This window comes from Monodon monoceros, unplaced genomic scaffold (assembly GCF_005190385.1).
Source record: "Monodon monoceros isolate NGI ecotype Baffin Bay Population unplaced genomic scaffold, NGI_Narwhal_1 Super_Scaffold_15, whole genome shotgun sequence".
Lineage (NCBI taxonomy): Eukaryota > Metazoa > Chordata > Mammalia > Artiodactyla > Monodontidae > Monodon > Monodon monoceros.
Window position 1 is genome coordinate 43,203,016 of NW_021703771.1, and position 144,179 is coordinate 43,347,194.

Here is a 144,179-nt window from a genome sequence, read left to right on the forward strand (position 1 = left end):
TTCTTTAAAAAGAATGAGAAGAAAATGTAGAAAATCTTTAATTGTATGATATCCACAAAGACCATGACATTAGGGAAGATCCAACATTTATTCTCAAAGTTTCAGCAAAATTGTTCCATTGTGTTTAGCGGCATGAAGATCTGAGATGGAATTTTAGTTCTATCCACAAACTAATTGTGTGATCTAGGGAAAATTACCTAACTTCCCTAAACCTTGTTTTGTCTTCAGTAAAATGATCTCATGGGATTCTTATGTAGATTAAATGACAGAATATGTATAAAGCATTTGCACAGTACTTGGCAAGGAGTATAGAATCAACAAGTGTCAACTCATCATTATTATTACTCTGGGCAGATTCCCTGAAGGCTAGCTTTGGCTACATTTCTCAAACTCTTCTCTGTCTACATCAAACTGAGGTATTAAACAATTAAGAAACAGTGATTTGAGATGTTTCCACAGTAGATAAAGTTATTTAAAAAAATTTTTTTAAAGAAAAGAGGGAACTAGCAAACTCAAAAGCCACAGGATAACTGGATAAGCAGGCTTTTATATTGCAGCATTCACTTTGGAGAAATAACCCATAAATACGAGGGTTATCAATCCAAATGGACCAGTAATTACAGAACGTGAGGGCTGTGTCATCAAGAAACTAAAGGAGCATCTTTCATCCTAATTGCATTGGATTCTATAGTGACTGGATTGGACTGAAACACCTGCACGATGCATACACCTCAGCAGACAGTACAGGGCAAGCCTCCGTAAGGCTGTGTTGCAGAAGCCTCCCAGAGCACTGTCAGAGGAGTCAGCCCCACTGATCTATCAGCTCCGAGCCTCTGGGCAAGCAAGCAGCAACCCCACTTCCTGTTACACTCCGGATTCCTCCCTTGGGCTTGCATTCCAAGCTGCCCTGACTCTCCCTCCCAGGGACTCCTCCAGGTCACAGCCTGAGGAATTCTACGGCTGCAAGTAGACACTCTGAGAAGACTGAGGATGGGAACTATTTTAACTCACAAACAAATCTAAAAGGGGGATGGGTCTCTGCACTCCCAGATGAAAGAGATTCAGGCTTGTGAATCACTGAAAATAGCAGGAAATCAGACAAGAAGGGCCTTGTCCCAGAGTAATAGCCTCACTCAGAGATTAAAATAGGTCTGACCTTTGTCTATGGGACTGTGTTGTCTCAGTCACATTTAGCTGCTCCAGCTGAGGACTTCTGGAAATCTCCATCTGCGTGTTGCAAAACCGCATCTCTGGGTCAGGGGGTGGTCTCTCCCTCAACACAAAGGAGCCACTTATTCAGGGTGGCACTTAACTGGAGCTTGTGACTTGTAAGCCAAGAAAATGGAGTTCACTGAAATTCCAGTTGTCTTTTCTCCCTGCTCAAAGGAAGTTAGAAACAGAGAAATGTGACAGTGAAGGAAACTGAGGTTCACGAGCCAACACTGAAGTTATGTGATGGTCACCCACACATTTGCTAGCCTCTGGAGGGGCCTAAAGGTCCCAGTCTTCTTGTATGGCTTCTCTGCTTTAAAAGCGTATTTGGGGAGCCAACTGTTGCCATGTTTGGGGACATTGGGGTGCAGCTTTGTTGGGCAGGATCAACAGAACAGAAGGCAAGCTATTTATAGACAGGAGGCCTGGAGATCAGGAAATTAATCCTGTTTTCTACTGCTACCCCTGCCAATGAGACACTGCTTCAAACTCAGATTACTTCTCTGTGCCTCAGTTTCACCTTCTATAACTATAAACTGGAGATAATAATACCCATTCCTCCCTGGTTTCTCAGTATATTGTGAAAAGAAATTATTGCATATGTGAGCCCTGGGGAGAAATGCCTTAATTCAAAGCATCATTATTGCTATTTCTTATCGCCCAATAGTCTCCAAAGTAATCATAGCTTTCTTTTACTAATATCCCATGCCATCTCTGGCCTGGTAACCTAACTGTCAAAAGGTGGATATCCCATTGCAAGTTTTGAAGGTTTCTGTTCTTCCCAACTTTGCTTTTAATTCACATGACATCCAATTTGCTTACTTTATTTTGCCAAACATCACTTTGCACAAGCAGCCTCCACTAAGATGCAACAGGAGCTGAAGTGACCATTCAGATCTTTAAACATCCTGTAGATGAGCTGGGGGTGTAATATCTCCATCTCAGAGGGTACCACCTAATTAGACAGTGGTGGCCATTTCCTTTTCTGATTTACTCTTCTGTTCCTCTCTTTGACCTGGAAAGAACAAGGTAATACCGCTTAACCATGTATTGTATTCAAACCACGCCAACCACCAAGCATTATTTCAAAACTTACCTGGGCTGAGCTAGAGCATGTGGCCCATGCCATCAGACTCTAACTCCTCTAAAATAGCTCTCTGTTATTTTATATGAAGAGTGATGTGTAACAATCAAACTTGAAATTCTATTTTTTAATTATCTTTTATTGTGGTAAAATACCCATAATTATTTTTCACATGCAGTTTTCTGGGATTAAGGTGTATAATGTCAGATTTTCTTTTTTTTTTTTTACTGAGGTTAAAAACATGTAACGTTCGATGATTTATCATCCTAACCATTTTTAAGTGCACAGTTCAGTGGCATTAAGTACATTCATATTGTGCAATCATCACCACTATCCATCTCCAGAACTTTTTTCATCTTCCCAAACTGAAACTTTGTACCCATTAAACAACAACTCTCCATTTCCCTCTCAACCTCACCCTGGGTAACCACCATTCTACTTTCTGTCTCTATGAATTTGGCTGCTCTAGGTATCTTCTATAAAGTAAGCTATACAACATTGACTGGCTCACTTCACTAAGCATAGTGTTCTCAAAGTCCAACCAAGTCATAGCATGTGTCAGAATGTCCTTCCTTTTTAAGACTGAGTGATATTTCATTGTATGGATAGATCACATTTTGTTTATCCATTCATCCAACAACAGACTTGGCGGCTTCTACATCTTGACTATTATGAATAATGCTTCTATGAACATGGGGGTGCAAATATCTCCTCCTTGCTTTCAATTCTCTTGGGTGTACGCCCAGAAGTGGAATTGCTGGATCATATATTAACTCTTTTTTATTTTAATTTTGTTTTACATCTTTATTGGATTATAATTGCTTTACAATGTTGTGTAGTTTCTGCTGTACAGCAAAGTGAATCAGTTATATGTACACCTATATCCCCTCTCTCTTGAGCCTCCCTGCCACCCTCCCCATCACACCTCTCTAGGTCATCACAAAGCACCGAGCTGATCTCCCTGTGCTACACAGCAGCTTCCCACTAGCTACATCTATTAATTCTTTTTAAAATTTTTTTAGGAACTGCCATACTGATTTCCATAGTGGCTGCACCACTTTACATGCACAAAGGTTCCAATTTCTCCACATCTTCACCAACACCTGTTATTTTCTATTTTCTATTTTTTTTTAATAGCCATCCTAATGGGTATGCTGAAATTCTATTTTTGATAAGAGAGTAGGAGATGGAGGGGCCAAGATGAAACAGGTTACAGGGCGTTCTCATATATTTGTATAAGATTTCTATTGGACAGAGTGATGAGGACTAAAACAGAATGGCTAAGAGCCGTCTCAGAGGAGTGCACTTCTTGGTTACCCTTGCTCTAACTGGAGAGGAAGTGTATAAAAATGCCTACAAAGGGCTTCCCTGGTGGCGCAGTGGTTGAGAGTCCGCCTGCCGATGCAGGGGACACGGGTTCGTGCCCCGGTCCGGGAAGATCCCACATGCCGCGGAGCGGCTGGGCCCGTGAGCCATGGCCACTGAGCCTGCGCGTCCGGAGCCTGTGCTCCGCAACGGGAGAGGCCACAATAGTCAGAGGCCCGCGTACCGCAAAAAAAAAAATTAAAAAGTCAGCAAGAGAAAACTGAGTCTGAGAAGAATGTCAGAAAGAATTTAATGCAAAGTACTCCCTACTTGTACCACGCATCTGGCATACAAATGTTCCACATGACCTGAGATGCATTTTAGTGTTTCACCATTTTGCAGTTTCACCATAAAATTTCCAGATTATCGACAGAAGCAGGTAAGTCACTGAAGGAAGAGTAGGAAGGGTTTTCTCAGGAACTGAGCAATAGAATGGGGAAAACATGTATGGCTAACCCCGGTCAAAGGTAGAAATTAAAAGAATGAGATGGGAAGTTAAGCCTCGAGAAACTCTCTTGCTTCTGCTCTTCCCGCCAGCAGCCCATGACCAGCACCAACAGAACAAAACATCAGTTCTTTGTTCTACTGCTCACTTCCCTTTCTAAATTGCTGATGTCCTTGTTCTGCTGCCCCCGGGGACCTGATACTGGCCTGCTACTTTCCAATGCCCGCAGCCCCCTTCTGAGGGATTTCACCCATCCTCCACTCTCTCTCCTCGTTAGGAATTCAAAAAATATGTATTGGATGCCTGCAAACCATGGAAGTCAAACTATAATGGATGACTTGAGATTTTTAAATTTTTTTTTTTTTCAAAAATTTTGTTCAAAGCAAAATTAGTATCCTCCACAGTGGTGAACCTAGGACAGGGAAATGGGAACGGTCTGCCCCAGGTGCAAGCAAGTCATCATTGTCTGTAGAGAAATTTTAAAATTTTAAATAATATTAAGAATTTTTCAGTAATAAACTAAAAGAAATGACAAGCTCAAAGGCACACTGCTTTTTACTTTCCCTATGCTCTGCCAACTCTAAACAATGTCAATGATAAAATACTCCTCCCCCTTAAAATATCTTTCGTTGGTCCAAGTTCCAAGCAATTGCTGTGGTTACTGCTGAGTTTTAATAATACATATGTAATCTTCATATATATATAAACATATTATTCTTAAATAAACATCGTATTCTGGAACGTCCATTTGTATACCCAGAGACTCAGCTGTCCACATTCACTTAGAGAGTAAGTTCAAAATGGTTTGGAATCCTTTGAGCTTACCTAGAGGGCAGTTAGCATCTCCAATTCCTAGGGTACTACAGCTTCAAGTGTTTAAAACAATAGATTCAAAACAAACAATGATTGTAAAGACAAAGAAGGCAAACTCGAGTCCCTTCAATACCGCCTCTGGAAGCAATGGAATAAATGGCAGTATAAAGTATTTTCCTTTTTCCCAAGAAATCATTAATGTATTATATTTTAATTTATATATATATATAAAACTAAAATATTTTTATTCTGTAACTTTTATTTTTAATTAATTTATTTGCATGATTATCTGTTACGTTTAATAAAACTATTGTCTATATTTCTCTTCTGGCTGTTATTACTCATTTCATTGCACAATTATTACTGAAATACATTTTTCATATAAGGGTATTGAAAATGATTGGCGCTGGGTGTCAAAAATACTAGATTCATGGCTGTTCTCACTACTTTTTTTTCTAATTAGTACATAATTCATTGGATTCAATTATCCAACAAAGCGCCTGATATCTGCCAGGCACGGGCTCAGCCATGGACATACAGAGACCAATAAAGCACACAACAAGCCTCAAGGTTGGTGTCTCTGGGATACGGCATATTGGAAATCCCAGTTTATGGCTAGAGTATGAAGCTGAACTGAACATACTAATGCAAGTCTAACTTACTGGCGAAGTTCTAGACAATCCAAGACTAGACTGATCAGGTTGCTTATTTCATTCATTTTCCCATAAATGAGAGAACTGGCATATGCCCAAAAGAAGGGGTCTAATATTTTTTACACCTACTTAAAAGAATATTTATGAACTTTTTCTTATCCAGTTCTGTGATTATGTTTATGTTTAAGAATCACCCACTATCATTATGCCTCCTTAGGCCATGTCAATAAGCACACAATAAACAAAACAGACTTATGCACATCAAACATAAATGGGCCTAGTTCCCTTTAATTATTTTGAGTATTCCTATCAAAAGGAGCATCCTGCAACCCTCTATGAAGAACCGTACAGGTGGTCCAAGGGGTAACAGAATGAAATTGAGCAAAAAATTTTTAAAGTTTAGGTTAAAAATCAGGTAAAAAATATACCTACAGCAAGTCCCATTATTCTGTGGAATAACCTCCCAGGGGAACCTGTAATAGCCCCATCATTCGTGTACGTCACTCTAAACAAGGATGGAAAAAATATTTGAAGATATTCTGTAAGGAAAGCAGCCTGTATTGGAAAAGGAAAAAGAAAATGACCTAATTTTCCATCTGTAATTTTCATGATTCTGCCTTGAATGGCCTCTTCACACATAATATCTGACAGTTTGGATATAAGAGACTAAAAAACAGAAAAATGATCTTTGGCCAACCCTTTAAGGCAAGAGTTTAAAAACTCTTAAATGGAAACATTCTTGACAATAAAAATCAGACTTAAAATTATGATAAGGCACGCATACTTATTTCATATACATTTACATACTTATTCAGCGTGTGTGGCTTATTTTAAGATCCAAATTCAAATGTGTTACAATGTGCTAGTCGCTGCTGCAGCGTCTCTGTCACTGCAGCTGATGCTGTTACTGACACTTCCTGTTAAGAGTCAAATCCCATTTTTTAGGCTGAGACAGGAAATACCACTCAGCACTGGAATACATATGAAAATCAGGACACTTTCAAAGATGTAATGCAGGAAATCAACCCAAGAGAATATTCAAATAGTCACAATGTGCCTAACATTTTCTTCCTCTTTTAAATGTTGAAGCAAAGCTTCCTGTGACTCAAAAGCGACATCAATGGACTCTCAAAATGGCAAGTCCCACGTACGTATTATTCCTTCTCTTCACACTTAATTTTCCTGGCTTGATGTCAGGTTTCTAGGGCTTTAAAGATGGCCTGTAGAGCACATCTATGTATTTGCATTTAAAATTCCGTCTTCATGGAGTAGACAGAAAGTAAAACCGGCCATTAACATCAACAATTTGCTCCTTTGAGTTCCTACTGCGTGTGGGGAAACTAAGATACCAAGAGATAAGAAACCTGTTTGCAGTTCTTGAGAGGATTACAAGTTAGATGGGGAGAGGCGATGTAATCTAATAACATAAATAATAATACAATGTTACCTGTGTTTCCTTACCTGTAAAATGTAGGTAAGAGTACTTACCTGGTGGTAAGGGATTAGAAGGAATGATTATGGCAAAGCACTCAGCACAGAGTTTGGCACCCATAAATGCTGTATCACAGGTTATTGACCTTACAGGAGAATTGTCAGATAAGCAAATTTTTAAAATAAAGGTGAGTTAGGGAGAAGCAGAGGTCAGGGAGAAGTGAGGCTCTCTGTGGCAACTCAGGAAAGTTTCTTGGACAAAGCAGGACTTAAACTGGGCTTTGAAAAATGAAGAAGACCAAACAAAAGGCAAAAAAAGTCCCCATTCACTTCCGAAAATGGCAATTGGCAGGACTACCGGAGGTGATGACGCATTCTTTCAAACTCCCTTCTTGAGTGAACCTATGGCTCTATTTCCTGGATCTTTTAAACCTGTTTTTCCAGGTAAGTACAAACATCTGAGCATTAGTTTATTTACAATTTAGTCCTCATTCAGTTTTGTTCCATTTCGAACTCCTCTGTAGCACAACCTAAGCGCATTCACCAGCCAATGTTTCCTGAAAGACATCTAGGAGACAATACCAGAAGACCCTTGGAGAACAGCAGGGAATGGGGTTTCAGAGTGGACTTTCGCTACATTTTCAACGGAAGTCAAAGCAAACCAGGTGATTCCTTTCTAGTCAGTACGGACCAGTGAGAGCCCCACACCCTTTGAGTCAGTGGGAAATGGTTTCTTAACTCACTTTTGGGAAATGCTGCCAGTGATTCAGCACTACAGGCTGGCTCCCTGGGATATCATAAGGCATATTTCCCTCACAGCCTCCCCACCCCCTCGGTGAGAGGCAAGTTTCCCAGGCTCCAGTGTTACCCGTAAGCACTGCTGCTACAATAGGAAAGCGTATCAGAGGGTCAAGGGCAGTCTTTCCTTTACCAACATGATTAAGACTCTAGAAGGCTCTTTGAGTAGATACTGCATAATTTATCATCCAAACTGGGAACTTTTTGAGAATAAAATGTGGCACTACTACTAACTGTACTATAACAGCAGGTGTAAAAGGGAAATGTCCCAGGAAAATTGGATGTATGATCACCCTATCTCAGGGTCTTGAGTCCTTGCATGCTAGAGATACTGTATTGATTGTCTTTGCCCTAGAAGCCTCAGATTAGTAGGGAAAATAAGCACATACATGGGCGTTTATAAAGCATTGTAGAAGTCAGGGAACCAGGAAACTTCCTGAGGTGGCTTTTAAGAGTGAGAGAAGACTTCTGGGGAGAGGGGCTGAACTACCTCCACCTTCATCAGACAGTGAGGAATAGGACCCAAATTCCAGGCAGAAATGTCATTGAAAAACAAAAATATCTGATATTTATCAACCTCTTACTGTGTATTAGCCCCCTTATAAAATACTCATTTAACCCAGACTTCTAGTACCGCCATTTTACCTCCAAGGGGAAACAGTTTTAAAACGTTAAAAGAATCATGGGCTTCCCTGGTGGCGCAGTGGTTGAGAGTCCGCCTGCCGATGCAGGGGACACGGGTTCGTGCTCCGGTCCGGGAAGATCCCACGTGCCGCGGAGCGGCTGGGCCCGTGAGCCATGGCCGCTGAGCCTGCGCGTCAGGAGCCTGTGCTCCGCAACGGGAGAGGCCACAGCAGTGAGAGGCTCGCGTACCACAAAAAAAAAAAAAAAAAAAAGAAAGAATCTATGTCCCTTCCCTTGAATCTTGCTACCATCAGTAGAGTACAGTGGAAGTGACACTATGTGACTTCTAAGGCCAAGCAGCTTCCACCTGGTTTGCTGAAACAAACATGTTGGATCCCTGAGCTGCCAGTAAAATGTCCAGCTACCAGCAGAAACCATTCTTCAGCCATCAGCCCAGGCACCAGACATGTGAGGAGTCATCTTAGAAATGGATCCTCCAGACCCAGCGTACAACTGTCCCCACTGGCCCTTTCCTGAATCTGGATCCACAAAAGCTGGCTTTAAAATGGTTATTGTTTTATATCACTAAGTTTTGGGTGGTTACTTTCATAGCAATAGTAACTGGGTCAAAAAAACAAAACAAGACACAAGCTTAATCAGGCAATGAAAGAGGATTCAATTCCAGAAAGCTTGGTATCAAAAAGCACTCTTTTAATGACTTTTGTATCCATACAAACACCTGTGGTAGCTGACATAGGAAGTTCAGAAAAGAAAGTGATTAGAGATGGATTTGGAGAGAAAACAAGAATCTATCAACTTATAGATTTCCTTATAAACCACGTTAATGAGTCTGGAGCAATAGGGAAGCCATTGAGAAATTTTAAAGTAGTAGAATATTGTACTCAGCTTTGTGTTTTAAAAGGATCACTCTGATGTTTATGTGGAAGATCTTCAAGGGAACCAGATTTGTGGCATTTAGGAGCCTGTTAAAGCAATTCAAGCAAGAAATAAGCCAAGAGCAGTGGCAGAACAGATGAGGGGGAAGGGGGATAAAATGAAGAAACAGTAGCTAGACTGAGGACAATTGTTGAACGTTATTCTCTAATTCCACAAAATATTCTATAATCATTCTACTACCAAACCTGGAGGTGGAGAGAAACTGAAAGACAGGTAAAATGATTAGGAAATACTTCTAGAGATGCACTGTACTGAATGATCAGGGCCACAATTGCCCCATAAACTGAAAAGTATAGATGCTTTCATTTTCCTTCCCTCCCCTTGCAGATGGTGGAGGAGGAACAAAGCATGATGGGAAGGTTAGTTATAGACAATCACTTTGAGAAAATGTAACTATATTGTCAATAATGAGAGCCAGGTTCCTCACTGTCAAAGGAAATGAAAGAAAAGAGAAAGCTAGAAATAACCCTGAGATTATGAACTGGAATTGGAAATATTAGAGTGAACTTGTAGTTTTAGATAATAGATGATATAGATTTGTGTATATAAATATATATACATACATATATATGCATCTGTATGTATATACATATAGAAGTTCAGCTCTGTTTTCCAAGAGAGTCTAGAAGCAATGACACTCCAGTAGCAATGAGCAGTCTGAGAGCAGATTTTGGTTTCCAATAACATTTTCCACTAAAAGGAACCAGGACTCCTTAGATAAACAATTGATTCCAGCACTTGGGTGGGGAAGATACAATATAGACTTGGATTATCTTTTTGTCATAGAACGTTAGGAAGTGTTCAAAGAATGATATAAAGATTGTCAAAAAGACTTGGGAGCAAGTTTACAAAGGTTCCAACTGGACAATTCTGGAAAACTGAGCATCAGAGTAATGATAGTAACAGATCCATTGAATAAAATAGGAATCCATAAATCTATACTGATATGAAAAATAACTATTAAATGAAGAAATAAATGAAGGAGAAGGGAAAAAAATCTATCCAACTCTAGAATGCCAACTGATAAATAATGGAAATAGAAAATCGCCATTTGTCAGTCATATAATAGTCATTAATTCAGGCAGGAATTAGGAACAGATGCTAAGGCTGGTGAGTGGAGGCTTAATGAGTTTGAAGCCTTTGGCATAGCCTTGAACTATCTCAACATAAAATCTTTATCAATTAAAAAAAGGGGGAAATGGTGATTTTAAGGTGGAGAAAGCTGGCAACTTGACCGAGTGCTCAAGGTTGGCATCACCAGGAGTGGGATAGATGCTCATCCTGAGCTTCCATTGTGCGATCAACTTGGGAAGAGCACAGCATCATTTCTGAGGTCTTCCTGCCAGGAAGGAATGATCTGAGTCTGGTCATAAGAAAACCTCGTAAAGGCCCAGGTTGAGGGACATCCTATCAAATGAAATGTCTGTACTCTTCAATCTGTCAAGGTCATGAATCACAGGGAAAGGCTAAGGAAATGCTCCAGATTAAAGAAAAGTAAAGAGTGGTCAAAATTACCACAATGCATGATTCTGGTTCATAAAGGAAAAAGACTGCAAAAGCTGTCAAAATTTGAATGGGGTCTGTGGATTGAAAGGCAGCATTGTATCAATTTCCTAATTTGGAGGATTATTTGGGATTAAGAGGAGAGTATCTTTGTTTTTGAGAAATGTACACTGGAGTTTTAAGCATTGTGTCTACATGAGATATGGAAGTTTTTTGAACTGTTCGTGCAACTTTTCTATAAGTTTGAAATACTCATTTTTTAAGAAAATCTTAAAGAAAAGTTTTTAAAAAACTGAGGGGGGAGAAATTTGCAACACAGATGGAAAAAATAAAGTATAAGTGCTCAGAGGTTCCTTCATAACAGGAGCTAAAATAAAAGGGTTTTAATTCATTATTTAAAAAGATTAAGTACCATTCCATATGAAAATTATCAAGTACAGATGATAAAATGCTTAGTAGTTTTGATTCACAAATATCACTGGCATTTGAATAAGTAAAAAAAAAAGTAAGGTTATGCTTTTCAAGCTGTCTTTCTGAGAATTTCTGGAAGGTGATTCAACTGTTCTATAAATACTGAGCTCAAATTTCATTATAAAAATATGCTTTCAAATAAATTTTAAAATAAATAAAATACAATAAAAATACATTCAATAACATAAGAATTATAATTTAAAAAGAAAATCTATACACTGAAATATGTTCTATATCAAATAAGAAACCATCAGTATGTTCACTTGACCCACTTTCTCTTGCCACCTCTACGTAGATATTTGAATTTACTACAAATGTGTCATTTATTAATAATTAATAAATGTGCCTGATTTTTTTCTTTTAATTCTGGAAAGATTCTGGCTGTATAGCTAAAAGTGTAAATTTAGATACTAATCCCTAACAGTATGAACTATAACTTTTCTTGAGTCAATTTTATTTTTCAAATAAAGAAAAAAATTGGATGGTAAAACTGACATAAACCTACCACAGTCTTTCCTAACTTTTTTTTTAATCTTTCCTGTTCATTTTGAATACCAATGTTCATAGGAAGAGTCTCTTAACATGACTGACTATAATAAGCAAGTCGTACAAATTGACCTTACAGTTGAGCATATTACTAGGATACTGTTTTCATCTATTTTAAATGCTAATTTTTTTCCAACAGATGTCTAAGGAAGAGAGTTCTGCTTTCTTTAAAAAAAAAAGTTGAAAACAACAGTGTAAGATATTGTTTTAAAATATGTTGTGGGACAAGATACATTTCCTCTTTCATTTTGTTAGGTGATTGATAACAAAATATAAGGTCAGGTCATCCTGGAAAAGTGGGCTCCTATCTTTTAAATGGCATATTTTGCCTGATGATCTGGAAAAGGGTGGAGTTAATGACTGATAATGAAACACAACTGTATGTCATTTGATGTCTTTAGCTCCTTTGTAATACAAAAACCTACATTGTTTGTATCAAAGTCAACTGACTAGCTGTAAATAGAGTCTTTCAACATCTGAGAATCATGTGCTCAATTAATTGGTTTCTCCAACACCTGAAGATATAATATAGCAAAAGAAAACAGTAAAGACCAAGAAAAAGTATTTTGTCAGAGATTTGGACCCACAGAGCCCTCCCAGAGCTTTAGAGCATTGGTTTTCTACCAGGGCAATTTTGCATCCTGCCCCTTCCCGATATTTGACAATGTCAAAGACACTTTATTGTCGGCACACGGGGGATGCTATTGGTATCTAGCAGGTAGAGGCCAAGAATGCTGCTAAACACCTTACAATGCACAGGGCATCCCCTCCCCAACCCCCAGCAAAGAACTGTCCAGCTCAAAATAGCAACAGTGCTGAGGTAGAGATATCCTGACCTATAGCAAATATTACTCTCTTACACAAGAGTCAAGGGTAAATTTTTAGACTGTTCTAGATTCACACCTGAGCTTCTAAATGCCTTTTCTTCACTCTTCCCTGTTTCTTTATTTTCTTTTTTTTTTTGGTCACACCACACGGAATGTGGGATCTTAGTTCCCTGACTAGGGATTGAACCCATGCCCCCTGCAGTGAAAGTGCAGGGTCTTCACCACTGGACCACCAGGGAAGTCCCTTCCCTGTTTCTTCATAGCTCTCCAGTGATGGATTGATCTTTCAACTTCACTTCCTGGTTAACTCAGAAATGGGATTTATTATACTATTGTTGCTGGAAGGGGGACCCCTTCCAGGGCCTGAGAGTGAGCTCTTGTCTAACACTTGGAAATGAGTTGTCTGAGCAGACACACATACTGACAAAGCAAAAGACTTTATTGGGACAGGGTGCTAGAGTGGAGAGCAGCTGGGTAAGGGAACCCAGGAGAAATGCTCTGCCGTGTGGCTTGCAGTCTCAGGTTTTATGGAGATGGGGTTAGCTTTCTGGGTTGTCTCTGGCCAATCATCTTGTTTATGACCACATTTGGTCTGACTCAGGGTCCTTCCTGGTGGCGGGAGCATCTCTCAGCCAAGATGGATTCCAGCATGAGGGTTTCTGGGAGGTTGGCAGGACATATTATGGGCTGGCATCTCCTCCCTCTTTTTGGCCCCTCCCAAATTATCCTGGCAGCACTGTGTTCCTTATTGGGACCTCCTGTTGTGAAACAACTCATGCAAGCAGTTCTTATATTGCCTGGCCAAGGTGGGCAGTTTTGGTCAATGGTTCCCTAATAACTCCCCGCTGAGAGACTTCACACTCAAGACACTTCCCGGGAATTGGGGTAGAGGTCTTTTTCTTCTGTAACTACTTCCAGTAGGAGTGGGTGCTGTCCTATCTAGTCGAGTAAAAGTCTCTCTCCACCTGATCTAAATGGATGTATTCTGTATCTAAACCAGCTTCCACCCACATAGAAACAACATCTTAGTCTGAAACTGTTGGACCCTGTCAGACATAAACTTTGTAAGCAGCTGAAACAGGCAGTGGCCAAACAGGATACCTAACAGGATGGCCATCTCCAGATCCAGGGAAGGGAGAGAATGCAGAAACAAGGGAAGAGCAGTCAAAGGCAAAATTTGGGGTGAGGGCTGCAAGGTGTGTGACTTTCTTCTGATTGGTTGGTGGTGAGGTAACAGGGTAGTGCTCCACGTATCTTGGGCTCAGCCAGAAGTTACCATCCTCCATGGCTGTGGGGGGGCCTTAACTCCACGGAAGAGCTCAAAGATATTGTCATGTATGTTCCTTGAGGAGGAACCAGGACCCTGCCCCAAGTCTGCACTATTGTTTATTGACTGCTCGTCCCTTGTTTCTGCATTCTCTCCCTTCCCTGATTAGCAACTCTTTGAATCTGCCCTTTAGAACTCAGGGAAGGTCAAGGAGGCTAAAAGAAGCCAATTTCCTACAAACAAGAAATAGGGTGCACAGAAAGGATTTGTACCCAGGAGTCCCACAGGGTCCTGCTTTGGTTTCAATTATACCTCATTAGGTGGAGTGGTTGGCTTACTGGTGTCCAGATCCTATGGCAGAAGTATTTAAGAATCCTGAATAGAAAATTTAAGGTCATCAACCTGTATTTAATTTTGTGGAAAAAAGTGTGTAAGTAACTTAAATTTAAAAAAATATAAAATTATAGAAAGACTATCAATGCTGTGCAAAATCAATGCTTTATTAAAGGACTCCGCTTACACTATTAAAAATACTTTAGTATAATTAAGATTTTTTTTTTTTTTTTTTTTTGCGGTACGCGGGCCTCTCACTGTTGTGGCGTCTCCCGTTGCGGAGCACAGGCTCCGGACGCAGAGGCCCAGCGGCCATGGCTCACGGGCCCAGCCGCTCCGAGGCATGTAGGATCCTCCTGGACCGGGACACGAACCCACGTCCCCTGCATCGGCAGGCGGACTCTCAACCACTGCGCCACCAGGGAAGCCCTAATTAAGATTTTTTTGATGTCATACAGACCCAGGTTTGAATTCCAGCTCTCCAACTTAGTAATCACGTTGGATAAATTATTTAGCTACCATTTCCTCATCTGTAAAATGAAGATAATAGTGACTTTTTCCTAAGGTTTTGGTAAAAGTACAGGTATATATGAAAAGTATTTAGCATAATGATTAGTATGTAGTAAATGCACAAAAGTGATATATCATTAACTGATATTATTAAAGAGAAGTGCAAATATTCTTGTGCACCTTTTTGAAAAAAAATTTAATTTTGGTAGAGAGCATATTTGTCTCTTGAAGAGATTACTGTTGACCTTGAGCAAGTTATGTAATTTCTCTAACCCGTGGTTATCTTATGTTTAAAATGGGAAAGTAGTACTAGAATGTTGTGAGAATTAAATAAGTTATGAAAGAAATTCTAGCATAATGCCTGCCCCAAACACAGTTTGCTTTAAAATCATTGTGAATGCAATTTATCACACTTAGTGAAACATTATTTACATTTAACTCTTTGAGGTATAAATATTTACCCATTTTTTGTAAAACATGAATAGATGAATGTTACTTAGAGTTGTCCTTGTTTTTCTAAGGGAAGAGTAGAGCAGAAGAATAGGCCTGTGATTTGAGAAGTGCTGGAGGATGGCTCTGAGTAGAGTGATCCAGAGCTTAATCTACTTTCCCTGATGAGGTCATCTGTACAATAAAGAAAGCATCTGCTTGTTTGTAAAGTGATCAGATTGAAAGTACCAGGCATTGTTTGTTGAAATATTTCTTTTCACTTGTAGATCTCCAATCTCTGCCTTTATATGCAGCCTGACAAGTGAAGTGGAATGCCAACAGCCTTCTCTCAACAAACTAAGAGGCGGTAGAGCAGAGAAGAAAAGGAATGTAGTTAAGAGAAAGGGTCCAGGACTTCACGCAGATGACACCCACTTAGGAAAAAACAAACAACCTTTAGCCTTAGCAGAGGCACGACAAGCCTGAGGGCTTCTCACAGCGAGAAACTGGGATCTATCCCAGGCTGGATCCAATTAATTTAACAAATTAATCCTGATCGGTTCACTCATCTTACCTAGAAACATACAGAAGTCAATTGCTTAGAGGGCTTACCTAGCTAATTGTTCACAGGTCATTAAATAATCATCCAAGAGTAGCAAGTACATCAAAACCACCTCTAATGTGTGTAAATGTGCAATAATTTTTAAAAAACAGTAACCAGCAAGATTGTTAGATATATTACCTATACTTCCTTAGTTAATTGCCACTGCTTCCCACAAACTATTCCCCCAACCTGCTACTGGCACTAGGAAACAGCTAGCTGTCTCTTTCACCTACGAAATTCTCATAACCGTTGCTTCCCTTTACCCAGGTCTATTCTTTTGGCCTTTGCTCTCCCTTTCCCTACCGTAAGCAAGCGAAGAGATTCAGTAGAGCACAGAGCACTGAAAAGAATCCACGAATACTGTGTGACCGTAAACACATCACAAAATTCTCATCTGAAAAATGAGTATAATTCCTACCTCATAAGGTTTGAGAATTAAGCGAGTTAATTCATGTAAAGTGTTTAGAATAGCACAAGATAGGTGCTGTTTCAATTGGGGGATCACATGTCCCAGTTTGCCTGGGCTGGTCCAATTTATGATTGTTGTCTCAGCTTCCCAATTAGTTTGGCATTTGTCATTCTCGGGGGTCCTGGTTTGGATGACAATTCATGTGTTCAACCTGTGTGGAAGCGGTAAAGCTGCTATTATTATTGTTATTAGTAAACTGTAAACTTTTTTTAGTAGTTTAGTGAAGTCGATTACAAATGCACATATATGTTGAGATATTAATGTGTTGAGATATTCCAGAATCATTATTATAAATGATTATAATAAAAAGAGTATGATAAAAATAAAATAAAATGAGTATAATAAAAAGAACTAATTCTTACACACTTACTTGCTGTATGATTTGATGGAAGTTACCTCACCTTTCACAAACTCAAATCCTCTTCAGTAAAGCCAGATAATAATAGTCTCTGAATGGTTTTAAGAATCCAATGACATAATATATATGAAAATACTTTGTCAATTATAGTACTTGATATAAATGGAACATAATTCTTGGACTAAAAGTTGACATAAAGTATCATGTTTCCATAAATGCCATATTTAGAAGCTGGCTTAATATTTCCTCAAGCCTTCTATGTACCTAGTAGTACAGATATACTACTGGATTTATAATATTGGTTTAAAAAAAAACCATGAAGAAATCAGATGACCTGTTTGCTCAACCATGCACTAGAAACTCTAGAACTTAGTTCTTCCTACTTCTTGACTTGCTTTGGGCACTTGAAGAGGCACAACAGAATCAGTAGTTAAGTGCACGGTTTCAAGTCTTTGGTTTGCCATTAATGAGCTAAATAGGATTAAGCAAATTCCTTAATGAATCTAGGTCTCAGTGGGGGTAACATTATTACCGATTTTAACAAAATTATGAGAGATAAGTAAGATCATGATTATAGAAGTCTTAGCACGGTGACCTTGCTGTGCCTGATACATGGTAAATCTGAATAAATGTTAGCTATTGTATGTAATTTTTTTTTCTCTTTTTAATTTGTTATTTTATACTGGAGTTTAGTTGATTTACAATATTGTGTTAGTTTCAGGTGTGCATCAAAGTGATTCAGTTTATTGTATGTAATTTTAGCATACTACTCCATGTAAGTAGTTCTTAGCAAAGCACTGAGGTCAGTTCAATCTCTCTATTTTAGATCGCATTTTATCATTGTGGAGTGGGAAGTGGTCAACAAGCAGATGACTTAGTTCCTGACCCTAAGAAAATTCTAAATTGTATCTTAAAGTTGGCAGGAGGGCAGCTGTTAACTGATGTCAACAAACGTTTATTAAATAATTGCTATATGCAAAACACTCTGTTAGGAACAGTGGAATACAAGAAAATGAGTGAAAGGTCAACGAAAATTACAATACTGAGGTCTCATGGAGACAGGCCCGTGGATGGTGACCTTTTGGATTGGCCCTGAAGGTTGGGACAGGCAGGGGGGAAGGCAAAAACAGTCTAGGCGGGGTTGAGGAAAGAAATAAGGATTTATTTCCACACATTCAGCTGACTGTTGGAGTAAAAGTGCATACATGAGCTATGGGTGTGAAACTTAAAAACAAGACAATAGATTTTTAAAGTCTCTGTATCAACCCTCCTCACGATAATCTAAAAAATAGTAACTATTCACTCACTAAATTTACTGTATCATGTTTAGCTGTACTGGGTGTTTTAGAGGTCAAAGGCATTTGGACCATACTGAACCTTTGAAAACCATTTCAAGTAGGATGACCCAGCTTTTTATATTATGTTTTATTTATATAAGCCCATATTATAATCATGATACCTAATTGCCCTTTGCTCTTACAGTGACAGAACAGAGGATGTCTTGGAGTGTCTTCCAGCTTTAAGACTTGGGCTCTCCACTTTTCAGAATGTCAGAGATCTTTGGGGAGTAACGAACAAAAGAAGGTTGCAGGTGTAGAAAATACAGGTATAGGAAGGGGAAAAACTAGCGTTCATTATCTTCCGGTTTATACGGGTTGAAACCTGCTGAGCAAATAATATTTACTCTAAAAGGCACTTTGGAATAGAGAGAACTAGAGCAACGTCGGTCGTACTACTGCTTCTTCCAGCAACTCTGCAATGTGTAGGAATACAGTTGGCCCCTGATCTTGGAGTTCCATATCCACGGATTCTGCATTTGGTTGAATCTGGGAATGCTGAATCTGCGGACGCAGAATCGGAGGATCCACAGGGCCAACTGCATTACACCATTTTAGTTAAGGGACTTGAGCATCTGTGGATTTTGGTATCCGCGGGAGGTCATGAAACCAATCCCCCCCACCCCGCACATACCTATATACACACTACAGTCTGTGACCCTTTTCTCTCAGTTTCAGTGGGCTGCACATTCAAATGTGGTGCGCACTGACTGCCATCGTCTTTTCTTCCACTCTATTATGTTTCCCTTTACTCAAAGGGGAAGCTAGAGACATCCCTCCCTGACTAAATGGCCTCTATATCCAGCAAAACATATAACTACTGTAAGGAGAGAATAAAGATCCCAGTGTGTCTCTATTTCTGTATTTACTTTTTTTCTAAAATCTGAACTATACACTCTGTGAGCATAGACATTCCAACATCAGAGTTAGGTTCTTTAATTCTGTACCACTCTATTACCCCCCCAAGGAATTCAAATTTAACGTAGTTTGCAGCTTAAAAGTGGCATAAAATAAAATTCCAGAAAATGTCATGGCAACACATCAGACATTTAATGTCAGGTCCCCTTATGTTCATTGCGTTGCAAAAGGCAACCACCAATCATGCAATTTGGGAATGATATTTTACTTCATAATTAAAAACCAGGTTCCTTGTATTTGGTATTTGTAGAGCATATGTGCAAGGCAATTGCTCCTTGGGAAGGAAAGATGGTATGCTTGAACTCTGAAAGAACTCTGTCTGCAATGCTGTTGTAAATAAGCTGTTCTCCTTTGTTAGCATCCCGCACCTAACTTCACACTTAGAGGTGCTGTCGCAGAGTCACCAAAGAGTAGGCAAGCGTGAGCCCATCGTTCAAAACCTGGGGTAAATTTTGTTAGACAGTTGCTTTGTTCAATATGACAGATATTACCTTCATTTAATTATAATACTGAGAACTTCATCTGATATGATCTCAGCCTTTGTTTTTTAATCCTAAACTGACATTATTGGACTCTTTGAATATAATTTGAATAACAACGTACCAATTGATCTGATGTTGAGAAAAAGAAGATATCTGAAACACTGCTGAAAATATACCACCTTGTTTATGGTCTCTTCCTTCTCCTTTAGCTGTAGAGCTCCAAAAATGAGAGGCGTACATTTTAATAAAATCTCTTCACTCGAAGTCCATTCATCTTGGTGAACTCCTGTAGGCTGATATTGTGGGCGTCCCTTATTCTGATACAATACAGCTTTCAATGTGCCTAAATAAATAAGAGTACTACAAACATTTAAGTATTGCTTCATAATTTATTTTCAGCCAGTGGAATAAATGCCTTATCTTATGAAGTAAGGTCTGATAAATTAAGGTACAATCATCAATGGAGGCATCTTAGCAAAGGAAATACTTTAATTGGGGTATTAATAAAAACCTCAACTATGTAGAGACCAAATTTTTTTCCTATTACTAAATCTTTTCCTCTGTGACAAATCCTTTTGATATTTGAACTTTCTTTATATAAAGTTTAAAATTTTTATTTATTTATTTTTGGCTGCATTGGGTCTTTGTTGCTGTGCACGGGCTTTCTCCAGTTGTGGAGAGCGGGGGCTACTCTTCGTTGCGGTACGCGGGCTTCTCATTGCGGTGGCTTCTCTTGTTGCGGAGCATGGGCTCTAGGCGCACAGGCTTCAGTACTTGTGGCACGTGGGCTCAGTAGTTGTGGCTCTCAGGCTCAGTAGTTGTGGTGCATGGGCTTAGTTGCTCCGTGGCATGTGGGATCTTCCTGGACCGGGGCTCAAACCCATGTCCCGTGCATTGGTAGGTAGATTCCTAACCACTGAGCCACCAGGGAAGCCCTGAACAACTTTAAATGGAAATCATTCTTAAATATATTATACAATTTTCTACCACCTTAAACAGGGCATATTGATCACAATAAATTTTTTTTTCAAAATGACTCAGGGCCACTTTGAGCATCAATTGTTATATCACACTATAATATAAAAATGACCTCAAGACCTAAAGAACTCTTTTTTCTTTTCTTTTCTTTTTTCTGTGATTAAATGACTCCAGGCAACTGTTTTCAACTTACTGTAGCATTTTATCCTTTTTGGTTCCCTCCTAGCCACTGAGTTCTTTAATTTTCCTTCTGAGTCTGGTCATTGTGCATAGGAGAGTAAAATGTCCCCTTCTTTTTATGACTTCTACTCTGCTTTGGACTTAGGAACTACATCAACAAAGTTGTTGGAACTATATACAAAGCGTGAGTACACAGACATCAGCTGAGGACTCAGGGACCTGTCCGTCAATAAAGCTCTGAGCTTTCGTGTGTGGACTTTGTAACATTTGTATTGTTTATTCAGAGGTCTTTATATAGCTCAAGTCCTAGACTATTATATTAGGTAGAAGAGCTGCTGGTTCACTGAGCTCTCCATCAAAAGGGTATCACTCTGCTAGAACTGACTCAAGCTTCATATAAGGCAGATAATTTATTATTGACTCCTAGGAAAGAGCTTTAACAAGATGTAGTCAGTTGTTTCTTAACTATAACAATATTTGAAGTAGTAAACAAAACAAAGTCAGGAAAAACCCCAAATGAGAGGTGATTTTTAAAAAATTCACTCTTGGTTGGTAATATACTAAATTCTAAACATGTGATTTAGTATAGGATGGAATTTAAAATAACAGGCCTACCTATTTTATAGCCTATCCATGGTGTTGCAGTAAGAGAAGTGTAAGATCCTACTTATTGTCCCACAGCACAGAGTCTAAATGTGATGTTTCAGCAAAACTATAGTATCGGGCTGGAATCTTATTCAAGTTTGTACAGTGTAATATTAAGAATCCAGCACTGTAAAAATACAATGCTAGATTTCAAATGGCTAACCACTAGGCGGGTAATTAAAATTGGGGGAAGAGGAGTGAAGAATGACTCTCATTTTATATTTTACATTTATATATAGTTTAATTTTTTAAAACAATATATGTGTGTGAATATATGTGTATATGTCATTGTTTTTAGTTAAAATTCTTTTGATTACAAATAAAAATCACAAAAACTCCCACTTAATTCCATTTCAAACAAATAAAATTTCACTTTACTCTGTGGAATGACTCAAATACAATCAGGATTTCTGCTGCTTATTTACTCCTTAAATTCATTCAGGTTGGGTGTTGTATTAGTTTGCTAGGGCTGCTGAACAAAGTACCACAAACTGGGTAACTTAAACAACAGGAATTTATTGTCTCCCGGTTCTGGAGGCTAGAAATCCAAAATCAAGATGCTGGCAGGTTTGGCTCCTTCTGAGGGCTGTAAGGGAACGCTCTGTTACAGGTCTTGCTCCTTGGCTTGTCGATGGTCTTTTTCATGTTCACGTGGTGTTCTCCTTGTATGTGTGTCTGTCTTCAAACTTCCCCCTTTTGTAGGAACACCAGTTATATTGGATTAACGCCCACCCTAATGACCTTGAACTTGATTACCTCTGTAAAAACTCTATCTCCACATAAAGTCATATCCTGAGGCGCTAGTGGTTAGGACTTCAACAGACAAATTTTGGTGGCACTCAGTTCAACCTATACCGGGTGTCAAAAATCTATAGCCATCACAGGGCACTGGTCAATCAGACCATTTTCTGAAGCAGTATTGGGCCCACTCCCTCCCCAGCCACACTGCGACACCTCCTCTGTCCTTCCTCAGGTTCTGCTCTCAACTCCAGCAAAAGGTGGAAGCAGCCACAGATCACCTCTGCCATCAAGCAAGTCTTGTGACAATTCCATTTTCATAGTTTTTTCATTCTCAGGGAAGTAATTCAAAGGGTAGCTGGAAAGTATCTTTCTATAAAGACAGAAATTTTCCTGAAAGTTGAGAGTCCTGCCTACACACTTCCTACACAGACAAAATTGGCATTTATTTTTTTCCTTAGGGAAAACATTATTGCTTGAAAACTCATTTTAGTACTGGCACAACAGTACATTAAACCACGTTAAAACCAAAAAATATTCAAAACATGCAGATACTGAGGCTGGGATTCTCATTTTACCTCGTTCTGAGTGAATGTTTTTATGACGAAAGCGTATATCTTAGGGTAACATCCATTTATATGTTCCTGATTCCTATTTTCTTAAGTTCTTATTCTAAAAGATCCCAAATTTCCCACATTTCTTATTTTAAAAGAAATTTCAAAGATAATTGTCTTTATATAATCATAAAGAGGATCTTTAGCAATTAGCCATTGTAAACCTTCAACTCCCAGATCAGGAAACTGAGCCCAAAGGGTACTGTTTGGTGATGTCGAGTTAATCACCAGTAGAAAAAGGTCTTCCTTAGATGGAAGATCCCCATGCTCTATGCATGCTTTCATAATATTTACAATAAGAAGGAGACCTTATAGAATCTTTACAAAAGTAATTAATTTGTGGGACAAAAAAATACTATAGCATATATACCTAAAATCCAGAATGTACGTGTTAGTTTTAAATAAGTCCTGGTGTAAGAGGAAGGTGGAGTTTACTGCCAATAAGTGCACGTTCGTATACTGAGCTTGTACATGAAAATATTATAGATTACCAAAGGACATATAGAACATAAAATATTGATATAGTCAATGTTAATACAGACCACATAAATCAACTTAAAGAGATAGCTCCTATATATTTTTTTTTTGCGGTACGCGGGCCTCTCACTGTTGTGGCCTCTCCCATTGTGGAGCACAGGCTCCGGACGCGCAGGCTCAGTGGCCATGGCTCACGGGCCTAGCCGCTCCGCGGCATGTGGGATCCTCCCGGACCGGGGCACGAACCCGTGTGCCCTGCATCGGCAGGCGGACTCTCAACCACTGCTCCACCAAGGAAGCCCCAGCTCCTATTTTTAATTCAATGTTTTTATCAGCTTTCTATATAGACAGTATATTTTAAATGTTTTTTGAAAGTATCTACTCATTTTGACATTCTGTTCTTCAATCTGTAAAACATATTCTTCTTCCTGTCAAACCTGTCATCCACACCAAATCTAGAATGGGATGCCTGGCTAAATTTCCTTTGTTATGGATATCACAAAACCAGGCAGATAATATTTTTCCAGACATTTGGGATCTTTCTTGTTGAGTGAATTAGCACTGATAATGGTAAAAACAAATAAACAAACAAAAAACAGCACATATAGTATATATAGTATATACATGATCATTTGATCATGACTACATTTATAATTAATTTGGGAGCAGTTAGTTTAAATTCATGACACTCTTATTTTGAAACTTTTAATTTTTTCAGAATTTCAGGAAAGGGTTCTAGTAATTCCTAAATAGATTATGCTTTTAGCTGTTGAAACTCATTTCAGAAGTAGCAATACCTAGACCGAAACAAAATGGAACATTAAGTCAGTGATTTCCTGAAGTTAGAGGAACAAGATCTTCTAAATAATGAAAACCTCAGAGGGACTCAAATGAAATCCCTTTTTGTTTCAAACTTAGTGGTTGATAATTTTTCTAATATTTTTAAATAGATTCCATACTTTAATAAGCAGAGTAAAAATTGCTTTAATGATTTTTTATGATTGAAAATGTTACAATGCGCTAGAGTCATCGATGACAATTACAATTAAATGGTTGTGCAGATTTGACGGGAAAGTACAACATACTGATGTTAACCTATGTTGACCCCAAGAAATACCCTGCAATTATTCTGTTGCCTTTTAAGGTCTTTGAAGTGAGTTGTTTTTTCTTGTTTGTATTTTAGAGCTACTCATAGACCCTTAGCAGAAGTATAGTGTAGTCACATTCTTTTCTCAGTTGGACCACCGTGCATCCTGCCAATTTCTGTGATTTGTCTTTCTTCTTCTTATAGAGAAATCCTAAGAAAGCAAATGATGTTTCCTTACAATTTCACTTTACTGAATTCCAGTTAATTAAGCGTTTCTAAATCCAAATCAAGATAATATACACATAAAATAAAAGGTTTCTTTCTTGGTTCACCCAGTTGAATCCTATTGTACAATTACCTATACTTATTATTCAAGTCCTTTATATAAAAATTAGGATAGCTCATTCCCTTAAGTCCTGAATATTTCCCTCATGTTTTTCCTTTGGTTATTAATAGTTTAAAGAATAATTGTATTTTTTTCAGATATTAGAAATAATCTTTTATGTATTTTGACATCTAAGAAAGTCTAAGTTTATAGGAGGTCAAAAGAGTATTAAAGGAAAGAGTGCTTGAAATAAACAAGCTGTCAGAACAGTTTCATCCTGTAGAGATCTACAATCTAACCAGTTTTATTGCAATGGACTTTCATATACAGACATACATACATATATGCATATACATATGTACATACATATATACATGCCTTGATTTAATGGGATTAGTCCTGAGCACAGTCTAAAAAAACAATGATATTGCTCAAACTGTGCCCATAAAACACTTCAGGATAGCAGTAGAGGAATCACCATGCTAAGTGAGAGGTTACTAGCATATTGTGATAGAGTACCCTGACTTACTGACAATACTACTTAGCTACAATTGGAAGAAAATGTCACTTAAAATATAAATATGTAAAGTAAATGACCCCTGGTTTCATTCCCCTGACACAGAGAGGACAGAGCTTGCCTTTATTGCTCCTGTTGATGGTAGCCTCCACTGACTGCAATTAGAGGATGCAGGGACCCTGATGGAAGAAATGCACACACTAGTCTGGTAGTGCTTGCAGAACGCAAGATGACTCCCAGGAGGGCAGGCACTGTGGTTCCACCAGCTACACGTTGGTAGTGCCAACCACCCCAGGGCCAGGAATGCGTTCTCAGGCTTTGTCCTGAGCTTGGTCATCAAGCAGAAAGGTTTCCATGCTCCTGTCATTCACTGTTTTCTCTCTAGTCCTGCTCCACTTGTGTTCGGCCTCACAGGTTTTCAAATACTAAAAGATTTCAATAATAAACATAGGGGCTTCCTTGGTGGTGCAATGGTTAAGAATCCGCCTGCCAATGCAGGGGACACAGGTTCGAGCCCTGGTCTGGGAAGATCCCACATGCCGCGGAGGAACAACTAAACCCATGCACCACAACTACTGAGCCTGCACTCTAGAGCCCGCGAGCCACAACTACTGAAGCCCACGTGCCTAGAGCCTGTGCTCCACAACAAGAGAAGCCACTACAATGAGATGCCCACGCACCGCAACAAAGAGTAGGCCCCATTCGTTGCAACTGGAGAAAGCCCACGCACAGGAATGAAGACCCAACATAGCCAAAAATAAATAAATAAAATATTTTAAAAATAATAGCAAATAAAATGATAAATGTATTTCAAATACAAAAAGATTTCAGTCCTCTCCCAAATCAAATATTACTCAATGTCATAAACAGCCTTGATGAAAATTCTCAGCCACAGAAAATTCAGAGTTTAATTGAGGCCTTGGAAGGGTTAACATTTTCCAAAAAGCTTTTTTCCCCAGTGGGGTAAAATAATATCTTCTCCGCTTAGTTTCAAAGAAACATTATTTGAGGCAGGCTCAAACATTACTTTTGTTACTTATATTCATGACTTTTCACTGGCCCAACTTTTCATTTCAAAGATGTGCCAAGAACACCGTGATATGCTCTCTGGTGAGGTATTTGGCATATTCTGTGACTTTGCTCAATCGGATTCTTCTGCCTCTGTGTTCCCCAAACCCATCCCTATCTGCTAGCCATAACATTACTTGCCACATCAAATCTTCTCTTAGAGCTATCTGTTTACATATTATTCTCCCCTACAAGATTGACAACTCCTTAAGATAGAAACACTCTTTCTTATCCGTGTACCTTCTAAGTCTTATACTCAGTAGACTCACAATGAACCAGAAGACCTCTTTCAAACTTGTACATTTTGTTATGTGACATCTTGCCCTGCTTACCTTCAGGGATGCTGTGGAGATCATGTGAGATACAGATGTGAAAGTATTTTGAAAATGGGAAGAAAACCTCAATCCAAAAGCAAGACACAATATTAATCTATAGTTAATAAACACTGCAAGCTGCTTTCTTTGAACAGTGTTTAATTTTTAAGGATGATTTCTTAAGTCAGTTATTATAGCTCTGTATTGATGTCTTAAATATATTAATCAATATGGAAAACAGCATGAACGTTTCTAAAAACCTTTCTAAAAAACTGTATATGTCATGGAAGAAAGACACAGAATTGATGTAGAATATTGCTTGCTGGCTCATGTTATGTGACTCTTAATAAGCAAAATTAGTCAACTAGTAGCATGTTAGGTTGGTGATAATATGGAGAAACCAGCTGTGATGGTTAATTTTATGTGTCAACTTGACTAGCCACAGGCTGCCCAGATTAAACATTATTTCTGGGTATGTCTCTGAGGGTAGTTTCTAGATGAGAGTAGGATTTCAATCAGCAGACTTAGTAAAGTAGATCACCCTCTCCAATGTGGGTGGGCATCATCCAATCCATTGAGGGCCAAAGGCAGTGGAAGGAGGAATTCACCCCTTCTTTCTGCCTTACTGATTGAGCTGGAACACCTCATCTCATCTTCTCCAGCTCTCAGACTGGGATTTACACCATCTGCTCCCCTGGTTCTCAAGCCTTTAGACTCAGCCTAAATTACACCACTGGCTTTCCTGGATCTCCTGCTCACAGACAGTAGATCACGGGGCTTCTCCGCCTCCATAATTATGTGAGCCAATTCCTCATAATATAAAACCTTCTCTCTTCCTGCCCCCCCCCCCCCCCCCCCCCCCCCCCCCCCGCTATCCCTCTCTCTCTCCCTCCCAGTTTTTCAATCAACACTAAGCTAGGTGTGGCTATGAAGGGATTTTACAAATGTAATTAAAGTCCCAAGTCAGTTGATTTCAAACTAATACAAAGAGAGATTACCCTTAGGGGACCTGGCTTCAACAGTTGGAAGACCTTTAAAAGAAAGCTTAGGACTTCCCTGAGCTAAAAGACTTCAAAACAGCAGCTGGATGCGCAATTCCTCTCCCTTTCCCCTAGGTCTTCCTTCCCGAGTGCTTGCTGCCTAAGGACAAGCTTCAGCCTGTGCTCGCAGGGCTCCAACCTGCTCATGACCTTTCCTTCTTGCCTGCCTTTTGCGCAGCAAAGGAAACCATAAACAAGACCAAAAGACAACCCTCAGAATGGGAGAAAATATTTGCAAATGAAGCAACTGACAAAGGATTAATCTCCAAAATTTACAAGCAGCTCATGCAGCTCAATAACAAAAAAACAAACAACCCAATCCAAAAATGGGCAGAAGACCTAAATAGACATTTCTCGAAAGAAGATATACAGACTGCCAACAAACACATGAAAGAATGCTCATTGGTTCTCCCTATTCCTGTTCATCTTCCGCAGAAATTGCAAACTGTGCCAAACAGGAGGTTAAAGGCACTGACTCTCCAAGTGGGGAGACTGTTAGTAAAGCGTCTGGAATGGCGAACCCGAGTACCAGGGGACGAAAACAGAAATCCATCTCCAATCCTAGACATACTGCTAGAATTTTACCAGCCTCCTTTGCAGTTAGGTATGACTATACGGAATTATTTCCAAGGGAATGTTATTTGTAGTGAAGTCAAATTCAGGCACATTAAAATCTAAAACATGGCTCCTCCATCCCTTTCCCCTTCCACCAGCTGCATGCAAATAATTATGTGTTCCTAGGGGATGACACAGTCACAAAATATAAGGAGCTTTAGTTTCCAAATCACCACATGAAGGAAAGCCATATCTGATATATAGGAGGTTCCTCTGATTTTGTGGTTTTGACTTCAGGCTTGCTTAGTGACCCCCATGAGAGCATACGTAGGTCAATTCTTTGTAAATAATACACACGCACACACACGCGTGTGCACACACACCTCATATATATATTCCCTTCTGGTTCTGTTTCTCTGGGTCAACCCTGACTGATGTAGCAAGTGTTAGTGAACATTTGTCAAATGAAAAAAAAAAAATAGAAAAACTGGAAGAATATTCTACGACGTATCTATTGTGTAATGAATCATGCCAAAACTTAAGGGCTAAAAACAATAATCAATTATTATCTCTCATGGTTTTTATAAGTCAGAAATTTGGGAGGAGTGGAGTTTGCAGTTCTTGCTGATGTTCTCTCATGAGGTTGCAAGCAGGTGATAGCCAGGACTGTAGTCATCTGAAGGTCTGACCAGGGCTGGAGGATCGACTTCCAAGGTGGCTCACTCATGTGGCTAGCAAGGTGATGTTGACTGTTGGTGGGAGGGCTCAGTTCCTCTCCCCATAGGCCTCTCCAGGGTTGCCTGAGTATCTCCAAACATGGTGGCTGGACTCCCAAGAGAGCAAAAGAGCAGCTGTGATTTCTTTAATGATTTACTCTCAGAATTCTCCCATAGCCACTTCCAAATGATTTTAATGCTCACATGGATCAGCCTGATTCCACAGGCAAGGAGATGACACGAGGGAGGTGAGGATTGTTTGCATGCCATCTTGGAGGCCAGTCATGAATACATAGCAAAATAGTAACATCAGATATCTCTGGACATTGGGATAAAGTGTATGCTTTTCTTCTTTGTGCTTTTCTAAAATCTCTACACTGAACATATATTTTTTAAATTTATTTTTATTTTTATTTTTTTGGCCAGGCCATGAGGCTTGTGGGATCTTAGTTCCCTGACCAGGGATCAAACCCGTGCCCCCTGAAGTGGAAACATGGAGTCCTAACCATTGGACCGTCAGGGAATTCCCATACATATATTATTTTTAAATCAGAGAAAAATATGTGCTTTTATCTATCTTATATAGAGGATTCACCTGGTTGTGTTTTAGAAAAGAAAATTAATGCATTGTAATAAAGTTTCAAAGATAAACTCATGTTTTAAGGGACAGAGTATTTTTAACAATAATATCATCTATACTCACATGATCAGATGACAATATAATTAAGAAAATATTTGGGTAGTGGATCTGGGAAATGGAGAGGGCAACATTTATTTAGAAGCTAGACACTGATTTTCAAGTCTACAAAGATGTTAAAAATAATCACCAGTTACAATAAGCCACATGAAAATTTCTTTTAGTTTCAGGACTTCCATTGCTTTATCTTGAATCAATTTTTTAAGTTTGAGCTCATTTTTGAAATTGTTTGTTATGGACTGATTTGTGTACCCCCCCCAAAATTAAATAGGTTGAAGCTCTAACCCTGATGTTACTGCATTTGAAGAGAGGGCCTTTAAGGAGGTAATTAAGGTTAAATGAGGTCATATGAGTGGGGTCCTAATCCAACAGACTAGGGTCCCTACAAGGTAAGGAAGAAACACAAGGAGTTGTGAGCACAAAGAGGAAAGGCCACTTGAGGGCACAGAGAGAAGCAAGCACCTGCAAGCCACGGGGAAAGGCCACAGGAGACACCAAATGTGCTGACACCCCGATCCTGGACTCCCAACTCCAGAACTATGAGAAATGAAATTCGGGTTTAAGCCACCTAGTCTCTGGTATTTTGTATTAATCCTAGAAGATTAATACACTGCAAAAATTAAGACCTATGTTAACTGAGTAATATCTTAAACAATAAAATATTTTGAGTACTGATGTCAGTCACATTAGCCTCTATCTGAAATTTTTGAAAATTATGAAAACAGAAAAAAAATAATGAAATAAAGTCATTTACAATCCACCACCTACTCTTCACTTTATAGTACTTCCTTCTATCCTTTTTTCTACATATATATACTGTTAGAAAAGTAAAATCAGAGCCACCCCCTTATGTATGTTTTTTAATTTTACTTACATATGCTTTGTATGTATGAGTGTATACTTATGTGTGTATATGCATATGTATATATATATGCAGAGTATATATATGAGTATATGTGTGTGTGTATATATATAAAATGTGTGTGTGTATGTAATGAGCATATAGTGATTCTTTCCTCTATTTAGAAATACTCTTCAGAGATGTGATTTAGTAGCTATGTAGTATTTCACAAATGTACGTATAGATTATCATTTTAATGGCTGCTGAGTGTTCATTGTATAGATATGCAGTACGACATGCCACGTCCATGTATTTATATGTATTTGATATAACACACTTCTCTCCCACTAGACTAGATCCTTTAAGGTATAGATGTAACTCTCCTCCTTTTCCCCCAGCATATAACATTGTTCCTTTGCACAAGGATGGCACTTAATAAAGTTGAACTGAGCTGAACAAGATTATGGTTATCTTCTCATTTCAAGAATCAGTGTTTAGGGACTTGCAATTGGTGGCTCAACCCTAATTTCTCGATCTCACTTTAAGGAGGTGCATCCTTGGACCACGAGAGACACAGAGCACATGGGGCAGTGCCTTGCAGTGGTGCTACCAGCACGGAGGCTAGGGGGTAAATCTGGTCACACAACTTCTCCTGCCAGTTTCTCCCATGTTTTACATCACACTTTCTCCTGCAGAGAAGGACTGAATCTCTTTACCAGATCCAGTTTAAAAATTCCCAAGGAACAAACTGTGGGAAGGAGAAGGTATATAGCTTACGTGGGGGAAGGACACTTACCAGGAAAAGGGGAGCTGATTCTAAAAGGGATGGAAGGGCAGAAGAAAGTGTATGTTTCCCTACAGAAGATCTGGACAGGATGATACACGATTGCCTCTTGTCCCTAAACGGTCTTTCATTTCTCCTTCACACATTACCTGAAGTTCTTACCAACTTTCCAATTCAGTAAATTGAAGATAGTTATGGTTTCTGACATTACTAAACTAAGAGCATCAAGTGTAGATAGAGAAGAGGGAGGGAAATTGATTCTCTGACTAAGTGATTTCTTTGGGGAAAAAATATGCTAAGATTTTTCCAATCTGGTTTTAAGTATAATTTTATTGACATTTAATTAAGACTAAAGCCAAAAGTCAGGCTCAAACCTTGATTGGTAATAGACACTGGGATCAGGTACTGATCGGGTACTGCTATGTACCTGCTCTAAGAGCCAATTGTTAAACTTTGGCAAGGAATTTGGTGAGCCAGTTGTTAAACACTGATATTATTAAAAATTAAACTACACAAACTTACGGTTAAACAAATGACATTAAGAACAAAGGTAATAAGGGACTTCCCTGGTGGCTCAGTGGTTAAGAATCTGCCTGCCAATGCAGGGAACATGGGTTCGAGCCCTGGTCCGGGAAGATCCCACATGCTGTGGAGCAACTAAGCCGTGTGCCACAGCTACTGAAGCCTGCGCGTCTAGAGCCCATGCTTCGCAACAAGAAAAGCCACCGACCTGAGAAGTCCATCCACCACAACGAAGAGTAGCCCCCGCTCGCCACAACTAGAGAAAGCCCGCGCACAGCAACAAAGACCCAACGCAGCCAAAATACAAATTAATTAATTAATTTTTTAATAAAAAGGTAATTCAAAACTCTCATCACTTCCTAATAATTTGATTATATTTGACTATTACATATGCTCTTGAAGTTATTTATATTTATTGTACCTGCATGGTAGAAATACAAAACGGTAGTAAGTTATCATGCTTCTCTCCCCATTGGCAACTAGAAATCAACCAAGGCAGGAGTATGTACACCATGGAAATTAGCAAACACCACAAACAGGATTTTTTTTTTTCTGAGAAAGCTGATTGCTAAATATTTACCATCACACCACTGGACACCATCTTTGAACACTAAAGAAATAAATTTGATTTGAAAATCTATGGAAGGACTTTTGGGGGGCCTAGAATGGCCTGAAGCAATCTAAAATGATTTAAAATTATTTGCTCTCGTCTCCATTGGCCAAGTTCAAGGCAGTTTGAACACTAAAATGTCCAAAAGAGATTATAACACATTAAATAAAAAAATTTTTTAAGAGTCCATGATACTAAAATAGAGAAGGAGGAAATAGAAAAGCATTGTTGTGCAGAAGAATACAGCTAATAATAAGTGTAAAAAACAGGACAGAATTACAAAAATCTCCATTTTTGTAACCATCACTGTAATAAATGAGTCAGGTAAGGATCATTAATAAATGTCAAAACCATCCGATGAAGGGTTATTGAAGGACACAATATTCATATGATCATGCTACTGATTAGTTTTTAGTTTCAAAGAATGATCTGGTGAAAATATCTTAACCAAGAGATCAAGATTAACTTCACCAGCAAAGGAATACACTGACATTATATAAGGCAACACATTATACACATAACTTGTAGTATTCTTGCCAAAAATGTTTAACCTGAACTTAATCATGAGGAATTAATCAGACAAATCCAGGCTGAGGAACATTCTACAAGACAATTGTTTTAGATCCCTCAAAATATCAATGTATGTCAAACAAAAAAGGTAGAGGGATTGTTCTAGAGTAGATTAAAGGAGACGAAGGAAATAACTAAAGGCACTGCATTATCTTTGTTTGGATCTTGAAACAACGACAACAAAAAGTATAAAGGAAAGTTTGGGGCCCATTTGGAAAATTTGAATATGCACTCTATATTAAATAATATAATCGCATCAATGTTAAATTTCTTGAGAGTAATCATTTTATTGTGATTTTGCAGGATTTTTCACATGCTGAAGTAACATCTGCAACTTAAGAAAATGTACGTGCCCACACACACACACATACACACGCATGCGTGCGTGCATGTGCACACAGCATGCAAATGTAGCAAAATGTTAAGAATTGGTGAATCTAGGTGAAGGTATACAGGTATTCATTATACTCGTCATTCATTTTACTTTTCTATAGAATTAAAATTTTTTTAAATAAAAAATTAGGTAAAATACACAAAGTGGGGGAGTTCACTGGTGGCCTAGTGGTTAGGATTCCAGGCTTTTGCTGCTGTGGCCCAGGTTCAATCCCTGGTTGGGGAACTGAGATCCTGCAATCTGAGCAGCATGGACAAAAAAAACCCAAAAAACAAAAACACAAAGTGGGAGAGAAAGAGAAGGAGGAGGAGGAGGAAGAAGGAAGGAAGGGAGGGGGGAAAGATTCAGCAGGAAACATCTAATAATGAAAGACCATTAACCTCCATTACCTAATCAGGAACACCAGATATCCTTGAACTAAAAGCTTAAATATAATGTTCCTATGATCACAAATGCACACAAAACAAGATGCTTAGAGATAAAAGAAAATTTACTCATGCTTATTATAAAATTTGAGATTAATCTTAATATTTATAAATTAAATATTGATATATTCATATCTTGGTATATAATCTTATTCATATCATGATATTTATATTTGTATGGTGTCAATATCCTGAAACAATATGTAGCCATCAAAACACTTTCTCAAAAAGTAATAAAGGGAATATAGAAAAACACTCACAATGTAATTTTAGTCAAAGAAGCAGTAAATAAAACACTATATGATCTTCATTTTTATTTTTTATTACAGCATTAATACAATAAAATGCACAGATCTTAGGTGTTCAGTTTTATGAGTTTTGGAAATTGTGTACACTAGTGTAACTACCATCCAAAACAAGAAATAGAGCATTTTCATCCACCCCATAAGATTCCCTCCTGCCCATTTCCAATTGATCCCTTTCCTCCATTCTCATTAGGCAACCATTTTCTTATTTCTGCCTCTATAGATTAGTTTTGTCTGTTCTTGGACTTCCTATAAATGGAATCATACAATATTTACTCTTTTATGTCTACTTGCTTCTGTTTAATAATTAATTAGATCAGGTAATTACATTTTGAGATTCATATTAGGAGTGCATTCTTTTGTATTGCTAAGTAATAATCAATTGTATAAATATACATTTTGTAAGCATTCCACTGTGTAAATTCATTTTTCCTTCTCCCTGTTAATAGACATTAGGTTGTTTCCAGTTTTAAGTGTTTATGAATAAACTTAATATTGCCGTGTTTAACACTTTTTGTGGACATATGTTTTACTTCTCTCACGAAAATACTAGAAGTGGAATGAGTTAAGTGTAAACTTTATATGACACTGCTAGGAAATTCACCAAAGTGTGTGTACTATTTTACACTCTCACCAGCAAGGATGAGAGTTCCAGTTGCTCTGCATCCTCTCCAACATTTGGTGTTGTCAATCTTTTTCATTTTAGCCCTGCTAGTGGGTTGAAACAGTATTTTACAGTGGAGTTAATTTGCACTTATCTTATGATTAATGAAGTTGACCACTTTTGTTCTTATACTTATTGCTCATTTATATGCATCTTCTTTTGTGAAGTGTCTGTAGTGATTTAAATTTGATACTCCTCCATTCAAAAGGTGAAACCAAACGTCTTAAATCTGGATTGTACTTAGTGACTTGCTTCTAATAAACAGACTATGGTGGAAGTGATGATGTGGATGTCTCAATAAGAACATAAAAGGCACTGTGACTTCCTCCTTGCTCTCTCTCTTGGATTGCTCACTCTGGGGGAAGACAGCTGCCATATCAGGAGTACGTTCAGGCAGCCTATAAAAAAGCCCACGTGGCAAGGAGCTGAGGCCTCTTGCCAATAGCCGTATGAGTCATCTCTTGGAAATGAATCCTCCAGCTCCAGTCAGACCTTCAGCTGACTACAGTTCCAACTGATATTTTAATTGCAGCCTCATAAGCAACACTCAGTCAGAACCATCCAGCTAATTTGCCCCCAAATTCCTGATCCTCAGAAAGTATGAGATAATGTTTGTTGCTTTAAGCTAAGTTTTAGAGTGATCTGTTATACAGCAATAAATAATTACTGTATAGTATTATTTTATTATTGACTTGGGGGGTTCTTTATAAATTCTGGATGTAAGTCTTTTGTCATACATACATGCTGAGAATATTTTTTCCCAGTTTATGACTTGTCTGGTCATATCTGAATGGTGTCTTCTAATGAGCAGAGAAATTTTGCACAATTCAGTTTAACATTATTTCTCTTATGGTTAATGCTTTCTGTGTTTTTTCCATGAAATCTTTTTCCCAAGATCATAAAGATAGCCTCTTTTTATTCTCCTTGAAGCTTTATGTTTCTGGTTTTAAGTTTAGGTCTATGATCTATCTCAAATTAATTTTTTGTGTATGGAGTGAGATATGGGTCAAAGTTCATTTGTTTTCCTCCATATGGATATTCAGTTGTTCCAGCAGCACTGGCACATTAACTGATCTTGATTTATTTTTTAAAAAGATAATATACACCCAAAAATGCTAAAAGTTATCCTAAAAATGTTAACAATTATTATTATTAAGTGGTAGAATTAGAAGTGGTTTCTTGTCTTTTTTCTTTTAAACATTATTTTTTCATTTATTTATTTTATTTATTTATTTTTGGCTATGTTGGGTCTTTGTTGCTGCACGTGGGCTTTCTCTAGTTGTGGCGAGCGGGGGCTACTCTTCGTCACGGTGCACGGGCTTCTCATTGTGGTGGCTTCTCTTGTTGCGGAGCATGGGCTCTAGGCGCGTGGGCTTCAGTAGTTGTGGCTCACAGGCTCAGTAGTTGTGGCACACGGGCTTAGCTGCTCTGCAGCATGTGGGATCTTCCCGGACCAGGGCGTGAACCCGTGTCCCCTGCATTGGCAGGAGGATTCTTAACCACTGTGCCACCAGGGAAGCCCGTTTCTTGTCTTCTTTAGAGTTTTCTGTATTTCCTTAATTTTTGACAATAAACCTGTAATACTTTATATCTAAAAATGAATAAAACATTTAATTTTCATGTTTATTTTTCCTTCTTTAACTGTAAAATAAAATCTATAAAATTATAGCCTAAAATGCATGTAAATAAAAGTATCTTTAGAAAATTTGTGAGTATGACTCAAATACAGTAATATTTTACTAATTCAGATAAAAGACCATCTGAATAAGTGGACACATTGTAAAAAGTCTTATAAAAATTGCTTTATATTTAAGTTCAATTTTTATTACTTTCATTTATATTGAATAATTCTGAAAGTCCATAAAATTTGCCAAGTAAAAAACTTTGGACTCTGCTTTTACATATGAATATTTTGTCATTTTGATTTTATAATTATTTATATTCAAATTATTTCTGGTAAAGTGTTTTACAAAGGCCCAGATATCCCTTTTCTCTTACATGGGTTAAACATTTATCTCACAAGCTTGTACACCATTCTTTGGAAACTCTCGTCGGGGCAAAAGTAAACATCAACCTCTTTGAGTATCACAAATGCAGTCAAAATGAAAGCAGTTTTACTGTAACATGGTATTATTCCCAAAGAGATAAATATATTCTGGCAAAAGAGGAAGACAAGCTAAGAATCAACAGTAAAAATGTATAACTCATCAGTTTCCATCAGAGCAATGTCACATAAAACTTTCTTCTTTCTGTTTGAATCGGTTTTGGATTCCCTAAGTTTTGCTTGAGGTTTAAATTTCAGCCTTAAACGATCAAACACCAGTTCTTTCGGCCTGGCTTTCTCACTTTTACAGCAATTCAAGCCAGCTTAGAAAATTTAACTTAACCAAAATATAGTCAAACACTTGGAAAACTCTCAACACACCTGGCCTACATTTGAGCTGTATGACAACCTGGGTTTCAAGCTTCACTGCATTAATTTGTGGTACAGCAGTTAGCCACACGCTTGCAGGGGGGAGCTGTATCACCCAAATGCTGAGAATGGGGGTACGGAGGGGGAGTATAACAGCAGTTCTTCTATGTAATCAAAACATTTCATTGCTAAAGTTATTGTGCCAAGTGAAATGTACTGATGAAACTGAGTAGAATATTTTAATATTTTTTAAAACTACTGTATGGAAAGCAGCACTGTCAGAAATATATCTAACAGGAGGGACCTTGTAACATGGAACAAACAGTTAACATGAATAAACACTGAGGGGGAAAAAGAATCCTGGAAAAGCGATCACAAAACTGCAAAATGACTATTTAGGACTGAAAGATTTTATGTGGAAACTTCTCTGCAGCTGTGACCGTTTGTCTGTATTAACAACAGACCTGTTTTGTTTTGTTTGGGGGTTTGACAAATTACAGTATCCTGTGCTGTTCTCCTGTCTCGTGGAAAAATACAGGGAACTGTAGCTCCATAGATTCTTCATCCTGTATTTTTACGTTTTCCCCACTTTTCCTGAGCTCTCCCATAGCTGTAGACTAGAAGAGAAAGCCTTCGACCTTCAATTGCAAAGTCAGAGGGAAAAAGGTTTGATCTTGGCAACTAAGTCATTCACTAATGGAAATGAAAGCTGTTGGCTCTGGAAACCCTGGCTTCAGTGCTGGGGAATCATGTGCAAACTGCAGAGTAAGTGGTGAGGCTGGAATCTGGACCAGCGTTCCCAGGCCTTTGCCCCATCTCCCACTCCCACAATTTCCATAACTGCTTATCCCAACCTTACTTCTTTGCTTGTTCTCATCCAATACAAATTCATATTCTCATCAAAAGTATTTCAGTGCCTAATTGGTGAAGAAGGCAAGGTACTATAACAAGAAGTGAACAGTTCCCTCTCTTCCAGGACAAATGTAAAGTGACAAGAAAACCGAAATCAGTTCCGAAAGTATTACTTTTCAAAGACAAATAGATGAGATCCTTTTGCTTTCTGTTGTTTTTTTTGCTTGTTCTTTTGAAGCTTAAGGAGGTTTGCTGTGATTTAGGCAGAAAGGAGAATATTCTTAGTGCTTGGCCCATGTCCCTCAAAACACACACACACATGCACACACATGTACTTTTTTTTTTTTTTTAAGAAGAGCTTGTGGTGATAACTGGTTTGAAAAGAACTGGAAAAAACAGAGCGCACGTCCACCACCTTCTATTCATTGCTATTAAGTGGGATCCAGAGGGCAGAAAAGGAGTTTCTCCCACTTTCCTATTTCTACTTATGAATACCATCCTTATTTTTTTCATAGTCACTGTAGTGGGTTGAATGGTGGCCCCCAAACTACCAGAACTTGTGGATGTGGCCTTATTTGGAAAAAGAGTCTCTGCAGATGAAATTAAGTTAAGGGTCTTGAAATGAGATCATCCTGGATTATCCAGGTTGCCCCCAAAGGCAACAAGTGTCCTTAGAAGAGGAAGAAGAGAAAAAGGGAAAACGGAGACAGATATTGAAGTGATGCAGCTACACACCAAGGAACCGCTGGAGCCCCCAGCATCTGGAAACAGAGAGGAAGGAATCTCTCCTAAAGCCTCCAGAGAGTGTGCGACCCTGCCAACACCTTGATTTGACACTTCTGGCCTCCAGGACTATGAGAGAGTAGGTTCTGTTGTTTTAAGCCACCAAATTTGTGATCATTTGTCACGGCAGATTTGTTAACTAATACAGTCACCCAAGGTCTTCAACAGTTGCTGCTTCCTCAAACTCTGTTATTCATTCACTTGTTCAGAAAACAAACAGGCAAACGTGTCAGGCACTGAGCAATGCACAGGGACCCTGAGCTGGAAAACTAATTTTGCTCTCAAGAGCTTTATAATCTGATAGACAGAATCAGACACGTAAACTAAGAAGTACAAATAAAGGATAGCTGATGTCATTATAATGTGTGGGCACAAGAAGAAAATGGTCACTGCTTCCTGGCATAGTCACCCAGGGTTCACAGAGGAGGGACATGTGAAAGTTGAGAAGGTGTCTGCTGGCTAAACGGATATGGGAAGGAGGGAATCGTTGGAAGAGAATGGAGCATGAACAGAGGTATGGAGGCATGAAGTCATGTAGTCTCTACTGAAATTGGTTGTTTTAAGTATGTCTACTAAGGTTCCAAAGTAGGCGTGACAAGAGGAAAGGGTAGATAAGAACTAGATTATAGAGACCCACATTAGCCAAGCTAAACAGCTTGGAATGCATCCAAATGGAACAATGGGAACAAATGGGAAGCTACTAAAGGGTTTTAAGCATAGTGAGAATATCACCACTCTTGTATTTTAGAAAGATCACTCTGGTAGAGGTGGGAAGAGGGGCTTAGAGACTCAAGGCAGGGAGATTCATTATAAGAGCACTGATGTGGTCTAGGTAACAGAGGATAAGAGGCTGATGTCAGGCACAATTGTGAGATTAAAGCACAGGGGTGGATAAAAAGAGAAACTTGCAAAGGAATCTGAGATAGAATAGAGTCTGAGTCAGAGAAGTAAGAAGGAAACAAAGAAAATTCTATGAGAGTAACCAAGAGAGATGAGGGTATCAAGAGGGGAATAACAATAGTCAGAAGCCACTGAGAAGCCAGGTAATGTAAGACTCAGAGAAGTCCATTGGATTTGTCAATGAAGAGACCACTGGTGACTCTGTCAGAGACATTTAAGGGTAGATCTTAACAACCAGCAGTGTAAATTTCTGGGAAGTCAATGAGCATTGGCAAAATGAAGAGGTTGGTCAACAGATTAGTAGTTGTCAAAGTGTGTTCCCTGCACTTTCCCCAGCATCATCTGAGGACTTAGAAATCCATATTCTCAGGCCCCACTCCCACTAAACCCGACACTCAGGTGGAGAGGCCAAAAATCTGTGTTCTAACAAGCCCTCCACTGATTCTGATATTCGCTAAGTTTGAGAACCACCTACACACACCATACAGGGCCTTACTACTGAAAATGTGAGCGGCAAACTGGCAGCATCAATATCATTTGGGAGCCTGTTACACATGCAGAATTTAGAACCCAACACCTGACCCACTGAATCAGAATTGGCATTTTTAACAAGATCCCTAGGGATTCAGATGTACATGAAGTTCAAGAAGCACAGCTGAAGGATTTCAACTCAATAACTTCTTTGCCCAACATCTCAGATTACTTATTATAGACATCCAGTAAATTGCTAACGCAAAGAATGAGAGAGAATTCAATGTAACACACCAAAATATCCTCCTTTCAAATGGGATCACAAATACCAGACAGAAAATGGGCTGTAGTTTAGATGAGACCAGGAGAATTCCAGGTGTAGTCAAAGTAATACAGGTGCTTTCTAGTTCTTTGGCATTCAATTCCAGATTACAGAAATACATGTTTTTCTTCAAAAAGCTAAAAAACTTACTGAAGTTCATTCTTATGGAAAATAACATCAGGCCACTAGGACTTTATTCAAAAAAGTCTCTTGGTATCCTTGACAGAGACAGTATATGGGAACAGGTAGATATCTTTATGACCTAGTAGGGAGTTACTTATGTTAGGAAACCAAGAACATTAATATCCTTGCGATTTACTGTATGTAAAATATAACTAAATAAAAATGATGTTAAAAGCTATTATACTTATTTTGTGTGAATACGGTTTAAGCCAAAGGTTCTCAGTGTCCCCAGACAAGCAGCATCAGTATCACCTTTGAGCTTGTTAGAATCTGTGTTACTGCATTACTGGCCTCCACTCTGACCTACTGGATCAGAATCTGCCGATGGGACCCAGGAAACTATTTTACCAAGTCCCCCAGGTGATTCTGATGCACATTAAAGTTTGAAAAGCAGGGGTTTAGGCGTCAGAAACACTTCAGATAAAACAGTCTCCTGTTTGCCTAAACTGCCTCTTAAAGTCTCTTCTCCATTTAACTGTTTTCATTTATCTTTCATGTCCTTTCATGGCTCCTTCTTTCTTCCTTCCTCTTTTTTCTTCCTCTATCTACCTATGTCTTTCCGCTCTACTTTTTCACTTCCTGTTTCTTTCCTAGCTCACTTTAGCTTTGAACTGCCTCATTCTTGAAGATGCATACAAATCTAGCACTTCTGCTCACAAGTTTGCCAGCCTAAGCAATTCTATCGGATAGCCATGCTCAGCATTATGAAAGAAACGAAACAGAACATCAGCCGCTTTGTCCTTGAAACAATGCAGCTTGCAGAAACGACAGTATAGAACTAGTCACTATACAGCTCTTTGGTATTAATGAGACTTTAATTAGCAAGAGCACTCATGACAGTCATGTGTTCACTGTCCACAAAACGTCTGCAGGCATGGAAGAGGACAAGACTTTCAGTCTACAGGCAACTTACCAGAACATCTGGCCCCTGTTTTAGGATTAGGTATTCATGCCTTCACCATAGGAGGTGGCTAAAACCACAGCAGGAACAAATATTAATAATATTAATAAATACAAAAATTTTTTAATATTAATAAAAATATTCTTTTATTTAACAGAAATAGTCTGTCTTTATTACACAGCCTACTGCTCATAATAGTAATTGCTCATAATTATTTAGTACTAAATATGGTCCAGGCCCTTTTCTATGAGGCTTACTGTTATTAATATATTTAAATCTTCCCATAACCCTGTGAGTTCAGTAGTATTGCCATCTCCATTTTACAGATAAGGAAATGAAAGCATGGAAAGGTTAAGTAACTTGTCAGGGGTCACACTGCTGGGAAGTACTAGAGATGGGATTTGCATAAAGGCAATCTTGCTCCGGGGTCCTAGATCAGATCCACTCCGTTACACTGCTTCTCAAGTGAGAATGCCTTGAGTCAGACAAGGTGCATTTGAATTTCATACTCCTTCATATTTCACACTAAGAGATTTATTAAACATCTTCACGTCCTAACACTTTCAGTTGGAAAGAGTATGGTGTAGTGGAACTACTGCTAGACTGGGAGCCACAGGTCCTCAGTTGCAATCTTAGTGTTATAGGCAGCTAGCTGGATGATGATGGAGAAACTCAGCGTTTTAATTTCAATGGGTCACAATTTCTTCTCTTGGAAAAAGACAGTACTAGACTTCATTAGATTATATTTATGCTTCTCTCCAGATCCAACGTTCTTTGAATTCTAAGAATAAAACATAGTCCCAGGAAGTAAACTTAGGAATATAATGGTACACAGAAGCATAATTAATTAATTTTCTAATTATTCCTTTAGCTGTAATATAAACAAATAGCTCAATATAGCACAATCCTTGGATTTTTAGGCAGAACAGTGTTTGCTACTATGTGAACATGATAGAAATATGAGTTTCCTACCACTGCTTCTAACAAATTATCACAAACTTAGCAGTTGAGAACAAAACAAATTTATTACCTTACAGTTCCAGAAGTCAGAAATCTAAAATGTGTCTTATGAGGCTAAAAATCAACATTTCAGCAGAGCTGCATTCCTTCTGGAGGCTCTAGGGGAGAATCCGTTTCCTTGGCTTTTCTCGCTTTTGGAGGCTGCCTGCATTCTTGGCTGAGAGCACCCTTCCTCCATTTTCAAAGCCAGCAATGGCAGGTTCATCCCTCACATCTGACCTCTTCTGCCTCCCTCTTTGACATATAAGGACCCTTGTGATTAGATTTGGCCCACCTGGATAATCCAGGATAACCTCTCCATCTCAAAATCCTTAACTTAATCATATCTGCAAAGTCCTTTTGTCATGTAAGGTAACACATTAACAGATTCCTGGGATTAGGACGTGGACATCTCGGGTTGTGGAGTATTATTCTGCCTACTATGGGGATATTTTATAGTTCTCCAGGAAGACTTCTATTTCATATATTTAAAAACAAAAGTACTTCCCTGGTGGCGCAGTGGTTAAGAATCCGCCTGCCAATGCAGGGAACATGGGTTTGAGGCCTGGTCCGGGAAGATCCCACATGCCGAGGAGCAACTAAGCCCATACACCACAACTACTGAGCTCTAGAGCCCGCGAGCCACAACTCTGAAGCCCACGTGCCACAGCTACTGAAGCCCATGCGCCTAGAGCTCATGCTCCACAGCAAGAGAAGCCACCACAATGAGAAGCCCGTGCACCGCAAGGAAGAGTAGCCCCAACTCGCCGCAACTAGAGAAAGCCCGCATGCAGCAACGAAGACCCAACGCAGCCAACAATAAATAAATAAATAAAGTAAAAACCAAAGTGTTCAGAACAAAAAGGAAAAATATTCAATTCTGAAATGTAATATTAATGAAGTTTACATCTAATTAAACAATGAAGTGCATATGTCCATCTACTGAATATTTTCTAGAGTTGCTATTCTTTTGAGTACAAAAGAATGTTAGAGCCCCAAAAGACCATAGAGACAACCTAGTGAAGTCAAACCTCCTTATTTTATGTACAAAGAAACAAGGGCCCAGAGAGGCTAGTGACTTGCCAGTGAGTGAGAAGTGAGCCTAACACCTCCTGGCTTGGTTTCAAGTTCTAAGTCTCTTCCATGACACCTGTAGGCTGCTTTTCATTTTTTCAATCTACCAATAATTTCTAAGACTTTTTAGCTTAATGCTTAAGGGAAAATCTTAGCTAAATATCCTTTGGTACACCAGGCAAATCAGACACTCTTTTGTAGCCAATGTTAACGATCAGAACAGGCCTCTTACTCTTCCTTGTTCTTTGGGGAAGTATGTAAAATAGTAAAATACTGCAGAAGGAAAAAAAAAGTCTTGGTCTTTTGATTGCCATGTGACAATAAAGAGTAGGAGGAAAGCTATGCTGTGGTAAGGAAAGTAGCTAAACCACAGATGAAGAGCTCATTGAAAAAACATCTTGTAAACACCCTTTCTTACCCTTAAAATGTGTCAAATCAAATGCTTTAGATGACACGCTTGTAAGCGATTTAATTCCATTTGGGCTGTTGATAAAGCAAAAAATGATATTAAACACAAAAAGTCTAAGAATAACAACAAACTTAGTTGACTCCTTAAATTATGTCATAGCCTTTCTAGGGTAAAATCCTTGCTTTGAAAAGTAAAATCTTAACTTCTGCATTGCATAGAGCAAGGAGAGTGCAACCCCAGACCTAAACATGGGCAGCATGGACAGCATTGTCTGCCTTCCCGCCCCAGTTTCCCCTTTTTTAGCAGAAAATTTTAGCTTCTCCTTAGAGAAGGACAACAAAGCCCTTCTGAAGTACTGCTGTTAGAAACCCTATCATTCAGAAACTACATTAACAGATTAAAGGTTAAAGAGTACATGATGATTTCAATAGATGCCAAGAAAGCATTGTTGAAATACAAAATCCATTCTTTTTTTTTTATTTCATCTTAGCCAGCTAGTAACGGAAATAAATATTCTTAAATAAATGCATTGTATAGAACCTACCAGAATTCTACAACAAATATAATGGTGAATCCCACGTTCCCAGAGATTCCAGTTAGCTTTTTAGTGACTCACTCATAATATGAATGGTCAAGGATCCTTAGACATTTGGTTGAAATTCCTAACAAGATAAAAATAAACAAGCACATAGGAAAAAAATGCAGGGAGCAGAAGAACAATAAAACGATTTCTAAAATAACTGTAGAGGGGACTTCCCTGGCGGTGCAGTGGTTAAAATCCGCCTGCCAATGCAGGGGACATGGGTTTGAACCCAGGTCCGGGAAGATCCCACATGCCGCGGAGCTATTAAGCCAGTGCGCCACAACTACTGAGCCTGCACTCTAGAGTCCGTGAGCCACAACTGCTGAGCCTGCGTGACACAACTACTGAAGCCCATGCGCCTAGAGCCCATGTTCCGCAACAAGAGAAGCCACCGCAATGAGAAGCCCTCGCACCGCAACGAAGAGCAGCCCCCGCTCGCTGCAACTAGAGAAAGCCCGCACGCAACAAGACCCAATGCAGCCAAAAATAAATAAATAAACAAATAAATTTGTAAAAAAAAAAAAAACTATAGAGAGGAGGAGGGAAGAAAGAAGGAAGGAAGGAAGGGAGGGAGGGAGGGAGGGCGGAGGGAAAGAAGGGAAAAAGGAAAGAAGGAAGAAAGGAAGACAACCTTGGCACTTCCCTGGCAGTCCAGTGGTTAAGACTTTGCCTTCCAACGCAGGGGGTGTGGGTTCGATCCCTGGTCGGGGAGCTAAGATCCCACATGCCTTGTGGCCAAAAAACCAAAACATAAAACAGAAGCAATACTGTAACAAATTCAATAAAGACTTTAAAAATGGTCCACATCAAAAAAATACATTTATAGAAAGAAAAAGAGAGGAAGACAACCTTCAGAGAACATAAAAATGATCTGGAAATTTAAAAATATATATGGAAAGCAAAACCAAGAGAAAGGTTGGAGGATAAGATTGAGAAAATCTCCAAGAAACTAGAAGAGAAAGATAAAGGGTTTGAAAATGGTAGAGAAAAGATAAAATAATTAGAGGATCAACTGAGGAAATCCAGTATCTAAATAAGAGGAATTCTAAAGAGAGCTCAGAGAAAATGGTAGGGAGGAAATTACTAAAGAAACAATGTAAGAAAATTTCCAGAACTAAAGTCCATGGGTTTCCAGATTCAGTTACAAAGCACAAAGGCACACCAAGGCATATCACTGTGAAATTTCAGAGCACTTAGGGCAAAGAGAATATTCTGCAAACTTCCAGAAAGGAAAACAGGTTACATTAAAATGGCATTGGACTTCAAATAATAACACTTTCAACAAGTAATTAAGGAATTAATGTCTTCTAAATTTTGAGGGGAAAATATTGCTAACATAAATACCTGAATTCAGCCAAGTTATAAATCATATCTAGTGTGACACATTTCAACATTTAGGGTCTCAAAAACTTTGCTTTCCACAAGTGTTTCTAAGGAAGCTACTGAAGAATATGTGCCACCAAAACAAGGGAGTAAAATAAGAAAAAGGAAGACTTGAGATTCAAAAAAGCAGGGATGAAAGAAAATGAAAAGGTCAAAGGGCTTCCTAGATTGATGGCAGAGGCAAAGCATGGGATGACTGAAGTTCAGCCTGTGACAGAGCAGTTATCTTTACCTAAAGGAATATTATAACAGTCAATACAGGCTAAGTTATGCTACAGTAATAAACAACCCTCCCCCAAATCTGTTAATTAGACTGAGATTAATTTCTCTCTCACTCTACATGTTCATTGTAGATTAACTTTGTTAGCAGACAATCTATGCTTACTACGGTCACTTAGAAATCAGGCCAAAAGGGAAGATTTTTAAAAGAAAAAGTGAAATATACATATTACTTTAACTGACCATACTGAAATAAATTTTGTAGCTTTGTTGGGAAGTCTGAGGCTCAATTAACGATAGGTATACAAAAAACTCAGCAAATGAGAAAAAAATAAGATTGTACAAGTACACACTTGTGTAATTATAGTACATAGTGTAGCTTAGCTGTGAACAAAATTTTTACGATCATGTCAATATTGACATTGAATATTTATTTAACAAAAACTTTATGATGTAACAAATAGGAGTATGTGGGGATGGAGCAGTATGTGTGGGGGTAATGTAAGAGCACTAAATTCTCTCCTAAAGCATGAAATAAGTAGGAAATAAAATAAATGGAAAAAATTAAAAATAGCAGTATAAGAATGATATTAGAAATATGAAAATAAATATTATTAGAAATAACTTAAAGATTGGAAAACATTTGTTGTAGTGGAACAGAAAATAGAGATGGAGAAAGTTGGAAGAATACTGTTTTTGTAATATCATATGACAAATTATGTACATGTGTTCATTGATAAAAATTAAAGTTGAATTAAAAATAAACTTAATATAAAATTTGCAAGGCCTATGTTAAAAAATTAATCCATTTATGAAGGACATTAAAGAAAACATGAAGAAATATAAAAATAAGTAGTGATCCTGGAAAAGAAGGCTCCATATTGTCTACACTCATGAATAGTATTAGAATCTCCCAACAGTGTACATCCAATTTCCCTCTCCCAGGCTTTGTGCTATTGTTTTATATATTGTATATCTACATGTGTTGCTGTTGTTATAAAATTCACAATATGTTGTTATTATTTTAGCTTTAAGCATTCAATTATCACTTAAAGAGATTTGTTTAAATGTCATTTATATTTACGTACCTATTAACTTTCTGGTGTTCTTCATTCCTTTGTGTAGATCCAGATTTACACCTGGTATCATTTTCTTTCTGCCCGAAGGGCTTCCATGAATGTTTCTTATAGCGCAAGCCTGCTGGCAGTAAATTCTTTTAGCTTTTGTTTGTTTGAAGGAGTCTTTATTTTTGAAAGGTAATTTGGCAGGTATGAAATTCTACATTGATGAATTATTTTTTCAGTACTTTAGAGGTGTTGCCCAACTGTATTCTGCTTACATTGTTTATGGGGTTTTTTCTCTTACCACTTTTAAGATATTTTTATTATCAGTTCTAAACAATTTGATTATGACATGAATTGGTGAAGTTTTCTTTATGTTTCTTGCCCTTTTTGTTAACTGAGCTTCTTTGATCTCTAGATTTATAATTTTCATCAAATTTGGAATATTTCAGACATTATTTCTTCAAAAATTTTTTTCTGACCTCACTTCATCCACTTCCCCTTCTGGGGCTCTAATTAGACACATATTTAGCCTCTATACATTGCTCTACAGCTAGCCCCATGAATCCTTTGTTCATTTTTTTTCTGTATGTTTCATTTTGGACAGATTTTTATTGCTCTGTCTTCAAATTCACCGGTCTCTTCTTCTATAATTTCTAATCTTCTGTTAACCCCAGCCTTATTGAACATATTGAACATATTATTACCTTATTGAACATATTGAGTATATTTACAATAGCATTTCAAGGTTCTTTTCTACTAATTTTTCATCTGTGTCATTTCTGGGTTAATTTCAATTCATTGATCTTTTTCCTCATTATGAATTGCATTTTCTTGCTTATTTGTATGCCTGTTAATTTTTAAATTGGATGTCAGGTACTGTGAATTTTACTTTGTTGGGTCCTGGATGTTTTTGTATTCTTATAAATATTCTTGATCTTGCTCTGGGACATGGTTAAGTTACTTGGCCCTTTTGAAACCTGCTTTTTTAGGTGAGACCAGAACAGCCTGTTGGTCTAGGACTGTCTCACCAATAAGTACCCCTTGTGAATATTCTACTTGATATCCTGTGTGTTAGGTCTTTTGACACTGGATGATGGGAACACAAACTATTCTTGGCCCTGTATGAGATTTGGGGACTGTCCTCTTGATCTTTTCATGAAGTTCCTTCCCTGGCCTTAGATAGCTTCCTCACACGTGTGCCAATCATTACCCAGCTGCAGATTTGAGAAGAACTCTCTGCAGAACTCCAGAGATCTCTTCAGTTCTTTCCTCTGGTACTCTGCCTTATGAATTCTAGCAGCCTCGGCACCCCTGAATTCTGAGCTAAAAATCCAGAATTCAAGTAGCCCACCAGGCTCTGTGTGGGTTCTCGCCCACTGCATGGCAGCCTATTTGTAGGGCCCTCTTCATTTATTTTCCTCTCTCAGGGGTCACAGTTCTGCACTGTTGTCTAATACCTGAAAATCATTATTTTACATATTTTGTCCTGCTTTTAGTTGTTTAACACAATAGGTAAATCTGGCCCCTGTTACTCCACCATGGCCAGATTGTATAGATGTCAGTTGTCCCCAGATTAAACCATAAATTTAATATAAACCCAATGAAAAGCCCACAGGATCTGTTTTTTTTTTTAAATGAGGGAGGGCTGATTTAACAATATATCTAAAAGCAAAAATGCAATCAAACAGCCAAGACATTTTTGAAAAAAATAAAATAAATCTTTCCCTATGTGGCATTTAAGCAATCTTATAATGCTGGAATAAAATAAAAATGATATACTTTGGGAACAGAAATATACATATAGATTGACAGATGTTGGAGAGAGTTTGGGCAAGTGTGGGGTCCTGAAGCTTAAATTTTCTTAGGTTCACTATAAATCTGCCTTTGACACTGTATATAAAAGATATTATATAAAGGTCAAGTTAGGTTTACCACAAGAAAACAAATAGTTTATTGTTTGAAAATGTGATTTTATTTGCCACATTAACAGATGTAAGGGAAAAACTATATGACTATCTCAATATATGCAAAAAAAGCACTTGAGTAAATTCAATCCATTCATGATTTGTTTAAATGGTCATATCAAAATGGAAAAAAAGGAAACTTCCTTATCCTATTAAAAGATATCTATAAAAAATACAATAAACATCATAAGCAATGGAAATCCTTTTAAAACCATGAACAAATACATATATCAGCTCCTCTTAAATCTGTTCAACATTGCCCTAGAAATCCTAACCAGCACAGTAAAGCAGAAATGATTGAAAACACTGAATACATAAACAAGGCATAAAGATTGTAATGGAAAAACTAGGCTTTCATAATTTGCTGATGATACAATCATCTATAGAAAGAATCCAAAAGAAACCACAGAAAAATTAACTATAGTAAGAAAGTTCAGTGAAGTTCCTATACAAAATCAACAGGCAAAATCAATTGAATTTCTAAACTCCAGGAAAAAAAAGTTAGAAAAATCTAATTTTTAAAAAAAAAGATACCATTACAACATGGATGGATCACAAAACATAATATTGAATAAGAGAAACATGACAGAAGAATGCATAAAGATTCCATCCATATGAAGTTCAAAAGCAGGCAAAACTAAATTACATTATTTAGGATGGCATATTTTGGTGTGAAAACTAAAGCAAAAATAAAGATCTGATTACTTTAAAGTCATGATAGTGGTTACTTCTTGGGAGAGGCTGGGAGGCTACAACTTGGAATATTTTCTACGGGGTTAGAAATATTCTATAGCTTGACTTGAATAGTGATAACAAGCGTGTTCATTTTATAATTATTTGTTAAACTGCATACGTGTGTGCTAGGGTCTTTACAAACATACACTAGACTTCATGATTAAAATAGTTAAGAATATATCATTTATAATAACAAAAATATAAGTTCCCTGTAAGTAATCTAACAAATAAATTATAATATCCTCATAAAGAAAATTATAAAAGTGTATTAAAATACATTAAGGAAAATCCTATAAAAAAATCTGCAGAGATACTCTACACACATCTATAGGAAAATCTAATATTGTAAATTTTCTCATTAACACAACATTGTAAGTCAACTATACTTCAATTAAAATTTTTTAAATTAAAAAATGAATAAATTTTTTCACTATATTATCTTATAGATCCAATATAAACCAAACAAAATCCTAACAGAGATTTTTGTGGAACTGACAGATTTATTCTGAATTCATATAGAAATGCAAATGGCCAGAAATTGTCAAGATATTCCTAAAGAAGCCCAGTGTTGGAGGTTTTGAAGCTATGGTAATTAGGGTGGTGTGATCCTGACACAGGGATAGACAAACAGACCAATGGAACAAAACATACAGCCTAGAAGCAAACCCATGAGTAATCGTGAAAGAACTGGAATAGCAGCTCAAAGAAGAAAAAAGGGACTATTCCATAAACTGTGCTGGGACAATTGGAATATACACAGAATAAAATATAATTGGATCTCTACCAGTCTCAAAAATCAGTTGCAACTTCATTAAATACTTTAATTCTAAAAAAAAACCTTAAAAATTTGAAAGGTAAAACTATGAAACTTTTAGGAAATAATATGAAAATGCATCTTTATTACCTTGAGTTAGGGAAGACATTAAAATGTGCAAATTATAAAGAGAAAGATTGTATATCTGACTATATTTAGATTTAGAAATACTATCTATCAAAAGGTACATAGAGAGGACACAAATATACTAATAGGATAAAACAGAAAGCATAGAAGAGATCCACAGATACAATTATCTGATTTATGACAAAGATGTCACTGCAATTCAGTAGGAAAAAAAGTGATCTTTTCAATAAATTGTGCTAAGGTCAACTGGATATCAATATGAATAAATAAATAACTAAATAAATCTGGACCTCCTCATACCACATATGAAAAAAAAAATTCAAAATGCATTATAGACCTAAATATGAAAGCTGAAACAGAGTTCTAAATGAAAACATACAACCTTGGAGTAGGCAAAGATTTCTTAAACACGAATCTTTGTGTAATGTTAAATATTATAAATTTTTTAATTTATAAATTGGATTTCATTAAAAACATTAACCATAAAAAATTTTATAAATTGGACTTCGTTAAAACTAAGAACTTTTGTTTACCAAAAGACATCGTGTAGAGATGAAAGGGCAAACCACAAGCCAGAAGAGGATACTACATATGTCTAACAATGGACTTGAATCCATAATATATAAAGAAATACAAATCAAAATCAGAAAGACTGACAATCAAAAAAAAAAAAGAGCAAACAATAGTAGCACTTCATAAAAGAAATTTATGAATGGCCATTAAGCCTACAAAAAATTGTTCAGCATCATTAGTCACCAAGAGAATGTAAATTAAAGAGAAAATGAGAGTCTATTAGATTAAACCATATAAAATTGCCTATGACAAGATGATTTCATATAGACCAATCTAATAAAATGTGGTTCAAATTCAAGGAATGACTATACCAAATGTTGATGAGGACATAAAGCAGCTGAAACTCACATACTGTTATTCCAAGCATATATTGGTGCAACCACTTTGCCAAACAGTCTGGCTATACCTACTAAAGCCAACCACACATACAACTATGCCCAGAAATTCCACTCCTGACTATAAATGCAGGGATTGACTATATCCCCACTATAAATGCAGGGATTGATGACTATTGATGACTATTGTCCATCAAAGGATAAGTACAGGAATTCTTATAGCAGGAATGTTTAATAGTCTAACACAAGAACACATGTATGCATCAACTATAGAATGGAAAATTGTAAAATGTTCACATAGCGGAATACTATGTAGCAATGAAAAAGAACAATATTTTTACATACAGTGTCTGGCAGATACAATATTGGGTGAAAGAAGCCAATTATAAAATAGTACATTTTGTATGATTATTGTATGATTGTACAATTGTACATATTGTATACAATTGTACAATTGTACATATCGTATACAATTGTACAATCATACAATATTATACAATATTATACACGGGACTTCCCTGGTGGTCCAGGGGTAAAGAATCCGCCTTCCAATGCAGGGGGCACGGGTTCAATCCCTGGTCGGGGAAGTAAGATCCCACATGCTATGGGGCAACTAAGCCCGCATGCCACAACTACTGAGCCCATGAGCCTCAACAAGAAAGCCCACACGCCACAAACTACAGAGCCCACTCGCCCTGGAGCCCATGTGCCACAACTAGAGAGAGAAAACCCTCATGCCCTCAAACGCTCTCTCCTCTAGAAAGAAGCCCACGTGCCACAACAAAGAGCCCACATGCTGCAACAGAAGATCTCGCATGCCACAACTAAGACCTGACACAGCCAAAAAGTAAAATAAATAAATATTGAAAAAATTCCCTTATACAAAAAAAACCATATTATAAAATTCCATGCACTAAGAGTTCAAAACAGGCAAAACTGATCCAGAGTGGTAGAGGGTAGAATACTGTGAGCACAGGCAGTGCAGGAGCATTAACTAGAGAGGGGGCATAAGAGATTCTACTGTAGTCCTGGAGATGTTTTACATACTGATCTAGGTGACGGCTATATGGGTATGTACATATATAATAATTCTGTACACTTAAGTTAATTCACTTTGCAGATTGTAGATAAGACCTCCGTAATATGTATGACAAAGGATGTGAAAATGTAAGTTTAACTGAGAAAACATCTGCAAAACATAATTGACATAGACTTATCATCCAAAATTCATGAAAATTTTCTATATATTTTAAAAATATAAATAACCCAATAGAAAAATAGGCATCATTGAAAAGAAAAAAAGAATATATCCAAAAAAATACAAGATAATTCAATCTTCTTAGTTATCATGGAAATGCTAATTAAAATCACAAGATATCATTCCCATAAACCAGAAAAGCAAAATTTAAAGTTCATCAATATCAAGTGTTGGTAAGGGTGCGGAACAATCAGAACTTAAAACATTGCTGGTGACTTATTATCATGATTCCTATTTATATCAAGTTGAAAAAACATACGAAACTAAACCATGTATCGATCGATCAGGGTAATGTTTTATTTAAATAATTTATTTTTTTTTAAGTGTGAATAAAGCTTTAATGTTATTAGTCTAGGAGAATATTTTATGATGTCAGAGGAGAGAACGTCTTTTTATTTATTTATTTTTTGGGGGAAAAATAAAAGACCCCCACTAAGGAAGGTAATAATAGCATCCTGATTGTATGAATGGGGAAATCGAGGAGCTGAGAGATTATGGGACCAGACAAGGCTATATGAGTTGTTGGACTTGTATTAGGAATCCCTGTCTCTGTAGGGATTCTTTTTTTTTGACATCTTTATTGGAGTATAATTGCTTTACAATGGTGTGTTAGTTTCTGCTGTACAACAAAGTAAATCAGCTATACATATACATACATCCCCATATCTCCTCCCCCTTGCATCTCCCTCCCACCCTCCCTACCCCACCCCTCTAGGTGGTCACAAAGCACCGAGCTGATCTCCCTGTGCTATGTGGCTGCTTCCCACTAGCTATCTATTTTACATTTGGTAGTGGATATATGTCCATGCCACTCTCTCACTTCGTCCCAGCTTGATCAGAGTAATGTTTTATATTTTAAGCTAGACAGAGTACACAGAAGTATTTGTTATTTTTCACAAATTTTTGCATTGAACTTCTATACCATATTTATATTAAGAAAAATTTGTCTAATAATATTTTGTATAGGTTCATAGCAGAACTAAATGATCTCCTAAAACTCTTCTACTTCTAGTAAATCAAAGGATTTTGAACTTATCACTAAAACTCTTTCCACCTAACTTTAATATTCTAGTATTTGTGCATTCCCAAATTGGAAGCCTGAGAAGTATTACCCAGAACATGGACTAGTAGGCACTCTTTCTTTTGTAACACAGTACTTTCAAAAACATCATTTTGTACCTTTGCCTTTCTTCAGAGGATGTGAACAAAATGTTCAAGGTCAATGAAACAATTCACAAGTTTTACCAAACAGGGGAGGGTGGGGAGAAGGAAGAAGAGCGATAAGGTTTGACTCCCAAGGACCTTCTGATATATGAAAGGTCTGTTGGAAAAATTAGTATCTTTACAAAGTAAATAAATACTTTAGAAGTCAGTCCATTCTGTATAAGCAAAAGACAGATTTAAAGGGAGGGAGAAATGAAACTGACCAGCTGAAGCAGCACTGTCCTTTCAGATTGTCATTCTCTTTAGACATTACACATTTAGAAGACAAACTCTAAGCAAATAAAATTTAATGTCACAAAAATGTACTTTTCTACCAGTAGCTATAGAGACATTACCAAAAACTCATTTAATAAAACCTTTGGAATAATAAATATCTCTGACTTGAGCATAATATTAACCAATGGACTAAGAAAACATGACACAAACAATAATTCAAACTCTTACGAGGACACTCTGATTGGTATATAAATTATAATTTTTATTTGTTTAAAGGTATAATTTAGTGTAGGGATCTTATAGAAATTGTCTATTTCTGCAGGGTTAGTTAGCTTTGGCATTTCATTAAATATTATTTATCTCTATCATAACTAAATTACACAAATAAGCCTTAATATATATTTTTACTTTTTCCCCTCCTTCCATCCTCTTAGCCTGCAGACTCAAAACTCAGCTAAACTTGTAAAGTAAATTGGATATTTATGTACATTTCACTTATAGATTCTACCTGAGAATCATTCCTTACACCTTGAGCTTTTGTTAAACATTTACTTGCAAATGTTGTTTGAGAGAATCAAGAGAGTCAAAAGTCTTACTGTTTTAAAATAAAACATAAAAAGGCCCCTTAACTGTAATTCCTTATCTATGATACCTCATAAACGTGAAATTCATGTTCCTTTTTTAAACTGTTTTTCCCCTTGTTTTTCCTTTCATGAGAAGAGGGTGGTGGTAGGTAAATATTTGTGAAAGTAAAGATAACTTACTGACAACTTGATACTTCCTGGTTCACAGCACAGAGCTGGGGCTCTCCCAGACCTGACTGCACAAGGCCAAGCAAAGGTGTGTGTTCACTCAAGGACTTACCACCTGAGGATTTCATTAGTGTGGCCCAAACTATTATTTTGATTCAGCATATTTTCTATTACTTTATCTCATTTACAATGTAAATGGTGGCTTCTTGGTTAAATCATGGTCATTTTTCTGTGAATTTTTGTGCCTTTTTGCTCAGCCATTTTGACATTATATTGACCTTTAAAACTGAGAGTCCTTTGTAAACAAAAACGGAATTTGGAAGAAGCAACAGTGTCCTTGGTCTCTCTTGACACTTACTAAGAGGGAGAGAGAGCTAGTGGTGAAGCCCCCAATACAGTTGAACTGTATAGTTTCTGAATAGGAAAAAAATGCTTTTGATCTCCTTGAAAACCTCTATCTAGGTGTGTATCACGTTTATGCTCTATTATTAAACCCTTAATTTCAGTGTTTGTTCTAAAATCAATGGGGAATTTCAGCTATAAATTCAGGTAAAATAAAATATTAAAAAAATCATTCTAAAAGGAAAATCAAAGTTGTAGAGCTAAACAAAGTTATTAAGTGTATTTTCTGGAATGCTAATTATGTTCTAGTATAAGTTAGACCCACCCTCTCTCCCCCACCACCTTGTAAATTGCATTTTAAATTATAATATTTCAAAATAGGCACCATAAGGGTAAGAAAGTGGGACTGAAAGGGTAGATGTGAAGGAAAAAAAAAGAAAAAGCTCGATGGCCTGTTTAACCCACTTTTGGTGTTCATTATACAGTAGACATCTAGTGCACACTACAGTTTTAAATAAACAAAGTCATAGAGTTTATAAAATATTAGGTACAGTATGATCCAATTTTAGTTTTAAAAATTTATGCATACATGTTCAGGAAAATATCTGAAAATATAATATATACACCAAATAGATATTTCTGGTTATGGGATTGTATACATTTTACCTTTTTTTTAATTTTCAAAAGTATATATATATAAAAATTATATGTATATAGTTTTACAATATATATACTTACCAGATATACTATATATTGTACTTATATTTTGTATGTGTATATGTATTATATATTTATATATAATGTTTATATTATATATTACATATATTATTACTACTAATAATACAAATTATTTTTAACTTAAAAATAAATTATATTATTTCTTTGTGATCCAAGAGGTTCCTAAGTTCAACTTAGAGAAATTTCACAATTCACTTCATTCATTCATTTATTTGAGCATTTATAACAAACATAGCTTGAGCATTTACCATATGTCAGGCACTCTTACAGGGGCCAGGGACACAGTATAAGACATATGACATATGACAATGACATATGATTGTTCCATTCTCAGGCAACTAAAAGTCAAATCCCAAATCCAGGGAATTCAGCTGTCTCCCAACACTGTCTAGATTATTTCTACAAATATTTGTTGATCAACTTTGATATGCAGAATCTTATGTTCGATCCTCAGAGGATGAAAACAAAAGGGATTGGGGAGAGAGGTGTGGCCTTAGACTGTAAAAGCCAGTGAAACACTCAATGTGGGTGAATGATAAGAGCTAACACGTAAGTAGTGCCCACTCTGTGAAGACGCATTCTAAGCACTTCATGTGTGTAAACTCATTCACTCCTCACAGCAGCCTTATTAAGTAAGGTCTGTTGTTATCATTCCCGTGCTATAGATGAAGAAACAGGGGCTCAGAGATTGTGTCCTGCACAAAATGAATTACCTAGTAAATGGCAGAGCTAGAATTTGAACCCAGGCAATCTGGCTCCAGCACCCAGGCTTTAAACCACTACCCGGCATAGGTGTGGGTTTGGCAAAGAAAAGGAAGGAGTACGCTCCAGAACAGAGGAAAAAATGTTAAACACATTTGGAAGTAAGCCTGTGGAAGGAATGCGTCTGACAGTGGGCAAGACTTTATAGACAAGGTACAAGTAGCACAATGAAGAAATTTAAGTAGTGGGAATCCGGGAGCTTTGCCCTAAAAATTATGTACAGATAAATTAAAGGTAAAGATGAGAAACATCTGATGAATTTGAAGCAAAGCGGGCTGCAAACGCACCAGAGAGAAAAGAAATTTTTGTTCTGAAATATTTTGTAGTGATCAAAGTTGAGAAACCTCAGACTGGGAGACCAAGTGAAAATATCCAGGTGTGAGAGAACTAAGAATGGGAGGGTGAGCCGTCAGGGACACAGAAATGCCAGAGTTTTGGAATGGCCAAGTGAGAACAGCTCAGCGTTTTGAGGAGGGTGGCAGACTGTAGGAACTGAGTAAAGTGAAGAACTTTCTGTAAAAAATGACTTGGGCTGTGTAGACTGACCCATCAGGCAGCTACTGTGCAGCAGAGGCTGGAAGTCTGAAGGAGGAGGAAGCGGAGAGATGGACAGATAATTTGGATGGTGCCACGGTCACCAAACCAGGATGATGACACTGTACGGTGGGGAAGCTGTGCAACGAAGAGAGTGTGGACTCGTAGTGGAACCTCATTCCATAGACAGGGGGAAAGTCTCTAAAAGAGGAGTAAGGGAGTCAAGAAGGGAAAAATAAATAGGAACAGAAGGAGAAAAGTAATCAATGCCGTGACAGCCCAGATCAAAAGGAAGATTTCAAAGAGTCTTTTAAAAATCAGTATTGACTATTTGTTTTCACATACCTTCCATAAAATGTGAAATACGTCATTTCATTTTATTGTGATCTTAAACTACATACATTGCCCATGTTAAAAGTGAAAAAAAGTTGAATTTTGATGTAAATTGATTTTTTGAGAAAACTGTCATTGCAGTTATGTTAATCACAAAACAAAACTATGACAGTAACTTAATTATTCTTGGAGATTTCTGAAGTCAAAACACACAAATCACATAATATGACTGCCTTTTAGAATCATATGCTGATCTACTTATGTAGCTGAGCCCCGCAGTTCAAAGGTATTGAACGTTAAGATCCAAGATCATTTCTGCTCTGTGGAAATACTGTGCAGTAGAATTATTCCGATACTTAACATGCTCCAGTTTTCACTTGCTGTACAAATGGCTTCTGCAGGAATGAATGTGACTGGGGAGGAAACAGCTATTGGAAGGCATCCCCTGTACTCTTCCGGAACACAAAGAGCTATCACATTCAGGATAAAATAAAAGAGAATCCTTTGGGGATACAGATCTCAGGGTCTAGCATCAGCAAATTAGTCAGTTCTTACGAATCTTTTTATTTTTTAAAAAGCCTAACCCAATAAGAAAAGGCAGCAGGGAAGAAATCCTTTCAAATGTACAAACTTCTGTTACATGTAATAGACAAAGAGTCTGTAGTCTTTTTCTATCTTTAGGATTATCACAGATACACAAAAAAGATATCAAACTTTTAGCGTTCCAAAGAGTGATCTTTTCTCCCCCCAGCTGTTTACTTACTGATCTATAAATCAGTTTGTATAATGCTCAATTTAAAAAAAAAGTGTTTATAAAAGGGGAGTAAGGTGTAGTGACTCTCCCCTGGCACAGTTTCATTCCAAAGGATGCTGGTAACCAAGCAGATGTGATCAACTACCCCTTTAACATGCCCCAAACAGACACCATGACCCCTTCGATCCTGACAGACCATATTCTTTGTAGCTTCTGTAGCACTTTGGATGCCTGCTAAATTGTTATTTGTTACAAAGCATGCTTTTGCTATGACAGATGCCCCCAACTCCTTCTCTCTGCTGAGCTCATGGAATCACAGCTGTGTTGTACCACAAGCACAGTGTTGTCAAATCTTTGCTTTGTTTAATTATTCAAGTTGGTTCTACCACAGAATTAAACTGCCTGGGGACATTATGGGATTTCAGCACAAACAAGGCACATGACCCTATACATACCAACCCTTGCCAAGTATCCACGCGGACCCTGCTGCTCACTCACAGTGGTAACTGACAGCATAACCCCTAACAACCACGAGCAAAGTTAGATGGAACAGTTTAATCCAAAGCCAGATTGCCTCCTTACTGTATCACAGTCCTTCAGGCTGAGAGCTCTTGCTGGTTCAAGGCCAGCATAAGTCTGAAAGTCAGCCTGGAAGTGGTTACCTCCTCAGAACTCAAGTCCTGGCCAATTTAGGAACACTACTTCAAGGTTGTAGTTTCCTGAATGTAATGGAATTGTCTGGATCAATTTCATCCTCTGAACTTTACTTTTTCTTTACTCTCTTCTTCCCAAAGTACTTTAAAAAGCATAAAGGAGTGTTTATCTGTGAGCTAGACATTGCCCAGTACTCCAGTGGGATTATGACAAGACCAACTTGGAATGTTTATTCTCTTTCATCCCATAAAATTTTTAAAAACTAGAATATTAGGAGAGGAAGTAGGCTTTAGAGATCATCTAGTTAGAGTTGCTCATTTTGCAAAGAGGAAAGGGAGATAGAGTGGTAGAGAAACCTGAACAGTGTCACACAGCTAGAAGTAGCAGACCTCCTGCTGTGCCCTAATCCAGGGCTCTGCCACTGAAGAGACACCCCAAAAAAGGCCCTTTTCTACTATCCTATCCTCCTTCCTTCTCTGCACTTCGGCAGGGATGAGTGTCTCTCTCCTGAAGAGAGAAAAGACAGCTGCAGTCTCTTTGCTGTGTTACAGTGTGAACTGTAGGGTTGACTAAAGCAAGGAGGAGGAGGGGGCAACTCCGAGGAGGCCATATTTACAGGGCAGAGGGCCTCCCCAATCCCTACAACATCCTGGTGCCTCAATGTCTACGGGCTAAGAAATCAGTGCATAGAAAGGGACTTTGCTTGGTCACCGTGTAACTAGGAACGCAGCTGCACTGGCGGCCGCGCAATTCTCCAGGGGCGACCAGGCATCAGTCCAGCACCTCTGAGAACTGACAGAGCTGGGGAAGCTGACTTCTTCCCTCCACACTTGGAAGGATGCATGGCTTGAGCTCTCCCAGGCTGGGAGAGGAGAAGCAGATTAAAAAGTACAGAAGCTGAACCAAAAAGTACCCTTTCTCAAGGCTCCACAATCACTTCTCAGTACTGGATGAATTTATGGGGAAACATGGGGGAAAAAAATAGAGATGTTCGATGTAATGGACACTCTCAATATTTCAAGGATTAGTAGATTTATCTAGGTGGAGTTTTTTCCACCTAACTTAGAGAAGCATAGATTTCTTAGAAGTTTAAGGGAGCTGAGAAGTCAGCAAGTAAAAAATACCAATTAACCGAGGGATCCTACCTGTAACAGGATTAAAGCCTTTCAAGTTATTTTATACTTAAATCAAATATAAATTTTAATTTGGTAACGTTGTACTAATAAAATATTTCCCAGGAGACAGAAAAGACTGAGACTGTTTCCTGGATATTTCACTGTTCCGTGAATTTCACATGTAAGTGCTTCCTTTGCACCTCAATCATCGGCACAGGGAGCACAGAGTTGCTTATGACTCTAGGTAGCTTTCAAGCAAAATGACTCACAAAATGCCTACTATCTGCCAGGTAGATAGCAAAAGCAAACAGTACTTGGTCCTGCCATCAAGGAGCGTACAACAAAGGCAAGTAGCTGGACAACTCTATTTTATCTGTATTTACTTCCTAACCCCTGACCTCCCTCCTAAGCTTAAGTCCTGTCCTTTTAACAAGCTGCTTTAATTCCCGCCTCCTCTGCACCCACATAGTCTAATGCATTTCTCGAGCTGAAATGCCTAAAGCCGAAAGCATTGTTTTCCCTCTAAAATTGATTTTCCAATTTTTATAAATGGTATCACTATTTTTTTATATAAATTAATGTATTTATTTATTTATGGCTGCATTGGGTCTTCGTTGCTGCACGCCAGCTTTCCTCTAGTTGCAGCGAGCAGGGGCTGCTCTTTGTTGCAGTGTGCAGGCTTCTCATTGCGGTGGCTTCTCTTGTTGCAGAGCATGGGCTCTAGGCTCACGGGCTTCAGTAGTTGTGGCACGCAGCCTCAGTAGTTGTGGCACGCAGCCTCAGTAGTTGTGGCTCGCAGGCTCAGTAGTTGTGGTGCCTGGGCTTAGTTGCTCCGCGGCATGTGGGATCTCCCCAGACCAGGGCTGGAACCCACGTCCCCTGCGCTGGCAGGTGGATTCTTAACCACCACGCCATCAGGGAAGTCACGGTATCACTATTTTCAAAATCATCCAAACACAAGACTTTGTAGTCAGTTTTTATTCCACCCTTTTCCTTATCCTCAAACTCAATCACATCTTCCTATTGATCCTTGCTTCATACTCTTTGGAGTCCACTCTTCTGCTCTAGTCTCACTGCCTCATGCCTTTATATCTGTGCCCAGGCGCTCACATACTCTCACGTACTCTTGCACTAGTAACAAATTTGTCTAATACCTCCAGTTTCTAGGCTGTCTCGCTACCTTGCATACTACCTGAGGAATCTTCCTAAAATACCTCTTTGATCTTGTCACTCACTTGCTCAAAAATTTTTGAGTAGTAGCCTTTGCCCTCAGAAGAATCTTGTTGCCTTAGCTTGGCATTTGCAATGTCCCATCCTCTAGTGACTACTGTCTGTCATGTCCCCTGGCTCCCCAAAGATGTATTGTTTCCATATGTGCCAGTTGTTAATGCCTTTCCACTGCTTGGAATGCCTTCACCCTAACTCCACCTGTTACCACCTTGACTACTTCCAAATGTGTTTCCCTGCTCGTCAATTCACCTTCTCTTAATTCCCTAAGCATTTATTACATGCAGCACTATATGTCCATATAACATCATATACTGTCTTATACTATTGTTATTTTTCTACATGTCTCCTATTACATATCTATCTGTGAAATACAAGGGGATGTGCTAGACAGTTTAAGTATTTAATGATATATAAGAATTATAGTATAAGAAAGAAACATGTACACAAGTAACATTAATATGTATCATTATGTGGTAAGTACTATAAGAAAGCTAGAAAGTAGGAAACCAGAGCAAAGAGAGATTACCTGCAACTGAGAGTATCAGGTAAAAAAATTCATGGAGCATTAGACCTGAACCCTAAAATTAGGATAGCATTCTATGGTATCTTAGACATACTAGGTTCTCCAAGAATATGTGCTGACTGAATAACAATGAATGAAGTAATTGATGAATAATGAAAATGGACACCAAGTACAAGGTGATTTATCAGAAATTACCCACGAATTTAATGACAAAGATTAGAAAAGCTTATCTAAATGTCTCATGAGCAGTTATCAATCCAATAGACATTCCAGCCTTTTGTGTTTCCTTAAACTACAAGGCTGCCCAGATCTTGCATCGCGATCTACTAGAGGTATGTGACATAGTTGTGTCATTCCAGAGGTGGGCAGTATCTGAGAGCCCGTGGAATGATGGATACAGGCATGCCTTTCCAGTGCCTGTAACTCTACGCCGCTCTTGGAAATCTCTTCTTTCCAGGGGGAGGAAGATATTCTAGTTTTAAACTTTCTGAGAGCAGGAGACCTTGAGGGCAGCTTCACAGACGTACCACTTGTCCTATTTATAATAAGCCCCATGTAGACACTTTCCATGTTACAGTTGGGGAAATAAAGGTATCAAACATAAGGGAATTGCCCAAAGTCACGGAGCAAACCAGTAGCAAGTAGACATATCTGCAGAGGGCTGGGGTATCCTGTCCCAAGTCCAGTGGGTCATGAGAGCCCATGAGTAGTCCAATTTTGACTACTTAGAGCAGCCAGAACTAGTCCCAGGGCTTTCTTTGACAGTGGGACCTTTTGGCAACCCCAGTCTCTTTATGCATTAACTGACTGTATCAACTCTCCTGCCCGTCATGTACTGAGCTTCCCACCTCCACAGGCACTGACATTACAGGTTCCTAAAGAGGAGGTTATAAACATTAATCAAGAGAGTGAAGTTCATGCCTGAGAATGTTATGATAATCAAAGTAACACGTAAGACAGAAATTGCTTCCAGTGAATAAGGAGACATCTTTTCTCTGCATGAAGCCTCTGCCTGCAGTGTAATTTCCTGTAGAGGTGGCAGCATGAAGGAAAGAGTAGAAAAGCAAACGAATATGGTTCTTTATAATGAATACACTGAAGAGGTCTTATAAAAGTAAATAAAGTCCCTATAAAACACTAGGAAATTTCTTTGAAAATAGCCCATAAACTGGCCATAAATGTTACTTCAGCCTGAAAGCCAAGGCATGAATATAATTAGGACTCACTAAAAGAATCCAGACCAAGGGTGAGGACGGGTCTAAGTACTGCACAGTGTGAAGGGAGCAACTGGAGAGTGGTCAGGTAGGAATGTTAATTGCCTCTTGAACAGACCCCTGAGGAGATTCTGCAGGCCCTCTCCATTCTTTTGGCGGGGGGGGGGGGGGTGTGAGGCCCAGGGATGGGGACGAGAAGTTAACCATAAAAATTTCACTGCTGGACTAAGTTCCTGGCTCTGTACAGTCACGAGCAGTTGTGATTATTCCCAGACTTGTAATATTTCTTTTTTTTTTTAATTTATATATTTATTTGTTTTTATTTTTAGCTGTGTTGGGTCTTCGTTGCCGTGCGCGGGCTTTCTCTAGTTGCGGCAAGTGGGGGCTTCATTTGTTGCGGAGCATGGGCTCTAGGCACGTGGGCTCAGTAGTTGTGGCTCGCGGGCTCTAGAGCACAGGCTCAGTAGTTGTGGCACACAGGCTTAGTTGCTCTGCGGCATGTGGGATATTCCAGGACCAGGGCTCGAACCCACGTTCCCTGCATTGGCAGGCAGATTCTTAACCACTGTGCCACCAGGGAAGTCCGGAATATTTCTTGAGTATTGATGAGCCTAAAGAAATAGGAAAGGTACAGACAGTGGTTCCAAAAGTCCTTGAATTTTTATAAATCTAGTAATTACGAATTTAAAATAATTATGTTGGCTCCTCTTAATGGTATGTTTTTAAGGCATGTTTATATTAATAGCTCATGTTTCTATAGCTTTTAAGGGTCTACAAATGATTTTTACCTACATTACCTAATTTGAACCTCCCATCAAGCATGTAAGGTACTACATTGTGTGAAAGTACAGGCTTAAGGAATTTTGATCTCTCACTAAAGAAATCTTTGGGAACCTACTTCTCCCTGATGCTATACATTGAGTGCGTGGAAAGTCTACAAGTTCTGTTGGAGAACCATGCCTGTGCAGAGTGAAATAAAAGACATAAGGTGATACATATATATACGTATATACATACTCACACACATATATACATACATATATATGCATAATTTCAGTATACATGTGTATATAAGATAAACCAGTTTTTTTACAGTAAAATGGATGTAGGAATTGTTAATATTTAGGATCCAAAAAAATCTGTGAAATTCAGCAATTCTTGTGATATTCAGTAAACATATAAGTGTACTGTGGAAACAACTGGACATACGTATTAACAAACTTCAGAAATGAAACACAGACAGAAAAAGAACTCACTAAGTTCTTAATGAGAGTATCATTTATACACACATTTTTCCAAAAATGAAAAAGTACCAATCTTCAGACTTTTCACTGAATGAGAGCATGATGTATATGTGGTGTGGCTTAAAGAATTACAGAGATCGCTAATAATTACTTTTATTTGTCCCTTGCTGCGTTAAATGATTAATGGAGCACCCCCAGAGACACCTGGGTACAGCTTGGAGGCATGGCTACCAAGAACTAAGTCCAAAACCCACCTCTCTTACTAGGTAAGTGATTTTGAGTAAGATTCTTAACATGTTTGGGCATCAGTTTATACACCTATGAAATGAGGGTAATGATCTAATACTTACCTCACCAAGAGGCTTGAAAGATTTTTTAAAAAAGCAATATATGTGAATGTACTTTGTAAAGTGTGAAGCAATACAGAAATATTAGTGGATTTTCTTATTTCCCTTCTTAAATTCAGCCTTCCATATTGGTAGGTTGTTTTTTTTTTAAAGTTTTATAGACTTAGCTTGTAGCAAATATTGTATGTGAGTATGGTAATTTTTGAAGCCATAGAAAGCTGTGCTCACCGTTATAACCTCTTATTGAACATGTAGGATAATTTCTACAGTGATTGGCTGGGATCAATTTCAAAATGATCACAAATTTCTCTAAGTCCTCTATTCAAGCCCTTTTTGCTGTTCCTCCCATCAAGAGATAGAGTCTATATTTTCATCTTTGAATCTGGGCTTTGCTGTATGATTTGCTTTGGCCAATGGGATATTAGAAAATATGACACAACAGAGACTTGAAAAAGGCACACTGGTGTTTGTGTTCTTTTGCTGTTGGGATCTTATGAACAAGTGCAGACCTGCTAGCCTGCTGGATGATGCCATATGGAGAAAGGCCTAAGGCATTTCAATCGTCCAGGCCACCCAGATGAGGCTCCATACATGTGAGTGGGTGACGCCATCCTCAACCTTCCAACCTCAACCAGGCCAGCCCATCAAAAAAGGAGAAGGAATAAATGCTGTTTTCTTAAACAAGTAAGTTTTACAGTGGTTTGTTATGTAGCAAAAGCTAACTGATGCCTTGGCCTGAAGTGGTTGCCATAGCTACAGAAATTTCCAGAAACTTCTCTTCAGTGACTTGTTTAGGGAATAACTATTCCTATGCTCAAAAGACCTCTAAGACTTTAAAACACTATATTTGTGTGCAGTTATCATGTTATCTGAAAAAAGTTACTCAACTAATGGAACCAAGGGACCAAGCAAATCCTTTAAGACTCAGAATCCCTAAAGATGACCCAGGAAGTAAACAGTAGTTTGGTTAAGTTTTTTAAAACCAATTGCAAAAATGTTATCAGAGACCCCCTTAGCTGACATTTTTCTTCAACTAAACCCTGCCATTGACACTTTACGCCACCCTCCTCGCCCACTCCTCACTTACCCTTGTCCCTAGCATAGCAAAATTCTGAGCAGCTCCCTCCAGCCTATCTAAATTTTCTTATTTCTGAATTGTGGATGATTCTGACTGACATACATTAGTGAATGTAAATAAGAAATCCTTTTTAACAAAACAAAGCCTAAAGTATCTATAATCAGATCATATTCAGAATTATATCACAAAGTTGTAAGATTTTCTGAGTAAATGCAATGCAATAAACATGCCCCAGTGATAACTCCATGAAAAACCAAGAAGAAAAATAATAAATCACGGAATCAACAAAATAAGAAGGAATGTGGAAATATGGTTATGTTAGGATATCAGGTCTAGAGCAATAGACTGAAAACATATTATTTTCCAAAGATGATATAATTTAGATTACACTAAAAAGAGACACATGGTGGGACTTTTTAATCACACGCACACCAAAAAAAATTCTATAAGTCACCTCAACAAAATCAAAAACAGGGAATAGACAAAGGTAGTAAAATACTGAGTACATGAGACAAAATTTCAACTGGATATGGAGATATAATATAATTAAATAAGGACACATAGTTATGACAGTACAGACTATTCCCCTTGCCCAATTAGCAGCCATCAGTATCAAATTTATCTGGATTAAGTTCCAGGAAAATGAGTCAAATAACATTAATCAGATTGTAATGGTGAATTAATAACCAGAGACCTATAATAGTAATAGAGGTCAATAAAGTTTTATTGTACCCTGTGGAATTGCATAAATTACTATGTCGTTCTAAAGTTTCATATCAAAAGTAACTCTATGATAACTGGACCACTGTATAAAAATATTTAGCCAGTATTTATTCAGCTCCTACTATGTGTAAATCGACCACTATAAGGAGTTTCTTTGTACAATTTGGGTTCCAAATGTTTATTTTGGTCCCGTTATTTTGAAGTTGGACCATATTTTATCCCCAAGCAGTGCTATAAATGGTAAGCAGTTTCCCAAATCAGTTCACAGAAGCTCATTTATCCCCTTATGTACATTTAACTCTCATTAGTACTCCAGCTACCAGACAATGCAGGACAGCATTTCAGTTGAATAAGAGATGCTGCGTTACATCCTGTGGTCTCACCTCTTCCCACAACCCAAACCACATCAAACTATCAAAGTTGCCATGAATATGCCATGTTTTAACACCTCCATCACTTTTGCACAGGCTATTTCTTTTATCTAAAATACTACCTCCAACAACCAATACCTTCACACACACACACACACACACACACACACACACACACACACACTTAACTGCCTTGCAATCTTCAAAATACACTTCAAGGCTAGACTCAAATATCATGCTGCCTCTGTGAAGCCTTAATGGCTCCCCAAAGCTGAGTTAGACAACTATCTCAACTGTTTTTTATAAATATGTATAAAATCATTCCATTATAGCCTCTAAGAAACTGACCGATAATTTATCTGTTTATGCATTTGTTTTCCACTAGACTGTGAGCTTCTCAACACATTCTATATGTTATTCTCCTTTATCTTCTCAAGGTTCAGCACAATACCTGGAACTTAATAGGTACAGAATAAATGGTGAATAAAGAATAAATGGATGAATAAATGAATAACGGAAAGAAAACTGAAGTAAGGATCAGAGTGTCAAAATTATCCTTTCTGGTCTGCCACCAACTACCTGAGCAACCTAAGAGCAATAAGCCTTCTGAATCCAATTTCTTCTTCTGTTAAATAAGAGGGTTGGATTCAATCATCTAAAGTTCCCTCAAATAGTAGCAATAAAAAAGAAATAACATTATTTGAGCTCCTCCTAAATGTGAGACAATGGCTCAGTGCTTTACACACACAGTAACACTAATCTTTACAATACTCTTTACAATAGTACCAAAAGTGGATACTATTTATACCCATTCTGTAGATAAGAAAACCAAGACTCAGTTTAAGTAACTTAAGGCTCCCATAGATAATGAGAATAAAGTTAGGATTCATGCCCAGGTCTGTCTGGCTCCAAAGCCCATAAGACACTGGTAACAGAGTATGTTGGCATCTTGTAGGCATATTGTAAGTGTTAAGATTATCTACCCATTTTTGCATACAAGTGGAGGATTATCTATCCACTTTCGTATACAAGATTTCCATGTCATCTAGGAATAATGATAATTCAGCCATTCTGTTCTGGGCTGCTAAGTGCATAAACCACACCAGTCATCACTGAAATCCACTTGAGATGCTGGCAATCAACTCTTCCCTACACCAAATTGAAGCTCACAGGATTTTCTCAATTCCCAGCCAAATAAAACCTCTACTAATACGTTTTATGAATGGTAAAACCTCATTAAAATGTTGATGTCATCAAAGAAGCAGGATATCTGTTTAGAGTCTCTCTGTAGTAGAGAGAAAAGATCCATCACTGAACCCAAGGTGTAGTAAGTTTCTGAATAACAGGATTTCACTATATATATATATATATATATATATATATACACATACATATATATATATATATATATATATATATGCAAGTTATTTACACTGAGTCATTCTCTACTTTTTGGAAACATTCTCTACTTTTTGGAAATATGACTTTTTCATATCCTATTATCAGCATACTATGAATTTAATGTGTAATTAGGTATTTATACCTAATCATACTTTGCTCTTTATGTTCATAAACTTTGTCCCCAAATCTCTTGAAACATGTAAAATACCTGTTGAGTATTCTTTTTCATTTGCTTTCACAATTACATGGGGTGGAAATTTTTGGAAAAATAACTACCAACATCTCCAGAAATTATCTCTGGAAACTGGGATTATGGGAAACTTTCACTCTTTATATTATTAATTTTTGGAATTATTTTAATTGCTACAAAGATCATGTATTGGTTTTGTAATTAGAAAAAAGCAAATATATAATCTCAATCTTTAATAATAGCCTCAACAAATTTTTATTACTTAAATTTTACTAGAAACAATTTTCACGATAAACCAGAATGTTTAGATTTATTTTTACACCCGGATGACTTAACAACTCTTAGCATTAGAAGATAAAGTCTGTTCAGATGTGCAGAGTATTATCTAATAACTGGCCTTGAATGAGTATCTAGGGATTGACAACATCTCACCAGAATGCCATGTAGTACTAAGTCACAAAATGCCTTTAATTTAAAATCACCTCAAAAGCATACTCAAACATTTGGCAGCAGGAGTACTATGAGCCCATGAGGGAAATGCTCTAATCCTTCAACATAAGGACCCCAGGTCATGTTCTTCATTTAAGCGTGCATCACCTCTTAATCTTGACAGCAAAATCCTCACCAAAATTTTGGCAAGCACACTGGGAATGATGCTGCCAAACAGGCATCATTACTGATCAGTCTGGTTTCCTCTCTGCTGAAACATGAAGCTATCTAACAAAAATTGCTTGATGCAAATCACAAACAGATTTTCTCAGAATTTGGTTCTTTTGTTTATGAGCAGAAGGAAGAAAAATTACCCTATAGTTACCTCTGTCTGCTGACCAACACTATATATCAGATGTTGGCAAACTATGGCCCATGGGTCAAATCTGGCTGTCCCCAACCCCCACCTGTTTTTATATGGCCCACAGACTAAGAAATGTCTTTTAAATTGTTGCATAAAAATCAAAAGAAGAACCATGCTTCAGGACATGTGAAAATTATATATAATTCAAATTTCAGTGTCTATAAATTAAATGTTATTGGAACACAGCCCACTCATTTGTTTAGGTATTGTCTGTGGCTGCTTTTGTGTGACGACAAAGTTGAGTAATTTCATGGCCCTCTGTAGTGGGTTCAACAGAAACAAAATATTCATGTCAGCCTGGACCCTAAGAAGAAGAAAAGACAAAGAAATACATGGAAGGAATCTTGTGGAGATAGAAACTGAGATTGGAGTGAGGCATTTACTAGCCCAGGAACACCAAGGATTGCCAGCAATGACCAGAAGCTCAAAAAGAGGCATGAATAGTTTCTTCCTCAGAGCCTCCAAACTGTAAGAGAATAAATTTCTGTTGTTTTCAAACACTAACAGAAATGAATTTCTATTGTTTAGTGGTATGTTTAGGGGCAGCCTAGGAAACTAATATATCTGACCCTTTCCATAAAAGTGTTGCTGATTCTTGGTACAGAAGATTGTGCCCTGGAAGAAAATTCCTACAGGCTAAGTTACCACAGGCCAACCAGCGAGGACAAAACTGGGCTTAGAAAGGGCATAAAAGCACTTAGAGACAGCAGGGCAATTAGAAGAGAGGGCAGTTCTTATCACATATGCTCGTATTATAGTTTTTCTTAATCTCAGAGAAGAAAAGAATACTAATCATTTATTTCAAGTGTTTATCACACACCTACATCACAGTGCATGAATTTCAATAATGGTACTTCAACTTAAAAGTTCATGAGCACCTCATGGTTCTATTTTCTGTGAGCATAACAGGAAGTCAATGCTTTAGTGTATGAGGCCAATGATCAAAGGTAGGGGTTGAGGGGAGGGGTTGGTTAGCTGACTCTCACTAAAGAATGATCCACTATAACTGCACTCAAATCGGGCGCAGTGAGAATGCCATCCCTTCCAGGTTCTAGGAAGCTCTGTTGCCATCACGACAGAGTCTGACAGCAGTACTTTAAAATCTTTAAACTCAGAAGCATTGAATAGGGACTTCCCTGGTGGTCCAGTGGGTAAGACTCCATGCTCCCAACGCAGGGGTCCCAGGTTCGATTCCTAGTCAGGGAACTAGATCCCACATGCATACCACAACTAAGAGTTTGCATGTCGCTACTAAGAAGTCTGCGTGCCGCAACTAAGAAGTCCGCATGACACAACTAAAAGATCTCACATGCTGCGACTAAGACCCAGTGTAGCCAAAATAAATAAATAAATATATAAATAAATTTTTTAAAAACCCTGGAATGTTGCAAAAAAAAGAAGCATTAAATAACTACATGTTGATTGATTTATTGAATATCCATTTCTATTTTTTCCAGAATACCTTAACTGATTTATTTTACTATATTTTCTTTTCAATGTATATACAAAAAATGATATGTAAATAAGAAACTATGTCTATATAAGTCTAAGAAAGCTGTTTTGATATGCACACTTAAATGAAAAGCTAAGTAATAAGAGAATATTGTGTCAAAATTTAACTGGCAATTTTCTTTCAATCTTAATGGTACATAAAATAATGGTTCAGCTTATAACTAGTAGCATCTTAGATTCAGTGAACTAAGGTAAAAACACTCCCTGGTTTGTTACAAGAAATAAATGAGACAGTGTATGGGAGAATACCTGGCATGCAGCAATCATCCAACACATACTAATTGAATGTCATTCAGAATTGGCAGTCAGAGACTCTTAGAGATAGAAGTGACCTCAAAGGTCATTCTCCCAGAAGGGTTATTTCTTCTGCCAGTTACGTCGGTGCCAAGTGTGTCCACAGACCACTTTGAGGAGTCTCTCAAATGTAGCCATCACGACATCAATCCCCTGGCCACGTTTGCTTGGGGCAGAGCCTGGAGCAACTCCTAAACCAGGATAACCATCTGTCTCTATGCTGGTGCTGACCTGATGCTAGAGCTCGGTCCAACAGATGTGCTCTATGGGTAGTGACTGACTCTCTAGAAGATCCCCTGACTTGGGGCACTTGAGATGCATAGACTCAGCCAATAGTAGAGTGGAGAGAAATCCAGGGGACCCGCCAGACAGTAAAAGCTATGAGCAAGAAGAAGTACAAAAAAGCAGTGCCCAACAGAAGACCTAAATAGACATTTTTCCAAAGAAGACATACAAACGGCCAATAGGCATGTGAAAAGATGCTGAACATCACCAACCAACCATCAGGGAAATGCAAATCAAAACCACAGTGAGATATCACCCCATGTTCATCAGAATGGCCATCATCAAAAGACCACAAATGACAGATGCTGGCAAAGATGTGGAAAAGGGAACCCCTGTACACTGTTGGTGGGAAGGCAAATTGGTGTAGCCACCATGGAAAACAGCATGGAGGCTCCTCAAAAAATCAAAAATAGAACTACCATATGATCCAGCAATCCCAATCCTGGGCATACATCCGAAGAAAAGGAAAACACCAATTCAAAAAGATACATGCACCCCAATGCCCATGGCAGCACTATCCACAACAGGCAAGACATGGAAGCAACCCAAGCAACCATCAACAGATGAATGGATAAAGAAGATGCGGCGCACGCACACACATACACACGTACACACACACACACACACACGTATATGAGTGTATATACATATATATGTGTATGGAATATCACTCAGCCATAAAAAAGAATGAAATTCTGCCATCTGCGACAACATGGATGGACCTGGAGGGTATCACACCCAGTGAAGTAAATCAGATGGAGAAAGACAAACACTTTACGTTATCACCTATATGTGGAATCCAAAAAAAATAAAACAAATAAATGAATATAACAAAACAGAAACAGACTCACAGATATAGAGAACAAACAGGTGGTCACCAGTGGGGAGAGGGAAGGGGGAGGGGGAAGGTAGGGGGAGGGGGATGAAGAGGTACAAACTACTATGTATAAAACAAATAAGCTACAAGGATATATTGTACAGCACAGGGAATATAGCCAATATTTTACAATAACTTTAAATGGAATATTCATTTCTATTAATTGGTAATGTCTAAAGAAGATTCAGGTTCTTAGTGAACTTCTATCATACTTGATTACAAGAAATTCCATTACTGGTGCTCTACTGGATATAAAAACCCAGTATGAGGGCAATAAAATACTTCTTTCTCAATAATCACCTAATTATTGTGCAACTTGAATTTATTCAACTCAAGACTAAATTTGTATTCTCTTGGCCTAACTATTCAAATAAAGGATGAAACATACCTAGTGAGAGAAAGATGAAACATAATATATAATTGTAATATAAAAATACCCATGGTGATGGTTATGGAAGTCTGGTAACTCTGTGCCCAGGATACCAAACAACTCAAAAGGAAACTTAAATTTCAGTTAAGAAGCCAGTTATAATTTGCCTTGCATGCCAGAGAACTTCAAAGACCTTGCTGATTCTTATACCAACCATCATGATTTTTCAAGTGGAGTAGCTGAATGTTCAAATTTGGTTTGATGAACCCCTTGCTTCTTCTTGGCTAAGAAAGAAACAAAATTGCCAACGAGGCAAGTTACATGATGCAAATCTCTTCCAAATGTTCTTTGGCAGAGAAAACAGGGGTCAGCCAAAGAGGCATCAATTCCTCTGTGAAAAGCTGGGGCACTGGTATCCTGAGAGGGCTACTTCCACCTCCTGTCTGGGTACCAGATCCCAAGTGCTCTCATTCCAGGTGTGGCTGCCTCATGAAACAGTGGAGGTTTACCTGACTGAGCTTGAGGGTTTCATGTGAGCAGCAATGAGAACAAGGAACAAATAGTAGAGATATTGAAGCTGACATGTAATTATTAGAAACATTTTCGTTTTCAAAATGAAATACTTCTTTTTTAAAAATAATAAATTTCCTAAAAAAAATAATAATAAATTTCCTGTCAAGAGGACCTGGATGAAAGACAGCAAAACAAAGAACAGAAATAGTATTTAATGTACTGGATCACTTTCTGCACCATGCTTTCCCAGGCTCGATTTCACCAGAGAAGAGCCACAGACACCAAAATTCAGAGCCAAAAAATTCTGTGAGACCCCTGTGTAGAGTGATATAAGAGTTTCACTAAAATACAATACTTCTTTAAGTCCCATCATTCACTTGTGGGACACTCCACTTGGCTTCTGCATAACAGGTATCAAGGAAGGTTCATAGCTGACTCGTTATCAAGGTAGGAGCCACCCCTAAAAACAAGGATGTCAGAATCCTCATCCTCACATACGGCTTCAAGAAGACACCAAGACCCTCTCCAGTATTTGATGAGTATCTCCACAAGCACTGCAAATTCAGGTACCTCCTGAGCCAAGACAAACCATATTTTCTTTATTTTATTTTGTGATCTTTACTTCAACTGGCCTCCACTCTGGGCAACCTGGATCCCCTCATCTTTGATCCTTTCAGTCAGTGCCTTTCCTACCCTTTCTGTATTTAGAACAAGCCAGATTTTTATCATCTACTAAATCTATATTTGACTGGATCAACATTTAAATGGGCTGACTATACTACACATTTCAAATTTTTATTGTTACATTTGATCTAATCTAATAGGCATAACTGTATTTTACTTAAGGCCCTGTGCTTAAAAATATAGAAAAATGATACAGAGGTAGTTAAATCTTTCAGAGTTCTTCTCCTTGTGATATGGAATTGGCAATACATACCTACTTATTCTAGAGAAACTGCTGGAGACTTTTGTATAATCAAGGGATACAATACATCAGGCTTCCTCCTGACTATCCACCTGAGAAATTGTTGGGATGCATCACTAAGCCAGAATCTACCCATTTACTTCCATTTAAGTTTTTGATAAGAGAACTCTAGTATCACTTTTATTTATTGATATTTGCAGATTTATCCTAGTGTCAAAGCACTTGATGATAGAGTCATACTGTATTGATAATTGCTGAAACTACTACTGTGCTTTTGCAACCATAATAAATAAAAGACAAATGCTAAGCTTAATTATAATGTTTTTCAATTTTATGAATGTGATAACATTTTATAGCTTTATTTTATAGGTGAAGTTTGAGATTAATATTTAAGAAATTTTGCTGAGGTTTCACTTATGTGAGGCCTTTAAAGAAATATTAGTTTAAAAATAAATCCCAGAGACTTCCCTGGTGGTCCAGTGGTCAAGACTCTATGCTTCCAATGCAGTGGGCGCAGGTTCAATCCCTGGTTGGGGAACTAAGATCCCACATGCTGCGCGGCACAGCCCAAAATAAATAAATAAACAAATCCCAAAATTCTAGCGATGTAAGTATTACTCCAATTTGAGAAATTTTAACCTTATAAGAGTCTATTGTTCCCATTTCTTATGATTCAGAGACTTATGAGATTATGAGATTATTTCCTTCAGTCAGATTCATTATTCAACATGAAGGTACGTTTAAATTTGGGCTAGACATCAACCCTGAATCACATGATACTGGTGGCACTGCATAGCAAGAGCACAGTTTGAATGCGATGTCTAATCTTCCATGAAGTTCTAAGGTTCTTGCTCTGTAAGGGAAAGGGCACTTTTAAACGCAATTTCCAGGCCCTTGAGAGTACTTTTGCTGCTTATTTTCAGTGTGATCTAAGCAAAATCACTTCACCTTTCCAAACCTTGGTATCTTTCCCATCATTGAAATGGTACCAGTGCTTGCTTCACAGAGCCTAGACCCAAAACTAAGTTTATTTGATCGTAGAACTCTTAACTGCTACACCAAGCAGAATGAATGATGCTTCCTGCCTCCTGGTATACACACATTTCACAGTCTGTAATCATGATGATGATGAAAATCATTGTGAGGATCATAATTGTTATAAATATGATCCTCTTTTTAATATTTTTTTCAAAATTGGAGGAAAAAGCAAAAACTGCAAAAATAAAATTTGTATATGGATAACAAAATACTGCCCAAAGAAATTCAGGGCATAAATAAATTATTAATAGATTGCTGCTAACAAGATTTTTAATTAGCACTCAGGAAAAAAAAGAGAGAGAGAACCTGAAGATACTCATTACTCTACCTGGGCTTTCTATGAGAAGGGTGGGATTAAAAAAAATCTATTGCAGATTTTTCAAATTGTGGTTTTATTCTGACACCTCTCTGCTGGCTAAGCCTCAGATGAAGAGATGTCCAAGGAAAGAGGGCAAAACGCCGACTTATATTAAACAGCTCGGTTTTGTAGCATAGTTCAGGAAAAGCACAGATTGAGAAAAGATAGTTATAAGAAAAGCAAAATGTGGAGATATAGCATTTGGTTAATCATGTAAAAGTCTAAACATTAACTAAAATTAACATTAATTAAGAAATATAATCCCACCTCCCTCATGAGAGCAGCTGGCTTACTGGACGAAAAAGACAACTACCAATTCTACTGCCTTCTAGCACCTTCTCTAGTCTCTAGTCAGCTTCTCTCAGAATTCCTTCAGGAATTCTGCCCAAGAGAGAAGTCAAGATATGGGTTCACTGCAAATCCTTACTTAAACGAGTACTTAATAACAGCTCTACTGATATATGTTTGCTTATTTCCCTTTTACTTCAAAATCTCTTCTGAGGTTTTCCCTGATTCCCCCTTATTGAAAGAAGAAAAAGAATCCCCACATTTATCGAGGACTTACTAAGTGCTGGGTCCCAGGCTATATAACGTGTATTATATATACATGTAATAACATGTTTATATATACATGTAATAACATGTATATATACATGCATTAACATGTATGTGTATATATACATGTAATAACATGTATTATCTCAAAACATTTCTCTTATCTCCTGCCTATTTTCATTCAAATCCCAACAGAAAACCTCTCACAGAGTACATCTTAAAACAACAATAATACATTACCCCAAAAACTCTTTAAGATACGAATTTTTATCCATATCTTGCAAAGGGCTCAGAGAACCTCAGTCAACTGTCTAAGGTCACAACATAGCTACCAAGTGTTTGAACCTGAAATTGAACCTATGTCCTCAAATACCGCAGTCCCACTACACCATGGCTGCTTCACCCCAAGAGTGGCACACTCTCTAAAGACAAGTATTAATTTTAAAGACAGCCAAAAGCACAGTGAATAAAATTATATTTTGAAAGTTAATTGAACACTTTTTCATGTACCTAGAAGGTGTTAGTATTATTAAAGTCAGTGATCAAAGTGGTATACAGTTTATAGTAATAAAAATTATCATCATAAAACACAGTTATAAAATATTGAGGCAGAGTTTCTTGTGTGGCTTGTGAGGCCTGACCCAAAGAGGAATGTTCCCCAAACTGATTTGAAGATTGGCACTTGTCTGATGGGTGTTCTGACAAAGTGATCATTTCAAAGGATAGTTGCTTGTTCCTATGAGTGCTGATACAATGACAATGAAAATCAATGTTCTCAACTTCCTATTGTACCCCATGCATACTACACTATAATAATCATATGTGATATATAATATAGATAATGTAAATAATATATAATGTAATATATATTCATACAGTGACATAAACTGCATCTTAATATATTTTATGAAATCATCCTGAAGACTCATTAAGGACTTAAAAAAGAATTAAGTTGAAAGATATGGACATAACAACATAAGTAGATGTTTGCCTATCTGGTGTCAAATAATGTTTTACTGTTTTCTACCATTAAATTGAATGAATCAAGTGAAAATCAAATTCTTTTCAAAAAAGTAGTGATGAAGTCTAAAGTCTAAAATATAACAATTCTGTCTTGCTTATTATGGGATACTCTGAAGAAACCACAATTATCATAACATGGATTTTGTAAATTCAAAAGTGGCAGATAGTTTTTGCCATCTAGTGAAAAGAATATAAAACAAATACAGGGGGAAATATTACCTGTTTTAGGCAATTAATGGACACTGTGTAGTTTAAATTCACTAAAAGTAGTTAGGACATTTAAAGTATGGTGGGGGAAAAAAAAGACAGGGGATCCAGCCAAGGAAATTAAGTGTTAGTGTGAGAAAATGAAATGTTACGGACATGAAAAAATATTTTCATCAGGAAGGAAAAACTGGTCTTGTCTACATAATCAGGAGGAAATGTCTATGATTTACCAGTTGCTGTTTTCTCTTCTCTCCCTCTTAGGGGGTTTTTGCCTCTTCTGGTGCAATGGTTCTTGTGGTTGGGTCAAACATACGAGACCGGAAAAGGACGTGAGAAGTTCAAAGTCAGGACTCTCTCTTTGACAAAAAGGGAGATCAGTCCACCATCTCCTTGAAATCTGCTCCTTTTTCACCCCTAAGAAGAGAAGCCGGTGGAGAACTGGCTTCCTAAATTGTTTTAAATTATGAAATACCTTGAAGAAGAAGCTCTTCAACCTTCTCTCTATAAAGAATATTTAATGGGGCTATACTAACAACTTGTAATTACTAGTTCTTTGCCAGGAGGCGGATGAAACAATTACAGGGAAGAGTTTAATAAATTGTCCCTCAATGACCCAAACTACTCCTCTGCCTGGAGATTATGGGGACAGATTATAAAGTATTTGGAAGTCAGGAAAGGAGGGTTAGGTCCCAGGCAACTGAAAGTCAGTTTTTGACCAAGGGAGTTAGAGGGGAGATATTTGTGGCATAGAATGTCCTAGAGAGGGGAGAAACTACCTAGGAGGTAATTCAGGCAGAACGCATCAAAAACCTTGATTTCAATTTTAGCACTGGTTGAGAAAATACCAAAGTTGTTTGAAAGGAAAAAATCAACATAATTTGACAAAGATGATCCGTGGGGTGTTCTGAGCTGTAATAAATCATACAATAAGAATTCCAGTACTTTCCTTACTACTGAATTATTTTTATATTTTGTAAAGTCTAACAAATGGTAATTTTAAAGAGAGAAAAGGTAACATAAGGAAAAATGTGTCCAAGATGTGAAAGAGAGATGTGGAGATGGAAAGAAAAGTTTATGAGCTGACCAAACAGGCAAAAGCTTCAGGCTTTGTTTTAGTTTGTTAGTTCATTTTAGTTTTTAATTCTTTTTGTCTTTTTTTAAATTGATGTAATTGGCATATTAACATTGTATTAGTTTGTGTACAATGTAAGGATTTAATATATGTATATATTGTGTAGAGTGGCCACTGAATCCTAAAGGGGGTCTTATATCTGGTTCTATTCTTAGCCTGGAAAGTGAGGGAGAAAAATGAGTCCAAAATGTCTCCAAGAAAGCTAAAGAAATCCTTTCAGAATGTGATGCTGGTTTGGGTGGGAAAATGATAACCTGAGTTTGAGGGAGTGGTGAGAAATACACACACAGCAATGCCCAGTAAGGAGACAGCAGAAAATACAGATCTGGAATTTGGGGTAGCAGTTAGGACAGGTATTTCTGATTTTAATGTCACTGGCATAAAAGTAGTATTTGAAGCAATGAGAACAAAACTCGAAATCAATTAGAAACACAGCATGATTATCCTTTTATTAAGTATTAAGGTGGAATAGGAGTGGGAAAAGGCTACACAAGGGCAGAGACAGCAGGATGGGACAGTGAGGAAGTCCCTGTCTGTCCCAGCCGACCACAAGACACTGGCTGGTCTGAGCAGCTATAGTTAGGACTTGAAGCAAATTATTTAACTCTCTTATCATTGGGAATTAACTTAATTGATGCCTTAATTTACTGTGGGTATTAAATGAAACATATGTAAAATTGCTTTAAATTTTAAAACCTACAACCACAGTGTAAATCAAATTCCAACTGCAGACTTAATGGAAGAATGTCCCATTGTCATCACCCCTACATTCTCTGCTGTGATTTTCTTTCTTTCCAGGAATACTTACAGTCTTCCTACAGTGGTCCTGCACCTTCTCATCTCTGATCTCACCTCCCATCTCATATCTTGATTTCCTTCCCAACTGTAACTTCCTCTTTCTAGTTCTACACTCTGTTTTACCTACATTCCAATGGCTTCACTCTGCCCTCAGCCAGACTCACACTTCTGCCTCCAGAAAAGATAGAGGTGAGATCTGAGTGCAACTTAACCATGTTTTTATTTAATTACACCAATATCTGATTTGCAATAACTATATTCTGGATAGAGTTACTAAGGATGTTTCCAGGTTCAAGAATCTTATCTGTCAGATTTTGTGTGCGTGTGCGTGTGTGATTTTCTGAATGCTAATTCTCATTTTATGGACGTGGCCCTAAATACTTCTCTCACAATGCATAAATGAAGTTGAATGCCTTTTGGTTAATTTCTAGTGTCTCTTGGGCATTTTTGTAACCTCCAGGAGAACTGGAAACAGCCTGTAAAATTCTTACTTTAAGACAGCATGGTATCCAGGGAAACAGTGCCACAAGCTTTGGAAACACCAAGAGCTGGATTCAGAACCCAACCCAGCCCAGACCACTTAAAAGCAGCAAAAAATTGAACATGTTATGTAACCTCTGCAGGACTTGATTTGTGAAGACATAGGAAGCAATGGTTTCTACCTTATAAAATTACTCTGCGGATTCAGTGAGCTATCGTAGGCAAAGCACTATCACCCAGTGCTTGGTATAAAGTAGGTGCTTAATAAATATCGGTTGAAAAAATGAATGTCATCATCCTTCCAAATCATCCCATCAGAAAGCCTAACAGAGTGCTAAAGGCACTGAACTGTCCATCAGACTGGAGGGGGCCTTAATGAAGTCTGGTTTAGCAGCAGCTTAATAAAAACTTGTCAATTTATTGGCTGCAACATGTGATTTCTAAAGGTTAACATATCCTTTTTTAAAAACTCCATTATCATTTGGAATAAAGATAAATGTTTGATATGATTTTATACTTTAATTTCTTGAGCCATAGAATAGTTCAAGTATCTCAGGGGTTTAATCTACTTTTTAATATCAGAAAGTATTTATGACTTTATTTTTATTTTTTTATAAATTTATTTATTTTTGGCTGTGTTTGGTCTTCATTGCTGCGTGCAGGCTTTCTCTAGTTGTGGCGAGCGGGGGCTACTCTTCGTTGTGGTGTGCAGGCTTCTCATTGCGGTGGCTTCTCTTGTTGTGGAGCATGGGCTGTAGGTGCACAGGCTTCAGTAGTTGCGGCACGCGGACTCCGTAGTTGTGGCTCGCGGGCTCTAGAGCGCAGGCTCAGTAGTTGCGGCTCACGGGCTTAGCTGCTCCACGGCATGTGGGATATTCCCAGACCAGGAATCGAACCCATGTCCCCTGCATTGGCAGGCAGATTCTTAACCACTGCACCACCAGGGAAGCCCCATGACTTTAAAATAACAATGAAAAATGAACCTTTACATGGTTCCTATGATGTCACACTGAAAATTCAACTTTTTTTCCATGTGAATTTTCTACTCTCATTTCTGGCTGACTAGTTAGATAACTCTATAAGACTAGGAACCATATCCTTTTAATGTAAACTTTGATTGTTTTTCTTTATTTACTTGCCTGTTACCTCTGGAAACAAAGATGGGAAGGGAATTATCTCCCTCTCCCAACTCAGCTCTTTCAAAAGCTGATACGGAAAGTTTTCAGCCTGTCCCTTAGAGGATAAATACTGCAAATTCTAGAAAATGCTACTGTAGATAAGCTTTGATTCAAAATTTCTGGAGAAAACTTCTTCTTTAAAATTTTGGGGGTTTTCCTGCTTTTTTTTTTTTTAACCTTTCTCTAATCTAGAGTGTATCTTACCCTTCGGGATTTTTTCAAATATATAAACTCTTGCTAAGTCGATCAATACGCCTGAAGAGCAGTAATTAAAAATATACTCAAGCTTCTAGTGGTTTTGTAGTAATCACCTAAGTATCTGGAGGGGATCTAACATTCCAGAAGCTTCATTCCTATTCTAGGTATTAGTCCCTGAGCCTTCAGATCAGATAATCAGTGACTCTGATGTTTCCTAACCATGAAAGAATCTTTCTATTTGAGTGCTATTGGATAGTTAATAAAGAACACTAAAGCAAGTTTAAAGTTAAAATTTCAGTACATGGTACCAATTAAAAAATTAATAAAGCTCCTACTATGAGAGCCCACTTTGCTGTTACAACCACTTGAGATTTTATTAGATTCCTAAAATCAGATAGCCCTCAACACACAATGGTTAACACACTAGTTGAATTTCACTTCCCAAACCTTGCTGAACATCAATTTCCAAATCTATAAAATGGGGATAATGATTCAAGTCCATGGGTTTGTTGTAAGGGTGAAACACAAGCCTAGCACAGGCTCACATGGTGCAGTGCCTAGCACCCAGTAGGTTCTCTTCCCTTTTCCATTCTGTTTATACATATCTGTACAAAATCATACAGGATTAACTGAAATGGAGTTTATAAAAGCAGACCCAGCTTACTCTATATTTTTGTGCAGATATTGACTGCATAGGCATAATACAAATTGGATAGCAACACTATTCATAATAGCCAAGAGGTGGAAACAACCTAAATGTCCATCAACAGATGAATGGATAAAGAAGATGTGATACGTTTATACAATGGAATACTACTCAACCATAAAAAAGAACAAAATAATGCCATTTGCAACAATATGGATGCAACTACAGATTATCATACTAAGTGAAGTAAGTCAGAAAGAGAAAGACAGGGACTTCCCTAGTGGCGCAGTGGCTAAGAATCCGCCTGCCAATGCAGGAGACATGGGTTCGATCCCTGGTCCGGGAAGATCCCACATGCCACGGAGTAACTAAGCCTGTGTGCCACAACTACTGAGCCTGCGTGCCACAACTACTGAAGCCCGTGTGCCTAGAGCCCGTCTCTTGAGCTTCGCAACAAGAGAAGCCACCGCAATGAGAAGCCCGTGCATCGCGATGAAGAGTAGCCCCCCCACTTGCCGCAACTAGAGAAAGCCCGCGTGCAGCAACAAAGACCCAAAACAGCCAAAAATAAATAAATTTTAAAAAAAAGAAAGACAAATACCATATGATATCACTTATATGTGGAATCTTAAAATATGACACAAATGAACCTATCTATGAAACAGAATCAGGGACATAGAGAATAGACTGGTGGGTGCCAAGAGGGTGGGGGATTGGTGAGGGTTGGACTGGGAGTTTGGGATTAGCAGATGCAAACTGGTATATATAGAATGGATAAACAGCAAGGTCCTACTGTATAGCACAGTAAACTATATTCAGTATCCTGTGATAAACCATAATGGAAAAGAATATGAAAAAGAATGCTTATATATGTATAACTGAGTCACTTTGCTGTACAGCAGTAAGTAACACAACACTGTAAATCAACTATACTTCAATTTTTTAAAACTGGGTATAGGCTGGGAAAGGGAATAGCTGGTAATCTTAAAGAGGATTGTAATAGATACTATTTTTCACTTAAGAATTTATTTGAGAGAGAAACTTTGATATACTGACTAAGCATCATTGGGATTTATCAACCTCAAATGGGTACTCATTATTGCTCTAAAATCTTACTATGCCCAAAAGTCTCAATCCTATGCTTCCCCATTATTATTCCATACCTTCTATAATATAATCACACCCCGACTTCTCTTCCTCGCCCTTAGCTGATGAATTTCAAAGGCAAGTAGAAACCATCAGGAGGGAGTTCTCTCATCTTCCAGCCATGTCAATCTTGACCATCCTCTTCTTCCCCTGTTACAGGAAAGGAGGAGAGTCTTTCAAAAGTCAGTATCTCAGCATGTGCCCTACATCTCCATTCCCTCCTGCATTCTTAGGAACCTCATTCCATTCACTATTCTTTTTCTCTCTTATATCTGTAACATTTTCCTTTCTACTGGATTAATTTCCAGAGTAGTTAACTTTGCTCTAATATCTTCCATCCAAGACAACACAAACCCAAACAAAAAACATTACACCTTCCCTTTCCAGCTACTTCCCTGTCTCTCTACACCCTCTACCCAGCCAAGCTTCATAAAGAAGGGACTATTTATGCTGTCATCTTCTTCACCTCCTGTTTACTCTTTAACACACTAAATCTGCATTCCACTCTCAACATAGGATAAAAACTGCTCTGGAGCCCATAACTAGTAACTTCTGTATTCTGTATACAGAATGCTGTTCTATAACCAGCAACAGCCAATGGAAACTTTTCAGTCTTTATTTGACTTCTCAACAGCATTTGACAAAACTAACCACTCCTTCTTGAGACACTGTCTTCACTGATTTTCCAGACAGGACATTGTCCTGGTTTTCTGTCTCCTCCTTGGAGGTTCCTTCTCAGTCTTCTTTGCCAGCTAGCCTTCTTTTCTACCCAACCTCTCTCTTTTTTTCTATTCACTGATTTTTATTTTACTTTATTACTTTATGTTATATTATGTTATACTTTATTAAGGTATAATTGACAAATATCTACCCAGCCTCTTAAGGCAGAAGGTATTTAGAGTTATTTAGGTATTTAGGTATTTCTGCACTCTCTCTGTATACGTTCATGACTTGGCTTCAGAAAATAATGACATCTGGAATGATCATATATCTATATTTGCATTCCAAACCAGTCTTTGAGCTCCAGACTCCTACACCTGCACATTTAACTTTTCTACTAGAACATTTTATAGGCAACCAAAAATATGGCCAAACCAATCTCTTGACATTCCCCCCAAACCCATTTGAACTCTTCCCTCCTCAGGGGCTTTACTCCATCTGAATACAATTTTCCACCACTTTACCTGGTTAATGCCTACTTATCCTTTAGGTTTCCTCTTAAAATGTCACTCCTTTAAAAGGCCCTCTGAAACCCTCTTAACTAAATTAGACTATCTTATAGCACCCTACATTTCCCTTCAGAACACATATGATTATTTATAATGACTTATCTATTTGTGATCTTTTTGTTCAACTCTGATTTCTCCTTCTCTTGCTAGGTTAGGTGCACCTGACCAATTCCCTCACCTCCTCAAATCTGCTCAAAGTTTATCTTCTCAGTGAGGCCTTCCCTGACCTCCTACATAGAATTTCAACCCTGCACTCATATCCCCCTTACTTTGCCCCCACCCCAACACTTACGTACTACTAGTATTCCATATAATCTGCTTACTTACATTTATGAAAGTTTGTTTTCTCCCTACTCTAGAATGTAAGCTCCATAAAGATTTCTTGTCTCTTTTGTTCACTGATATGTTCCACATACCTAGCACATGATAGGAAATCAATAAATACCTGTTGAATGAATGACGGGCTGTGTCTGCTTTGCTCCACACTGTATTCCACATTAATCAATTTCTGTGGAATTAAAGTTCAGGTAATATAAAACCTAAGATGAAAAACGGAGCACCACACCATTAACACAGTGTGATCTTGTACTTTGTGAATGAATGAATGTTGAATGAATGCTTTCAAATGAAAAGGTATATTTAATTTGGAATCTAGAACGTGGCCCGCATCTTTGTTATTGTTTTTTCGTTTGTTTGCTTTCTTCTAAGTACACAGTTAATCCCATCCTTTGTTCTCTTTCTTCATATTCTAAGAAATTTTAAGAGATAATAATGCGAAGTGGAAGTTACATGAGAGGACAGACATTGTTCATCCTCTTCCCTGGTGTCAACTGATGTCTAGCCCCTTCCTAGTACTTAGCAGGAGCCGAAGAAATAATTTAGTTATGAATAACCAACCTATCCAATGAATCTGTGCCATCAAGGGAAGGAAGGTTAGTCAGCACCGGGAGTAGTGGAAGAAGCCAGAGATGTGGAATCATCAAGGGGGTGAGCTCTATCCCTGACTCTACCAACTGACATAATCTGGCAACTTCCCCAGGACTGTTTCTTCATCTGGTAAGAGACTAGATGAAACTAGATAATCCAATTCACCTAAAGCAATCTACTAAAATGCAAACTCCTAGGGAATTCCTTGGCGGTCCAGTGGTTAGGGCTCCAGGCTTCCACTACAGGGAAGTGGTTCAATCCCTGGTTGGGGAACTAAGATCCTGCAAGCCACGCGGCCAGAAAAAGAAAGTAAGCTCCTGGAGGCCAAAGATTGCATTGCATCTCTCTTGTTCTCTGATGGGAAAACAAGGCCTTGAGGAATACAGCAGGCCCTCAAGGAATTTGTGGAACTATCTAAAAATTCCCTTCTACTGCTAACATTTTAAGGAAAAAATAACTGAGGTATCCTAAAGATATCATTCTTTTTCTAGAGAAAACCATATACAGATTGTCATCCTCTTAGAAATACCCTAGTGCGTGGTGAAAAGAGAATAAATGACTGTTTCCTCCTGGTGAGTTGGTTACAGGCATTTACCAGTTTTACATTTTCACTATGACCACTTGGGTTCTTTAGTCATATATATATATAATCATATTTATATACTTAGAACTTGATTTGAAACCTTTAGCTCGGGGTGTAAGAACACCGAACTCCTGAGGGACTATGTACTTACACTGTACAACTTCCTACTGGTTCCAGTCTTGTTTGGAGGTCCTTCCCAGTCGTTATGTAGTTTCCGAGGCAGAGTGACCTCTTCCCATTTCCCAGCCCCTTCCTTCCTCACCTCCGCCTTCACCCGCCTCGCGCATTCGCGGCTTCCCCCCGTCTGGCCCGACGCCGGGAGAGTTTGAGGAGAGGTTGACCCAGCGCCCCCCGCCCCCGCTGCCACCCCCCGGCAGAGCCCCGCAAACCGCCTCCCCCTGCCAGTTACTGGGGACTGTCGGCTTTCCAACCTACGCTAAAAATGCGCTCTCTTATCGAAAGAAAACCAACTTTACTACCCTAAACTAGGGACCGCTCGTGGGTAATCAATCTACGTGTTTACACTTGTTTTCTAGCTCCGGAGGAGCTGAGGGAATTGATTGGCTCCGTCGAGCTCGCGACGTCCACGCCCCGCCGGGACTCCGCCCCCTCGTGCGGCCATCTGCTTCGCTGACTGTCTCTCGCTCTGCGTCTCTTTCTCTTCCACCACCTCCCTGCCCACCCCCCGTCGGCTCCGCCCCTTCCCACTCCCCCCAGCCTGGGGCTCCGAATCCTCCCTGGCCGTTGCCAAGGAGACAAGCCGATACCAGGCAAATAGGCATTCGAGAAAGAAAAAGACGGGAAAGCTACACCGCAGCCTGGTAACAAAGGAGCAATAAAAGCAGCCCCCAAATGGAGGGCTAAGAACACGTCAGGAGAAAATCCAAAAGCGAGCTAGCAATCGCCCCAAGTTTAACCGGGAGGGGGATGCAAAGGAAGGGGCATGATTCACGTTGGGGGTAGGGGGAAATCAACAGCTTAAAAGAGCTTTTGAGAATCGCCTGGATGGTGGTTTTGGATCAGCCCAGTTGGCTTTTCAAGTTGGAACGACGATAATACAAGGGATTCGTAACCATCGCGGCGGCTGGGGTCTTGGGCCAGGCTAGCGGGCTCCCTTAGGGTGATAACAAGTTTGGCAAGATACACTTCTACGGAAACGTCTTAACGTCGGCTCTGGGGAATATGACTTCGTGATTGAATAATGACGCATCTGAAGAAGTGGACAGTGAGAAGACGAAGCTTCATGTAACGATCTGCAGCTTGGTGATTTTCAAAGCAGTACTTGAACAAAGAGTTATTGGCTTGAATCAACCGTCTTTTTCACTCAGAGTGTGACCCATTTCCCTACAATGAGCAGGAAAATAAAACTTTGAGAATTCAGAGCCAGCACCGGGAGAAGTGAACCATTCCTCCGACTGCTTCTCACCTCCATAAGCTAAAGATTATTCATTTGAGGATCACTAAATGTAAACGAGAAAAAGTAGTCTGATTTGGACACGAGTGAAAACTTTGGGAGCAAAAATGTAGGTGGTAGGAGAATGCTTATAAGGGTGTATCCTTGATTTTTGCCTCTCCCCCCTCCCCCTCCATTCTTTCAATCAGTGCGCTGTCTTTCACGCACAAGTAGCGTCTGGTACTTCGGTGGCAAGGGGTGCAGATGGAGGTACACTGGTATTTTCTCTAACCCAAGTTAGACTTGGAGCGTTCAGGGATGTTCTTGCTATCTCTCAATACGTAATTTCTCCTTAGAACTGTAATAGTCAATCCGGTTGTTCAGAGTTTCGTCGCGGCTGCCTCCCTCCCTTCCAGGAGCCCACTCGATTGCGTGCACATTCACACATGTTCAGGAAGAAAAGAGTCCCTCCGAGGCTGGCAGTAGGCTGAAAAAGATTCATATCGACGCGAATTGCATCCCAACTGTAAATATGGATTCGTACACTCTAGGCTGTGTCTCATTTCACCACAGAGGAAAAACTGTCATTTCATACAATGATAAAATGCAGACCTTTCCGATCTTTTGTACATGGCCCTCACTTTATATTGTTGGGGGGGAAATCACTAATTGGGAACGGGGAGGGCGGGGGGTTGATGAGCGCCGCAGGCCAATCTCGAAATATTTTATTTCCTGCCAGTGTGGGATAGAGAAGGGAGTGTGGCTTCGTCTGCTTGCTGCTTTTGCATTTTCTACATCTGGCCTACAGACCTAATTCTAACTCGCGATCTCGTTTGATGAAATTCGATCTTCTTGGTTTAAATACCTTTCAATTTGGGGCTAATTCACATTTGCAACCGTTAGAAAAACAAACCCTGTGCAGTATCTGTGAAACCAATATGGAACACAGAAACAGAAAACATGCTGCACATATATCCCCACCATTGTCTTAAAAACTCGCATACATACACACATACACAGAAACACACGGGAAAGATGGGGGAGGGGAGGGAGGGGAGGGAGACAGACACGGATATAGACCGACCAGAGTCAAAGCGAGTCAAGTTAACGCTTTCTCCGCCCCCATCCACAAGTACCACCCCTCCCGCGTTAATTAATTACAAACAAAGCAAGCCAATCAAGTAATGCATTAGTATTTTCAAGCAGAGGGAGGCGAGAGGCATGTATTTTTTAATTGATTTATTTATTTGGAGGACATTAATTCTCGGTCTGAGGCTGATTTTCAAACCGTTTGCAAAGCGCGGCTCCATTGTTCGCCGGGCGCGCAGGCCCCGCCCCCTGCTTTGTGTGCGGCGCGCGGATTGGCCGGCGCGCGCGGGGGCCGCGTCAGCGCCCGCGAGCCCATTCATCTGTGCACTTGGGCGTTGGACCCCGCATCTTATTAGCAACCAGGGAGATTTCTCCATTTTCCTCTTGTCTACAGTGCGGCTACAAATCTGGGATTTTTTTATTACTTCTTTTTTAAAAAAACTACACTTGGGCTCCTTTTTTTGTGCTCGACTTTTCCACCCTTTTTCCCTCCCTCCTGCGCTGCTGCTTTTTGATCTCTTCGACTAAAATTTTTTTATCCGGAGTGTATTTAATCGGTTCTGTTCTGTCCTCTTCACCACCCCCACTCCCCCCTCCCTCCGGTGTGTGTGCCGCTGCTGCTGCCGCCGCCGCTGCTGCCGCCGCCGCTACTGCTTACCCCGTCGTTACACCAACCCGAAGCTCTTTGTTCCCCCCTTGGATCTGTTGAGTTTCTTTGTTGAAGAAGCCAGCATGGGTGCCCAATTCTCCAAGACCGCTGCGAAGGGAGAAGCCGCCGCGGAGAGGCCTGGAGAGGCGGCTGTGGCCTCGTCGCCTTCTAAAGCGAATGGGCAGGTAAATTCTACCTGTGGTTCTGGTTATTTCTTTGGTGTCTTTCTCTAGTCCCGACGCTTCCCCTTCCCTTCTGGTCGTGCCCGAAGCGCCTTCGGCGGAGAGGACCGTGACCAGATTCCAGTCTGAAAGTTGAATGGAAATCGATAGCTTAAATTGTCAATTTCTTATAGGTGGGGTCTCCCCCCACTCCAAAGTAGTGGTTCCCGGAGAATCCTGGTGATTCTTGTGTAGACGGGAGGAATGAATGATAAATCGTCTAAAATGGCGTGTTTGGAGCTTGGCAGAACGTGACTAGCTAGGTGCTACCCCACACCCCCGCACCCAGCCAGGTTGCATTTGTGTTTAGTGGGCACAAAGGTATTTGAGTGTCTCTCGTGTTTGTTGTCGAGACTGGGTCGCCTTCAAGATTTCTGAACTGGTGTGATTGTGTATGTGGGTAGGGAAGGGCGGGGGGAGGGCGAATAGGGATGGCGGTGGAGAAAGGCGAGGAGGGAAGAAGGGCTGTCTTATTGTATGCCGAGGCGGCGTGCCCCGGGTTCTTGGAAAGGTTGCTGGCTGGCTGGCTGGAGCTGGGCAGAAGGGTTTCACTACCTTTCGGTGGGCTTTTCCCACTGTTCTAAATCTTTATTTGTAGTTGTCTCCGGAATTACACACCCATCTGACTTTTAAATGGTCTCCCTAGTGTGGGAAGACTCTGTGGGTCCTTGAAGAACCTGTCCAGATGGTCAACCAGAGGCAGTTCTTGTGTTTCGGTCGAGATTGTTGCTGTGCGTGCCGCCTGGACCACTGCGGGGGCTGCCCCTGCGATGCCCGAACCCAGGCGGATGGCTACGGTTGGGTGGGCCCGAGAGGTCGGCCAAGGGTGGCTGCTTCGCAAACACCGGGCACCCACCACGCCTCTTTTCCTAGAGCAGAGGCCGTGTTGCTTCGGCGGCAAGCTCTGCCAAGAGGCTTTGAACCCGTTAAAAATGCAAAATGAGCCGCCTGGGCGCGCCCGGGCTTCGCAGAATCACTGGCGAAGGTGGGCGTGGAAGAAGAGGCGAGACCTCTGAAATAATCGGTTTCCCCCTGCCTTGTTAGTTTTATCCAGACTAGGATGCCACCTGAGCTTTGTTTGCGGACTCCGCGCTGCGCTATCCGGGCTTGGGGGCGCCTTGGCTAGCGGGCAGGGCCCGACCTGGCAGGGCGGGGTGGCCCGGCCGCCCCGCCCCTCCGCGCCCCGCTCCGCGCCGTGGAGCCGCAGCGCCCCCTGCCGACCCCAGGCCCTTGGCGGGCGTAGGGCCTTTGCGCGCGCAGCCCAGGCACTTCTGGCTGGACCGCTGGGATCCCGCTGGGAGTTCTTGGTGTTTTGAAGGCGCCTTTAGAGTTTAGGGAGAAAGGGGGATGTGTAACCTAGGCGCAGATCACCCGCTCTGGCTCTGTGCCTCCTTCCAAAGGGCGTTTGGCGTATATTACGTGACTCCTTTATCCCAAAGCCCTTGAGGCGAAGGTTGGAATGGGTTACCCTTTGCTTTTCACGTTTCAGACTCGGCCCTTTTAAGGCCTCGGGGGCATTTATTGCGTAGTCGAGGCTTCCTCAGTTCCTTTAGACATCCCAAACAGCACTGCCCCCAGGTCTTCGAGGAACTCTCCTCTAGGCATCCAATACCGCCTCCCCATGAAGGAGAAGGTCTCCAAAACCAGAGGGGCCCCGGTGGACGCTAGTCCCTCCCGGTCCTGGAGTGGGGGCGGGGATGACAGGCCCAGGCCCCCTTCAGTGACCTCCCGCTTTCTCTGCCCCGCAGGAAAATGGCCACGTGAAGGTAAACGGCGACGCTTCTCCCGCGGCCGCCGAGCCCGGCGCCAAGGAGGAGCTGCAGGCTAACGGCAGCGCCCCGGCCGCCGACAAGGAGGAGCCCGCGGCCGCCGGGAGCGGGGCGGCGTCGCCCGCCGCGGCCGAGAAAGATGAGCTGGCCGCCGCCGCCCCCGAGGCCGGGGCCAGCCCTGCGGAGAAGGAGGCCCCCGCGGAGGGCGAGGCCGCCGAGCCCGGCTCGCCCACGGCCGCGGAGGGGGAGGCCGCGTCAGCCGCCTCCTCGACGTCTTCGCCCAAGGCCGAGGACGGGGCCACGCCCTCGCCCAGCAACGAGACCCCGAAAAAAAAAAAGAAGCGCTTTTCCTTCAAGAAGTCTTTCAAGCTGAGCGGCTTCTCCTTCAAGAAGAACAAGAAGGAAGCGGGAGAGGGCGGTGAAGCCGAAGGCACCGCCGGCGCCTCCGCCGAAGGCGGCAAGGACGAGGCCGCCGGGGGCGCCGCTGCGGCCGCCGGCGAGGCTGCGGGCGCGGCCTCCGGGGAGCCGGCGGCGGCGCCGAGCGAGGAGGCGGCCGCGGGCGAGCAGGGGGCGGCGGGGGGCGACCCGCAGGAGGCCAAGCCCGAGGAGGCCGCCGTCGCGCCCGAGAAGCCGTCCGCTAGCGAGGAGGCCAAGGCCGCCGAGGAGCCCAGCAAGGCCGAGGAGAAGACCGAGGAGGCCGGGGCCAGCGCGGCCACCTGCGAGGCGCCCTCGGCCGCGGGGCCCGGCGCGCCCCCGGAGCAGGAGGCGGCCCCCGCGGAGGAGGCGGCGGCCGCCGCGGCGTCGTCAGCCTGCGCAGCTCCCTCACAGGAGGCCCAGCCCGAGTGCAGTCCAGAAGCCCCCCCAGCGGAGGCGGCAGAGTAAAAGGGCAAGATTTTTTGAGATAATCGAAGAACTTTTCTCCCCCCGCCCCCGTTTGTTTGTTGGAGTGGTGCCAGGTACTGGTTTTGGAGAACTTGTCTACAACCAGGGATTGATTTTAAAGATGTCTTTTCTTATTTTACTTTTTTTTAAGCAGCAAATTTTGTTTTTAACCACCTACCCACAGATCCCATCTCAGATCATTCTGTTACCACCATTCCAACAGGTCGAGGAGAGCTTAGTTACCTTCCTCTGCCTTGTTTCTCTTTTATTTTTATTTTTGCATCAGTATTAATGTTTTTTGCATACTTTGCATCTTTATTCAAAAATGTAAACTTTTTTTGTCAATCTATGGACATGCCCATATATGAAGGAGATGGGTGGGTCAAAAAGGGATATCCGATGAAGTGATAGGAGCCACGATGGAGAAATTTAGTGGTGCATAACATTGCCAAGATAATGTACCACTACAAAGGATGGTGTAAAGGCTTAGTCTTTTTTTTTTTTTTAAGAAAAGTTATTACGATGTATTTTGTGAGGCAGGTTTACAACACTACAAGTCTTGATTAAGAAGGAAAGTGGAAAAAAAAAACAAAACACCAATACCCAGATTTTTAAAAAGATCATAGTCTTAGGAGTTCATTTAAACCATAGGAACTTTTCACTTATCTCATGTTAGCTGTACCAGTCAGTGATTAAGTAGAACTACAAGTTGTATAGGCTTTATTGTTTATTGCTGGTTTATGACCTTAATAAAGTGTAATTATGTATTACCAGCAGGGTGTTTTTAACTGTGACTATTGTATAAAAACAAATCTTGATATCCAGAAGCACATGAAGTTTGCAACTTTCCACCCTGCCCATTTTTGTAAAACTGCAGTCATCTTGGACCTTTTAAACACAAATTTTAAACTCAACCAAGCTGTGATAAGTGGAATGGTTACTGTTTATACTGTGGTATGTTTTTGATTACAGCAGACAATGCTTTCTTTTCCAGTCGTCTTTGAGAATAAGGAAAAAATCTTCAGATGCAATGGTTTTGTGTAGCATCTTGTCTATCATGTTTTGTAAATACTGGAGAAGCTTTGACCAATTTGACTTAGAGATGGAATGTAACTTTGCTTACAAAAATTGCTATTAAACTCCTGCTTAAGGTGTTCTAATTTTCTGTGAGCACACTAAAAGCGAAAAATAAATGTGAATAAAATGTACAAATTTGTTGTGTTTCTTTATGTTTGATAAAATACTGAGACTTTGAGGTTCTAGTTTCATTTTGAAGAAGATCTCGCATGCCATCAAGAGTAAATTTTCTTGTGGTTTTTAATCTGAAGTTTTCAAACTGGGAAATTTGTAATCAGTAGTATCAGATTACGTACAGGAATATTTTACAACATTCCATGTCAAATCTGTTACCATTTATCTGCATTTAGTTTTCATTTAAAAATTGAACAATTATTTTTATTGTAGTTAATAGCATGTCAGGATGAATCACTTAATACAAAAGTGGTATGACCCAAAGACTCTTTAAATGTCTTATGTGAAAATGTCATAAAACTACATTTTTTTGTTGTTGTTGTCATGCAGATCCCAAAACAAATTTATACTGAGTGAGAGTCTATTTAATCCAAACTGCAGGTGGGTCATGAAAAGTGACCGAATGTGTTTCAAAAACCGATGGTGTATTACCTGCCATTGTAATTGCTTAGTGCTTGGCTAATTTCCAAATTATAGCTTAGAGTACGCATTATACTTAGGAAAACACGCTTATGTAAAGAAGTAATGGTGGTGAATGGACGACTTTGTCAGTTTATGGGCCTTTAGTACTTGCCTCAATTCAATAGTTGCAAGCATTTTTTTTTTAAATGAAAGTAGTGTGTTAGCATCTTGTTATTCAAAGGAAAAGATAGAGAATAAATTTCCTTGTATAGTAATAATCCTTACTAGTTTACCTTCTTTGCTCTTTACCATCTGTAACTGGATTTATTTTCTTCACTGGACCCTAAACTGAATGGAATTTTAAGATAAAGATGGGTATCAAATATCATTATTTCACTAAATGCAAAGAAAAGCGTTTATGCACACCTGCTTTGCTGTTTTTGAGCAGTGTGCCTTGTAGGGTTCACAGTAAGTCAGTAGTGAACCACGTTTGTAATAATGTCAAATCTTAAACTCATTAGAAAAATAAATTAGCTTTTGACATATGGTTTTAATTGGAATAATGGATTATAAATAATAGTTCATGACCTCTTTACCCTCCCCACTATTACCCTCCCCACTAATAAAATCAAATAACACTTGGAGGAGTGTGTAATTTTAGTTGGTGTTTCTTGATCTTGGAGGATGTTTGAAAGTTAAAAGTCAAGTCTGGTAACCCAAGGACCGCTGTATGGGGTCTTCCACCTTACCAACTTCTCAAATACCCACTTGGACAAGTATAGCACTTGGTATGTGATAGGACTCAGAAAAAAAATAGATTTTAAAAAGTAACTCCTGAGTAGTCAAAAATACTATGTAGCAAACTATATTACTAGGTTTGTTTTTTTAACAGCTGGAATTAAGATGCTTACTTTGACTTTAATCATTGCCTAAAACACTTTGGGTGGTATTGATGGAGTGGTGGGTTTTCCACCAAATGATTAAGTGAAATTTGACATATATCCTTTCATCCAAAGTTTTGTACATCACATTGTTTTCTAATGGAAAAATGTTAATATGGCTTTTTGTATTACTAAAATAGCTTTGAGATTAAGGAAAAATAAATAACTCTTGTACAGTTCAGTATTGTCTATTAAATCTGTTTTGGCAGTATGTATAATGGCATTTGCTATGGTTATAAAATAATTCCTCTGGATTATAATAATCATTTGATCCAATTCCTATTGCTTGTAAAATAAAGTTTTACCAGTTGATATAATCAAGCTTGCTAAAATAGGATTTTTTACAAATTTAAAATGCAAGTTTTAGAGAAATTTTTTAAATCTTAAGTGTTGATGGTAAGTATAACATTCAATTTAAGGAATTTAGAAGGTATGCTTGACATCATACTTAGGATATAAAATTATATCCATTGAAGGTGAGTTAACAATGCTTACAAGTCAAATAAAAATTTTAATGATAGAACTTGATAATATGTTTGAGAAACAATGTAATTTATTTATATATCCCCTCATATGAATATAAACTTAATAAAACTGCAGTTAAGGTTAAGGATTTGGGGGAAGGGTGCTTTTTGCTTTTATATATTTTAGGTAGGTCCAACTGGGAGGGGCATGTAGTTTAACATAGCCCAAGTTAGCTTTGAAAATTAAAAAATTAGTTAAGTAACAGGGCTATTAGCTTTTATCTTTCCTTTAATCATTCACTGTGCAAACTGAGCATTTTTTTTCCCTCTCCACTTCCCAGCTATATGAAAGTGCTTAAAGCAGGGTGTAGCAAACAGGAATTTTAAAATGCTTTCAAATGCTCCAGTCCCTGCTGGGTATTCAAGTTCTAGCACTCCTTTAAATTACACCCAACAATGCTATTTTAAAAATGGAAAATAAATACTTCTAAAAGATGTGAATGTTAACCATGTTTTATGTTCCTGAAAAAGTGATAAATTCCTGATCCTGAAATACTCCTATCTATAGTTCTTCCTCTCAACTGTTCAACATCAACTTTAAAACAAACCAAAATTTCTATTCCATCATAAGATCTAGCAGCTGAAAGTATGTAAAATAATTCCTTCAAAATTTTTAGAAACTATCCTGATAATCTCAATTCTAGTATGTTTTTTCTTTTAATAAATTTATTTATTTTATTTTTGGCTGCGTTGGGTCTTTGTTGCTGCGCGGGCTTTCTCTAGTTGCAGAGAGCGGGGGCTACTCTTTGTTGCACTGCGTGGGGTTCTCTCATTGCAGTGGCTAATCTCGTTGCGGAGCATGGGCTCTAGGCGTGCGGGCTTCAGTAGTTGTGGCACGGGGCTCAGTAGTTGTGGTTCGCGGGCTCTAGAGCACAGGCTCAGTAGTTGTGCACGGGCTTAGCTGCTCCACGGCATGTGAAATCTTCCTGGACCAGGGCTCGAATCCATGTTCCCTGCATTGGCAGGTGGATTCCTAACCGCTGCGCCACCGGGGAAGTCCTCAGTTCTAGTGTTTCGATAAAATTAGACCATAACACTTTTTCGTACTACTAGTAAATGCGAAATGAGAATATCTTTGTCAATTGATCCTTTTACAATTTCTCTCATTTCCAGGGAAAGGTGAAAGGCAACAGGATTACTCATCACTTAAAATTTCAATGAATATAACATTTCAGTTGAATTTGTTAAGTTGGCATTACAGACTGTCTTCCTAACAAGTGGGCAAGTGTTCCTTAGTTTTGAAATGTGTGTTATGGACTGGATAAAGTGCTAGAATTCTGTACCTGTGTAAATTAGTGGGGGTGAGAAAAGGAAAGGAATCCTTGGGGAGAGTTATAAATCAGAAGTCTAAGAAAGCCTTCAAAACAAGTCTTAATTCAAAAAAAAAAAAAAAAAAAAAAACAAGTCTTAATTCAAATGACACATACCTGCATTTTGGGAAAGCACCATCCAATAAAAATATAATTCTAGCCACATATGTAATTTTAAACTTTTTCAGTAACCATAATTTTTTAAAAATGAGGAACAGATTAAATTAACTTCAATAATCTATATATCCAAGATATTTGAACATGTAATAAATATAAAAATTACTGAGATAGTTTATATATTTTTTCTTACTAAGTCTTTGAAATTCAGTGATTTTAGACTAATAGCACATCTCAATTTGGACCAGCCACATTCCAAATGCTTACTGGCCACATGTGGCTACCATATTGGAGGGCACATGTCTGGAGAATTAAGGTGTGAGAGTCAAGGAATGATTAGAAGTGTTGGGCTACAGACTATTTGCAAAGTATAGCTTTGTAATTAATTCCATGAGTTTCAAGGGCTTAGCTTTTGAGTCAACATTTGTTTCTCTACTCAACATCAAGTATTTTCTAGATTTCAAACCATTTTAAACAGTTAATATGGCATTGATGTTACAAATAAACATGGTTAGATTCTTGAAAGAACTTGTTATGGGCTATATTGTCCCCCCCCCAAATTCATGTTGAAGCTCTAACCTCCAGTACCTTAGAATGTGACTGTATTTGGAGACAGGGTCTTTAAAGAGGTGATTAAGTTCAAATAAGGGTGTTAGGGTCAGCCCTAATTTAATGTGACTGATGTCCTTATAAGAAGAAAATAATTGGACATACTGAGAGACACCAGAGGTGCATGTGTATAGAAAAAAGACCATGTGAGGACACAACAAAAGGTGGCCATCTGCAAGTCAAGGAGAGGGGCTTCAGAAGACGTCAGACCTCTCAGCTCCTTGATTTTAGACTTCTAGCCTCCAGAGCTGTGAGAAAATAAATTTCTGTTGTTAAAACCACCCAGTCTGGTATTTGTTATGGCAGCCCTAGCGAACTAAAACAGGACTCCAGGGTAAGAATGGAAAGATTGTCTGTCCTTAGCTGAAGTTGTAAAGAATTTTACAGGCTTGCTTTTTCTCCTCCTTCAGTGGAAGAGAGACTACTTTCTAGCTTGAGATTTTTATCATTATTATTATTGTTTTACCCTAGAAAAGAGAAACAATAGTTTCAAAATTAGAAAGATAGATTACGTCTCTATCTTAATTCTTTATTAATAAGTTGATGGGGAAAATCTCTGAAACACGAATAGTAAAAAAATATTGTCTAAAAATACAATGTAGTGTTATGTCTGAATTTATCCATCTCTTTGTATTTTCCTTGCAATTTATTTGTGCAAGAAACTGAGTTATTTGTCCTATAATTTCCAGTGTGAATTTTGCCAATTGCACCTCATGCTGTCATTTAATACATTCCTTCCTCTTTTCTGTACTTCTTGTATTTTCTGTAAATTGATCAATAGATCTAGAGGCTTGATCAGATTCAGGTTCAAAGGACTATATCATAGGTGATGGTATATATTTCTATCAGAAGGTACATATGCCTGGTTGTTTCTCTTTTTGTGATGTTTGAAGTTATTGATCTTTGGATCTTAAATGGATCTTAAATCCATTAATTTAACTTAGAGTTGTAAAATGGCATTACTCTAATTGTCTTTCCTTTTTCTATTATTTGTGCAGCTACTCTATAAAAAGAAACTTTCCTTCATCAACCATTTTGTTGTTCTGAGGTACATTTCTTTATGGAAAGGCAGAATAAATGTTTGATTCTTTCCCTCTATTTACCGATTTTCAGAATAATGAGTTGGTTCCTTAATATCCTCCAAAGGTGACCAATGATGGTATTTGTTGTTTAATATCCTTACACATTCATCGATTTAAGCTTATTTGATATAAGCAATGTAAGTGATGCTCTGATTGACTCATGGTAGATTATCTTTTAAATTTACAGAATTCAATAAATGAAATCAATTTAAATTTTATTAAGATGCTACATGGGAATGTGCAAAACACAAATGGAACTCGATATTTACTCAAATTAATTGGATTTACATATTTAAATGTGGGCATGCCCATAAATTTTAGTTGAGGTGTCATGTCGAGAAGACTTCTGTTTACATAATTTCAAAGAAATAGGAAGCATTGCAATTTTTTCTCTTACCCAATGATTACTGCTGGGTAATCATTTTAAATGTCATCAAAATCTATGAACTTAACACTTTACTCCATGTAGTAAGAAAAATGTCTGAAATTTACAAGATTGAGGAGCCTCAGCAATCACTAGTCATGGAGACATACATTTTAGCACTTGATGAAGCGGTACACTAAATAGAACATGTTGGTCGGCAGGCATTACTAATTTCCCCAGCAGAATACTAAAACATCTGTGATGGAGCATAGGTCAGTGAAACTGGCAATTTTTAAAGAAAAATTACACTCATTGTAGAGCCCAGAGCCCCCTATGGCAGAATTAATTGGCTGCTTTTATACAGAAATTTTGAGGAAGTTGAATTTAAGTACCGTAAGGTAATATTCTCTTTTAAGGAAACTACCAACTAGAGCTACTTATTTTAAAGTTTTTAAAAAATTGGCAAGCACTGGATGAGGCAATTGAGTATTTAAAATACATAACATTTCAACAGATATGAGAACACAGTGAAATTATAAAGGAAAAGAAGCCTAAGGACTTGGTCAGGTCATATTACCAAATATTAATTTTTAACTAGAAAAATTAATTATCTTGACAATGTCATTTTCCTCCCATTTCTGGGGCACTATTACAGTTTTAGTATTGGAATAAACTGGTACATATAATGTCTTATTTTCTTTTTAACATATATGTTCTGATATGTTAAAAACATAAGTTATTGGTAGAAATTTTGGAATTAGAATTTTAAAAATTTTTAATGAGAATTTAAAAAAAATTATTGGTATATACCTTCTAAATTTAAATTTTCATTTGATCCAGAAATGAAATTTATTAGCACTCCAATGATGTACTTATTTCAAACAAAAAAATATGCAAATACTAGAGTTTCTTCTCAAAACTATAATGAAAGTTGTCATTAATATCTCTTCAGAAAATCTATATTTTCAACATTCTTACACAGAGCACAATGATTTTTCATGCTTATTTTTTAAATTTAATTATTTTTTTTATACAGCAGGTTCTGATTACTTACCTATTTTATACATATTAGTGTATATATGTCAACCCAATCTCCCAATTCATCCCACCACCACCCACCCACCCCCACTTTCCCGCTTGGTGTCCATACGTTTGTTCTCTACATCTGTGTCTCTATTTCTGCTTTGCAAACTGGTTCATCTGTACCATTTTTCTAGGTTCCACATATATGCATTAATATATGATATTTGTTTTTCTTTCTGACTTACTTCACTCTGTATGACAGTCTCTAGGTCCATCCACGTCCCTACAAATGACCCAATTTCATTCCTTTTTATGGCTGAGTAATATTCCATTGTATATATGTACCACATCTTTTTCATCCATTTGTCTGTCGATGGACATTTAGGTTGCTTCCATGACCTGACTATTGTAAATACTGCTGCAATGAACATTGGGGTGCATGTATCTTTTTGAATTATGGTTTTCTCATATGGTTTCTCATATAGTTTTCTCATATGGTTTCTCATATGGTATATGCCCAGTAGTGGGATTGCTGGGTCATATGGTAATTCTATTTATAGTTTTTTAAGGAACCTCCATACTGTTCTCCATAGTGGCTGTATCAATTTACATTCCCACCAACAGTGCAAGAGGGTTCCCTTTTCTCCACACCCTCTCCAGCATTTGTTGTTTGTAGATTTTCTGATGACGCCTATTCTAACTGATGTGAGGTGATACCTCATTGTAGTTTTGATTTGCATTTCTCTAATGATTAGTGATGTTGAGCAGCTTTTCATGTGCCTCTTGGCCATCTGTATGTCTTCTTTGGAGAGATGTCTATTTAGGTCTTCTGCCCATTTTTTGATTGGGTTGTTTGTTTTTTTAATATTGAGCTGCACGAGCTGTTTATATATTTTAGAGATTAATCCTTTGTCCATTGATTCATTTACAAATATTTTCTCCTATTCTGAGGGTTTTCTTTTCATCTGGTTTATAGTTTCCTTTGCTGTGCAAAAGCTTTTAAGTTTCATTAGGTCCCATTTGTTAATTTTTGTTTTTATTTCCATTACTCTAGGAGGTGGGTAAAAAAGCAACCTTGCTGTGATTTATTGCAAAGTGTGTTCTTCCTATGTTTTATTCCAAGACTTTTATAGTGCCCGGTCTTACATTTAGGTCTTTAATCTGTTTTGAGTTTCTTTTTGTGTATGGTGTTAGAGAGTATTTTAATTTCATTCTTTTACATGTAATTGTCCGGTCTTCCCAACATCACTTATTGAAGAGACTATCTTCTCTCCATTGTATATCCTTGCCTCCTTTGTCATAGATTAGCTAAGAATAGGTGCGTGGGTTTATCTCTTGGCTTTCTATCCTGTTCCATTGATCTATATTCCTGTTTATGTGCCAGTATCATATTGTCTTAATTACTGTAGCTTTGTAGTATAGTCTGAAGTCAGGGAGTCTGATTCCTCCAGCTCCATTTTTTTCTCTCAAGATTGCTTTGGCTATTCAGGGTCTTTTGTGTCTCCATACAAATTTTAAGATTTTTTGTTCTAGTTCTGTAAAAAACACCATTGGTAATTTGATAGGGATTGCATTGAATCTGTAGATTGCTTTGAGTAGTAGAGTCATTTTCACAATATTGATACTTCCAATCCAAGAACATGGTATATCTCTCCATCTGTTTGTGTCATCTTTGATTTCTTTCATCAGTGTCTTATAGTTTTCTGAGTACAGGTCTTTTACCTCCTTAGGTAGGTTTATTCCTAGGTATTTTATTCTTGTTGCAACGGTGAATGGGATCGTTTCCTTAATTTCTCCTTCTGATCTTTTGTCGTTAGTTTATAGGAATGCAAGAGATTTCTGTGCATTAGTTTTGTATCCTGCAAGTTTACCAAATTCATTGAATAGCTCTAGTAGTTGACTGGTGGCATCTTAAGATTCTCTACGTATAGTATCATGGCATCTGCAAACAGTGATAGTTTTATGTCTTCTTTTCCAATTTGGATTCCTTTTTTTTCTTTGTCTTCTCTGAATGCTGTGGCTAGGACTTCCAAATGTATGTTGAATAATAGTGGCGAGAGTGGACATCCTTGTCTTGTTCCTGATCTTAGAGGAACTGCTTTCAAGTTTTCACCATTGAGAATGATGTTTCCTGTGGGTTTGTCATATATGGCCTTTATTATGTTGAAATAAGTGCCCTCTACGCCCACTTTTTGGAGAGTTTTTTATCATAAATAGGTGTTGAATTTTGTCAAAAGCTTTTTCTGCATCTATTGAGTTGACCATATGATTTTTATTTTTCAATTTGTTAATATGGTGTATCACATTGATTGATTTGCATATATTGAAGAATCCTTGCATCCCTGGGATAAATCCCACTTGATCATGGTGTATGAGCCTCTTAATGTGTTGTTGGACTCTGTTTGCTAGTATTTTGTTGAGGATTTTTGCATCTATATTCATCAGTGATATTGCTCTAATTTCCTTTTTTTGTAGTATCTTTGTCTGGTTTTGGTATCAGGGTGATGGTGGCCTTGTAGAATGAGTTTGGGAGTGTTCCTTCCTCTGCAATTTTTTTGAAGAGTTTGAGAAGGATGGGTGTTAGCTCTTCTCTAAAGGCTAGATAGAATTCACCTGTGAAGCCATCTGGTCCCAGACTTTTGTTTTTTGGAAAAATTTTAATCACAGTTCCAACATCATTACTTGTGATTGGTCTGTTCATATTTTCTATTTCTTCCTGGTTCAGTCTTGGAAGGTTATACCTTTCTAAGAATTTGTCCATTTATTCCAGGTTGTCCATTTTATTGGCATAGAGTTGCTTGTAGTAGTCTCTTAGGATGCTTTGTATTTCTGCCATGTCTGTTGTAACTTCTCCTTTTTCATTTCTAATTTTATTGATTTGAGTCCTCTCCCTCGTTTTCTTGATGAGTCTGGCTAAAGGTTTATCAAATTTATTTAGCTTCTCAAAGAATCAGCTTTTAGCTTTATTGATCTTTGCTATTGTTTTCTTTGTTTCTATTTCATTTATTTCTGCTCTGATCTTTGTGATTCCTTTCCTTCTACTAACTTTGGATTTTGTTTGTTCTCCTTTCTGTAGTTCCTTTAGGTGTAAGGTTAGATTGTTTATTTGAGATTTTTCTTGTTTCTTGAGGTAGGATTGTATTGCTATAAAATTCCCTCTTAGAACTGCTTTAGCTGTATACCATAGGTTTTGGATTGTCATGCTTTTGTTGTGTGTCTCTAGGTATTTTTTTATTTCCTCTTTGATTTCTTCAGTGATCTTTTGATTATTTAGTAATGTATTGTTTAGCCTCCATGTGTTTGTGTTTTTTAGGTTTTTTCCCCTGTCATTTACTTCTAATATCATAGTGTTGTGGTTGGAAAAGATGCTTGATATGATTTCAATTTTCTTAAATTTACCAAGGCTTGATTTGTGACCCAAGATGTGACCTATCCTGGAGAATGTTCCATGTGCACTTGAGAAAAAAGTGTAATCTGCTGTTTTTGAATGGAATGTCCTATAAATATCAGTTAAGTCCATCTTATTTAATGTGTCATTTAAAGCTTGTGTTTCCTTATTAATTTTCCATCTGGATAATCTGTCCATTGGTGTAGGTGAGGTGTTAAAGTCCCCCACTATTATTGTGTTACTGTCTATTTCCTCTTTTATAGCCGTTAGCATTTGCCTTTTGTATTGAGGTGCTTCTATGTTGGTTGCATACATATTTATAATTGTTATATCTTCTTCTTGGGTTGATCCCTTGATCATTATGTGGTGTCTTTCCTTGTTTCTTGTAACATTCTATTTTAAAGTCTATTTTATCTGATATGAGTATTGCTACTGCAGCTTTCTTTTGATTTCCATTTGCATGGAATATCTTTTTCCATCCCCTCACTTTCAGTCTATATGTGTCCCTTGATCTGAAGTGGGTCTCTTGTAGACAGCATATATATGGGTCTTGTTTTTGTATCCATTCAGCAAACCTGTGTCTTTTGGTTGGAGCGTTTAATCCATTCACATTTAAGGTAATTATCGATATGTATGTTCCTGTTACAATTTCCTTAATTGTTTTGGTTTTGTCTTTGTATGTCTTTTTCTTCTCTTGTGTTTCCCACTTAGAGAAGTTCCTTTAGCATTTGCTGTAGAGCTGGTTTGGTGATGCTGGATTCTCTTAGCTTTTGCTTGTCTGTAAAGCTTTTGATTTCTCCATCAAATCTGAATGAGATCCTTGCTGAGTAGAGTAATCTTGGTTGTAGGTTCTTCCCTTTTATCACTTTAAATATATCATGCCACTCCCTTCTGGCTTGTAAAGTTTCTGCTGAGAATCAGCTGTTAACCTTATGGGAGTTCCCCTGTATATTATTTGCCATTTTTCCCTTGTTGCTTTTAATAACTTTTCTTTGCCTTTAATTTTTGTCAATTTGATTACTATGTGTCTTGGTATGTTTCTTCTCTGGGTTTATCCTGCGTGGGACTCTCTGCACTTCCCAGACTTGGGTGGCAATTTCCTTTCCCATGTTAGGGAAGTTTTCAACTATAATCTCTTCAAATATTTTCTCAGACCCTTTCTCTCTCTCTCTTCTCCTTCTGAGACCCCTATAATGTGAATGTTGGTGTGTTTAATGTTGTCACAGAGGTCTCTTAGGCTGTCTTCATTTATTCTCATTCTTTTTTCTTTATTCTCTTCTGTGGCAGTGAATTCCACCATTCTGTCTTCCAGGTCACTTATCCATTCTTCTTCCTCAGTTATTCTGTTATTGATTCCTTCTAGTGTATTTTTCATTTCAGTTATTGTATTATTCATCTCTGTTTGTTTGTTCTTTAATTCTTCTAGATCTTTGTTAAACATGTCTTGCATCTTCTCGATCTTTGCCTCCATTCTTTTTCCGAGGTCCTGAGTCATCTTCACTACCATTATTCTGAATTCTTTTTCTGGAAGGTTGCCTATCTCCACTTCATTTAATTGTTTTTATGGAGTTTTATCTTGTTCCTTAATCTGGTACATAGTCCTCTGCCTTTTCATTTTGTCTATCTTTCTGTAAATGTGGTTTTCATTCCACAGGCTACAGGATTGTAGTTCTTCTTGCTTCTGATGTCTGCCCTCTGGTGGATGAGGCTATCTAAGAGGCTTGTGCAAGCTTCCTGATGGGAGGGACTAGTGATGTGTAGAGCTGGGTGTTGCTCTGGTGGGCACAGCTCAGTAAAACTTTAATCTATGGACTTCCCTGGTGGCACAGAGGTTAAGAATCTGCCTGCCAATGCAGGGGACATGGGTTTGATCCCTGCTCTGATCCCACATGCCACGGAGCAACTAAGCCTGTGCTCCACAACTACTGAGCCTGTGCTCTAGAGCCCACAAGCCACCACTACTGAGTCTGCTCGCTTAGAGCCCGTGCTCCGCAACAAGAGAAGCCACCACAATGTGAAGCCCGCACACCGCAACAAAGAGTAGCCCCTGCTCGCCACAACTAAAGAAAGCCTGCGCACAGCAACAAAGACCCAACCAACACAGGCAAAAATAAACAATAAGTAAATTAATTAATTAAAAAAAAACTTTAATCCACTTGTCTGCTGATGGGTGGGGCTGAGTTCCCTCCCTGTTGGTTGTTTGGCCTGAGGTGACCCAGCACTCAACCCTAGAAGCTCTTTGGTGGAGCTAATGGTGGACTCCAGGAGGGCTCAGGCCAAGGAGTATTTCCCAGAACTTCTGCTGCCAGTGTCCTTGTCCCTGTAGTGAGCCACAGCTGCCCCCCCCACCCCACTTCTGCAGGAAACCTTCCAACACTAGCAGGTAGGTCTGGTTCGGTCTCTTATGGCGTCAATGCTCCTTCCCCCTGGGTTGGTGCACACACTACTTTGTGCGTGCCCTCCAAGAGTAGAGTCTCTGTTTCTCCCAGTCCTATCAAATCCTGCAACCAAATCCTGCTAGCCTTCACAGTCTGATTCTCTGGAAATTCCTCCTCCTGTTGCCAGACCCCCAGGTTGGGAAGCCTTATGTGGGGCTCAGAACCTTCAGTCCAGTGGGTGGACTTCTGTGGTATAGTTGTTCTCCAATTTGTGAGTCACCCACCCAGCAGTTATGGGATTTGATTTTATTGTGATTGCACCCCTCCTACCATCTCATTGCAGCTTCTCCTTTGTCTTTGGATGTGGGGTGTCTTTTTTGGTGAGTTTCAGTGTCTTCCTTTTGATGATTGTTCAGCAGTTAGTTGTGATTCCAGTGCTCTCGCAAGAGGGAGTGAGCACACGTCCTTCTACTCTGCCATCTTGAACCACTCTGATTTTTCATGCTTATGAATGTTTAGTGGACAAAGAAGTATTTAGTACAGTTAGTAAAAAATATAGTCATAGTAACAGCAAATGAAGACTAGCTCTTTTGAAACATTTCTGCCATAACTTAAAACACAGAATAAACATTTATTGAGAAAATAAAAAGTTTTGATATTTTTTGGTTTAGATCAAAAAGGCTCATTACAACTAGTTGCTCATAAAGCATACGTCCTCCCTAATTTCTTACTGTCCTGGATACCGATTTTGTTATCAAAAGTATATTTACAAGTAATACATATGTAGTCAATATATTAATTTATATACATATAATAAATTAATAATAGCAAGCATACAAATATTCTCACTATTATTAATAAGTCTAATATAAATCTAATGTATATATAACTCAGGCATAAATCAGAAAGTGTGCTTGCTAATATTAATATTAATTTTTTTTTTTTTTTTGGCGGTACGCGCGCCTCTCACCGTTGTGGTCTCTCCCGTTGCGGAGCACAGGCTCCGGACGCGCAAGCTCAGCGGCCATGGCTCACGGGCCCAGCCGCTCCGCGGCATGTGGGATGCTCCCAGACCGGGGCACGAACCCGTGTCCCCTGCATCAGCAGGCAGACTCTCAACCACTGCGCCACCAGGGAAGCCCTTCAGTCTTAATTTCATCCAAGTTTGGGAGGCATTTCATGAGATGCTAGGAATGCTCGTTCCCACGTCAGGTGAGGAGTTCATTGATAGGTAACTCAATGTGCTATTACTGGACTTGGCCCTGTTAACAGCAGCCAAAAGCCTCTGGACCGACTGTCTTACTAGTGTGTTATTGTTCAGGAGATGTTTCCCTTTTGTTGCCTCTTCCCATATCTCGAGTTTTACTATCATGATCATTGATCTCATAGAACTATATATTTGCTCAATCATTTCAAGTCACCTAATCATGATTAATTTTATCAGAGGCTCAGTCACACATTTGGTAGTGCAAGAAACCATAATCTTGTAAAATAGGCAGAATACAAGCAAGATAGCAAGTAACATTAATAAGGACATAAATAAGAATTTAAGCTAAGAATTCCATTAGGTGAGGCCCAGTATCTCCCCAGGTCATCTGACCCAGTCTGTTCTGCATCAGTCACTAACTTTAAGGGAAATGATATATTGGCATTGTATATAAAATTCACCAAAGACATCTGCAGGTTTGAGGCAACTAGTGGGTCATCGTAACCCCTCACAGGATTGAGAAAGGAAGGTTACCTTTTACAGAGTGACATGGCTGGTGCCAGAGGAAGAAAAATTGATCTTTATGGTTGAGCAGGTATCTCTGCCATTGGGAAGGTCTGGTTTATCATAATGCAGATGCACAGTGCATACCAGAAGGGAGGGAGGAGGTCCAAATGGGCAGAGAAAAGAATTTCATGTTTAAATTTTTCTTGTCTTTCCTTAAAGTATGATTTTTATTTCATCAGATATATTTAGTGGAGAGCAGGAAATTTAAAATCTATTCCTAAAAAATCTATCATTTTGACAGTGATTATATTCGTTATGTGATTGAAGCTCAGAAAACAGAACTGACGACCTGCACTGAGAGAGAATGATCCAGGGTGGCTTTTATGCTAAGGCTTGAAGAGTGAAAAGGCGGCCTGAAAATATTGGTAGGCTGCAGTAAGAAGAAATTGAGAGGGGTCAATGCTGATGGTTTCTATTTTTTATGTGAAAGAGGAGGCAAGGTCATCTCTTGAATATGAATTTTTCAGGGTAAGAGGGAAGGCTTAGAGAGAATGAAAAATTTTGGCAGCATTTCCATAGGAAATGAGTAAGACAAGCAAGAACAAGTAGATGAGCCAGGTCAAAAAAAGACCTGAGCTTGCAATCCTGCCATCAACACATCGATGAGATTTTTCTCTGCTGACTGAGACACAGAGAAAACAGATAATGAACTGATCCAGGATTGAAGATGGATGAGGCAGGTGTGGGAGAAGGACAAGAGAATATGGAAGGACTCTGGTGTGAGAGATGTAAAAGCGATGGACCCTACAATCCTGGACAGGAATTCAGAAGAAATGGGAGACAATGAGAAATGAGCAGTGTGGAGAGGACCCAGAATGGGAGTAAGGGCGGTGAAGTTAGACAAGTAGAAGACAATTTGATTTGTGGTTTGAAGTCAAAGATTTCAAACACAGGACGATTCTGGATAAAGGTACAATCCAAGGAATGACGGACCGTGGGGTTCTGCTTCTACTGTTGGTTGTTAGAAATGTATTGCCACTGTTTTATTTGGGGGTATTACTATGTGACTGATATTGTAAATTGGATAAGTCCACTTAGAACACTGACGCATGGTTAGAGTGACCATATTTTTTAAACTAAAAACCATATCTTTTAAACTAAAAACAAATGGTTTAACAATGGCCCCTACTTTTTGGTAATTTGTTAATAATATATTTACATGAAAAGACAACACAGTATACAACATACACAGTATTTGGGTACCATGTTAGAAAACCCAGGAATCACAGTTTATGTAGACACTACAGACGTAACTTTTATTTTTTTTAAAAAATTTATTGGGCTTCCCTTGTGGTGCAGTGCTTGAGAGTCCGCCTGCCGATGCAGGGGACACGGGTTCATGTCCCGGTCCGGGAAGATCCCACATGCCGCGGAGCGGCTAGGCCCGTGAGCCATGGCCGCTGAGCCTGCGCGTCCGGAGCCTGTGCTCCGCAACGGGAGAGGCCACAACAGTGAGAGGCCCGCGTACCGAAAAAAAAAAAAAAAAAAATTATTGAATTATTTACTTACTTATTTTTGGCTGTGTTGGGTCTTAGTTGCTGTGCGTGGGCTTTACTCTAGCTGTGGCGAGTGGGGGCTACTCTTTGCTGCGGTGCGTGTGCTTCTCATTGCGGTGGCTTCTCTTGCTGTGGAACACGGGCTCTAGGTGCGCGGACTTCAGTAGTTGTGGCACATGGGCTCAGTAGTTGTGGCTCACGGGCTCTGGAGCGCAGGCTCGGTAGTTGTGGCACACGGGCTTAGTTGCTCCGTGGCATGTGAGATCTTCCCGGACCAGGGCTCAAACCCATGTCCCCTCCATTGGCAGGTGGATTCTTCACCACTGTGCCACTAGGGAAGCCCTACAGATGTAACTTTTAAAATGACAAATGACGATGCAAGAAAATTAAATACTTCCAAACATGTTTAAAATGCAAAAATTTTGAGTTAAACTGTAAAAACTTCTTGAGAGAAGAGACCCTTTATTAACTCAGTGTATTCCAATACTTCTTTTGAAACTTGTTCCCCTCAAGCTCTACCACTGTGTAGAACTGTGCAGGTCAACAGTAAGAGATAAATAATACTTCTTGTTTATGGGTGTATTCTTTCTTGTTCTATGTCCAAAGAACAAGACTACTTCCCTGCTCAAATTCCAAATTCCTTAGGAAAACAGAAGCTGCAACAAAACCACACCAGTAATTTCCACTCACATGTCAGTTTAAAAACAACTTGGGAAAGGTCAGCCTATTCGACTTCCTTCTATTGTTGAGTTTACCCAGTTCCTGATTATATTACAGTGTGGTGGTGATTTTTAAAGGTGATTCCTTTATCTGTTTCAGTTTTCTGAGCAACATAAATTAGCCAGGAACATTCTTTTCATCCCGAATACTATACGTCTTGGGAAGAGATTCGCTGTGATAAAAGCCATTATCTCCAGTGGCCTTTGCAAGAACATCTATGGCACTTGAGTGGAAACCCATTCAAGAGCTGAGGTGCAAGGGGGTCCAGGAAAGGTCACCAGTGACACTAAGAGGCCACTAGTGTGCACTGTATCTCAATTCAAAGGCCAAGGACATTCCTGGGCAGTTTAAGCACTAACATTTAGACTTATTGCAAATATGGTTTTAGCCTTCAAACTGCGGTTTCAGTTTGTTTAGACTTCTATCGCTTTGAAGTTATTAGCTTTGCCCAATTATCTGAAAATACACATTTATACCATGTAGTGGTTGAGTGAGAATGACACGTAGAAAATTGTTTCTAAGGAAGTCTTTTAGCCTATCTTTTGAAAAATTCAGAATACTATATTATTTTTATATTTGTAATTTTATCGATTTTTGTTTTACTTTTCAACTACCAATTCTAGCCTACCATTTTCTACGCAATCTCTATGTTTTTAGTTCCTTTTAAAATGCTGCACAGACATCTCAGAGTTAAAGTGAAATTCAAAGTATTCAACATGAAAAAGGAATATCAAGGGCACCGTTTGCAAAACAGACAATCCAACAAAAAAACAGGGCGGGAGCAGTCTGGGAGGAGCTGGTGCCAGGCTAGGAACGTTTAGAGCATCGTTTCTTCCTCTGATGATGACTGTGTTAACAAGCCTGCTTTTAGACTTGCAATAACACTGCTTACCAGGAGAGCGTTCTGAAGGCAATTAAGTTACATGCATCATCAGTGTTTAGAAATTTGGCTACCAAACAAGTAAGCTCAAATTGGGGATAGGAGTGGGGACCAGTGGTTAAGAGCACATGTTCTGCTCTGTTGAATTCTAATGGCATGACCTTGGGTAACCTACTAACCTCTCTGGGCCTCAGGTTCCTCACCTGTAAAATGAGAATAATGGAATTACCTCTTAGGGTTGTTGTGAGGATTAAATGAGGTAATAAAATATGTAAAAGTACAATATTACAAACAGTGCTTGGTACAGAGCAAGTGCTCAGATATCATGGGGAATTCTCTACCCAGGTTTGAAGTCAGGTTTGGTTTCTAGGCAAGCCCTTACAATGGCGGAAGTTTTAAAAAAAAATGTCCTTTTCTAGAGGTGAAAAAAATAAGAAGACCAAAGAGTCTTGAATACTATGAAAGGATGGTGAAAAAGGAGAGTGATAATTAAGCATTTTGTTTATAACAATAAGGAAACAGGTTTAATTTATAGCAGGAATGGCTAGGCTTCCAGTTTGTAGACTTCCTGCCACATTGCACTGTAAGATACTGCTGAGCTGGAAATTACAAAGCAAAGCTACTTGATTTTAGTCATCATGGTATTAATAAACTTTGAAGCTTCCCTGCATCCTTATGATTGGATGTAGAGTATAGTGATTTAACATAAACATACTACTACCTACAGGAAAAGAGATGGATTCTAACACTGTTAGGACCATTTAACGGGGAGAATCATTTCATCAAGGGAGTTTTGTTAGCAATTCAGTAACTAAATTCCCTCGGTTGGGTTCCAAGACCAATGATAAGGATAGGGGGGTTGGCTTTAGAGCACAGTGCTCATGGTGATGTTTAAGGCCTAGGAATATTCCATTTGAATTACAGTGGAAAGCAACAGTATTTGACATCTAATAATCCACTTAATTTGTTAGCAATCTCAGTTTAAATCATTGTATAGATGATCTCTGTGGCATGCTATTTTTATTACAGAATTTTGGTTTTTGTGGAGTTTGTAAAGTTTTAAGACATTAATTTTTTTTAATATTTACTATTTCATTTTTTTACACAAAATATTACAAAATTTAAAACTATTTTCTAAACCAAATTTAGTCCAGAACATATGTTAAAAAGCACCGGTAAAAAATGATATTTTAAAAAGCAAACATGGGGCTTCCCTGGTGGTACAGTGGTTGAGAGTCCACCTACCGATTCAGGGGACACGGGTTCGTGCCCCGGTCCGGGAGGATCCCACATGCCACGGAGCAGCTGCGCCCGTGAGCCATGGCCGCTGAGCCTGTACGTCCGGAGCCTGTGCTCCACAACAGTGAGAGGTCCGTGTACCGAAAAAAGAAAGCAAACATGAAGAAAATCTAGAGAAAAGCTGGAATACCACATTGTCATAATGATTAAGTTTTAGCTCAAAGTGATTTTAAAGACCATTTTATTTGCTCACCCCTCCTCCCGTTATAGACAGACTGTCTTGCTGCTCAGTCATGATGTGAATGGTCTCCTTGAATTGTACGATGCAGACCTGTATGGTCATAGTGGTACCCTGGTAACAGATAAGAAAATAGAAGTGAAAGTACCTGCCCAGGTTCTTGAGAAGCTTGGTTTCTTATTGGCTTCTAGGGCTCTTTCCAAACTCTATAGTAGTGAAATAAAATTTGACCTGCTAATTCACATAATATATCAGGACACATTGTTCAGTTAAAATCAGTAGAGATAACAAACCTGATCTAAATCTTTACAAACTCATGCTTCACAGGGGACTGAATTTTTTGGAAACAATTGAAAAATGTACCCACAGGAAGAAGATTGAACAGAGTAGAGAAAATAGTGTATAACTGTTTGGATAGCAGCAGTGTCAAACCTATTTAAAAAAATTAGCAGTCCCCTCTGGGTAGAAGGTGGGCAGGGAATCACATGGCAGAAGCCCAGGCCTGGACCCCTTTGGCAGCACAAAGCTCCACTCAACCGCCAGGTGCCGTGGTGTATCGTGATGCTCTACGTGGTTTTCCATCTCACCATTTTAATTTTATGGGGTCATGGTTTAGGTGGTCTCACAGAAGCAGGGATTCTTCGGAGATCCTATAAAATATAGAAAAGAGAAGTCACTGAGGGAGAGCTGCAGGAATTGGGGGAAATTGGGAGAGTGTGTAGCCCAAACAAGAATAAGACTAAGGTGATCACTTTTGCATTGGGGGAAATGTATCTAACTCAGAGGTTATGTCACTCACATCCTCTGGATATCAAAAGAGATAGAAGCACATGTGAATAGATACTTTCAGCTTAATTTTTTTCTATCCTGGTAAATGATTCAAACCACAGTCATTGTGATTCAACCTTCTTATATTTGCCCTTGAAGGACAGGAAGTGTCACTTACTTCTTTGGTATTCCTCACAACATAGAGCGTATGACAGGGGTAAGACAGAGTTTTATTAAATTTGTCCTGGATTACTAAGGGAAGGGAAGGGAGAAGAAGATCCCTAGTTTTCTAGGTTGTTATTCATTCTTGCCAATATGCCATGTATGTGCCTTCTGATTTGTCAAAGCTTGTTAACTGGGTGTGAGCCTATATTTTCATTCAGTCCACAAAGACTCACTCTAAATCACAACGTATGCCAGTAGAAAAAAAAACAAAACCAAAAAAACCCAAAACAAAACAAGCCCCCAGGCTGGCTGGCATTGAAAGTGCTGGCAGACAGAAGCAGTAATCTGTTGGTAATTTTATAAGGTTTCTGTGCTGATTGCCATTTGGGCGGTGTCCACAGTCACTGATGAGACATTCACATACTCACAGCTGCCCTGGGCGCAAGACAACATCTGCACAAAAACAGACAAGGATTATTCTGACAATTAAAAGAGCTGTTTACTGCTAATGCTATTGTCACGATCTACTACAGGAATTTCAATTAAAGGAAAATCAAATGCGGCCCTCAGAGGCCATATGGCGCAGTGAGGGAAGGACCCCACTCCCACAGTCAAGAAGCCCCCATTCCTGCCCTGGCACTGCCAACGCCTCGCTATGAAAGACAATGCTCAGCTGACACGTGCCCAGGCCTAAGCCAGGGTCTTTAGACTCAGAAAGAAAGGACCTGCTGCTTCAGGAATGCAAAGAAACTGAGAAAAATAAAGCCCATCTTAGATGGAGAAGAACAGACACACCAGATAGGACAGAAAGGAAGAACCAAGCTCAAAGAGAAAAATGGTGCCAAGTAAGGTAATAATAATTCTTATTATTTAGTGCCTACAGTATGCCAAGCACTTAAAAAAGATTCTTCATATATTTATGGGAATGTGAAATGAGTTGACCACAATCCTTTCAAACTTCTTTCATGTATATCACTCAGCAGTTGCATTGCAATGCCAAGGGGCGAAGCACTTTTCAAATATTATTTCTAACTTATAAAACAAGCTTTAACCAGAAAGTATAAGTTGTGTTTGTTGAAGAAACTGACTCAGAGGTTGAGTTACCTGGGGCCACACAGCTCGTGTGGCTCTTCCCTGTTATGAGCGATTTAGCCAAAGCTTTCAGATGACTCAAGCTGCCCAGGGTAAAAGGGGCCCAGGAAGTGGGGAGATTCCTAGTCTGAGATGTTCTCACTTGGTGGAAGACTGCCTCCTAGTCTTAAAAAAGCTCACAGTGAGAAGAGTGCTAAAAAAAGAAAGAAGAGAGGAGAAAAAGCAGGAATCTGAGAGAAGAAAGGTAACAAAGAAGGGGAAAGGTAGAAAGAAAAATATAGGAAGGTAAGAAATAAAGGGAAAAGCTAAGTGGGATCATCATAGTAAATGGGATCTAGATAAGGACTCTATTTTCTGCAAAGTCATAAAATGTCGATTCCCTGTTTTGACACCAGGTACAGGGGCCTGTTTTCACCAGATGTGACAATTGCTTCAAAGAGAGCCTCCGACAGGGAGCAAGTGACTTTGACAAGTCAAGGAGAATCAAAATGGACACTCCACACTGCAGAAAACACTTTTTTTTTTTAAAGGCATAGATCTACTCTATACAGTTATTTTAACAAGTTCAGGCTAGTTTTGATCATACATTATTATAACCTTGACACTAGATGTATTATAAAATTTCATGTAAAACAAGTGTTTAATGGCAGGGGGGCCATGAAACAATTCTAGGATATTAAATTATTTTCAGAGAAGCAGGATGAGCACATGAGTGTATGATTATCTTCTATGTTTGCCATTAATAGTGTCAGATTCATCCGCCTACTCACAAAGACTTGCAAATGGGATAAGTGAATATGGAATAATACGCCACAATTATAATAATAACTAATATTTAGTAAACCCATTCTTTCTTAGCATAGCCTCCCCCAATCAATTTACTTAAAATTGTATCCCTAATATTCTCTCCTCTATCCCCATTATTTTTTTCAATAGCATTCTTGGACACTCTAAAATTTCACCTTATTTGTTATTTCCTGTCTCCCCTCAGAGAACGTAAAATTCCTGGGGCCAGGGTTGCTGTTTTGTTCACTGCTGTATCTACAGTGCTGGGTTCAGGGCCTGCACAAGATAGAGCCTGATTAGTATTAGTTGAATGGATGCATGAACAAACCAGTGTTATATTTCAAGAAGTATACTTTTGCTTTAAATTCATTATCTTGCTTGATTGTCATATAATTCTAAGGTAGGAAATGAGTCTTCAGAGAGTTTGAGTTAGTTGCTCAAAGTCTCACAGGTGGGAATTATCAGGTCAGAGCTTGAGGAAGGCCTTCTGATTCTAAAATCCTTAAACAAATACACTATGGAATGATAGCTCGTGTGTGTGTGTGTGTGTGTGTGTGTGTGTGTGTGTGTGTGTGTGTTTGATCCCTGCAGTTAGATTGTTTAACAAGACTTTCTCATTTAAAAACTCAGTTGTATTCAACCAAAAGATGATGACAAGACAAAATGGAACAGTTAAACCATATAAATAAATGTTAAGCTTTCTCCAGTTTCTGCCAAAAAGAGAATTGCTTGTGGGAGTGAAAAAAAAAAAAAGACCATAAATTTCAACATCAGTGAAATTCTCCTTTCTTCACATTTTTTCATAGTATGTTATACACATAAAAATCCAACTCACCATCTTCCCTTAAATTAAGCTAAATATGTAGGCATCATCTTTTCTCAGAGTGCTACATAGCATCTTACATTATGAATCTTCGTTCATCACGCCCTTCAGAGTAAGAGAACATTTGATTTTCATTTCCCATCCAGACCAACTATTTTCAGTTCTCTGCTCTTAACTCCTTTCAAAGTCGGGACACACTATAAATATGTCCACTTTGGATTCTGAGATGGTGTCAAGCGTTCCTGGGCCACACACTGGAGACCTAAGGGTAGAGAAATGGAAACAATAAAGTGTAAAATACAGTATGTTCGAATTATGATGGCGTTGTCCATAGAGTAGTTATTTAAGTTTTTCTTTTCTTTTTCTAGTCTCTCAAGCTGAATTTAAACTTTCCATGTATGAATTCTGCCCTGAAATTAGAGGAAACATTATGGCACCATTCAGAGCCAGGAGAACTGGATTCAAATCCCAATTCTGCCACTGGTTGGCTCTGTGGCCTTGAACAAGTCAGAACTCATTTCTTCAGCTGGGAAGTGAAGAGTTGTGCCCGGCTGCTTCTGTGAAGATTGTAATTAGACAGAGCGTGTGAAGGACTTTGCAAACATTAAAGTGCTTTATAAATGTTCACAGTTTACTCAAGAAATTTTTATTACACATTGGATGGAATAAGAAAGGATAATTGAAGGGATACAGTTCTTTGTTTATTGCTTTATTCTATAATGCAGATGCGATACAATTCATATTTATGGCCATTTCAGTAAAAAGGAAAACTGATTTGTTGAAATTAACTTACATTAAACAAAATAAACCTATTATAATATTTTCTCTATGGTAAAGTCAGATTTAATTAGCAAGAAGTAATTTTTTTCTGCAGATATATTTCTTATTTATTTTTGTATTATATTTTTATTGAATGGTTCAAAAACTAGAAGTTCAAAAATATATGCAACAAAGAGTATCCTTCCGATCTTTGTCCCCAAATTGCCCAGTGCCTACACCCCTCGAATAGGTAACCTCTATATGAGTGCCTCATATGTCATTTTGGACTGTCTTTATGAATATGTAAGCTTTAGGTCTTTTTTTTCTTTTTGCAATAACATGAACTTCTTTTGGTTTAGGGTGGGAGGAGAGGCGATAGGAACTAACCCTTCTAAGCAATGCCATAATCTGCTCAGGGTTTCGGTGGCAGAGTCAGGTTAGATTTAATCTATTTGATTACAAAGCTGGTATGTGGCCCAGTGTATCAGACTGGAGAGGGCTGGAGTTAGAGGTCACAGAAAAACAAAGTGAAGGTAGAAAAAACTTTAAAGGGGAGCAGGAAGAAGGTAGGAATCTACTTTGTCTCTATCCAGGGAAAGGGTCCCAGTCCAGGGGTGCCAGGAAGTGACTGATGAGTGTGTGCTCACCTGCAAAGAGGCTCCCATCCTCAGCCTGAGCTGAGGCACTGTGTGCCCTGGGCTCCCCTAATACGCGTCGCTATGGCTCACAATGAAGGCCCAAGGTCAGCAGGGGGGTGTGAGCTCACTGGACCACGTTTATTCACCTGAAGGCAGGGAGAGCAAGTGCCGCTTCCAGGAGGATTTTTCTTCCAGGTGAAACCGCACAGTCTATCTGACCCCTTTACTGTGCATGGCCTGAGACTGGAGAAAGGTCAGTAAGTGACCCTCAAATGAGAGGCTTCCTCTGCTACGGTTGCATTTTTGAGGAGCCTGCTAAGGGGTGAACACCCAGAGGAGTGCAGAACACTGGGTGCTCAGACATCTATTTCCATCACCTTGCAATGCGCATTGGAAACACTTGGCCAAATGAGTAACCTCTGAGGTCAGCCTTCAGCTAATTAGCTTGGTCTTTGAGATTCTGAGATGACATATTTTGTCAGAAAGTTCTTGGAACTTGGGAAAATTTGTTTATAAATGGTTGGCCTGATTTTTTTTTTTCGAACATTGTATTTTATAAACACACACATACAAATCACACACACACACAAACTATCTATTACAAACCAGCAACAGAATTGGAGGGGGGATTTGCGTCTGAGATGTGTGATTCTTCCCATCGGCCCTCAGCCACTCCAAAATAACTCAAGAAATCTAGTTTGAATTTCAAAGACGTTTCTAAAGTTGTATTTTTGCTGCATTTTGTTATCCTAAAAATTCTTTTAACTTTTCTTGATTTTTTTCCTGTGTAATTGTTTTCACATGCTTCTATTGTCTTAAATCTGCAAAGTAACACTCAGAAAGCTCCATTAGTTGATCTGTCCCAGAAGAGCTGCTCAACTGGAAATGCCTTGGAGTCACGGAGTCATGGCTTTGTGTTTTCTCTTCTTTTCTTTCTTCATTAATTTTATGCTGAGCTTCACCGCATGTCCTCACCAAAAAATTGGATAAAGAGAAAGATGCCACGAACGTTCAACTTGTTTGTATCTATCAAAGCTATTTTAGGATTTAAACAATTAGTTCTATGAGGTATACATATGCAAAGGAAGAAAGAAAAATGCTAGAGTGTGCTACATAGTTAGAATTCAAAAGTTTATGATGTCTCAGCAAAACATAGAGCTTGAACAGAATCTCAAATATGATTCTTCCTTGCCTCTGAATTGTTGATCAAATATTCAATTCATGTGCAAAGTAATGTCAACACAACGATAGTCACTGCAGCACTATGTTTCCAGCAAAAGATTAGAAAAACTTAAACACCTCTAGGTGACTGTTTAACAAACTATGGTACACCATTTTCGACCCACCTGTGACCACTCTAGATCCCGGTGGGGCCGGAGAGACCCTGTCAGACCTGTTTCGTGGTCTGAGCCCCTCCCCGCCCACCTTCCATCCCTTGCCCCTTCTCAGCCCCATCCAGACCCACGGCCCTCTTGCTGTTCTCTAGCACCTCAGGGATGCTGTTACCTCAGGGCCTTGGACTCACTGTTCTCCACCTGGAATCCTTTCCCCGGAGGTCTGCCTGCTCACAGGTCTCTTCTCCACTGAGCCCTTTTCTGAGCTCTCTTTACAAAAACAACAATGTCCTCCCCTGCAACTCCTGTACTCCCTGCTCCATCCTGGTTTATTTTGTTCCTCAACACATACATCTCTAACTTTTGTTATGTTTACTGTCTGACTCTTTCCATTAGAATATGAGATTCATGAAGGCGAGAACTTGCTTACGTTGTTTCTGGGTTTTCCAGCTCCCAGATCGGGGCCTGGAGAAGCGTAAGCATCCAGTAAACACCAGTAGCAGAAGCACCTCAAAGTACCCCAAGTCCAGATGCTCCCAAACACCAAAATCGATTACAATTTAAACTTTCCATCAGGTATTTGTTATTGCGTAGACACTCTCATAAGCCCCAGTTCTTCATATACTCTGTGTTTACGGAATCAGTTGACATAAACACTTGGATTAAACATATGGCCTGTGCGCGCACCGGGTGAGAGCCCTTACAGCACAGCCACTTGACCGCTCAGCCCCGCTTCCCCATTCCATAAGTAGTATTGTTTGTCTTGTATCTACAGTCTCAATTCACAGAGTGTTTTTATTTCTCCACGGACACCAAATGTTCAAGTTGGCTCTAAAAACGCTTTTGTTTATTTTCCTCCCAAATTAGTTAAACAACTGAGACGTTATAGGTTTTTCTTTTCTTTCTCTCTCTTAGTTATCTAATTTTTTTCAAGAACATCACCCTCAAGGCTATTACACATAAAATATTTTTATAAAGTCCATTGATTTGACTCATAAAATTGCACTGGCATTTCACTCAGAGGGTTGAAAACACTGTTGAAGGATTGTTGTGGCAGAATTCTTATTCTGTGGATTGAATTCATCTGTCATTCACATTCTGATTCTAAGCACTCAAGAAAGTCATGTAATATTTTACATATTTTATGTTAGATATATTATATGCCATATATACATATATTAGATATATTAGATTCTTCTATATGTCATATGATAGTTTAAAAAGTGTTTTATTATAGAAAGTTCCAGATATATATAAAGTAGACAAAATATCAATAGTATAAGTAATGCCAGGGCTTCCCTGGTGGTGCAGTGGTTAAGAATCTGCCTGCCAATGCAGGGGACACGGGTTCGAGCCCTGGTCCGGGAAGATCCCACATGCCATGGAGCAACTAAGCCCGTGCACCACAACTACTGAGCCTGCGCTCAAGAGGCCGCAAGCCACAACTACTGAGCCCACATGCCACAACTACTGAGGCCCGTGTGCCTAGAGCCCGTGCTCCGCGACAAGAGAAGCCACAGCAATGAGAAGCCTGCGCACCGCAACAAAGAGTAGCCCCTGCTCGCCACAACTAGAGAAAGCCACGCACAGCAGCAAAGAGCCAAAAAAAGCAGCCCAAAATAATCAATCAATAAATGTATATATATATGTAAAAAATAAGTAATGCCATGTATGCATCACCTAACTTTCATAATTATCAACTCCTGGCTTATCCTATTTCATCTATACCCTCACATACTTTCTCTCCTCCAGATTATTTTGAAGAAAATGCCAGACATCACATTATTTCATCTGTAAATACTTAAGTCTATATATTCAAAGGACAAGGCCTCTTATAAGGTAATTAGAAACCTTTAAACAAATTCAATTCCTGAAGGCAAAGGGAAATTATTGATGGTCAGATTTTAACATTGGGAAAATCACAGCTTTACTGGATTTCTTTTTGTTTGCTATCTATATTAAATTTTTTTTTTTATTTTGGACAAACCATGTAATGTCTGACTGGAAATGTCTAGAAAGGGGTAATAATCATAACTCCCTTCTATGAAAATAAAAACATAGAAGCATCAGAGAAATAGGATTTTTATTCTTTCTTTAGTTAATCTTCTGATTTTATCCTAGGATGAAAAATGTCTTACATTTCAAGTATCTATTCCTACTTCAGTTATGCACAGGCCTGAGAAAAGACACGGTAAGAGAATCAACCACAACAGGTCTTCCTTGGCTCACTTGTGTTTCCCTAGCTGTTATATATGCCATGTGCCTGGCGGATAGCGGAGGCTTAATAAATATTTGTTGAATGAATAAATTACTTTAACAGTGTAAGTTAAGGACTGCTTATCATAGTTGCAACTTTTTAATAAAAGGTCCAAACCACTTGAGGGTGGCAGTATCACTAGGTCTAACTGGGGTGTCTACTCCAGCAGACGCCAGCCCCAGCTTCCTCTCCTCTTTCCTCCTTTCTCTTTGTTCTCTCCTCTCTGTTCTTTCAGCAATTTCATATCTCATCATTTACATTGTCTTAGTCTTTTGAAATCTTTAATAGGTTGCCTGACTTGGTATTTTGCATTCATTTTCTTATTTTAAAAAACAGTTGAAAATAATAAGAAATTGCCATAGTTGCTATCATTCATGTTTATTCCCATCAAAAGTGGAGGCAGAGCTTCCCTGGTGGCGCAGTGGTTGAGAGTCCGCCTGCCGATGCAGAGGACACGGGTTTGTGTCCCGGTCCGGGAAGATCCCACGTGCCGCGGAGCGGCTGTGCCCGTGAGCCATGGCCACTGAGCCTGCGCGTCTGGAGCCTGTGCTCCGCAACGGGACAGGCCACAACAGTGAGAGGCCCGCGCAAAAAAAAAAAAAAGTGGAGGCAACAGTTTGATATAATTTTCTCTCAGAATAGCCAGCTGGAAATCCATGAACTTGAGCTTGAGCTGGCTAGTTACCTTCCCTTCCTAACTGCTTATCGTGTGGACTTGGGGCTTGCTTAGACAGCTCCCACAATTGTGTAAGGCAATTCTCTTTCTGTAGACCTACATATCCTACTGGTTCTGCTTCTCTGGATGAACCCTGACTGATACAGGCAGTTTCCACAACATAGGTCTTAACTGGAATATTCTGTATCCCTTCTCCTTCTAAAGTTCTGTTCACTCAGTGCTTTCTTGCTTTCTTCATTGCAATTTCTGGAGCAAATCAACCCATAGCTGTCTGATGACCCTTCATATTCTAGCTGTACATTAGATACCATAGTCCTGTTAAGTCTGAAAATCATGGGAATTTAGCCCATGTCTTTTAGTTATCCCAATATTGGCATCTTCATAACTAATATTTTCTAGCAAATGAGATTTCTGGTCATTCTTTAAATAACTCCCTTGCAGGCAGTGGTCTCACTTGTAGGGTCTCCTCCTCTTTAATCTGCAGTCCTTAATGCTGCCGGTTGGGTTTTTCTAACATGTGCACTTGACCATGTCACCCCCTGGCTTGAAAAAGCACCAAACACATTTCACAGAATCAAACATGCAGGCCAGAATGGCATTCCAGAACCTTGTTTTTGAGACTCAGGTACCAGCATAATAATGAGGCACAGCACTAAACATAGGTCAAATTGAGTATTTATATTAAATAATAAAAATGTTTGTTTTTCTGCACTTTCTCTCTCCCTGTAGAAGGTAAGGAATCTACACATTTTCCTTAAGTCAGTGTTCAACTCTTCTGCTTTTGTCTAAGGTGAGGTCTGCTGTTGAAGAGTTTACCTTCATTAGGAAGTCAGGAAGGCATATATACCTGGACAGAGGAAAAGATGGATTGATGGTGGGGTTCAGATTTACCAATAAATGAGACCAGGTAGCAAGAGGAAGTTTTACCAAATTGCTCCTCCTGGCTCCCAGCTCTCCAGGCTTAAAACCCTGTGAATCACTGCTCTCTCCCAAACCGCAATATTGCGGATACTGCAAGGTTTGGGAGGAAGCTGACCAGAATGTTTGCTCCAAACGAGATTTCCATTTTTTGCATTTCAGGCCTTTGCTGTTATCCAAAGTTGGCTAGAAGTTTTGGAGTCATGGTTACCCCTCTGCACAGCTGTTCTTTACTTTTTTTTATTACCACCATAGATTCAATCACAAGAGAAAAAGGAAGTGTATTATTTCGAATAGTTTCTTTAAATCTGAAAAACCAAGAAATAAGCCTGCAGTCATAAAAACATGTAAATTCAATCATAGCACCTCAGTCAGGCAAAACATCAGGCTCGTGAGCCAAGCAATCTTAGCCCCAGTCCCTGCTCAGCCACCCTCTCCGAACACCCCGTAGGATCCATGCTTTAAAGCCAAACCGAGCTGAGTCACTTACTTAGCTCTGCGTGCCAGAGTGAAGGGGAATTAGTGGTGGGTGGGCTGCGGAGGGTTTCAGCTGACAGCAAAAACCCTTTCTCACATATGAATGCCAGCAAGATGGCTGCAGATCTTAGTTTTCAGACAAACGTTCTACTTGAAATAAAAAAGCGGGAAAATATTTTGGCTTCTAAAATTGATTGTTTTGTTTTGTTTTATTTTGTTTGGGCTGCCCCAGGCCACAGGTGGGATCTTAGTTCCCCCACCAGGGATGAACCCGCGTCCCCTGCAGTGGGAGTGCAGAGTCCTAACCACTGGACTGCCAGGGAAGTCCCCAAATTGATTGATTTTAATAATAAAGCCCTATGCTTAGATTTTTCTACAATAATATGAGATTCTCAGGGTAACTGACTTCAGTTTCCTTGATGTCAATGCTCCTAACTCTGATTTCCAGGGTCACAGCATCAGGAAAAAGACAACATGGAGAAGAACGTCCTGTGGTTGCCGGCCTCCATCAGTCCCCGCTGGACCCCAACCCTGCAGCGCCCTGCTCCGCCTCCTGTGCTCTGACCTGGTTCCAGCATGGCATGCATCCTCTGGAAGCATCCCGAATGCTGCTGCCGCTGTGCCCGTGCCCATCGCCATCCCCGCTCTGCTGCTTTGTGGCTGTCACTGACGTGGTCATGCTGCTGCCGCTAACCAGTTATGCAACCCTTTACCTGTCCTTGGGATTTGTTACTGCCACCCTGACGGCCATTCCTCGGGGACTCCTTTTTTTTTTTTTAAACCCCACATTTGTTTATTTATTTATTTTTTTGGCTGTGTTGGGTCTTCGTTTCTGTGCGAGGGCTTTCTCCAGTTGTGACGAGCGGGGGCCACTCTTCATCGCGGTGCGCGGGCCTCTCACTGTCGCGGCCTCTCTTGTTGCGGAGCACGGCCTCCAGACGCGCAGGCCCAGTAGTTGTGGCTCACGGGCCTAGTTGCTCCGTGGCATGTGGGATCTTCCCAGACCAGGGCTCGAACCCGTGTCCCCTGCATTGGCAAGCAGATTCTCAACCACTGCGCCACCAGGGAAGCCCGGGGACTCCTTTTTTTGATAAACTCATAGATTTAAGCAGAGTTAATGTGCTTCCATTTATTTCAGTTACTATTTTTATTGATATTCAAACGAGAGTCCCTCCAAGTTAGTTCCTGACTCCCTTTGACACAGTCATAGAGGTGGTCAATAGTGTCATTCTTTTCACATATGACCAGATGTTAAAGATTCATCTTGAGCACACCTGGAGCCAGGTGTTTCTCTAAGGAGCCCTCCTTCTTCAGGGTTCCTAATCTCTGTGTTAGGGATGCATGTTCCTAATGGGTTGTTCATTGTTTCTAGGCCTCTTCAGGAAACAAAGCTCGGAGATTAGAGATGGACAGATGATAGATGATAGGTAGATAAACAGGTAGATGTAGACGAAATATTGCAAGTTGATACTAATGTTTCCAGTGCAAATTCTAGTTCAGGACCATAGGGCTTTGATCTGGTCTTGTCTATCTCACATCTGTATCTCCCTTCATACCCAAAATCCTGGTTCCCAGCAACACCTACATAATTACTCATTTGTTTTAACCCACAAAACGTATCCAACAGTCTCAGAATAACAATAGCAACAATATAATTATTGAAAATTTTGAAGTTTTTTTGTTTTTGTTTTTTCCGCAGTTCCTTCTGATCTAAGGATATATATATCCCACTTGGGATCTAGAGTTAATTCCCATGTTTTAAAGTCACTTGAAATATTTCCTCCCTGAGGGGATGTGCCATCAACCCCCAATACATAAGTTCAAATTTTCATATTGTTTTGTTTTAGTGATCATGTCTTAACATTTAATTCATTGACAATATATCCTGGAGATCTTCTCATAGGGTTATATAGAGATAATATTCTTCATTTCTTTTTATAGCTGTATAATACTCCATCGTATGGATGTAACCATAGCTGATTGTCCCCTTTTGATCAACATTTGAGTTGTTTCCAAAAACAAATAGTGATCCAGTGAATAACCTTGTGCCTACATCTTCCCATACTTGCCAGTGCATCTTTGGGATAGAGTAGAAACTGGAATACTAAGTCAAAAAATGGTCAGTAGAACATCTTTTAACCTGAATAATCACAGCAGTACTCCTATGCTTTAAGGACAGAATGATGCTACCTATTCCCCAAGCTCAGGGAATGGAGAGATGAGCCTTTGGCTTCTGATATAAGTCAACAGTTGTCTCCCCCAGAAGACTCATTAAGTCTTCAGACCAGTAGAATTTCTGGAAGGACATCCAAACATGCCCTGCTAGAACTAAATTCCTATTACTAGTACTCAGAACAGGCCTGGAACATCATCATGTACCCAGGTGGAAACACATCTTATACATGTATAAAAGAAATCATGAAGAGTCAAAATAGATCTCAAAATTTCTTTCCACCATACAAGTTCTAAGTATGTCACATGAAGTGACCTTTTCCTCCAACATTAGAACATATCACTCTTGGTTGAGCACCAGGTGGACAGCCTCCTGTTGGAAGCTCAGTCTAAGTAATCTGACATTGAGAGAACTAGAAGGTACAATTACCAGCTCTTATCACTAATGGTTGAATTTGGGTAACTGAAATGCACATTTTATGAGATTCCAATGATGTCAAATATAGGCATTTTTGTTGTAGCAGCTGTTATACTTAAATAATCACAACAGTGAACTCCACTTCTCAGCTTCTTGGAAGCCAATCACTGGGCAATAGTTACAACTTTTTTAGACTACTTTCTGCTGCAAGCACACAGTCAAAAATAGAAGAGCTGCAGGGGAGACAGAGGAATATTTATTATTACATTGGAGACAGAAATGCAGTCACATTTGTCACATTAAAACTGCATCTCTCTTATGCAGCTTTCTTAAACAGATATGAATATATCACATGTAGAGAGAGGTAGATACGTATTTCCATTTTATAACTAGACAGATCTTAAATTGTCTTAAATTTCAGTTGTAACTTCTACCACTTTGAAAAAGCACTGCCTTAACCATCGTCTTTGCAACAAAGGCTTCTACCACAAATAGTTCACTGGATTCCCCAAGAATCATTTCAGGACACTCCATTTAAAAGACCCATTTCTGGGGCTTCCCTGGCGGTCCAGTGGTTAGGGCTCCCCGTTTCCACTGCAGGGGGCATGGGTTCGATCCCTGGTCAGGGAACTAAGGTCCTGCATGCCGCGTGGTGAGGCCAAAAATGACAATAAAATAAAATAAAAATCATAATAAATAAATAGAAGACACCTTTCTACCAGTGTAAGAATCCAGTCGTGCCTAGTGATCCCTGAGTGATATCTAGGACTAATCCTTGCCAGGTGATTGTTTCCAGAAAAAAAATTCAAGTTAGAGTACCAGGTGGAAAAAACAATGTAAAGGAAAATGTTAAGACAGGTGGGCCCAAGCCTGGGCCCTCTCTGCGGCACGTGCAAGGAGCCTGCAGAGAAATCACCTCATTGCATCTTATTTGGACCTAGAAGCAGCCTGTAAATTCCCTGGGATATAAAATTACCTGTTTAGCTTGGCCAGCTGCCCATTCCCTTTGCTTTCCCATCCTGGGCCCATTGTTTTATAAAGGTGTCCCCACCTTCCCTTCCAGGGTCACATAGGTGACATGTGAGCTCACATGGCTGGTGTGACTTGTCACAGCCCAGAGTAGAAAGTGCCAGAGCAGACAGTAGTTATCAGGTGAGAGCAGCTGAATCCACTGAAAAAGTCCTTAGGAGAGGCTTTTTTTTTTTTTTAATCTGAGCATTTTATCTCCCCACTCCCACTTGTTAATGAATTCTGCATATTTGGAATTCTGGAAAACATGAACAAAACGAGTTAAGTCAAAAGAAAGTTACCACCTTTTGTAAAACAGTGGGAAATACCACCCAAGAGTGAAGGAGTCTTTACTTCTTGAAAGACTGTGAGCTACTGACCTTTTTGGATTCTTGATCTACGCTATCTTTTCTTCTTTCTCTCTAATACCTAAACTTATTTATCTTTTGGTACGGAAGACCACGTGATAAGGCCAGGCTGATATTCTTTCACACCCTAAAGGTCCTAAAGTTGTCTCTAGAAACAAATGTTGAGCAAAACGGTCCATGAGAAAGTTCTTATTATCTACTGTTCAGCCAAAGTAACACCATGCATAAAGTTGACCATGAAAGGTCATAAGGTAAAAGTGCACTGAAGAAATGACTCCAGAAAATCAGTACAATCTGTTCAGGGAATGGCATTTTCATAAAAAGGAAACTCACTGAATACATCTAAGAATTTGTGAAAATATTCTGAGTGTGTGCAGTAATATTTCCCTAGAAAAATGGTTTTATGTAGATTTCAATCATATTCTAACTCAAATATCTACATAAATATCACCTTCAATATGAATTGTCACTGAGGTATTATTTTTTGCTTTTATTGCGGATCAGTCTATTAATCATGTATTAACCTTGTTTATACTTTTTAAAGATAAAATATTAGCTGTTACCTTTGAAAACTGAGTTGATAATTAGACTCTGGCAATAAAATTAACCTGCAGTTGTGTCATAAAAAAAAAAATATTCTGAGCGGATCACAAAAGTTCTCCTAGGAACTCTCACTACCTCCCCTTCACCCCGGCAGCTCCCCAGGAATGTAACTCTTGGTGTCGATCTTGCGACAAGAGGGATATTAATTTTTTAATGACCTTGACAGATTTGGCGAGGGCTGTACAGCTGAGTGCTCAGCGAGCAGGGGTGGCTGCTCTGCAACGTGCTGTAGGCAGGGCGGCCCAGGACCTGGAAGCTCTGACCGAGTTCTGCACATTCAGGCCACGGCCCCTCCCCTCCCCCCACCCTCTCCTGCAGAACAAGTGACCTCGCTCGGATCCTGTTTGTGCTTTACTTCCTTCCTGCACCAAAGCGGTTTGTCCCTGAGCTTACCCGCTGATCCCTTTGGAGTTGCCTAGCTGGCTTTTCCTCCTTCTTGTCCTTTTCTCTTGTGCATTTGTTTTCTCACAGTGAGCACTCACTGACGTCCCGGCTCCACTGACTGAATTACAGGAAACCGGCCAAGGCATTCTCTCCCTTCTGTTCCTAGAGAGTTAGAAAGCCTGGGAATGGGTTTGGCAAGAAGGTTCCTTGTACCCTCAACCTTGCTTGCCTCCAGTGCTGCCCACTTCTTCCCAGTGACAAGCACAAAAACCTGCATGCATTGCCCTCTGGGGAGCTTCAGATTCACCTACGTCCCCCAGGCCAGAGGGCATCACCAGGAGCCTTGTTGCAGAAGGAGGGACTCAAAGGTTGTTGAAAAAGAGACCCGGAGATCCCCAGCCCAGGCTTCTCTTCCAGCTGCTTCGGTGGGGCCTGCCAGCCCCCTCCTCTACCTTTAGCCTCCTTCCTGCCAGCGCCTTTGTTTATCAGAGGCATCAAGTTCCCACTGGGAAGCCTGAAAGAGTGACCAGTGGTTCTAGCTCTTTATCTCTCAATGTCGTCTTCTTTCCTTCTCAAAGATAACTGGATGTTTGTTTGCTACTGATTTTCTTGGGATGAGGTCAATGGACTTCATTCTCCCCAAGAATGTTTGACTGTGCTACAGAAACACAGGTAGCAGGGCAGAAGGATGAAAGGAATCAGTTCGGGACCCCTGGCACTGGTGTCCCTCCAAACTTAGCTTCACCCAAACATGCCAAAACCATTTCCTTCCAGGCTTTTCACACTTACAGGACCCATGGTAAGTCTTTAACTTTTAGGTGAAAATGACCTTTAAAGAAATAAAAGAGGGCTTCCCTGGTGGTGCAGCGTATAAGAATCCGCCTGCCAATGCAGGGGACATGGGTTCGATCCCTGGTCCGGGAAGATCCCACATGCTGCAGAGCAACTAAGACTGCGAGCCACAACTTCTGAAGCCCGCCTGCCTAGAGCCCGCGAGCCACAACTAGAGAAAGTCCGCGTGCAGCAACGAAGACCCCACACAGCCAAAAATAAATAAATAAATAAAAATTAAAAACAACAACAACAAAAAAATGTAGCACTGTGAAGTACATAATGTGATAGGAAAGTGGTACAGCTACACTGGGATGTGCTAGTGGTTTAAAAAAAAGAAAAAAGAAAAGAGCTTCAAAAGCTGAACTAAAGGAAAGAACAGCACACTGAACACTTAGCCTAAAATAGGAGTGAAAAAGCAGAAGGTCCAAAGTTATTTGATGGGTATTCTGTATCCTACCTGCTTACAACTTTATACTTGCCCACCCCAAGTCTTAAATCAGCCTCCAATCTCGTTTTAAAAGGGTCATCAGGGTTACAAAACCATGTCCTCCAGTGCCCCCATCCAATTCCTATGGCCATCTGTTAAGCATCTGAGAATTTAAACATCTCTCCAGAGCAAGTACATCAGGAATTCCCAGCCCCCACTTTATATGACATCTAAATGATGACAGTAAATGAATGACAGTATGTTCCATATCCCACATGGACTAGTTTGGACTTCCTCACAACATGGCAGCCTCAGGAATGCAGGCTGCTTATATAGAAGCTGAAGTTTACAAGAGCAAGTATTCCAGCAAGCAAGTTGGAAATATCGTCACTGCCTTTTTTGAACTTGCCTTGGAAGTTACATAGCATCACAGTCAGAAAAGCCTGCCCAGTTTTAGAGGGAGGGAGCATAGCTCCCACCTCTTGATGAGAAGAGGGTAAAAGGATTTGTGGATGTACTAAACAATATTGACTGACCATCCCTTTTGTCTTGCAATTAAGTTTTTCTTACCCTGATCTTTTCCAGTTCTTCTGATTGGTCTCGCTTCAGGCATTTTCCACATTGAAAATGTTAGCAGGTGAGGTAGCTGGTCTCCAGAGATGGCCCCTGAACCATGCCTCCCAGTATTGTGCTCCTGTGTAGCCCACTCTGGGTGTGATTTCCCAAGAAGCCTTGCTGCTTCTACCAGTGTCTTTTGAAATGCCTGTTCTGGGGAAATTCAGCCACCATGTAGGAAGTCTGACCTGAGACCACCATGCTTTGAGGAAGTCCCATGTAGTCACATGGAGGAACCGCATGAAGAGAACAAAATGCTTGGCGAGCCCCTAGAGATTTCAGCTGTCCCAGCCTGGATGGCCAGACACGTAAGTGAGGACTCCGTCTTGGATGTTCAGCCTGGTTGAGCATTTAGATGACTCCAGCTGAGCCACCATCTGACTGCAAATGCACTTGAGATTCCAAGCAAGAACCATCCAGCTAGGTCTAGTCAACCCCCAGAAGCTTGAGAGATAATAATAAATTGTCACTTTAAGCCACTAAGTTTGAGGTGGCTTTTTACATAGCAGTAGAACACCAGGTTCTATTCATGCTGCCTCAGAATGTCTCCCCAATCTGGTTCTCTTAGGCAGACCTTCAGCTTCATATATTTGCTAAGGCAAAGCTTGCTGTCTGGTCAGAACAAGGACTCATGCCTTTAAAGTTGTTCTTGGATGTGATACCAGACGTGCTCTCAAGGAACCATGAAATAAAGGTCAGTACAGAGAAAAAGTACCATGAGAACTTAGGAAAGAGAGGGAGAGAAATATTCCAGACTGGGACTGCTGGGTCTGAAGAGGAGGTGGTATTAAATAGGATCTTGAATGCCGAGTGGGAATTTGTGGCTTTGTTTTGTAGAAGTAGGGAGCTACTAAAGGTTTCTGAGCAGAAAGGTGATGAGATAAAAAAATTTGTTTCATGAAAATTAGTCTGAGAGCCATGTATAAAGTAAATTGCATTTAGGAGACACTAGACAGGAGTGGCCTGTGATGGTGGGGAGGCCAAGAAAAAACTATCATGACCATCCAGGGGAGAACAACGAGCTCTTGCACTTGCCTGTGGCACTGAGCACCGGTAAAAGAAGTAGTTTTAGGGAACATTCCAGAGGTTGATATGACCCTGAAACACTACATATTTCATACATGTATCATATGTGAAATGGTAAAATTATGATACCAATTCTCCCATCCGTGAAAAAATGAAAACAAAATAAATAATTCTAAAACCTTCCTTTTGAATAAATGTGGTATTTAAAAGAGAGTACCTTTAAAAAGTAGTTTATGGGGCTTCCCTGGTGGCGCAGTGGTTGAGAGTCCGCCTGCTGATGCAGGGGACACGGGTTCATGGCCGGGTCCGGGAAGATCCCATATGCTGCGGAGCGGCTGGGCCCGTGAGCCATGGCCGCTGAGCCTGCGCGTCCGGAGCCTGTGCTCCGCAACGGGAGAGGCCACAACAGTGAGAGGCCCACGTACTGCAAAAAAAAAAAAAAAAAAAAAAGTTTATGTTCTGGAAAAAAGAGAGAAGGTAAATTAGATCCATAACTTTATGTGTCATCAGAGATTACACTTTTGGACATTTCTAGACAACATTTCTAATATATTCACATGGATTTACAATTCTTGTCACTTATCCATCCTTTTGGAACGTTAGCAATGAAAGAAGCCTCAAAGAACAAAGAAAAAAAATCAGTGCAACATCATTACGAGTTTTAAAATCCACATTGGAGGCCTCCCTGGTGGCGCAGTGGTTAAGAATCCACCTGCCAATGCAGGAAACACGAGTTCCAGCCCTGGTCCGGGAAGATCCCACATGCCGCGGAGCAACTAAGCCCACGTACTGCAACTACTGAGCCTGGGCGCCATAGAGCCTGTGCTCCGTAACAAGAGAAGCCCCCAGAATGAGAAGCCCAGGCGCCGCAACTAGAAAAAACCCGCGCGCAACAACGAAGACCCAACACAGCCAAAAAGAAAGAAAGAAAGAAAGAAGTTTATTTTTTAAAAAAACAAAAAAACCCACATTGGCTGTCGGTGGCACAATGTGGTTGCTCCATTTTTTTTAAAGTATGAGCTCCCTCTAGTGGCCAAAATAGTCTTTACTGCCTGATCAAATCTGCACCAGGCATTTATATTTAAATAATTTTAATGGTAAAGTTTAACTTCTAGAACTGAATTTGCACTTTAAAATTTTTCTTTGCTTTGTGCTGAGTAGGCTCCATAATATTAGCGGTGAATCTCAACATCTACTATTATTGTTACAATTTATAATTATCAGTTTTCAATAATGTGTTTATTGAGTTTCAGCCCACACCAAAATGCAATTATCACCTAATTAATGTACAAGCTAATTTACTATACATGTTCCCAGGAAGTGAGGTCATCACTTATCACTCTATAAGATGTCCTCATAGATGAACCTATATCCTCTTAAAACTAGTTCAAGTTGAAACTATTCCAGAAGTATATACTTCCCAACCAAATCCCATCATTCCTTACAGGGAAGGATCACCCTCAGTGGATTCCAATGAATCACCTCTCCCACTAGGGAACAGAGTCAGACAAAAGCCTCCGAGAAGAGGGATTTGGAGGGGTTGGGGGAATGAAAAGAAGGACTAATACTGAGTGTCTGCTGTGCGTCAGGTGTTAGGTTATATGCTTACATCTGCTGTCTCATTTGAAGCCCTAGAGGGATGTCACCCATTCCCCTCCTATTTAACACAAATTTTCCAAATTCTTGCGTCAGAATAAGGCATAGAAGAAAAGTAGACCTCATCTCTGCCTTTATGGTGTGCAGAGCCCAGTGGGAGGACCAAAAAGGAAGAAGATGAGTGTACTCACTGGAGAATCCTGCCGAGATAAAAGTGAGGCCTCAGTGATGGCATTGCTGCCTGCGGTTCACCTCTACCTTACGTATCGGGGGAACGTGACAGCCCCGATCAAGGTGATGCCAGGAGAAGTTAACACCAACAAAAGTAATTATGAGGCCAGCCCTGCAAATGCCTCCCTCTTTGAAGCTAACAATGGCTGGAGTTGTGTGTTTGAAGCAAAAGCGTGAACACCAGAAGTGGTTTGGTAGCCAGTTATGATGAGCATAACACAGCTCGCTTTGGGAGTGAGCCTTGCGAATGGGCAGAGTGGGCAGCTTTCCCATTCAAAGGCTGCCCAGCCTTAGATCCTGACCTTAAGATCCAACCCAGCTGCCCCATCCTGGCACTCTTACTCAGTGGAATTGCATCTTCTAGCCAGCTAGGACCTAAAGTGAACAGGAAAGACAAAAATTGTGTGTAGTCAAAATTACTCTCGAAAAATACCTTAAATTATCCGTAAAATGATCCATATAAACATGGTTTTGTATATACAACCCAGTATAGTGAATCTTATAAACCCTGCAGTGTGGACCCACTGAGCTAAACTAGGAAAAGCACAAAATTAGAGCCTATAAGCAGAGGTCTGGGTGTCCAGCCCATTCCTCCTTTAAAGTCATCTGAGCCTGACCCTCTCCTCCTGATTTCCATGATGCTTATTCCTCTCACGCTGTCTTTAAAGCTACTTTGTTTTCCCCCAGTTTTATTGAGGTATAATTTACGCATAATAAAATTCACCCATTTTAAGGGTATAGTTGATGAATGTTGAAATTGTACACAGTCTTATAATCACCACTGGAATCAGATATAAAACATTTCTGTCATCCCAGAAGCTTTCCTTGTGTCCTTTGAAGTCAGCCCCCTCCTCCAAACCCTGGCCAAAGGCAACCTCTGGTCCTTTCGTTGCTAATAGCTTTGCCCTTTCTAGCATTTCATGTAAGTGGAATCCTAGAATACGTAGTCGTTTTACATGGCTTCTTTCAATTAGGATAAAGTTTTTGAGGTTCCTCCATGTTTGTGTGTATCAGCAGTTTGCTCCTGTTTTTGTCCTTAGTGTTGATCACTGCCCAGCTTCACAGAAGGGCAAATGACAATGAATTTTCAAAGACTCCTCTGAAGTCCAGGAAAACACAAGGTATAACAGACCTCACTCGCCTTAATGAGGAGGCCTGAGATGAGTTTAATTACTGCGCCATGCAATGCATATCCCAAATGCTCTGTGAGATTCACAGCTTGTAAGAGACAATGTGAATATAGATGAGTGTGGACATGGCATCAATAAGACATGTCGAAGCTATTCATCACTCTGAAGTTTCATTAAAGCTGTAAAGAAAGTGCACCCTCCCTCAGGACTGGTCGGGTATCTTGCTGTGCTCCCGAGAAGGCAGCTCCTACTGACCTGAAAGAGCAGGTAAGAGAGTGGCAGTGCGTCTTTTCTTCTGCTTCCAGCTCCCTGGCTGCCTGGATCACTGCCTGGGTCATCTGTGGACCGAAGGTGACACGGTTCTTCCGGAGGCTGGAGCACAGGTGGATAAATGCCAAAGCCAGTAGGGACTCCCCTAGAATGAGGCAAGTGGAGGTGAGCTAAGGAGGAAAGGGAGCTTGAGGAGTGGGCCTAGGAGGAAGGGTGGGGGTTATTTATGTGGAAGGTATGGATAGTAAAGTCATGATTAATGATTCTGAGAGAGAGACAGCCAGAGAGAAACTACTGCAAGCACACCACCCAGGACAACCCAGGACCTATGTTGTCAAGGGTGTCCTCCCCATGTGCAGTGCATTTGTCAACAGGAAACTTTGTGCAAAGGTCCCAAAGCAATACCTTAGAAGTACTATCTCATCTCACATTTAGAAAGATCTAGACATGGAAATGTGGCAGTGACTGTAGTGGGTATGATGAACCCCATTGGAAGGCCTGGGTCTTAGCTCCTGCAGTACTGGTTCTCTTCAAATAAGAAGGCTTGAGGAATTTTCTCCCCCCTTAGGTGTTTGTTATTATCTTATTTTAAAAGTAATAATAGCTTGCATAGTACAGAAGAGAACAGTGAAAGATGAATGCCCATCAGTAGTACATTGCAGTGATTAAGAGCCCAAGATATGGTAAAAATCCCAGCTCTGTCACTTTCTACCTTTAAGGTGACAAGCAAGTCACTTAATCACTTTGTGCCTCGATCTATGGAAAGAATAATGATAATAATAGTATTTGCCTCTATAATGTTGTTGTGGAGGAGAAAGAATGTAAGTATATGCCATGCTTAGCCTGATGCTGAGCAACAGGAAGCTTTCAATAAACTATAGTTGTAATTATCATTGTTGTTTCTATTATTATTATTGTTGCTCCTGTTGTTATAATGACTCTAGCCTTATCTTCCACTTCCTATATTTAGTCTGTTAACAAATCTTCCAGTGTAAAATCTAATCTCCTCCTTGGCCCAGACCTTTAACATCTTGATTGAAAATATATACACCTGTTGGTCCCCAGCCTCATTATTTTGCATCCCAGAGCTTTGACCAAGTGTATCCAAAGGTAAGTAAGTGTGTGGTAAATATACCTGTCATTTACATTATCGGACAGCGTATTTGTTTCCTAGAATCCTGATACTGAAAACACATAGCATTGCTAAAAACGTTAAATGTAATAAAACTCAATATAGCTGCACTAATCCGTGCTTTCTAAATTTACTGCCAGAAGTGCAGAAAGTAGGCTGGCATGGCTTTTGTACGATTTCCGTATCACACTAACCTAAATTCAAACAGTGTGTTTAGATAAAAATATTGCTCCCTCCAAAGAGGTTCCCAACTTTGCAGAGAAAAACACTTCTGTGTGGTACGTTACTTACGCAATGAACGCCTTGCTTTCTGGAGGAGAAACGATGCAAGCACATCACCGCCATATTCTCCAGAAGTAAAGATTCTCTGGCACCAAGTCACAGCCAAGGAGGGGTCCCCAAGCCATGGAACAAATGGCACCAGCAGTTTAGCACCACCAGCCGCCTTGGTGGGGTCAGAAGATAGAGGGGTCCTTGTGTGATGCGTGTTGACTCCCTGTTGTGGCCAGGCTGGCTGCGATGGAGTGGTAGAAGGCAGGCAGGAGAGAAACCAGAAGCACAAATAACAGATGGCTGGCCAAAGCGCCAGGGACTTCGAAGAAAGTATTTGCCTAGGAGGCTGTTCCTTAGAGAGATATTGAGGGTTGTTAAATGTATCCTGTTGTTAGGGAAATTAGAATTGTTTTCTTCTCTTGGTTGGAAAGAACAACCAAGAAGAAAAGCAGTACTCTTAAGAAGTACAACTTATCAATTATAAGATTAGAAAACACGCTTCTTTCCAAAATTTACATTGAATTTCCTTCCTCATCCCATATGCAACCTTGTGGACTTAAGGTGGTGAGTCCTCAGGGTCACCTGTATGCCTCTCTGTCTGCTCCCCCTGCTAAGTAGGAAGATATCTGAAGTCACATCTGCGTCTGCTTCATTTCTGGAGTGCACAGGCCAGTGTCACACACTTTGTAGGTAACCCAGTAGATACTGATTGGATTAATGTTTAATAAAATGAAGCCATCAGCTCTGGTGTTATCATCATCCTTATTTCAATTCACTGACCTTTGCACCAAGGTCAAATACATTATCATCTTTACGCTTTGTTAAAGCCATGTATGTAAAGTTGGCAGAAACTGAAATCTTACAATAAACTAGAGTTAGCAGTAATAGTCTCTATGTGGATTTTGTGTTTTCAACCCCAGATCTCAAAGCAGTTTAGGAAGAAACATTACTATTACATGTTTTTTTTTGTTTTGGTTTGGTTTTTTAGTAAAAAAAATAAAATGATCATGAAAAATGAATGCACTCTATATAATAGTCAATAAGAAGTTAGTAAATAAATTCTGGAAACTGACGAAAAGACATACTATGCAGTCATTAAAATTATAATGTAGCTCTATATTTATTAACAATGCTATCCTTGGAAAAATTTTTATTTAAGAAAAAGCAGTTTAAAGTATGTATGATGGAATACCTTTTTTGGGTAAAACTATGTATGACTATATGCGTAAAAATATGTATGAGTGTGTGTTTGTAAATAGGAAAATAATTTCCCCTAGGGTGGGGGGGGTTTTACATTTTATATATTACCATATTTTCTGTTTTTATAATGATGGAAAAGTATTACTTTACACTCACAAAATGCTAGTTTAAAAGGATATGTCGAAAAAAATATTTTTAAAGAAAATATTTTTAATTACTCAAAATCTTAAAGAACATATTTTTAATTACTCAAAATCTCATCACCAATAATTATTCAAAAACATTTTTATACCATTTGTATGGATTAGCTAATGTTTCGTTACAAAGTACTTCAAAACTCAGAGCCTTAAAACGCTAATCTATTATTACAGCACGCGAGTCTGTCGGACACCTGAGCACTGCCTGATCTAGGCTGAGTTTGGCTGATGTTATGAGCCAAGTCGTGTCCTCCAAAGATTCATATTTTGAAGTGCTAACCCCTAGTGCCTCAGAATGTGACTGTATTTGGAGACAGGGCCTTTAAAGTAGTAATCAAGTTAAAATTAGGTCATTATGGTGGGCCCTAATCCAATTTGATTGGTGTCCTAACAAGAAGAGGCGATTTGGACATAGACACACATAGAGAACACCACGTGAACGTGAAGATGGCCATCTACAAGCCCAGAAGAGAGGCCTTGGAAGAAACCAACCCTGCCAGCATCTGATTTCAGACTTCCAGCCTCCAGAACTGTGGGCAAATACATTTCTGTTTAAGCCACCCGGTATGTGGTACTTAGTTATGACAGCCCTGGAAACTAATACAGCAGGTATGAGTTGGGCTCCAGGTACAAGTGAGCTGGGAGCTCTGCCCTGGGCTGGGTTTGACAAGGGTACTTTAACTGGGGCGACTCACCTCCACATGCCTAAATTCCTACTACTGGCACCTGTGGCTAGTCCTGGGCATATCTTTCTTGTGGATGGCAGGAACACAAGAGAGAAAATGGAAATATGCAAAATCTTTTGAGGCCTAATCTTGGAGCTAGCAAACTATGATGCTGCTTCATCCATTGACCAAATAAATCCTAACGACTAAGCCCAGGGTAGAGAATTAATGCAATCTAGATAACTGTCAATAAGAAGTATGCCTACTGTGGGAGAGAACTGCAAAGAGGCACAGCAAAGTGCTCGGATATGGAGGAGGGAAAGTGGGGCAGGGGCAACTGGGGCCAATGATGTAATCTGTTAGTATCTTAGATGTTCACATATGTTTATATTGCAGCAGTCTTAGACCGTGTACTATATCTATATATTTCTAATTTTACTTACATTTAATCTTATTCCACATTTTAATAGGATTGTTAATTTTAAACTTTATTAGATGCAAATACACCATATTAAACCCACTCTTTTTATTAATTGAGACTACAGAGGTACATAGTCAATTGCACAGTACATTAGTGAGGAAGTAGTATAAAAAAATCAGGTTGAAAATTTGTTTCTAAAAAATCAGTCAATAAAATTGACACATAAATTAACCAATATAAAAGTTTAATCTAAATGGAAAGTTTATAACAGCACAGTATAATGTTTCATACATAGGGAGTACTCTATATATTTGCTGAATAGATTCTATGTAAATTTATTTTGAATGTGAAAACTGTTGCTAAAACAACACATTCAAAATGTTAAAACTCTCATTTGTTGAAACAAAGAAAAAAAAATACATACAAAATACTGACAACAGTATTGACTCTAAAATGTTACAATTTGGTATCCACCATCATCTTTCTAGTTAGAAACACATGGAAGTATTTTATGGACATGTTAAAACTTTTTTATTCACTTGGATGGAAGGTTGGCTAAAATTTAGCCATCCTGATAGCCATTTTTTAAAAACTATGATCCTATTTCTGCATTCCAAAAACACTTTTATGTTTATGCAAAAGGAATGTGAGAAATCTTCGAGAATTTTGTTTTCTGAAGAGTGATAAACCTCATTTTCCTAAAAGGATCAAAGGAAGAGAAAACTTTATTGAAGTTTCCTTTCTAAGAGAAAGTAAATCTTGGCTCCAAGTTCATTTTCCAAATCAGGAAGCAGAAATTTTTTCTTAGGATAGCATTGAACTTGAGAAATAGAAAAAATATATATTTTCCAGTGGTTAATTATTTTTATAATTTGGTTCTAAAAACATTACCACTACACATATTTCTAAAAAGATTTTAGTGTCTTATGTAATCAGGAATGCAGTCACTTAAAAAACATGTGGAAATTGCAGAGCTAAATAGCGGACATATATTTATTACATTTGGTACATGCCCATACTCTAGGGATAGCTAAATGTGTGTATAGTACTCCTTTGTCTCCTCTTAGAAACCCCTCCAGAGCTCTGTTATGAATTATATTGTTTAAATATGTCCACATTCAGTTTCGGGGACTTATTCCCAAGCCAGTTTCAAATTGAACACATGTTGCATCTGTTTTCTGTTTGTGAATACTGAATGCTTGGCACTTTAATTGGGATATTTTTCTTTAGAATGAAATAATTTCAAATATTCGCTGAATCAAAACATCAGTTTCCTTTTCCAGTTTCCATAGTGGATTGTTGGTAGGTTTCCCAGACCTGGTCTCCTATGCAGTAGGGAGGGACCCACCTCCCCTTGGCATGTAAGGGGGAACAGAGGAGAGAGCAGGCAGTATCCAGAACACTGGATCATCCCTTCTGCACATCCCATGCCTCTCCAGATCCCACCTGACCTGAGGGCACATATTCAAGTACTCTGGAAGGTTTTAACCATCTCACCTTCTTCTAGTAATTTATAATCTTTTTTTCTTTGAAAACTTTAATGGGTGCAGAAGAATCTTCCCCACAGATAAATTTCTGTGAAGCTACTGGAGCCTCAGCTCCCTCCTCTGCTTTGATTCAATCAAAAGCCTTTGGGGACCTCGATTTTGGGGGTATATGTGTTTAGGATAAATTAACCTGGTTGCAGGGTAGAGTATGGGACAGTGTGGATTGAAGCAGAAAGAGATTGGAGGGAAGGAAGGAAAACTAGGAAGCTGTTGGTGTTGTCCACGGGGAAAACGAGGAAGGTCACTGCAGTAGAATTGAAAGAAAACAGCACGTACTCCTGGGAAAAGCACAGACTTCAAAGTTAAAAAGGACTGGGTTTGAACCAAAGCTCAATCACGTATGAGCTCCGTGACCCCAAGCAAGGTACCCGACCCCTCTAAACCTAAGTTTCTCTACCTAGAAAATGGATGTGAAGTTAACATATATAATTCTTGTGAAGACTAAATTATAGTTCTTTAAATGCCTAGTATATAATGTTAATATGTGATTTTAAATAGACACATTTGAAAGATACTATGAAGGAAGAAACAAAGAAAGGCCAATGGATTGAATACAGGAAATGAAAGAGAAAGATGTTCAAAGATCAGAAAGTATCTAGTCCACCAACACACAATTTCTCTAATTTACTGACCACAGGACATGTTTTTTTTCCCCACAAAAAATTAAGTAATTAATCAATTAAGGAATAATGAGGTTAAATAACCTGCCTTAAATCAGGCACTAATAGTGGCAGACAAGACTCCAGTTTTTGTCTTTTGCTCTCCCTCTTCCCTTCCTTTACCTTCTCTTTCTGAAAAAAATTTGGTCTGAAAAACTGTATATTAGACAAGGCAGAGCCAAGGCAGGTGCCTACACCTTGAGGAGCCTCAAAGTGGAGTGGCAGAGTCTGAGCAGGCTGAGGGGCATCCACATGGAGATGAGCGCCTCTTCTGCTCCTCAAGGGACAGACTGAAGTCACCCCGGGGCCCTCACTGGGCCTGGGCTGGGCTAGTCTTTCCATTTCTTAAATGCACTAGCTCTTTCCTGCCTCAGGACACTAGGCAAGGTGCCCTTTCTGTCTGGAGTCTGTAATACCCAACCCCTCACTAGGCTTAATTCCTACTCATTCTTTAGATCCCAGCTGAAAAGTCACTTCCTCAGATAGACCTTCCTGACGCCCCCTCTCCCGTTGTCCCCTCTCTCCCACATCCCGATCTAACTTAATTTCCTCACTGTTTTCTTCATGCCACTCCTTCTCTTTTATATAGCTAACTGACCAAAATCAGTTAGTAAATGAGTAATCAATTGTCTGCTTGTTTGCTATGCCTGCCTCTTTCATGAGACTAGAAGGTAGATTAGATTAGATTTAGGGCCAGTGCTATGAACCCTACAGTAAATACATCATTCAGGAGAGAGCCTAACATAAACATACACATTTTTTTTTGAGGCGAAATTCACATAACATAAAATTGAGCATTTTAAAGTGAACAATTCAGTGGTGTTTAGTGCATTCACAGTGTTGTACAACCAACACTTGTATCCAGTTCCAAAACATTTTCAGCACCTCCAAAATGAAATCTCATACCCATTTAGCACTTACTCCCCAATTCCCCCTCTGCCCTAGCCCCTGGCAACCACCAATTTGCATTCTCTCGCTAACAATGTACCTATTCTTGATATTTTATATAAATGGAATCATACAATATGGGATCCCTTGTGTCGGGCTTCTTTCACTTAGTGTAATGGTTTCAGGGTTCATCGATGTTGTAGCATGTATCAGTATTTCATTCCTATAACATTTCACTATTATATATTAGTCTGTAGTTTTTTCTTGTGTCTTCATCTGGCTTTGGTATCAGGGAAAGACTGGCTTCATAGGATGAGATAGTAAGTGTTTCTTTTCTATTTTTTGGAAGAGTTTGAGAAGTATTGGCATAAATTCTTCTTTAAATGTTTGCTGGAATTTGCCAGTGAAGCCATCTGATCCTGAACATTTTTTCTTTGTTGGGAGGTTGTTTTTTTTTTGTTTTTGTCTTTGGTTTTTAACTGATTCAATCCCCGTTACTTGTTATGTCTATTGAGATTTTCTATTTCTTCTTAAGTCAGTTTTGATAATTTGTGTATTTCTAGGAATTTCTCCATTTCATCTACACTACCAAATTTCTGGCACACAATTCTTCATATTATTCTTTTATAATCCTCATTATTTCTCTAAGTTTGTTAGCAATGTCTTCACTTCCATTGCTGATTTAATTATTTATGTATTCTCTCTTTCTCTTAGTCAGCCTAGCTAAAAGTCTGTCAATTTTGTTGATCTTTTCAAATTTGATGAAATATATGAATCTACAAATCTAAGAAGCTCAATGAACTCCAAGAATTATAAACACAAAAAATATACATTGAGACACAGTAGGGTCTCACAGTTTAGCATGAAGGCTTTCATTTTCTCAGAGTGTCACCTCAGGTCTTCTGTCTCTGAGCCCAGAGCCAATCTGGTTCATCTTCTGCAGAGGGCAAAGCTCTTCTACTGGGGAGAAGGAGTGGGGTGACTGCCAGGCCTCTCAGGGTAGGGAAAGGTATTTAGAGATCTAGTTGATCCTCTTAAAGACACCACCAATTGTCCCACTTTCATTTCCAATTAGCACTGCAGCTTTCAGTGATGCCTCCCATTCTATGCCTTTCTGGAGTTCTGACAAGGAACTGACTGCTTCCTGACTTTTACCCTCGTAGGAGTTGGTTCCAATCATCACTTTCTGTAACTTTCCAAAATGATCATTTTTCTTTTCTGCTTTAATATTCACTTCCATTCTCCTTCTGGATTTAGTTTTTGCTCCTTTTTAATATATTAGTGGTTTTAAGAAGGACCAGAGATAAAGTCATATCTCATTTAATCTTTATATCTGAAATTGATATTATTCCCATTTTATAGATGAGGAAACTGAGGTTCAGAGAGTTTAGGAAACTTGTAAAAGGCCACAAAGATAGTAAGTGGTCATCTTTATACTACCTTATATAGCTTTACTAAGCATAAGTAGTCACAATTACTCCAATGTTACCTGGCTTCAGCAAGTGTTCTAAAACAAGTTTTGTTTATAGAGTTCCCTCTGTTCCCTATGGCATAAATCAAGAAGTTCATTTTCCTGGTACTCGTACCCCAAGACTAGACAGGTTCATTATTTTAACCTTTACTCATACTCAATGTTCCTAGAGACACAGGAATCTGTGTTAGGCAATTACTAGCAAAGGTTCAAGAAGCAGTAAAGAGGAAATCGAGTGGTAGTGATAGTGGCTGAGAGAGATTTGGATAGTTGTGCAGGAAGGAAGAGTGGATTTGCTTCTAGGTGGGCAAGGCAACAGTGACTCAAGTCTAGCCTACCTGAGCCCAGAGAGGGAACAGTTGATGTTTTACTACTCCATTGCACAAAACAGCTAACACCAGAGAGTCCTCTGGGAAGAGGAACAGGCCAGTTATGAGTTTATTTCCTCTCAGTTCCAAATAGAGTTTTCTTTGCCTGCACTGCAATATTAGAGCGGACTCTTCTAAATACCTCTGCTTGGTCAGCTGGCACGATACCAAGCTTTGTCAGTAGAGGGTGCTAAAGGAGGAGGGGCTTCTCTTCTCTGGTTCTGGTGTGCTCTCCTCAGCAGGTCCTTGCAGCGTGAATGGCTTCTCCAGCACCTGGCTCCTGCATCACCAGTCAGTTCTCTAGCGCTTGGCCCCATCACACAACGGTCAGCAGCATCTCCCTAGCACCTTCGAGGGAGAATTTCTGGCAGGTGTTGCAGAGTGGGTTTCTACCCAGACAATCCCCGGTGACTTCTCTGCTACCCTGAGAGCCATGCACGTTTCCCCTCCAGAGTCTGGATCTCAGTCTTGGGTTGGGGTGGTGGGCTCTTTGGACACGCTCTCTCAGCCCTAGGGGTAGTGGACTCTCCTTATATCTGTTATTTATTGCTGTTTTTTCGGTTGCGTTTTTTTTTTTTTTTTTTTTTTTAGCATTCTCTTTATTTTTCACTAGGCAGTCCCTCATTACTCCAATCCTGTTATAATTAATGATTATATTAAACTTGTCATGTGCAAATTACATTGTGGTTTTTCTCTCCTGATTAGACTCTGGCACAGGGAATCTTTGGTCTCTGTGACCTTTATGATATTTTTCCAATAGAGATTTTTGGTATAATGAACTGGTGTAAAATTTTAAAAATTAACCTCTATGGGTAAATGTTTAGATATGAGGGAAAGATTAAAAAAAAGAATTTCTAGTAAGTATATTATATTCAACAACCAAGAAATATATTGCATACCTATTATGCAAAAAGACATAAAGGCATACTGTTAATTTTGGACTTGAAAGATCTTTCAACACAGGGATGGCAAAAGCATTTCATCTTTAACGCCAACTCTGATTAACTATAATGGCTATCTGGGTTGAGAAGAATTTTAAGGTCAGAAAACAATGATCAATTTATGATATCTGCCACAGGTAAAAGAAAAGTGGTGGAAAAGCACGGTTATTTGTCAGCTGTTACCTGACCAGTTTTACAGATTAGTAAACTGAGGCATAGAGATTTAAATGACTTGGTCAAAGCAAAGCTATATAATATAAAGACTGGGGCTAACTCCATATTTATGATTTCCAGTGCACTGCTGTTTACCTGTTGCTGCTCTAAGTGATGATGGAGTTTTGAGCAGGCCAAGCAAGAAGCACAAACAAGCTAAAGATGAGGCTGTTTACCCTTAAATCACTTTTAGGATCTGTGGTGCATATCTGGGAAATCAGATTTATTGCCCACCATAGTAATAAATAGATCTGAAATAAAATGAACTTACAGAGTTTTCTGTCTAACTCTAGAAATAGGACGGCATTGAGTGTCATTAAATTAAGAAACCCCAATGCTTTACCATTTACTTAAAGAGACGTCATATGTTAATTTGGTTTTCAGACAGATTTTAAAAACGTACTCACCATCAAAAGGGAATAGCACACTGGGGTCTTCCGTGGTGGCGCAGTGGTCGAGAGTCCGCCTGCTGATGCAGGGGACATGGGTTCGTGCCCCGGTCCGGGAAGATCCCACATGCCGCCGAGTGGCTGGGCCCGTGAGCCATGGCCGCTGAGCCTGCGCGTCAGGAGCCTGTGCTCCGCCAACGGGAGAGGCCACAGCAGTGAGAGGCCCGCGTACCTCAAAAAAAAAAAAAAGAAAGGGGAATAGCACAGAAATTGCACCTAAGCCTAGTACATGTAAACATTAACTATACAAGTAAATATGTCTAAATATAATATTTTCTTTTAATTCACCAAAAGAAATTTTATTTGCAATTGACTGATGGGGAGGATGATAGCTAGTAATAGTTTGGACTTTGGATTGTAGAGAAAATATTTTTCTGGAAAATACTGTATGTCCACTTCAGGTAGATCCTATGGAAATTCGAATTCAGCCCATTTAAGAGTATAACTTCTGCAAGGCTGATGAGATGTAGCTCTCCAGTTCTTGTACCTGGAAGGTTGTTATCCACCACAGGAGCACACAAGAGTGCCCTTAAGCAGCTCAATCC

At 39.2% G+C, this 144,179-nt stretch overlaps 1 protein-coding gene and 2 long non-coding RNA genes across 3 annotated transcripts; 1 reads left to right on the forward strand and 2 right to left on the reverse strand.

Annotated features, from left to right (window-relative positions):
- Positions 1-2,039: 2,039 nt before the first annotated feature.
- On the reverse strand, positions 2,040-86,026 carry LOC114895802. The gene is made up of 3 exons (XR_003793648.1): positions 85,848-86,026; positions 82,975-83,107; positions 2,040-2,227 (listed from the first exon to the last, which is right to left on the reverse strand). It is a non-coding gene; the product is annotated as an uncharacterized LOC114895802 (long non-coding RNA).
- A 2,471-nt stretch (positions 86,027-88,497) lies between these two features.
- On the forward strand, positions 88,498-94,610 carry MARCKS (myristoylated alanine rich protein kinase C substrate). Its single transcript, XM_029224105.1, has 2 exons — positions 88,498-89,012; positions 90,797-94,610. The coding sequence occupies exons 1-2, from the start codon at positions 88,911-88,913 to the stop codon at positions 91,697-91,699; spliced, it is 1,005 nt and encodes a 334-aa protein (XP_029079938.1). The 5' UTR covers positions 88,498-88,910; the 3' UTR covers positions 91,700-94,610.
- Positions 94,611-114,482: 19,872 nt separating this feature from the next.
- Positions 114,483-130,249, reverse strand: LOC114896305. The gene is made up of 3 exons (XR_003793751.1): positions 130,201-130,249; positions 115,082-115,331; positions 114,483-114,522 (listed from the first exon to the last, which is right to left on the reverse strand). It is a non-coding gene; the product is annotated as an uncharacterized LOC114896305 (long non-coding RNA).
- Between the last annotated feature and the right edge of the window lie 13,930 nt (positions 130,250-144,179).

What these genes read in the sequence shown, in the direction of transcription:
- MARCKS (XM_029224105.1), top strand. Translation starts at nt 88,911, where the DNA reads ATGGGTGCCCAATTCTCCAAGACCGCTGCGAAGGGAGAAGCCGCCGCG. An exon ending in CTTCTAAAGCGAATGGGCAG is followed by an intron (nt 89,013 to 90,796) that starts GTAAATTCTACC and finishes TCTGCCCCGCAG; the next exon opens with GAAAATGGCCACGTGAAGGT.